The 121,169-nt window shown below is 48.3% G+C and overlaps 4 protein-coding genes across 4 annotated transcripts; all 4 read left to right on the plus strand.

Moving 5' to 3' along the window:
- Positions 1-6,383: 6,383 nt before the first annotated feature.
- On the plus strand, positions 6,384-38,435 carry LOC135809794 (histone acetyltransferase p300-like). Its single transcript, XM_065323224.1, has 24 exons — positions 6,384-6,841; positions 7,946-8,192; positions 8,467-8,568; positions 9,028-9,436; positions 9,838-9,930; positions 10,215-10,326; positions 12,619-12,745; positions 13,101-13,417; positions 13,694-14,024; positions 14,419-14,687; positions 14,949-15,213; positions 19,526-19,647; positions 19,979-20,149; positions 21,800-21,868; positions 22,026-22,183; positions 22,328-22,462; positions 22,612-22,679; positions 24,153-24,306; positions 27,718-27,870; positions 28,208-28,487; positions 35,726-35,878; positions 36,337-36,462; positions 37,349-37,630; positions 37,919-38,435. Exons 2-24 carry the CDS (start codon positions 7,997-7,999, stop codon positions 38,423-38,425), a joined length of 4,599 nt encoding a protein of 1,532 aa, XP_065179296.1. The 5' UTR covers positions 6,384-6,841; positions 7,946-7,996; the 3' UTR covers positions 38,426-38,435.
- A 760-nt stretch (positions 38,436-39,195) lies between these two features.
- On the plus strand, positions 39,196-40,803 carry LOC135809783 (mediator of RNA polymerase II transcription subunit 15-like). Its single transcript, XM_065323216.1, has one exon. The coding sequence runs from the start codon at positions 39,196-39,198 to the stop codon at positions 39,955-39,957; it is 762 nt and encodes a 253-aa protein (XP_065179288.1). The 3' UTR covers positions 39,958-40,803.
- A 13,685-nt stretch (positions 40,804-54,488) lies between these two features.
- LOC135806764 (uncharacterized) lies at positions 54,489-110,449 on the plus strand. Its single transcript, XM_065320988.1, has 12 exons — positions 54,489-54,560; positions 67,080-67,512; positions 73,816-73,902; positions 74,590-74,701; positions 82,786-83,035; positions 88,400-88,498; positions 92,075-92,477; positions 92,721-92,807; positions 98,066-98,177; positions 100,879-101,302; positions 102,539-102,640; positions 109,835-110,449. Exons 2-12 carry the CDS (start codon positions 67,112-67,114, stop codon positions 110,158-110,160), a joined length of 2,403 nt encoding a protein of 800 aa, XP_065177060.1. The 5' UTR covers positions 54,489-54,560; positions 67,080-67,111; the 3' UTR covers positions 110,161-110,449.
- On the plus strand, positions 56,271-57,149 carry LOC135806763 (THAP domain-containing protein 5-like). Its single transcript, XM_065320987.1, has one exon. The coding sequence runs from the start codon at positions 56,271-56,273 to the stop codon at positions 57,147-57,149; it is 879 nt and encodes a 292-aa protein (XP_065177059.1).
- Positions 110,450-121,169: the final 10,720 nt, after the last annotated feature.

The raw sequence follows: 121,169 nt of genomic DNA on the forward strand, positions 1-121,169 counted from the left end.
ATGTACAGCACATGTACCATGATGTACAGCACATGTACCATGATGTACACAAACACTATACTTGACACCATCAGACTTACGTGGTCAGACCCCAGTAAAAGTATTGAGTTTCTTGATTTGATCATCTCTATTAATGATAAATCCACATTCACATTCAGTACTTTCCAAAAGCCCAGGAACAGGGGGGGGGTCAAAGGCCTCTTTTACGGGCAAACAGAATACAATTGACAGTGGCACGGCGAATGATTAGAACACAACACCAAAAAATGAAAACAATTGTATGTGTGAAAAACGCAAAAAAACAAACAAAAAAAACGAGAAACAAAAGCTCAGGAACGCTTTGTACATCCCATTTACGTCCGACCACTAGGTGTTGGCGGATAATGCCGGCATTATATCGAGCATTATACACCACCCGGAGCATTACGAGCATTATAATATAAAGCATTACCAGGCCAAAAATGGCATTATGCGACGTTCTACATGACTGCATAGTAGATCTAAAAGTAGTATAGCACACTGGGTCGCCGTGGTAAACAAAGAGAGAGAAGAAGGTTGGTTGGTTGGTTTTTATTTCACTTCGCACATTCAAACGGGATGACGACCCAATAAAATGACGGCGAAGGCTTAGCCTAGAAGTGGCTATGGAAGAACATAGTAAAAGCTATGGAAGCAAATAGTAAGAGAATAGGATACTAATAACTGCGAGTAAACGGGGGGAGAGAGAGAATACGATGTATCTGTGATACTACGTGAGGATTACTGAACTGAACGGGGAGGGAGAGCAGAGCGATCAGCAGCAACTCGAACTACTCCCTACAGGCGTATGGTACACATGCATGCTTAAACTCAGGTAGCCGGGTAATTGTGCGGACCTCACCAGGGAGAGCGTTCCACAGCAGAGCACCAGCAACAGAAAATCTCCGCTGACCGCGGCGGCAACGGTTTGCCTGGCTTAGTAGGCCATTTGACTGCTGATGGCGGGTAGGGGTGCCTTGTGCCGGGGTCAGAAGCTGGGCGAGCACAGAGTTGGTGCGGGCGTGGATGCACTGCCAGATGGTGATCACTATTTTCTGCCTGTAGAGCTCGCTGACACGGTACAGGGAGTGAGCAGTGAGCAGCGGCTGCACGGCTGTCCGGGGCGGGTTGCCATCGATACAGCGGATGGCTCTGTTTTGCGCGGTTTGCAGTCGTTTCAGTTGACCCTCTCGCATTGCGGCTGAAAAGCAGCAGGAGCCATAAAGCAGGTCGGGCATTATGACCGCCTTCACATTCACCTGACGAGAGCGTCTTGATAGGCTTCGGTGTGCCCGCCACAAGGCGCCAATTTTCTTGGCAACCTTGGTGACCACATAGTTTACATGGGTGTCCCAATCTAGGCAATTGTCAAGGTGAACGCCGAGGTCGCGCAGAAGATGCTGAGGGGAGGAGACAGTCGCCGCTTTTGACTGTTACTTCCTGTACTTGCTGCTGGGGAGAGAAAGTCAGAACATGGCTCTTGGTGGCGTTCAAGATGAGGCCTCGGGACTTCAGCCCACCGGCCAGAGCAGTTGCCGCTGTGGTGAGGGTTCTGGACGCTTCCGCCGCTGAGGCCTGGGAGTCGAACAGGGCTATGTCATCTGCAAATTGTACACTTGGCACAGGCGAGGAAACCAAAGGGACATCTCGTGTGTATATACTGAAGAGGACAGGGCCGAGAACAGAGCCTTGGGGCACTCCGCAGGTGCAAGCCAGAGCAGGGCTGGTTGAAGGCGAGATGAGGATCTGCTGCTTGCGGCCGGACAAGTAGTCGACGAACCAACTAAGGGCTTTTCCAGACATTCCAACCGCAAGGAGGTCTTGAATTAACTTGTCGTGGTGCACTTTATCAAAAGCCTTCGACATGTCTAGTAGGCACAGCCCTGTGGTCTTGCCACTGTCTCTCGCCTTCCGCAGATTATCAGTCAGCACACAGAGGGCGTCTTCCATGGAACATTTCTTGCGGAAGGCAAATTGTGTTTCAGGTAATGCCTTGGTCAAGTCCAAATGACGAACTAACTGGTGTTGCACTACCCTCTCCAGCAACTTGGACACTATTGGGAGAAGGGATACAGGTCTATAGTTGGTGGGGACTGATGGGTCACCGGCCTTGTACAGTGGCACGACAGACGCCAATTTATATGCGGATGGAATGGTTCCAGTCCTCAGCGAGGTGCAGCACAGCAAGAGAATATGCAAGCAAGTCAGCACACTGCTGTAGCAGAGAGCCCGGTATGCCGTCACTACCCGTGGCTTTCCGCGCATCCAACTTCTCAAGGAGACGTCGGACGTCAGCAGGAGTCACAGGATCAAGTTCGGTCAAGGAGACGGGTCCAGCGGACCGTGCGGGGTACAGAGTTGTTCAGGACGGTTGGGATCGGTGACAATGGAGTGGAACGTGTCGGCCACCTCACTGATGCTACAACTAGGATCTTGGTGGCGACGTGAACGCCCAGGGACTGCATTTAGAATGGCCAAAGACTTCCGAGGGTTGGCCACATTTTCTTCGCACTGACGGGAGAAGTACTCGTTTCGCTCGCGCCGATACGTGTTCCGAGCAGTGCTACGTGCTTGTTTGAACTCTGCATACAGTGTGCCGTTTGTCCTATCCTTCCGCCAACGGCTGTGCAGCCGCCGTTTACGCTGTTTGAGCTGGTGCAGCTCTCTGTCAGACCAGGGAGGTATCGCCCTCCGGGAAGGCTTAGAGTTGTGCAGCGGAGCATGCTTGTCCAAAACGTACAGGAACTTAGTGTGCCACTCTTTCCACATGTGATTTACATCATTGTGATCCGAGAAATCATGTAGAGAAGCCTCAAGGATATCTTGCCGAAAAGAGTTAATGTCAATGCCACGTATATTCCTGGTCAGCCGCGACGTCGTGGATGACGCGGGTGGAACGTCAACGGCAAGCTGAATAAAGGCTTCCACAGCGCTGTGGTCACTAATATCAGTGGGCACAACCGCTGCTAGGGACACTAGCGCCGGGCTGGTCAATATGAGATCGATCATCGTGCCTTCAGGGCACTGTGGAGTTTCACGGGTCGGCTGCATGACGATGTTCTGGAGGCCAAACGCAGCACAGAGGTCGGTGAGGTGTTTGTGCTGGGGTGCCGGATGGGCTGGGTCCATATTTACATTAAAGTCTCCAACTAGGGTTACGGAAGAAGACTGCACAGCTGCTCGTACAATATCTGCTTCCAAATCTGCCCAGTAAGACACTGGCTCCCCCGGTGGCCGGTACACGCAACCAACCAGGTGCCGACCTGGTTTTCCGTTTATTTCTACCCGGCCTGTTTATGTAGATTCAGAATGCAGATCTGGGCGGGATCAAACTGGGAGATCTTGACGGTAGTAGAAGCAGACTCCGCCACCCAAGCGTTGAGTGCGGTCTTTTCGAATCAGATTGTACCCGTCAATACTGAGCTCTCCGTCTGCAATCTCGGGATCTAGCCATGTCTCTGATAGACCCAAAATGTCGTACTGACGCGTGCGGATGAGGCTGGCAATCTCTGGCAGTTTGTATCTTAAGCTGCATGCATTGAGCGTGGCTATTTTTATGCCAGACTGAGTCGGCGTAGATGCATGGGGGTATAAAAGGTGGTGCATGAGGATTGAGAGGGAGAGTCATAGTAGGGGCTAAAATGTTGATGCAGATAGATACAGACAAATGCGGAATAAAGTTAAGCCAATGAGACAGACAATGCAAGGCGCACAACCTCTAACAACTTACAAGCTGTCCCTTCGCCTGCTCCCGAGCTTTCGCTGTGGCATACTCCTCCGAAGCCTTGTGACGAGTTGACGAATGGCTTTGCTCTCCTCACTCTCAATCACCTGGTCTCCCTGCTTTGTAGCCGGAGTAATAACACGCGATGGGAACGTGTGTTTCCCACGAGCCAGCTGAAGCCTTGGTCATCGGGTGATGGGTGACCAGCTTTGCCTCTACTCATCGGGAACGCGGGTGTGGATGAAGATGTGGGGGCAGTCGCCTCGGTTCGAGCACTCGTGCAGGGAGTGTGAACTCCCAACGCATTGGCGTACGTCCAAGGTTGTGCATCAGGGACATGATCCTGTGCCTCATTGTTCACACTGCCTTCTTGTTGCTGTTTTGCTGGTGTTGGTAGCGCTGCCACTTCTTGGTTCTCCTGCCCCTGCCCAAGTGGTTCTTGGGGTGGTCCAAGCTCGCTTGTTGACGTTGCAGCTCCCGGACTGGGCTTGGTGCCCTGCTGCGAGATCGCCCTGCAATCCCGCGCCACGTGGCCGGGGGTGCTACATTTCCAGCACGTGGGGGTCTGCCCTTTGTGCCAAACTCGCAGTTTGTACCGGCCTACGGTGATGGAGCTGGGGACAGCGATTGTGGGTACCATGGTGTAGTACACGATACCTGTACTGAAGGTGCAGCCCTCAACCGTCTTTTTCTCGGGCAAAGAAAAGATAAGAAAGAAAGAGAGGTAAGCAACTCCATGTACATCAACAGTACAATTATTATAAGTCTGTTGTGTCATACGCTTACAATGAACACTCAGCAGCCGCCAGAACAGCCGAGTGAACAGGAAGTGGCACTGAAGAACGCCGGTAGCCGCGCGGACTAGCAACCATGGCTCTCACTAGGCTGAAGGACAGTTTGGTCCGGACGAAAGCCATGGTGACGGAAAAAGGCTCGTTGCGCTTGTCGCTCAGTTTGCTGGCAATCCTGGCAAACAGCGCAGATGAGGCTTTTCCCTGTCCACCAGTGGTGGAGAAGACAATGGGCACAAAGGAGGAGTGCTCTACCTCCAGAACTCGCCGCTCATATTTCCTCCGCTTCTCCTGCTCATGCTTTCTGTAGACAGACGAGATAAAGACTAAGAGCGATACGCCGATAGACCACCGTACACGTCGTACACCGTCCGTACACCGACATGATCGTGGCACGCAGTGCCAGGCCCAGTATACTGTATGCAGTAGGGCTAGGGCCGCGGTCACACATGCACTTTTTTTGGCGGTTCCGCCAAAGACTAGTGTAGCTCACGCGTCACGGTTCCGCCAAAGTGTAGCTCACGCTTCCGCCGTTGCCGAGGCAACGGCGGAGGCGTAAGTTACGCTTTGGCGGAAAGTTTGGATTTCGCTACGCCAAAAAATGCGAGCGGAACCTCCGCTATCGCGGATCCGCTTTGGCGGAACCTGCGTGGTGATGCCTTTGGAGATTGGTGTGCTACTTCTGCGCTGAGTTCTGGTGTTGTTTGGTTGCCATTTGGTATTCAGTTTTCATATTGTTCTTCTTTGCCTATGTACTGTACGTTCTGGAGATCTCGCAAACGATACTGCATCGTTATGAGTGGATAGTTGGTGAGGGAATCCGTCTCCCAACTCATTGGCACCGATCGCGGACGATCTCCAACTCTCTCCTTCTCTCTCCAAGCAATGCGTCCACCAGAGTATGCAACACTAGGACTGCAACCAGGGAGTAGTAGAGTACCCTGCCACACCCTCACTGCAACTGCAGGCATCCACGCAGTCGCTGGGGTCGATGATGGATCATGGAGGAGGGAACGACACCCTGCTATAAAACTATTTGAATTTGATATCGATGTAAAGTAAACTAATATTCAAATACACCCGGGCTGGGCCGCAGTGAATGTGCCCCAAATCCACGAGTGTACTTGACAGGAGACATTCAGCAGCCTGTCAGCGATCCACGATAGCTCTACTTGTACTAGCGAAGGTCGCTGCAACTCGGACAAGAAGGAGGCAACGACACCCTGCTATACAACTATTTGAATTTGATATTGATGTAAACCAAACTAGTAATATTCAAATAACGTTACACCTGTACTGGGCCGCAGTGAATTCGCCCCAAATCCACGAGTGTACTTGACAGGAGACATTCAGCAGGCTGTCGATGTCAGCGATCCACGATAGCTCTACTTGTACAAGGCGCTTCAACTCGGACAAGAACATCTAAAATTTCATAGGTCGTGCTGCATTTGCATTCTCTCCGCCAAAGCGGAGCGCTAGCGTTGAACTAACTTACAATTACTTGAGGAGCAGTAGTCTATTAATAGTATTATTGTATGTGTGACCGCTGCATCGTGTGGTCCGATGCGTTAGTTCCGCTTTTCGCCTCCGCAAAGCCAAAAGCCGTGCAAGCTTTTCATGTGTGACCGCGGTTATAACGTTAGTAGCTAGCTGTGGTCCAGCACAGTGTGGAAACGTTAAACTCTCGCTGAAACTTCCGGTCCCGGAAGTGCATTGTGTAAGACCAGCTAACTAGCAGCCAACGCTGATGGCTGACTCGCCGCGATGCCGTTCTTGGGAGGAAGCTGGGCTTTCTCCAGATGAGCTTTTGGCGGAGTCCTCTAATAGTGACATCGTCGAGTTGGAAACTGCAGATCCTGCCGCGATAGCGAGGAAGCGGTCTTTTCAGAAAACAGCTATTACCAAGTCTGAAAATGTTTCCAAAAGGACGAGAGTAGCTCATGGACAGAGCACTGAAGTGGCCATCAGTGCCGAAACACGGGTGCGGGAGTTCCCAGATGAGCCGCTCTAATTCTAAAGCGACTGTGGCAAGTAAGTGTGCCTGGCATGCCATACACCATTGTCAGGGAAGAAGAGTATAATCGTGTCCCATATTGCTACCGCGAGACACAAACAAGGAAAGTCCCGTTTGGAGAGGGAAACTCAGAGGCAGAAGCTGGTCAAGGAGTCCTTCTTGGCGTATCAGAAACGACTGGGGAAGGCTCTAGCTGACACCGGTCTTATTGAGGCCATTAGTTCAGCGAGTCTCTGCTGCGGATCCAGATTGTGCGTTCTATGTTGCAAGCAGGAATCCCACCTTGCACTCCAGGTAACATACATTCTATCCGTGCATAAATAATTGCATTGATGACTTGTTATCTCCTCTTTGTGCCGCCTCGATATGACTGTATGTGTTTGTGCCTAGCGTACATGTTTACCTGGTATTGTATTATGTGTTTATCATAGCATGGGTGCAATATTATAATATTATCGTTTTTCTTAGCCCAATACCGCAAGGTTCAGGTGTTTATATTCCATGCGGCAGAGCATTATCAGCATTATTTGGAGCATTATCAGCATTATTTGGAGCATTATATGGCCTTTTGTAGAGCATTACTGAGAGCATTATATCCCATATTACTGAGCATTATCCGCCAACACCTACCGACCACCCCCGCTCATGTTTCAGAGCTTTTATTAAAGCTGAATTGCTGCGCTATAACCACACAAACAGTGAGATCACCTCCCTGCTCACTATACGTGATGCTTTCTGGACCAAGCTTCGCAAGCGTGGTTACCCTCCTAGGTTTCTCCACGATGCGTTCAGTGATACCCCAACTAGCTGTCAACTCATACCTCCAGCTAGCTCTGTGCAAGCATCTGCCTCTTGCCCCACAGTTTTTGTTACTGACTATCACCCTGGCCTCCTCAGCCTTCAACGCACCCTGCAAAATTCTTTTCGCGCTGACTTATGTTTTAGGAAACCACATTCACGATGGGTATAGGTATTTTTTACCTCCATGCCTTGCACTCAACCTCGTGTTTGTTTTTTCGCCTTGCAAGCAACCCCGTGTTTTGTTCACGCTTTTTTCCGCGCTAAATCGCTAAATTGCTTTTTTTCGCGCTAATTACTCGACAGTGTTCAACGCCTGTCTGTCCAGTTCTCTGGTTATATTGAGTTCCATATTGTCATTTATCTCCATTCCTCTGATGAAGTGACTCATGTCACAGAAACCGGTCAGGTTAAAGAACTTGGAACTCTCCTTGCTTGTGAGTGTGTGGTTGTTATGTTCTAAACTTCCCGTGTAGGACCTTCGCCGCTGCTTCACTAGGACTTATATTCGGGGAAATACGGTAGGAGCTGGGAACTATTTGGTGAATGTGTATGGTCTCTCTGTTTCCGTCTCTTCACCTTGCCTTTCTCTTTTGTTAGAATCACACTGGATCGACTTCCAATTTCATGCTCCAACAACCGCAGAACTCCATGGAGCAGATGTCTTCCCTTCATCGTGAGAAAGCGAAGCTAATTCAACAACAGCTTGTCTTGCTTCTACATGCTCACAAATGTCAGCGTCGTGAGACTGTTCCGAACGAACCCCCTTGCAAAATACCGCATTGCAGGATCATGAAGTTTGTTCTGACCCATATGCAAGTCTGCCAGGCTGGTCGGTCTTGTGAAGGTAAGGCTGCAGATTGCTTGCACTCACTACACTCACTACACTCAGTTAGAATATCACTTTGAGTCGTTTGGCCCTTTCTGGATATTTGACAAGTAACTCGTCATGCAGCCTTCATCGCGTCTGCATACTCTCTTTTGACGGATGATAATTATTGATATTGAGTATCCAGGATAAAAAGTTCATGTACTGATTTTACGACCCGTTAGGCACATTACGTTTTCACTGTAGTTGATGTAAGAATGGTGTATCCTGTCCTTTTCTTTGCTCCTTTCAGTTGCACACTGCGCATCATCGCGTCAGATCATCAACCACTGGAGAAACTGTGCGAAGCCGGACTGTACTGTGTGTAGTTCACTGCGGGCTCCCAATCGACCTGGTAAGTTACTCTTGTGTTACTGTTATTTTTGAACGGGTAGGTGATCATAATATCTGATTGTGGATAACTGAATTGTATTCTGGCCCTTCTTGGCTGACCATTCAAATCATGATGCTGTCGATTTTCCACAACTACACCGACATTTAGAAGTGCATTCATGGGCTAGACGTGGGGATTGTACACGATTCAAATAAACCGAGATCTTTTGTCACGCAATACGTGTATGTACATGCCATTGTACTACCATTGCCTGCACACACATACACAGAGAAATTGGACTGGATTCTGGCTATGCCCGACGTACTGTGTCAGTTTGCTTTGGCATACATTTTGAATAAAGCCCATTGTGCTTGCATTGCCACTGGCGGGGATATGTCCTTCACTGTACCTGTTCTCTGGTTTAATCACCAGTCGACGCCTATGATACTTAGGTACAGAGCCATAATTGTTTTTGTACAGATGTTCTGAATGGCGTGAACTCAACACCGGGCATGGTGAATGGACTAAACCCAGCAACAGCTGCTGCCCACATGATCAATGCAAAACAAGGCATGGGAATGCTGCCTCTGCCTGGGAATGGTGTTGGTGCTGCAGGATCAGCTGGTGCAACGCCACTGCCCGGTATTTCTAATCTCGGTCTGCATAATGGTTCGGCTATGTACAACAACTTGCCGAACAATGGCATGCTTCCTTCTGGTGGCAATCACATCGGTTCAGCTCCTGGTTTTGGCATACGTGGTGGCAGTCCTGGCCTGCTTCCCAATTTTGCGTTGCCTACGGGTAATGTTGGTGCTGGCAATATGCAACAGCCAGGTGCCTACCCCATGGCCAATAATGAGCACAGCACTAACCTGGTCATACAGCAGGTGTAAGTTTTCCATTCTTAACTATGGCACCGCTTGTGTGCACCTGTTTCTACTTCTGTGAACTGAATTTCACCTGGTTTTGAGTTACGATCCTACAGAAATGTGCACCTGTTAAGTTTGCAGAGGAAGCACACCTGTGTTATCCTGTGTTGTGCCAAACCTAGCCTCTAAGTTTGAGCACTGCTGGTTTACCTATTTCGTGTGAGAAGCATAGTATTCTGGGTTGTTTTCTAACCCCAAACTTCTATCCTGAACACCCTTTGTGTTTGATCTTGGAATAGCATTCACCCAGTATCGTGTCCTGAGAAATCTGACTCACTATCTGCTTCGTACGTTCGCGTGTTGACGCTGCTGCTAGTCCTGTCATGTTTTCTCTGGCTGTGATGCTTTGGGTACTTTATAGGTCCAGTTTGTTGCAAGTTTGCCCACCTGTGGCGAATCAACCTTGGCATGAGAGTTATCCCAACGCCCGTCGCCAGGATGTCATTCGCAAAGTGTGAGTTCTGTTGCCATTGTCGGGTTTTGAGTGTGCTTGGTGAAGCATCCACATACATTTTAGTACTAGTTGCATTGCCTCGTTGTATCAGGCTGCACAAGCTGTCGTGGGGTGCATCAACATTGAATACCAGGGGCAAGTGTCAACTGCAAGAGGGGCTCTAGAGGCAAACAGTTGTCCTAAGCTAAAGGGGTTTGTGTGGACATCTGTTTTCATCTCTGCCCAATGACATTAATTTTACTGTCCAAGTAACTCTTGTCTTTTCTGAAATGTTTTCTCTTCAGGTTTCAAAAGCTCGCCATGTCTTTTCCTCATCTAAACCCTCGGCATTACCAGCGCATTGGCCAGTTTTCCATGAAAATGGAAGGCATGCACTTCTCCCATGCGAAAAGCGAAGTGAGTTGTGTACACATTCTTTGTCAAATTGTGGATCTATTTTTTTTACTTCATGCTTGTTTTCATCTTTCCACTGCTGGTATGTGATTTGGTCTGACCGTGCGCATTTGCCACCACGTCAGGGAAATGTATAGCCCTGGGTAGAAGTCTCCAGGATCTCAAAATGTGCAGATATAGTATGACTATGAGATGTATTTTACGAAAGACGCAACCCCCGTTAGCTGTTGATATGCAGCGAAGAATACCTGTGAATCAATAAGAGAGGATAAAGAGTTGACAGTAAAGAATTGAGAAAGAGCCCTGGTCGATTATGCCTTGGTATCCCTAGTAAGTAATTAGTTTTCTGGAGAGAAGCAAATGGGTGAGATTGTGGGCGAAATGAGGCAACATCCCACTCAACCCTCGTCGTTGGTAAAACAAAAAGCTCATCATTTCAATACTCAGACAATAGACCGATCCCGAAAAGATTGTCTGGGTTCGTGAAAGTGGGCACGCGTGCAAGCCAGCATGTGTGAAGTGCTTCGTTTTGTATTCAGTTTGTGCGTGTCAGCTCATGGCGGAGGAGAGAGAGACTTTTGCTCGCCGAGCTGAAGCTAAAGGATTTGATGGAGTCCTGCCAGCAGCTAGTCGAAGAACCTTCGATACCTTAGGCAGACCCTGACGGAGTTTGGAGGCCAGCTTGAGCTAGCTCTCGGTCGACGGTGAGGAGAGAAACATTCGCGTGGCGATCGACTCTCCGTAAAAAATGCAAGCTACATAGCGCCGACATCTGCAACAGCTACGATTTCAGCTAACTAATTACTTCTCGATCTCCTGCTTCACAAAGTTCAACTGTTTACAAGTCCTGACTGTTGTAGTCTGAAGCTGGAATCTCATCGCCCACCTACAGGTAGCTTTTGGAGCTGATGGATTTCCCGACTTGGACTCCTTCCGCAAACTCTCGCAACATTACTACAGTGTATGCTGTGTTTCCGCACGCTCGTGTCGACATGTCACCTATATGTACCGGGTCGCGGAGGAGCTTGACGACCTCCGCTGACTCCAGGTTTCCGAAATCCTGCCGTCGTCTTCGTTGATGTCGCTGGTGACATTCTCCCCTTGCAGGACGTGTGCATAATTGTCGTCCCGGGGGTAAAGACTATGTTGTCTTTCGAACTAGTTCTTCATCACGCTCGCGCGAATGATGTTTCTTATCATGAATTCGTTCTGACGGTGTGACACGGCGATGGTCTTGGGTGGGGCACTGGCTTGGCGAGAACGATAACTTCTTGTGCAATATAACATTGATCGGCTGCAGGTGAGTACAGTCACTTCGTGGTTGGTCCTATAGGAGGGCAGCTGCCAGGAAAGAGGCAGGACTCATCGAAGGCGAAGCGCTCGCAACAAACAATAGCACTCGAAATATCTAATAAGATTTAGGGCCTATCGCTTTGAGCCACAGCGCTCACAGCCTTGCCTACTTCATCAAAGTGAGCTCTACATGTTCGTTGACCTCTTCACACTACACAGAAGAGCGAAACAAGGATTATGTCTTAGCATTTCAACTCCAACAGCAGACCATTACCAGTGCGAGAGAGAAAACTACAAAGGGCTTTGCTTTCTGTCGCATCCCCTCTCTCTTGCATGCAACTAACGCGAAAACCGTGTACAGGTCCTCCCTCGTTAGTAGATAATCTCTGGGCCATCGAAAAAGTTATCTTATAACGAGATTATCTTGTAGCAGGACTTGCAGCTAAAGGTGAAATAGGCACTACTTCATACTTACCGGAGCAACCCTCGAAACAACATAAATTATCGATGCTTCAACTCGTTATAAGATAATTGAAATTACTCCAACATAACTCTTCCTTGGATGCAAAGGATTGTCCATATTCACGAATACATAGACATAATACGTTTCCTCTTTCTGCTTTATCCGTGTTTTGACCTTGGTCCTGCATCAATATTATCCTATACTGAGGGTTTGGCACTCCAGGGACCTGGGCGAGGACCTGTACTTGTGACCCTCGCATTCACACGTGAACTATCAAACACGTCTTGTGCCGCATGCTGATCAGGTAGTGCCATGTATGTGTTAGATCTACAGTGTACTCTCAGTTGACATACCCCCTTTCGAACCCAGACAATCTTTTCGGGATTGGTCCAGTATCACATAGATTTCTCCTTTACTGAGTTTGTGTGTTCCATACATTCCACGTATAAATGATTTCCTAACACTAGATGCGCTGTATGAGTCTCGTAGAGAACACTAGCAATGGCAATTTTTGTGGACTGTGATTTAATCATTTGCAGATTGAGTATATCAGTATGGTGTCAGCAAAAGTGGATGCTAACATACAGTCACAGATTGCGAAACGCCAGCAGCAACAGCAGCAGCAGCAACAACAGGTGCAGCAGCAGCAGCAAAACGGAGGTCGAGGTACAGTGTGATGTAATAATGTAAACAGCCTAATGTTTGCGACGTATGTATTTTTGCCAATTTTGGGAGAAGAAGAACGTAACGTGAATATTGACCATCGTGAAATCAAACTTCAACAATGAGTATATGTGTGTAACCACAGTGTTCCGTTAAAATTTGCCATCGTAAAATCGCTGGCTCTGAGAAACCCGGAAATATTTAGTGACGCGAATATTGGGCGGTTTACGGTATGTGCCTTGCAGTACATGCTGTATTTCATTGGTGCGGTGTTAGCGAAGTGCTTTGGTGGATCCTGTACAGAGATATACTAGTATGTTTAACAATGCTGATCCTATGCTTTTCTCTGCTCATGCAGCTAACTCCATGAATATGGACATTGCAACACAACAGGCAATGACTACGCAGCAGATCACTGCAATGCAGCAGCTGCAACAACAGCATCAGCGCCAGCTTCTCCACCAGCAACACCAGCAGCGCCTTCAGCAGTTACCCCACCAGCAGCAGCACCAGCACCAGCACCAGCAGCAGCAACAACAACAGCAGCAGCAGATGGAAGCTCAGCTGAACCAAAGCCAGTCCACAGCACAGCAGTTTCAATGGCTGACCAATGCGCCTAACCTCTCAGCTTCTAGCACACCTGTGCTGAACATAAATGTCCAAACCGAAGGCGAGGTATGCATTAGCTGTAGATTGTGGTGCGAGGTGCTCCAACTCTGCAACAGCTGCAACAGTTCTGTTGGAAAGTGTATTTTCTACATTGTGCAGATGAAACCGGTTGTAGTGGGCTCAGCTGACCCGCTATAGGAAATGGATCACGGTTGCTTTGGTCATAAGCACTTGGTCCTACTGAAATTTTGCTCTAAAAACACGTATGCTGAAAGGGAATGAATCCTTCGAAGTGGACTAATATAAGAGTGTCCTTTCCTTCTTTTTTTCCTTCTGCTGTAGACCACATCTAATGTATCGACAACGTCTGCCCCTTCATCTCAGCCTGTTGCTACTCCAATTCAGGCTGCAGCGTCCTCGGCTAGCTCTCTGTTTTCCAGCACTAACATGCTATCTGCAGCGTCCTCGGCTAGCTCTATGTTTTCCAGCACTAACATGTTTTCCAGCACTAACATGCTATCTGCAGTAAATCAGTCGCCAGCAGCTGTCGCTGCAGCGTCGGACAGCACACTTCTTCAACAGTCCGGTGCTGGAGACATGGATACTGGCAGTCTTCCGGCCAATATGTTTCCATCTACCACTCCAGAAGCTGACGGAGTTCCAGGCAAGACATGTAAGCTCATAATGCTGTTGATGTTACCCCGTTATGGACTGAACTCAATGTATGTGGAGCATTGTGCAATAATGTAAACAGCCTAATGTTTGCGACGTATTTATTTTTGCTAATTTTGGGAGAAGAAGAACATAACATGAATATTGACCATCGTGAAATCAAACTTCTACAATGAGTGATGTGTGTAACCACTGTGTTCCGTGAAAATTTGCCATCGTAAACTTGCTGGATGTGAGAAACCCCGAATATTAGTGACACGGTTTACGGTATGTGCCTTGCAGTACATGCTGTAGGTCATTGGTGCGGTGTTAGCGAAGTGCTTTGGTGGATCCTGTGCAGAGATATACTAGTATGTTTAACAATGCTGATCCTATGCTTTTCTCTGCTCATGCAGCTAACTCCATGAATATGGACATTGCAACACAACAGGCAATGACTGCGCAGCATATCACTGCAATGCAGCAGCTGCAACAACAGCATCAGCGCCAGCTTCTCCACCAGCAACAGCACCACCAGCAGCAACAACAACAGCAGCAGCAGATGGAAGCTAAGCTGAACCAAAGCCAGTCCACAGCACAGCAGTTTCAATGGCTGACCAATGCGCCTAACCGCTCAGCTTCTAGCACACCCGTGCTGAACATAAATGTCCAAACCGAAGGCGAGGTATGCATTAGCTGTAGATTGTGGTGCGAGGTGCTCCAACTCCAGTTCTGTTGGAAAGTGTATTTTCTACATTGTGCAGATGAAACCGGTTGTAGTGGGCTCAGCTGACCCGCTATAGGAAATGGATCACGGTTGCTTTGGTCATAAGCTCTTGGTCCTACTGAAATTTTGCTCTAAAACACGTATGCCGAAAGGGAATGAATCCTTCGAAGTGGACTAATATAAGTGTGTCCTTTCCTTCTTTTTTTCCTTCTGCTGTAGGCCACATCTAATGTATCGACAACGTCTGCCCCTTCATCTCAGCCTGTTGCTACTCCAATTCAGGCTGCAGCGTCCTCGGCTCGCTCTCTGTTTTCCAGCACTAACATGCTATCTGCAGTAAATCAGTCGCCAGCAGCTGTCGCTGCAGCGTCGGACAGCACACTTCTTCAACAGTCCGGTGCTGGAGACATGGATACTGGCAGTCTTCCGGCCAATATGTTTCCACCTACCACTCCAGAAGCTGACGGAGTTCCAGGCAAGACATGTAAGCTCATCTTATGCTGTTGATGTTAACCCGTTATGGACTGAACTCAATGTATGTGGAGAATTGTGCCCTCAAATTCTTTACCTCAATCGAATTGGACGTAACTTTAGTTTCCCCCAGACAATTGTCATCATCTTGGGCATCCTGGAAAGCCCCTGACGAGAGGAACACGATGAGCCCAAACTCGAGTCCACGAGATGCGCTGGACCAGCGCTGCAAGCCAGCGAAGGCGTTTCAGCGCGGGGCTCGCGCTCTAGATCGATCTCCATCCGCCATTTCACTTTCCTTACTCGTATGTACTATGGTATAACCTAACACTGGTTAAAAACCAGTATTAGATAAACCTTGTTATAGTTCACGCAATTGTTAGATTGACAGCATGAAACAAGGTGGAGGACACAGTGTTCGGAAACAGTGACCTTACTACATACTTCCGCGGTTGGCAGAGCCCCGGTCCCTGCGGACCATTTGAACCATATGGGTATCGCACCCGGTTCTGACCCTCATTATGCTAGGGGGTTAGGAGACTACTCCTGATGTCGTCTTGTTGTCTTCGCTCTTTTCTTTAACTTGTATAAAGACTTCTTTTTCTTTTTCTTTTTTCTTCCAACTTCTGCCCATGGCGTCCTTCTCTCAGCTCGTTTGTAGATGAAATTCAAGTTTTCTTGACCAGTACTAGTTTGCGTGGCAGCATCAACGGCAGGCAGGTTAAAGAGTGGAGGCAACCAACGTGTAGCCGGGGTGTTCCGACGTGGTGAAGGCCTACCCATGGCCACGTCGGGACATCACCAACCCCGTCTACAGAGAGCACCTTCTCGCGACAGTGTCATGGTGATGACAAAAAAACTGTTGACAGTTGATGAGCTGACAGAAGGACGCCATGGGCAGAAGTTGGAAGAAAAAAGAAAAAGAAAGAGAAGCCTTTATACAAGTTAAAGAAAAGAGCGAAGAAAACAAGACGACATCAGGAGTAGTCTCCTAACCCCCTAGCATAATGAGGGTCAGAACCGGGTGTGATACCCATATGGTTCAAATGGTCCGCAGGGACCGGGGCTCTGCCAACCGCGGAAGGTTGTAGTAAGGTCACTGTTTCTGAACACAGTGTCCTCTACCTTGTTTCATGCTGTCAATCTAACAATCGTATGTACTAGTAGCTGAAATATTTTGTAGGCACTCGCGGGAACCCCTGTTCGAATTTGAAAGAGCGTAGCCTTGCCAACAGCCGACGAGTTCAGGGGAAATCCCGGGCGTTCAGTCACGAATTCACGGCCGTGGATGCCAATTGACCGTGACGAAGGTTACGCGCGTCGTAACTCACTCACCGTTCATCGTATCGCTTCGTAAATTGTTCGAGACGACAGCTGAGAGTTTAGTCTTCTCCCTACATATTTCGTTCTCTCCAAACAACTGAGAATTGACCAAGTTACGATAGTTACGATAGTTTGAAAATATTTGAAATGTGTAGAATTTATCGATCACCGGCGATCGATTATAGTATGTGCCGTCGGCAAAGGGTCGATTTGGGTAGGTCACGTGTACCCCACGGTACGAGCTTGAAGCTGAGAGTGATTTACACCTGCGCACAGTCATTCAGTGCATTCCGTCGGCAGGGCGGATCACCATTTTTCTCAATTTCTGACTTTGGTCTTGAGGGAAAATAGCGGGGGATCGGGAGCTGGGAGATGACTGGAGAAAGCTCAAAAATCAACCAATCGAAAAGCCAAGAAAAAACTTCGTGCCACAAATACAAAAGAAAGAAAAAACTTCCTGTCAGGTAGCAGTAAAATACCTACTACACACTGTATTCGACCTCACGGAATACCACGGCATGCCATTTCCACCCCCCAGAGGCCCTCGGCACCGGATTGGAATGTCCACGGCGCGGTAGGGCAGGAGCCACGGAATGAACTCGTGCCAAAACTGCCCTTCACGTGAGCAAATCACCATGGGTACTCGCGGCACGGCACTCACGGTACCGTAGTGGAAATCGGCCCCTATTAAGGGGGCAGCCTGGTCGTAAAATCCCTGAAAAATCGAATTTGTTAATTCATATCAAATGCTACATCAGTTGAAAGAGCATGAATAGCTGGAAAATCTCTGAATCTTTTCTCGATCTGACCAGTCGTTCAAGAGTTATGGCCGAAAATGTGCTTTTGCAAGGAAAGATTTTTGTTGCACGCTGTCATTTGTTGGTAGCACTGTTTTTGAATGTGAGCAGACCGTGCGCAACTTTGTCGTATCATGGAAAGACGCGAAAGTGTGTAAACATTTGCTCCAAGTCCAAAAAAGTCCAAAACAAGTTTTTTAGCCACGTATTGGGCTGCACGGCGGCGGGCTTTTCGTGCAGCAGGACTTTTGCCAGCACCCTCGTGACGTTGCAGATATGTGGCTTGATTATTGTAGTTGACGTTGATTTAGGCTGTGTTTACATGAGGCGTTTCAACCCGGGTTGAGTTCGACCCGGGTCAGATTTCAACCCGCCATGTGCACAAAATGAATGGCGCGTTTACATGACGCATTGCGCTTGACGCGGGTTGAAATTTCGCCCCGGGTTGATTTCAACCCGGGTCAGGAAAATTGTACTAACGTACTTCTGTGCGTATCTCGTGCCAGGTTTGAACAGCACTGCACATGCAAATTTCGCGCGAACGGATTCACGTGACCATACAGGATTCTAGAAGTGGACTTTTGGCGGCATATCAGTATTTGACCCGGGTCAACTCTCTTCATGTAAACGCTCACCTCTTTTGTCTATCGTACAGACTTTCAACCCGGGCTGAACTCGACCCGGGTTGAAGTTTCTCATGTAAACACAGCCTTAGTGACTTTGGCAAGTGTCGTGTCAAGAAGTCAGGTAGGATTCAGTACTAGGCAGTAGTGGAACGTGAGTGGTAGTCTTTGCCGATTTATGAGGGTATCCTGGATTCGGTTTGAAACGCTGTGGAAATGGCTTGCTGTGGAGGTCCCAGCACTGGATGCTGTGTCAAAGGTACGACCTCGTAGCACGCCCTGAACCTAAAAATATTCAAAAATTGACTTGGGTCTGTGAGAGTCTGTGACAGAACACCCACTCCTGCCGTTGTGACAGATTCCAGGGCCACGTTGAAGGGCCCTAACCCACCACCCATGGCTGCTTCTGGACGTTTTTTAGGTTTGGATCCTGCGCACGGACAGAATTGGCTAGAAAATGTGAACAAATTGTAAATGTTTTTGTTTGGCTCCTGGGTGGCTCGCAAACCGTAGCACTATGCCGGAATTTTGAGTTTTCCGGCCAGGAAAGCCTGTCAGTGGAGCGCAAGAACTTTTAAATCATGTCCAGAGGGCCAGCATAGTGGCAGAAGTGTGTGGTGAAAATTTCACTCAAATCCATTGAGAGACACCAAAGTTACGGTCAATTGAATGCCATATGAAATTTAGGACCAAGCTGCTACCTTATAAGGGGCCCTATCCCACCACCCATGGCTAGGCCTCCGCGGAATATGCCGGCATAATTTCGGGAATTATCGGTGTGATTTTTAAAACGGGAATTATTGGCAATTTTTGTGGAATAATCGGTAAAATTTGAGCAATGCCCCCCTTTTTTCAATTTTTTTCCATTTATAACACCCTGATTTGTACCAAAAAGCTCATGATCCTGAAGTTGATCGCCCGGTATTTCAAAAAGAAAGAAAAAAAAAGCTTCCAGCCGAGTTTCACGCGAACCGTGATTTTTTTGCCCGTACAAGTGGCAAAAAACCCGTACGCGGTACATTATCTGCAAAAAAAGGGAAGAAAAAAAGAATTATTGTGAGAATTGTTGGTGGAATTACGGGAATAATCGGTCGAAATTTTGAGCAATGCTCAAAAGAATTATCGGTAAAAATACGAGCATATTCCGCGGAGGCCTACCCATGGCTGCTTCTGGACTTGTTATAGGTTTGGATCCCGCGCACGGACAGAATGGGCAGGAAAATGTGAAAAAATTGTAAATGCATTTTTTTGGCTCCTGGGTGGCTCGCACACCGTGGCACTTTGCCGGAATTTTGAGTTTTTCCGGCCTGGAAAGCCTGTCAGTGAGGCGCAAGAACTTGTAAATCATGTCCAGAGGGCCAGCATTGTGGCAGGAGTGTGTGGTGAAAATTTCACTCAAATCCATTGAGAGACACCAAAGTTACGGTCAATTGAATGCCATATGAAATTTAGGACCAGGCAGGAGGGACCTTTTAAAAGCGATCTTGTTTAGGTTGGCCATACTATGTCCATGAATTTTTCCTTTAACTGTATTACTGGGCCCTTGCTTATGCTACTTGTTTTGCTGTTGTGCTTTGTTCAGTCGAAATGTCTGCGGAGATTGTGCGGGATACGTTTCTTCCGATTGTGGAACGACTGGTCACTCATACTCCAGATAGCTTACCCTTTCTACAACCCGTCGATCCGATTCTTTTGCACTGCCCTGTAAGTGAAGGAGTCACAGAACACTGATTTTTTAGCTTTTCACTGTTCGCTGTACGCTGCTTTGCTGATGTCCACTGCCACTGGGTTGGCTTTGTACTGTGTGTAACTTGGCGACCAAGGCTGTGGATTAGTTACTGTGTCGCAAAGATTTTCTGCAAGTTCCCTAGTGATGACACACACCGTGTGTTGAGTATATTCATGCGTGCATTTGTGCTGTGATATCTTGACCCATCAGGACTATCCGCAGAGCGTGTGTGTGTGTTGAGTATATTCATGCATGCGTACGTGTCCTGATGTTTGACGTTTGTGCTGTGATGTCTTGATCCATCAGGACTATCCGCAGATCGTGAAGGAGCCAATGGATTTGTCAACTCTGAAACAGAAGCTTGTCGACCTAGAATTCACCGATCCGTGGGAATTCATTGCGGATGCCTACAAGATTGTGGAGAACGCATGGTTGTATAATAAGAGGACCAGCAAAATTCACAGGCAAGCTACACGAGTGAGTTCCGTTGTCCTTTCCTTACCTGGATCTGTGCTGTTAATCTCGTAATATGCTTCAAATACTGACTGCTTAGTACTTCGTACGGTTGTGTTCAGTGGGAATTTGACCAAAGTGCATATTCCACGCCCTCAACTTGCACGGTCCTGGCAGTATTGCGGATGTGACTGGACATGTACACATGTACTGGCATTAAGCGTAATTGTACTTATTATGCTGAAGTTGCCCCGACCCCACCTACTGCAATAAGGATCTTTCTCACCAATAATCGTCATAGTTCGTACGTCATGGTTGGCTGTTTGGTCGGGATTTTTTTACAAGATCACCACAAGCCATCATGGTGCAAACGCCGGCAAAAACGCACAGAGATGCGCATAGCGATGGCAGCCGAAGCAGTGGAGGCGGGGCAAGAACAGCTAAACCGACCAGGGGTCTCGGCCTCGGCACTGCTCATGCGCGCCAAACAGAAAAATACTTCCTCCGTTAACAAAAACTTCGTGATGGATTTTGATGGATATGAAAACGCTTAGAACAGGTCAAGAACAGTTTGTATCGCCTTACAATTACTGGACGACGGTGATTCAGCCTATGCACAGCGCTTTTGCAAGAGGAACTGTTGGCAGAATGAGCAGAGAGTTCAGTTGGCGTTGCTTTCGCTCGATTCATTTTTGACCTGCGTCGCTGTCGTCATCTGCTGCACGCGAGTCGTCATCTGCTGTACGCGAGTCGTCATCTCTCTCCAGTCGTTGTGCAGCTCGTTTCAGCCTTGCCTCGGCTGCTTTGATCACACTCCGCTTGATGTCGCCGCCGTTCAAGTAAGTTTGCTTTCAAGCTGCGTGATCCGCCGCGATGGCGATTACTCGTTTCCACCAGGGAGTCGTGAAAAATATTTTACAACTCCCTGGTTTCATCTTCGCTCTCCAGAACTCCGCGAAACGAGGAGTAAAGGCACAGCTAAACTGATTCCAATTTCTCTAATGGATACCAGCACTGAACGGCAGCGGCTAGCAAGTCCAGTCGACTTTCTTTAGCCACGAGACGCGCATCTGACTGCAGACTTCTGAAAGAATGCATGGTCTTCAGCATTCGAATCTGGGCTTTGCGCAGGTTGAACAAGAACTAACGTGTTACTTCAGTTCAGAATTGTTTTCATTGAGCTGTGCGATCGGAGCAGCTCCTTGTTCACTCGCTCATTGTGTGGTCTCGCTGCTCCGTTTTATCGCTCTCTATCACTCTCCAACGTACTCAGTGCCAAAGTGGTAGAGAGGCCAAGCATCGCAATATCCCCTCGGAGAAGTGGCATTTCAGTTTCGCTCGCCATGACTGTCATCACCTATGTTTCCACAGCGCAACCATCGATTCCGCTCGGCTTGTTGTGAAAGGTCGCTTTCCTTGCATCGTACCTCTGTCATGGCATGCCAGGGAAGGCCAAGAAAGTGATTGTGACTCATTTCACGGCAGTTTGTGCCCAAATCAGCCCCTCAAAATTCCATCACGAAGTTTTTGTTAACGGAGGAAGTACTAAATAGAAAAAATGAGCAGGAGCACTACAGAGCAAATGTGAAATAAGGGTGGCAGCACGGATAATAAATCATTGTCCATTGGTTAACCATCTTCCCCTTATTTCTGTCTTTTGTTGTTCCGATGCAGCTAACTGATTTCTTTGAAAAGATCATCGATGAGCCCATGCAGAATATTGGATTTTGTTGTGGCAAGTCGGTGAGTCCTATTTCACTGTAGCGTGGCTGTGCTATCACATTCTATACTCTAGGTATGCTATAAGGTTGGAACTACGCTGGTATGTGTGTTTAGTTATGCTATAACTTTGCCTTTTTTTCAGACAACTCATTTTGTCCTTGTTCCTGTTGATCTACAGAGGTTCTACACAGCTCAAGTGCTGTATTGTGCGTGCAAATCCTGCGCTATTCCTCGAGATGCGGTCTGCTATGTGTACAAGGGCATTGAAGCGACAATTCACTATTGCAAGAAGTGCTTTAGTGAAGTCAACAAGTCAGTCAATGTGGGATCTGAAGGGTACGTATTTGTCTTACTGTTCCTAACTCTCTGCTAACGTAGTGCATACCCTAACTTAATCCACACTAGTTCAGGATATACATATAGTATATTTTTGATAATAATGTTTTCCTTCCATGTTTGTTTTCTCGCTTCTATTTTCAGGGACGTATTGAAAACGAAGTTTCAGGAGATGAAGAATATGGTCAACGACCCTGAGCCCTTTGTGTTTTGTTCGATTTGCGTGCGGCGTATGCACAAAGTTTGTGTTGGCTTCCATCCCTCCATCTGGAAAAGAGAGTAAGTGGATGCGTTGGTTTGGGATGTGTGAATTGGTTGCCATTGTTGTGTGCTCTGTCCTTATCATAATTGTACATGATGTGTGAGTATGGGTGGGTATTAACTAAGCTGACTGCACACCTCTCTGCACTTGCCTGTTTGCATTTCAGCTATGAGTGCAAGGAGTGCCTGACAAAGAACAACAAGACTGAACCTGTCAACAAGTTCACTGCTAAAGGTAACTATTGTTGTGAAATGATGTGTTGTTTTCCTGTGTGATGGCATTCCCCAAACTGTCTCGTCTAGTCGCGTGCATGTGTGATATGAGCATGCGCGATGTTGTAGTCGAGAGTCCTTTTGTCAGTCTTCTTGTTCGTCCCTTGGAGTGTTGTCTCCATTTCCGTAATGTCAATAATAATTATGTAAACCAAACTAGTCTTGTCCTTTGTGTCCTGCGTCCCGGGGAACGGAATGGCTGAGATTCCGTTACAACGTGGTGCCGAAACCCGGGACGCAGAGGATGAGTTAGTTTGTAGTGAGTCTGTTCGTCGTCGTCGTCGTCAACAACGAAGTGACTGTTACTTTCAAGTAAACAGAGCGTGGGAGCGGAGGAGGTGAAGAGCTGGTGGGAGCGGAAGACGACGCGGAGAGGAGGCAGAGAAGGTGATGGACTAGAACAGTCACTGTGGACTGGAGCCTGAGACGGCAGGAACCGCGACGGAGCGTGTGGCCGTGGCTCGCCAGAGGACAGTGGACGAGTCTGGCGTCACCGACTGTGGTGTCGTCCTTGTTGTTCGTCTTGTTGTGTTGCTCGCTGTGTTGTTCTCTCTCTGTTCAGTTCGTTGCTTGTTGCTGTGTTGTTTCAGTTTGGTTGTTGTCGGTCTGTTGCTCTTCTATTCGTTCTGTTCTCCATTGTTTTTGTTGTAGATTTATTTGGTGCGGCTGTGCGCATGTCATTATTTTGTTGGAGCTTGGGCTCCCGTGTTTCGGTTGGCCTTGTGTGGCGTGGCCTGGTTGTAGAGCGTCGGCTCTAGGTTTTTGTTTGGCCCTGTTTCGTGGCCCGGATATTATTTTAGAGCGTCGGCTCTAGGTTGACGGTTGGTTTTCGTTTTTCTGCTCTGCTGTGGTTCCTTTTGCTGTTGTGCGTGTGGAACGTGGTGTCGGTTTATTATTTTGTGGAATGTCATCAAGGGGGCAGGTGTTGTGAAATGATGTGTTGTTTTCCTGTGTGATAGCATTCCCCAAACTGTCTCGTCTAGTCGCGTGCATGTGTGATATGAGCATGCGCGATGTTGTAGTCGAGAGTCCTTTTGTCAGTCTTCTTGTTCGTCCTTTGGAGTGTTGTCTCCATTTCCGTAATGTCAATAATACTTATGTAAACCAAACTAGTCTTGTCCTTTGTGTCCTGCGTCCCGGGGAACGGAATGGCTGAGATTCCGTTACACTATGGTTAGGAGAGGGTTATTAGATCAGAAGGACAAATCGTTTGGAAAGGATATGTCACATCATAAGTTGGTGCCGCATTCGCCAAATCGATTCACATGGCAGCGCACAATGGATAAGCAAAGCATGAAAAGAGGAGAGAGAGGACGACTGGGTTGGTTATTGGGTTATCTGGCATTGGCGAAATCTGGGCATTGATACTGGTCTTATTTTTCACCTGGAGAAAACCTAAATATTTGTTCATGAGTTTTCCTCTTGTTGTTTGTAGCACTGCCGCGCAATGCTCTAGATACATACCTTGAGGAGAGAATCAACGCTTACCTTGCAACTGCTGATACTAACCGTGAAGCTGGCCACATTCACATCCGCGTGCTCTCCAGTAGCAAGCAGACAGTGAAGGTCAAGGATGCCACCAAAGAAAAGTAAGTCATGTCTGTTGTTGGTGGCAGTAGCAGCGATGATGCTGATGTTGTTGTTGTTGTTGTTTTTTTCAATTGTCGTAAGAGCCCTCTTCACTCCGAATGAATCTAGGTGTAACGGAAATGCTTCTCCCCCTGGCTCTCGCCACACGACAACGCAAACTCTTGATTGTATCTTCAATACTCTTATATTATACCAAGAAATGACGAGGGCGCAGGAGGAGAGAGACAAACTTGGTGAGGACAAAAAGGACAACGGGAAGACTCCCGGGAAAAGACTCGAAGAAACAACAACGAACAAACAGTAATAAGCCGACGAAAACTCGAGACGACCAATCAGGGATGAATACGTACAGAACACATGACCAAGACCAAGACAACCAGACCACGGACGAATCACACATGACTCTCATTCCCAGACCAAACTAGCACTGCGCATGTACAGCATTCACTTGACAGTCACTCTCACACAGACGGAAGCACATCCTCACACTCTGACAACGCGTACTCTTGCATGCACCACATACCATAAACGTCACACATCACACCATACTCGCGCGTACACCTAGACCATATATGACATCAGACAATGGACTCCACAAGACAAGAACCAAATACAACGACATCCGTAAATCAATACGAGACGAAATCCGTAACACAGCAATCCCCTCCGGCGAGAGTCGACCTCGACTCTCAGAAGTAGAAAAATGGAGTAGGAGACAAAAGGGGTGAGAAGACACAATAACAGGAGAAGAAGACAGGACAACGGCAAGTGGCTGGCTGCAGACGTGGAGATGGGAAAACCTTGGGTGTGGTTCCACGAGGTGGTGCGTCGTACGACTTGCCCATTCGGATGTGGAAGATGTGTATAACATGTACAAATGGAGCAACAGAACACAGCAGGCATGTAGGAGTAAGCAATCAGTGAGGACAAACAAAACCTCGGCGCGGAGCCGGCATCAACATATTTTATTATTTATTTTTATTTTATTTTATTTTTATTTTACAAACCCTCGGCTCGGAGCCGGCATAAGTGTCCCACACTTTTCCGATGTCGGACCATCGTGTCGTCCCACGACCCCGTATGATCCTCTTGTCGTCCCACGACCCATAATAATTTTATTTTACAATTCCCTGACAAACTCAATAGACACAGGAGCCCCCCAGCTCACGAAGCGAACCGTGGCTCACCATGATCGGACATCCGCAGGGCAAAACTGGGCAGACCCGCAGGTCGACACAAAACAAGATAAACAAAAGACGCTCACTGAAAGACCAAACCGAACTAAGCTGACAAACCAAACAGGTACACGACTACACTGAAAGGCTAATCAAGAAACTGCACAAACCCCAGCAAATATACGTACACTGACTGCCAAAACCCCAAACAGAAAGACACAAGAGAGACACAAGAACCGGATCGCGAAAAGATAACAAGCACCAAAAACAAAACCCACGACGCAGATTGTGAAAATACTACATTGCCCCGACAAACAGAACGACGGGGAAAGCACCCGGGCCCTGGGTGTATCCGTGCAGTAATGCTGACGACAACAAAATAGGCAGGCAAGTGAATAAACTACAGCGAAAGCCATAACTGGGATTGACTCACCGGGTAGTTGTGCGCCTGACGAACGACCAGTTCCGCTTGCCGAAATAAAAATAATAAAGTCGCCACACGTCGACAAAACTGAAAGGAGAAACGAAAGGACCACGGCGAGCATAAACTACTTGTGGAGAAGTAGAATCAGGTTCGAGCCGGTCACCACGTTGGGCGCCACTGTAACGGAAATGCTTCTCCCCCTGGCCCTCGCCACACAACAACGCAAACTCTTGATTGTATCTTCAATACTCTTATATTATACCAAGAAATGACGAGGGCGCAGGAGGAGAGAGACAAACTTGGTGAGGACAAAAAGGACAACGGGAAGACTCCCGGGAGAAGACTCGAAGAAACAACAACGAACAAACAGTAATAAGCCGACGAAACTCAGACGACCAATCAGGGACGAATACGTACAGAACACATGACCAAGACCAAGACAACCAGACCACGGACGAATCACACATGACTCGCATTCCCAGACCAAACTAGCACTGCGCATGTACAGCATTCACTTGACAGTCACTCTCACACAGACGGAAGCACATCCTCACACTCTGACAACGCGTACTCTTGCATGCACCACATACCATAAACGTCACACATCACACCATACTCGCGCGTACACCTAGACCATATATGACATCAGACACTGGACTCCACAAGACAAGAACCAAATACAACGACATGCGTATATCAATACGAGACGAAATCCGTAACATAGGGTATGGTTGTGGGATTTTGTTTGTTCAATTTGCTGTATATGGCATTCTACCAAGAGTACTCTTGATTCTACTTGTTAAGGTTCTGTTCCGCCATAAGGTTTGATCAGCAAATAGTGCACCAAAGAATGTGCGAGCCATAGTACACCTAGTGCATTCTCAGGCAAGAAAAAAAGATCTAAGGGTAGTTCAAGAAAACGGGCAGGAACCTCTGGTATGTTTTTCGGTGTTTTCCTTCTGGCTAGTAGGAATATACTGGGTACCTGTTGTAACGGAATCACAGCCATTCCGTTCCCCGGGACGCAGGACACAAAGGACAAGACTGGTTTGTTACATTATTTATATTTGGACATTACGGAAAGGTAGACTACACTCAAAGGGACGAACAAGAAGACTGACAAAAGGCCTCTCGACTACAAAATCGCGCATGCTCATATCACACATGCACGCGACTAGACGAGACAGTTTGGGGAATGCCATCACACAGGAAAACAACACATCATTTTACAACACCTGCCCCCTTGATGACATTCCACGAAATAATAAACCGACACCACGTTCCACATGCACAACAGCAAAAGGAACCACAGCAAAACAGAAAAACCAAAACCAACCAACAGCTTACATTGTAGCACAACAAAACTGGGCCACGACACAGGGCCAAACCAAGACACAAGAGCCGACGCTCTAAACTCAGGCACACAAGGATAACCGAAACACGAGAGCCAAAGCTCCAACAAAAATAATAACAAAGGACAAGACTAGTTTGGTTTACATAATTATTATTGACAATACGGCAATGGAGACAACACTCAAAGGGACGAACAAGAAGACTGACAAAAGGACTCTCGACTACAAAATCGCGCATGCTCATATCACACATGCACGCGACTAGACGAGACAGTTTGGGGAATGCCATCACACAGGAAAACAACACATCATTTTACAACACTGTCTATCGCTGTGTACTAGAGTGTTCACAAATCATCAAACATCTCTCATAAAAACCAGCCTTTTTATTATTATACTCAACTCTGTGTGTTTGTGTGTACATGTGCGTGTTCGTGTATGTTTCTTCCATTAACCCAGGTTTGATGAGCTAAGTGGCACATCTTTTCCGGAGGAATTTCCTTATGTAGCAAAGGCTGTCTTTGCGTTTGAGGAAATTGATGGCGAGGAGATGTGCTTCTTTGGCATGCACGTGCAGGAGTTTGATTCCGACTGTCCCGAGCCTAATAGTCGGTAAGATCTATATCCTATTATCCATCTTGTGTTTCTACTTCTCTCTCTCTCTCTCTCTCTCTCTCTCTCTCTCTCTCTCTCTCTCTCTCTCTCTCTCTCTCTCTCTCTCTCTCTCTCTCTCTCTCTCTCTCTCTCTCTCTCTCTCTCTCTCTCTCTCTCTCTCTCTCTCTCTCTCTCTCTCTCTCTCTCTCTCTCTCTCTCTCTCTCGACTTTGACTTTGACTTTGACTTTGTTTAGTTTGCTGTACAAGTGCATGTACTACATGTAACACCGTTGACTGCTGAGTGAAATCTCTTCAAGACTTGCTCTCTATTCTCTGCGTATTTTTATTTTGTAGGCGTGTATACCTTTCGTATCTGGACAGTGTCCATTTCTTCCGACCAAGGCATTTGCGTACTCAAGTGTATCATGAGCTGCTTGTCGCCTATATGGAGTATGTAGCAAAGCGAGGCTTTGTCACTGCTCACATTTGGGCATGCCCTCCTGAGGAAGATGACGACTACATTTTCCACTGCCACCCATCTGAGCAGAAGACACCAAAGCCGAAGCGTCTACAAGAGTGGTACAAGACCATGCTGGACGGAGCAGTTGCTCAAAAGGCTGTTATCGATTATCGGGTAAGTACTCTAAATCAACTAATTTTCGCTGATTTCGCCGCTTGGTTCCAACTGGCCAAAGTTGATTGGAGGCGAAAGTTTATCATCGAGGCAAATTATGCATAATTCAGCCATGGCTGCATGTGTGGGCAACAACTAACGATATTTTTGAAAACTCCAATCGGCCAAAAGTTTCATTTCGAAATTGGCCAAAGTTTCTCACTGGCTAAAATTTGTTGACAAGCAAGAGGTAACTACGTGTAGTAGTAGTAGTAGTAGTAGTAGTAGTAGTACTAGTAGTAGTAGTATTCTTTTATTTTCCATCGGAAGCCTCAACAGTGATGAACACAACTCTTAAGAGGGCCGATAACAGAGTAGACGGGTGTGGGGTGAGAAAATTAATCGATGTTTAAACTAAACTAAACTGATACTTGGAACAATAAAGCAGCAGTAAGCAGTAAACACAGGTATACAATACAAGCGATGCAGATCAATGAGGCCGTTTTCTGAAAAGAAGATCAAAATACTTCTATCTAGAAAATACTTCTTTAGGGGCCGTCCAAGGTTACCAATAATATTTTCAAAACGAAATGTTTTCGTTTGTGGGTGGGTGGGTTTGATGGAGTTTCGTTTTGAAAATAATTATTGAATGCTGATGGAGAATGCCCAGTTACTTCTGGATGTCGAAAATTGACATCAATATTTTATTGGAATTCGTTTTAACTGCAGAAAAGGTGGGTGGGTGGGTGGGGGCTGAAAAATACTAAAACTTTTCGTTTTGTAAAAATAATCGGTAACCCCGGACGGCCCCTTAACCCTTTCACTGCCACTGTCGACGAAAGTCGACAGCGCATTCATGCACTCTGAGTGCCACTGTCGACGAAAGTCGACAAGCAAACATGCAGTCCCCAGTGCCACCGTCGACTTTTGTCGACAGGCAGACTTCACCCAGTTTGGGCCACTATTTTTGACTATTGGAGATGTTTAGCCGTGGTAGAGGGCCACTAGGCCCTAGAAGAGGTCCATACCCATCGAAATACGCTGCCAGAAGCATGGGTTGCCATTTGAAAAAATCGAACCAGCGTCGTTGAAAATGCGCATCTGATTTTTAGCCGAGCGGCGCGGAAGAAATCGGTTCTCACGCACTTCCACCTTCCTGAGTCGGTGCCAGTTTTTTTCTCTTTCCCGTAAACTTTCATTGCAAGGAGCATGACATTTGGTTCAGACTTGATGCCTAGCCATTACCCAAGACTCCAGGCGGCTATCCATTGCGATAGGCGGTTGGAGTCACGGGTAGAGACAACCACACGACGGATTCCTCACGGACGCATTCACTGCAAACTTGGCGGAAACAGCGCTGGCGGCGCTCACCGAGTCCAGAACTAAACTTTTCTAAGAACTACCACGTTACAATGGCGACCAGCACAGTCAAGAGACACTACAGGTATGTCAGCTACAACATAATTATATTCTTTCTAAAACGACACCTACCTCAAGCTCAATACCTGACGATCTACTGCAAGCTGATGCGAAAGTGCATTACACCCGCGAACGCCGCGCTTGTCAACGGAACAGGGAAGCGCTTCACTCTCCGAAGTCGAAATGTATTCGGACTGCTGATAGTCAGGAGAACAAACGACCACCATGGCGGCAGAACATTCCGCAGCTGTTCACCGACACGATCTGCTTCACCAAACGACTTACGATCGTTTCGTTCTCCGAGTTTTCTGGTGGCAACAACTAGAATTTCGTCCGCAACAACAGGACGAAAGTCTCTCGCAACTGAAGTCCTGTTGCCACGAAGACAGAGAACATTCCGCACGCCATCTCTTCTGCTTCCAGTGTTGTAGCTCTCCGGTCCACTGGCAGATCTTTCAATCCCAGCTAACAAAAAAAGGATCTGCTTCTCTCTCCAAAACAACAACTAATTTTACTTCGCGAGTGTCCGGGCCGATCGTGTACATAGTGTATGTAGCGCATGCGGCGCACGGCGCACTTTCGCATGACATGACATGCATTTTTGCACAGCGGCTGGCGCTAGAGCGCCCAGCACGGTTGTACTTCGGATTTTGCGATTTTTTTCGACGGCAATGGCTTCCTTTATGAGTTGTCTACCTACGATGTATACTTTGGAAAGCGATATTCCGTACAGAAAGTACCAAAAAATCCATGAAAAGTTGGCCTTTCGATTTTTCGAGCTGGAGGCAAAAAGTGCCTGGCAGGGAGGGGGTGTACAGCTCAGCTGACAGCCTGGCAGGGAGCGCCTTGTCACCTTGAGTGGTCAGCTGGCAGTGAAAGGGTTAAGCATGGTCATATGGGATAAGGCAAGAATTAAAGAGATGTTTTTAAAAACGAATTCAAACTAGGAACGCAGTAAACACAGTTATACAGTACAGGCGGTGCAGATCAATGAGGGCGTTTGCTGAAAAGAAGATCAAAATGCTTCTGAAAAGACGCTGCGTCTTTTAGCATGGCCGGAAGGTGCTTAGCAAATGTAGTGCTGTGCTGGGTGCGCCACTCCACAGGCAAAGAATTAAAGAACAGTGCAGCACGATTTGAAAAGGAATTGACACCGTCAGTCGTCCGGAATTTAGATATTGCAATAGCAGCATTAAAAGAGCTTCTTGTTGTCCTAGGGCCGGTTGAAACTTGAGGGAAAAGGTCCATCAGATTTGGGAGAGGGAAAACGACATGATTAACATGGATAAATTTTGCAATGCTACGAATAAGGTAATGTTCAAATGGATCAATCGACAATCTAGCCAACAGCGGCATGACGTCATCTTGTAGTTTCGAGCCACAAGCAGCGCGTACAGAACGACGATAAACGGACGAGAGTCGCTGTCGGTCCTTGGCGGATAGCTTCATTGCAAAGCAAGAGCAGCAGTATAGTAAGTCAGGCAGGATAACAGAGAGGATAAACTGCCGTGTTGCCTTCAAACTTAGTTGCCGAAAACACCGTCGAAGAGCGCCAACTTTTGTGCAAGTCTTCCTAACGATAAAGTCTATGTGACCAGACCAAGAAACATCACTGTCTACAATGACTCCCAGGATTCTCGTGCTAGACACTTGAGTCAGAGGCTGTTGGTTAAAAACGATTGGAGTTGAGAGGGGTTGAGAAGACTTAGAAATCATCAAAGTTACAGTCTTTGTTGTATTAATGCGCAGCCCAAGCTCGTCTAGATCCATAGAAATTGCAGATAACGAATCAGTAACGGTAGCGACGGCCTCGGCTTGTGTACGTCTGCTGGCATACAACGTCATGTTGTCAGCGAACATCGGGAGCTTGCAAGAAAAGGCCTCTGCTGTCAATGGGAGCTTCCGTACATAGATGTTAAATAGAACTGGACCCAGAATGGTGCCCTGTGGCACGCCTCTAGTGATTGCCACCAACGGAGATGTTCCAGTGTGGGTAACCACCCTCTGTTGTCTGGCACAAAGGTATGATCGGAACCAGGCCAGGGCCGCTCCCGAAATACCGACAGCTGCGAGAGCAAGAAGAAGCTGCTGATGCTTCACCATATCGAACGCTTTTTCAAATCAATACAGACAACCGCCGTATGCAGTCCAGCGTCGCGCTCATACTCACAACACTCGCACCATACACTACGTAAACAACGTAAACAATTTGAGGGTGATAACACTTTCCTTCTGTACACACAACACTGGCTTGTACAAGTGATTGAAGATTGCCTCTAAAACTTTAAGCTGCATAATATGAGTAGACTCGCACGGCACAACACAGTGAAAGAAGAATCCGAGTACGAATGACAACAATCAGGATGACCCACCAAATCCTGTAAACTGCCGATTTCTTCACATCCAACTCCAGGTCACAATCACACCCGACCTCACCAGCCTCATCGCCATCCGCTTCATCCTAAGTATCAACTTCTCCAACTGACTCATCTGAACGCTCCTCCTCTTCTCCCCCATCCACCGACCTCCGTGTTAGCACCTGGTCACCTCCTCCCTACTCCACCGACTCATCATCATGCTCCGCATCCTCCTCTTCGTCCGCTGACCTCCGTGCTCGTTTCCGGTTGCCTACTCCAACCGGCCCCGCAGCCCGCACGCCACCACCACTGAAGAAAACCGTGTAGTCCACAGCTGTACGACGCGGTCGTAAACACATGGATCTGGTCGCCACTGGTCCCGAGATTTTCTGTGGCGAGCCGGCCGTTGGTATCAGATCATTGCATGTTGACTGTGGATCTGCCACATCCACCATGGATGGTTCCACGCCAGGTGCTCTAATAGTTGACGGTTCTGATCGCAACACGAGTGTAGGAGACACCACTGGCAAAGGAACGTTCCTCGGCCTGTCACACCCACTGTGCTGAGGAGCTGATGTAGACATGGGTGCAGTCGAAATGCTGTCAGTCGATTCCGAAGTCTGCTTTGGAGGCTGCACTGGATTCTTTCTAGGCCGGCCGCGTCTAGGTCGCGTAGAGCGCTGGGATTCCGGTAGAATCTTCAATGGTACGTGTTGTTTGATGCGTGTGTACAGGTGTTGAACAGTCCTACCAACATACCGGCTACCACACTGCCGGCAATCAAACTGGTAAACCAGATGGCTAAGTTGGCTCGGCAAACATTAATAGGTTCTTGACCTTTCCAGGGCAGACACAAATAGATAGGGCACCTATCTGGACCAACGGTCGGTTCTTTGTCATTCACCGTGGCATGGAGTATTTTGTTGAGCACATGATCTGGATAACCGTTCTTAATGAAAATTGATTTGAGGAAGTCCAACTCTGCCGACAGTTTGCTCTCAGAGCAAATGCGCTTTGCGCGATCGACAAGGTTGCGAACAAGATTCAATTTGTATTGTGTGGAACAGTATGAATCATAAACTATATACTGTCCTGTGAAGGTTGGCTTGCGGTAGACCGAGGTGACGGTACAAGTATCAGTCTTCTCGACTTGCACATCCAAAAAAGCCAGTTTTCCAGACTGCTCGTGCTCGCAAGTAAATTGCAGGGCAGGATGCAGGTTGTTAAGTAACTCCAGGAACACTTCGCTTTGCTCTTTGTTATCGAAATATGTGAATGAATCATCTACGAACCTTACGTCCAGATCTGGTCACATACACGCTTCAATTCTCGACTCGCAATACGGTATTACCCTACGAAAATGTTGGCTAATACAGGTCCCAGCAGCGACCCCATGGCCACTCCGTCCACTTGCTTATACATTATATCGTTGAAAGAGAATTCCACGCCAAGCGTAACCTGTGTCATCAAACTCCGGAATGCCTCTTCTGGGAGCCAAGGAGTACTAGTATCATCAATGTCGTTATTGTGGTACAAGGCTTGGGCACAAATGTCAATAGTCTCCATGACAGGCACATTAGTGAAGAGACTCACGACATCAAACGAGCACATATGAGTATCCGAAGGTATGGGATTATTGTGAAGCATGTCAACAAAAGCAAACGTGTCCTTTACATTGCGCTTACAAAAATGTTCCTGGACCGGCTGCAGCATGCCACATAACCACTTCGAGATACCATACTGCGGTGAAGCAGTCATCGACAAGATGGGGCGAAGCGGACAAGATGTCTTATGAATCTTAGAGAGTCCATACAATCTCGGTCGTGCAGAACCAATAGGCTTCATTCTCAGGAACTCGGATTTTGTAATTTCCTCCTGCAGTTTGAGTTTCTTAAGATATGATGCTAGGTGTGCTTCCACTGTGGCTGTTCTATCATGCATGGAGACAGGGCCAATAAGCTGGAATTTCGTTGTGTCTTGCAGGATGGTGGCCATTTTGTTAATGTAATCCTCATGGGTTATCAAGACCGTCGCACGGCCTTTATCCGGACGTGTAACAATGATATCGTGGCGATTTAAGAGTTCTCGGCGTGCTTTTAGGTGCTCTTTCGACAATGAGAAGGACTTCAGGTCAGGTGGTTTGTGCGCATGTTCTTCACCGAGCGCTCTGATGGTAGCATCGCATATTGACTTCTGTGCCTCCGAACTTGGGGAGAATTCATGTATCTTGCGATAAAATAATTCAAACTCGGTCATTACTATTTCTCTTTTGTTAGATGAGGGCGGAATGCCGTAGTCAGTGTCGACATATATGAAATGCTTACTGTGCAATTTGTTGTCTTTGTAGCTATATTAAAACTGCTGTTTCCGAAACGCTTGTTCAGATAGTAGTAGTAGTAGTAGTAGTAGTATTTATTATTTTACTAGGGCAATCCCCACAGACTGTGAGTCTTTTTACAGGGTACCCTAGGTAAGTGTGTGGAATAGAGCTGAATGAAGAAAGCCGTAAGTGACTGAAATAGAGTAAAGAAAAAAGAAAACGGTGGCTGCATACTGTGCCATTATGTGTTGCAAAAGAGGCTGCGAAGAGTACTGTTGAACATTGCAAAGGAGGCTGCCTGGCGGCATGCTGCTGGAAGCGATTTCCACCTGTCAGCAGCCAGGTAGGGCAAAGCATAGAAACCATACCGTGACGAAGCATTAGGCAGGGCTAAAGCCGGGGCGGACTGTCCCCTGGTCAAGGCATTGGTATAGTTGCTATTTGATCTAAGTACAAAAAGCTCGGCTAGTAGAGGGCTGCGGCGGCCATGCACACATTGATAGACATTGCAACATATTTTTAGGTTATAGCTTATAACGGATGGCGACAGGAATGATTTTGTGGCGGTGACAAATGGTGGCTGTTGGGTGGCATGGTGGGTAGCCAAATGTAATCCTGAGGCTACGCTTGAAGCATCGAATGAGTGTGTTGTATAGGGTTGCTGATATCGTGTGAACGTAGCAGTTGCTGGCGTACTCCATGGTGGATTGGATAATGCTTAGGTAAAAGGAGCGTTGTGCCTGGGTGGTCATGTGATGTCGTATTCTGTGGAATGCGGCCAGCTTACGGTTGACGTCAGCTACAACTTTCCCGACCTGCTCCTTGAAGGCAAGGTGCTGGTCAACTAGCACTCCAAGGTAACAGACACACTGGGAAGGAGATACTGGGAAGTTACCACAGATGACAGTGAAGGTAGGTGGAACTGGGGTTGTCTTCCGGTGGACGATTAATAGTTGCGTTTTGTCGGGGTTCAGTAGGAAGCCCAGTATCTGCCACCGATACCTCATCCAAAGGGTATCAAACAACATGGGAGTACATACAGAAGATGCCAGTGTAGCGTCAGTGATCTACGTATTGAATTTACGACAGTTGTGCATGTTCTTTGTGAGGATATACTTGCAGTCTAATGTTGGTCATCCTTTCTCACTTTTTTGATCTTTCAGAATATTCACCAGTCTACACTTCAAGATGGAGTCAGCGTACCCTCCGGTTTGCCATACTTTGAGGGTGATTACTGGCCTAACATGGTTGAGCAGATCATCCAGGACATAAGAAAGGAGGAGGAAGAAGAGAAGAAGATTGCAGCTGAGGCCGAGGTGTGCATTGTCTCCAGTGCGGCTTAACAGCTGATTTTTTACATCTTTTTCGAACACTTATAATAAACTCCACCCCAAACCTTTTACCACACTGGGCGGATGTCATTTTGGCATCAGTAGTAGTTCGTCTTGTGACTATTGGCAATTTGAATGGTTCAATGCTGCTGAGATGGTGGAGTGCATGGGATTCATGTGTTTTTAATTGTAACAACTCACCGCTACGGAATTTTGAAGAAACTACCTCATGCGTTGGTTGCTTACGCTTTTCCTGCTGACTTGACCCGTAACTGACTTACGACAACACCATCCAGAGCACATAATGAGTCCACTGAACGGAAAAGTGGGAAAGGTGCACTCTCGAACATTGAGAGCAACGAACTTTCTTAAAATCATCGCCGAAGTTGCTACAACCGATGAGGTATGTTGTTGTGTGCCTGTATATTGCCCAACATGTCAAGCAGAAGAGTGGCAAGAAGGGATGCTCACGGAAGTCTGGCAACAAGAGCGGGCTGCAGAAGAGCAAGCCAGCACAGAAGAGGGATGTCGCTGTGCGTGTGCTGACCCTGGTGGAGAAGCACAAAGATGTAGGTCGCTGTTTTGTGTGTTTCACTCTTTCTTTGCGCTACGTTTCCGGTCTCTCGTTGGCTGCGCTGACAAGTTCGATTACACATGCGTTTCTTCGGGGTGTAAATAGCATAGAAAGATGTTCGCTCCCCCCACCGGAGCTCGCGCTTTTCCACGAACTTTACTTAACTTGTTTGTTCAGTATCATGGTGTATATCATTATGGTACTGGTTTGTGAAATATTGCCTTCGGCTGTTACTCCTTTAGCGAGACCAGTTCTGCTAGTTCTGCTAGTAGCATAATACCTTCTACAGTCCATTCATTGGAAACTGGCACCCTAACTTGTTGGTGTCTCCCGCACATAGTTGTTGGTGTCTCCCGCACATAGTTGTTGGTGTCTCCCGCACATAGTTGTTGGTGTCTCCCGCACATAGTTGTTGGTGTCTCCCGCACATAGTTGTTGGTGTCTCCCGCACATAGTTGTTGGTGTCTCCCGCACATAGTTGTTGGTGTCTCCCGCACATAGTTGTAGATATTGTGAAAACAACAGTACATCCTGCATTGTGTGACCTATGCAATTACTCCTTGCCACATTTGAGGCCAGAAAAGTCCAAGAACAGGGTAAATAGAAATTGGGACAGGTATGCTATGGCAAAATGTATGGAGAAGCAGATCCCAAACCCAGATTTTTGAGATTTAAAGTGTGTTTTTGATCCTCAATTCGGCCCAAATCAAACTTTCAAAAGCCAGCGGGACTGTTTCCAATGAATAGACTGTAGTAACTTAGATCATGCCCTAGTAGTTCCTAGCTCCTTGGAGGTTGCTGGCATTGTGTCCTACCCCTATTTGTTGTATTCGTTGCTGCCACATAATATAATTAGCTTTATTCTTGTTCTCTTTGGCCAGGTGTTCTTCACCATTCGACTGATACCTGCGAACAAGGTTGCGGACCTCGAGCCCATACAGGATGTGGACGAGCTGCGAAGTGGCGATCTGATGGAGGGCCGGGACTCATTTCTTACCTACTGTCGCGAGAACCGTTTTGAGTTTTCGTCTGTGCGCCGCGCGCGGTACACTACGATGTGCATGCTCATTGAGCTGCACGGCCAGTCCAATGTCTTCGGCTACTTCTGCAATAAATGCTCTGCTGCCATTATTGGAAGTCGTTCCCATTGCACAGTGTGTGAGGTAAGTCTGCCGTGGCAAATATTGCTATTGACCAGTGTGTGTGTGTTTCCAGATTTTGTTTGTATCTGTTGTCTCAAGTTCTCTTAGTTCTTCTAGAGTAGACTGTACACAGAGGTACACGATAGAATTTTTATCCACATGAATGTAGCTTCTTCTGTACAACATGCAACACCTGCAGATTGCAGTTTCTTTACTCACCAGTAGTGTCCAAATCTGCCTCCATTCTGTATCCGATTGTTGTTTTGTATGTGTTTGTGCTTTGTACGTGTTTGTGCCTCCTTGTGCTAGGATTATGACCTGTGTTCTAAGTGCTATCAGGAACACGGCCATGATCACCCGATGGAGCAGATCCACAACATGGTCGGTGGTGATGAAAGCTTTGAAGGTGCCACGGGAAAATCTCAGCAACCTAAGAACCAGCGCTGCTACATCAAGCGGTGTCTGGACAGTCTTGTTCATGCGTGCCAATGCTCAGCCCCCGAAGGAACCTGTAGCGAACCGAGTTGTGGCAAAATGAAGAGAGTAGTTGTCCATATCCGCACTTGCAAGCTCAAGTCTAATGGAAACTGTCAAATATGCCGTCAGCTCCTGCTTCTATGTTGCTATCACGCTAAGCACTGCAAATCCTCACCATGTCCAGTGCCGCTTTGTACGAATTTCAAGCAACGAAAACAGCAGCGAGCAATGAAGGGCCGGCATATGCAGAATATACTTATGCAGCGCCGGATGGCAGCCATGAACATGGGTGACAGCAGTGCACCCGCAATTCTGCAGCAGCAGCAGCAGCAACAGTAGCAGACTCCTGCTGAATCTAGTGCTGGCAACAATACAGCGAGTGAGATTGGGAAGCGTATGGCTACCCCAGATCAGGTATCTACACCGAGTTCCAATCAACTGAGGTCCAACCACAGTGGTTATCTGGTAATATCCAGCAGTCCCTAGCTGTCACATCTATGCAGAGTCTGCCGTCTGCAGCGTCTTTATTGCAGCCGCCTAACAGTGCATCGCCAACTCTTGCAGCCAGTAGCCAGCAGTTTAATGCTGCAGCTGCTGCCATGGGCCTGAATCCAGCAGCTGCTCAGCATACCGGTCAAAGTTCTGCTGCTAACTCTCAGCTGATGCGCATTATAATGAATGACAGCAAGGCGCTCAGTCCCCAGCAGCAGCAACAGCTTCAACGCCAACGTATGCACCAAATGCAAATGCAGGCACTGGCATCAAAGACGCAACAGCAGGCGAAGCAACATCAACAGCAACAGCAGCAGCAACAGCAACAGCAGCGGGGAGATCTCAACCGTCAGCAGCTGGTGGAGGCAGACCGTCAGCAAAAGTTAGCGCTCATGCTTCGAAATATTCAGTCCCAACCTGGTGTCGCTACTCAGGGCGCTGCGAACAACGGAACGCTGGGCGGTGCGCAGGCCGAGTTTCCTTCTCAGCAAGCAGTTCAAGAGTACTCCAAGTCACATCATCTACCTGCCAATCAAGCCAGGGCCATGCTTATTAGCTACATTCGAAAGAAGCAGCAGAAACGTCTTTAGCAGCAACAAAAGCAGTACCAACAGCTAATGCAGCAAAGGCAACAGGCAACATCAGATCAGCAGTCACTTCAGCAGCAGCAGCAGCAGATGTCGCTTGCCCAGCAAGCTAATGCTGTTACTGACAAACTGCAGCAGTTCCAGCTGCAACTGCAACAGCAGCAACAGCCAGCCACACAGCAACTGCAACACCTTCGGCAGATTCAACAATTGCAGCTTCAACAGCAGCACAAACAGCAATTGCAGGCTACCAGTGAACAGCAACAGCAGCAATTACAGCAGATGCAGCAGATCCAACAACTCCAAGAGCAGCAGCAGCGACAGCAGCATGAGCAGTCGCAGGCACTTCAGCAACAGCAGCAAGCTCTGAGTGCTGCTGCTTCTGGCCACGCTGCTTCCAGTCTGTCTTCCGATTCTGGAATCGCAGATGTTGCCCTTGGAATGCCATCGTCGGCTAGCTCAGCCAATGTTCTGCAGCAAATGGCAAATAGCACATCTCCACCAGCTGCGAACAACATCTTATCGAATGCATCTGCCGGTGCGCTAAAGTCCTCGCCATCACCAGTTGGATCTCTAGCTGGCCTACCTAGTACTATGCAGCCTTCACCAAGCATGATGCCATCTGAACTTGGTGGCTTTGAGAAGCTGCTGTCGGATCCCATGATGACCAGTTCGCCATCGCTGTCGGGTTATAACAGTTTGCCGTCAATGGTAAACCCTGTTGATGATGTCCTGGCCGATCCATGCTCTTCATCTGGTGATAAGCTGGAGCATCTGATCAACACTCTGTAACTCTGTCGTCTGTCTTGAGGAGAACACTATGCCTGTCAATATATCCTACAAGTGACCCACTATATACGCATAAGAACTACGCTGACGTTTGCTCTGAATTCACCGGGGCTTGTGTCTACGTGTGCCTATGCATGCAGTGCCGTGAATACGAAACCATACATTTTCGCCACACTGGTGCTAACATTGAGTGTCATTCTATTGTCCGGTTTTTTTTATCCCCGTTTTCAGATTCACCTTAGGTGGGCGAGTCTGCCCTCTTTATGTTGTCTCCTTGCGTGCTATTGACTATCCTGTTTTGCTGTCTTTTTAACGCCTGAGTGAAACTGTTGCTTTAGTCAAGAACTCACACTTAAACCTTTTTTTGGGTTTTAAACTTCGCCCTTTTAAACATGCACATTTTTGTGTGAACCCTGCCTGTGTGGCCACGGCTTTAGAGGTTTTATTTTCAACATTGATGCCCAACTGATTTTTTCATCTTGTCTCATATCTTCTCAACTGTACATAGCTGCCAGTAGGTGGGTGTTATTTGTGTCGTTTTGCCCTATGAAAATTACTTACTCGATGACTATGATTTGAATCTATTTTCTGCTTAAATTGTCTTGCTCTCGTCATGTGTTCAGGCGGTGTATTATATTGCCTGGCTGGTGTGCTGATCGTGTGATGCTATGCTGTATGTCTTGCTGGCCGGATATCCTCCATCATCCGCATTGTCGCTGAAATCTATTGCACACCTGCACTGCCGTTGTGTGCGTGTGTACCTTCTAACATCCCGTGGTATGTATGGATTACTGCCTGAGTGCGAGCGAGTACAACGGTAATACTGGCTAATAAAATGATTGAACGGCATCAGCCGTGACGTCATGTATCAAGCCGGTATTGCCCATTAACGAGTGAGATTACAAGTTGCAGTAAATCGTTACATATTATTTTTATTGCATGCTTGACACCCTTACATACAGATGAGCATTGCAATTCCCATTCTTGCACTTCTTTGACCTGGACTTGGGGTTGGGTTCGTTGAGAAATGTACGTTTGAGGCTTTGAGCTCTGATTTCTTCACTATTACTGTTACACTCGTACATTTCATTTCTTGTTATGCCGATTGTGGTTTCGATGCTGGATACTTCAATATTGGAAAATTATTCTCTTTTAACTTAGGTGTGTTGGAATGATGGCACAGCTCATTGATGCCTATCATTGATGCCTATCATTTACCTTCCGTATATTTTCACGGTGCCAGATCTACGAACCTTTGGTCGACGAAAGCTGTTGCAGGCCGACCCACATTAGGGGTCGTCGCAAAGGTTTTTGTCATCCGGATATCCCTGAAACAAGCATCGTTCTTTTCGTACCCGGCCCCTAGGGGCCGGGATTCCGGGTACGAAAAGAACGATGGCCCTCCCCTGCTTCTGAGACGAGCGCAGCTTGCTTTGCTGGGGGGGGGGGGGGGGGTGACGACGAAAATCTCATGCGTGTACAGGACATGATTTACAGTGTCGGACAGTCAGGTTGCAATATTCAATGACACATAGACATATTCATAAATGACATATCTTCAATACCCATGAGCTACATTGTATAATATTATGATGAAAAAATTATCATAATTATATCATCGTTCTAGCTCAATTTGTTCCCTGTCATAGTCCTGTTTATCATGTTCAGCATAAGCAACGTTGTGAATCATGCTTGCATGGTTGACTCCAACGCGCACATGCAAGCAATAATAATAATAATAAATTCGACTTTCCAAAATACCCCCGCATCTTTTAACAATTTGACAGATTCCGACGGGGTAGCTCCACTAGGAACCAACTCTCCCTTCCTCTGGCCCGCTCTTCTGCATTGATACACCCCCCCCCCCCTTTCAATGGCTATTTGCATTGGCTTTTGCTGCACCAGGAGACAAAGGGCCTTTCTACTTTAACAGCATTCGGGATTCGGGAACGCCTTGCTTTACCAGTAGACCACAATTTTAGTCCATATTTGCTTCTTTCTTCTTTTTCTTTTTGACTTCTGACTCTTTTCCTTGTTAGCCGTGGTTGGCTATAAAAACCCTGCAATCGCCACGCAAAGTGGTCATTGGCTACCCCAGTCGCATACCGTAAAGTCGCGGATAAAAGCCGGGCTTATAAGTACATAAGCCGCTTTCTGCATCAGGCTTCAATGCAAACCAGGCTTGTATGCAAACCATGCTTATATGCACCACTGATATTTTTGCCAGGCTTGTACGCACATCGGCCGATCCGGGCTTGCATAGAAGCCAGGCTTCTACGCGCGACAGGCTTATATGCATTGACCTGTTTGATTTTCAAGCTTCTATCCACGATGTGCTTGTATGCAAACCCGGCTTTTATCCGCGACTTTGCGGTATGTGTTGCTTGGAATAAAATAAATAAATGTCACGTGATGCGAAGTTCTGCCGTCGCAGAGAGACGCAGACCCCATGGGCCATAGCTGGAGTTGCACACTCTTGGGGGTTACTCTTGCCGTCTTGGTGTTACGTGTGTACTTTTTTGTCAGCATGACTGAACAGTGCATGGCATGTACATGTCCATGACCTCAGTACTTCACTGTCTTCAGTAGCTTATCAGTCATGTGCACTGGCTACAGTGATGGAGAGTTACTCTTAACTCGTAACCATAATAATTGTGTCCCTTTTTCCACAACAGTAGTACAGTGTTAGTACTCTGCATTAAAAGTTTTTTTTTTACAATTGTCAAGTGATTTCGCGAAATGGTTACCAAGTAAGAACACGAAACGTAAGAAAAAGGCCCAACCCAGCCCTACCTGTTATGTGGGCTTACGGGGGTCACCATTGCAAAATTGATAATTATAACAATAAACAATGAAAAAACGTTGTAACGATACCAATGGATTTGTGTGAAATGCAGTGCTCTCTTGAGTGTAGGCAGGTTGCCTGCAAACGATTCAAATGAAAAAAAAACCAATGAAAATCAATCACAAACAGGAAGCTGTCTCGAGGTCAGATGATAGTCATTGACCGCTAGAGCCAATGATTCCGCTATTGTTGGTTTGACCGTATGGTGTCTACTGAAATTGTTCTCCGCAAATATCATCTCTATTCTTTTGAACAGCGCATAAATCTTAAACTCTATGTTTTCGTGTACCGCTGCTTGACCCCACATCTTGCTAGGCCCCTTCTCCAATCCTTGTTCCAGCTTAGGGCTGCTGTGCCTGGACGCCAGGCTGTTGTTGCTGTAGAAGTTTATTTAACGTCGCACCACAAACAGGCGATTTCGCCTCCTTTGATACATGTGGACGACAAAAGGAATGAGAGAGGGGGGGGGGGGCGGAAGTACGGAGAGAGGAAGGGTAGAAATAAATAAGCAAATCTACCTCAGGGCTACACCAAAGCAAAAACGGAATGGTAACATACTATACAAAATAGCTTCATACATATATTGCAAAACACGTTTACTATTCTTCAGTCCGCTCTACCACAGAAACACACTAGCCGAAAAGCATTTAAACGGAACCATGATGCGCTTTTAGCAGGGCACAGAACTGAAGGTGGCTGGGCTCGGAACGGAGATCAGGCGGGAGCTGGTTCCACAGGACTGCGCCGATGAACTGCATGGTTCGCTCGACCCGCAGGACCGGGCCAAAATGGTACTCGAACGAGGTGATGTGCTGCTCCCCGAGTGCGGTCACCAGTAACTCTCACGAAGAAGCTGGTGAAGAGGGAGCTAGCTCGGGAGAACAGACAACGACGGACAAAGAGCTTAATGTTAAACATGTCCTCCAGGGTGGTGAGGCGGAGCTGTTCAAAGATCGGGCTCGTGCGCGACCACGGTGGCAGACCGAAGAAGCCGCGGATAGCGCACTTCGTTAGACGTGTGAGGGGCTCCATGTTGCCAATTTGAAGTGGCGGATAAAAGGCGTTGGAAGCGTACGACAACCTTCCCTGGATCATCGACCTGTAAAACAGGATCTTTGACGCCAGGGTGAGGCTTCGGCGGCTCCGCCACAGTGCACCTACTGACTTCCGCACCTGCTGGACTGTGTGATTGACGTGAGGCTCCCAGGAGAGCTGCCCATCTACCATTACGCCCAGGTACCGCGTTCCACAACTGCAAGGGCTGCATTCCCACAGCGAATTCGAATGTTATCTGTGTCAGGGGCTGGGCCTCTTGGGGTAATCAACAGAGCTTGCGTTTTCTTTTGGTCCAGCATTAGTCCGCGGTCCTCCAACCACTGCAACAGGCCAGTGATGGCTGTGCGTAGAGAAAAGCACACTTGTTCGCAACTGCCCGAGGCTTCAATTGCAATGTCGCCTGCAAATTCCTGGTTTGTGACCTGCTGGGGCAAGCAGCATCGAAGGTTACGGATGTATAGTGTGAACAGGAGGGGGCCGAGGACGGACCTTGCGGCACCCCTCGACTGCATGCGACGTATTCCGAGCAATTTCCGCCCACAACTACGCGTTGAAGCCGCTCACTCAGGTAACTAGTGAACCATATCTGGACAGTACCGCCGACCCCAATGTCAGATAGCTCCTGTGCCAAGATGGTGTGTTTGACACAGTCGAAAGCCTTAGACATATCCACGAATATCACACCTGTGAGTTTGCGCTCATACTTCGCTTTCAGCCAGCGATTGACAGGTAGCACAAGAGCGTCCTCCGTACTGTGGTTCTTCCTGTACGCGAACTGCGAGTCAGGGAGAATACTGTGATCGGTCAGAAAGGATGTAAGCTGAGCTTTGACGATCTTCTCGAGGAGGCGAGAAACGACTGGTAGTAGAGAAATAGGTCGATACGCAGTAGGCTGACAAGGGTCCAGGCCGCCACCTTTGAATAGCGGCGACACATTAGCAATTTTAAACTGATGGGGAACACACCCCTGACATAGCGAAGTATTGAAAATCATGGTGAGCGAGGGAGCCAGTATTGATGCCGAGTTTCTAAGGACAATACCCGGCAAGTCAACATGTCCAGTCGCTTTTGACGTGTCAACGGACTGGAGAAGGGCCGTAATGTCCTCCGTCGAAACAGGCGCAAATTCCATGAATGCTGGTGCTTCACGTTCGGATGGTGCGTTGGCGCACAGCGTGTCTGGTCGTCCAGGGTCATGTCCAACTTCGCCAAAAGTTCGGGAGAGGATTCCAACAGGTATTTGTGGTGGGCTTGAACTTTTCGCTCGTCCAGTCACCATGTTTATCGTATTCCAGAGCTTCCGTCCATCCTTTCCGGCCGACTGTAGGCGAGCTTGAAAATACTGATCCTTTAGCCTCCGATCTAGCTTGCGAGCGGCTGCGCGGAGAGTGCGGTGTTGCTCTCGCAGGCGGACATCGTTTGGAGAGCGTGAAAGAAGTCGGTGGGCCTTGTTTCGTTGACGCACAGCAGATACAAGTTCAGGACACAACCATGGGCAAGGTCGGCGCCTCGGCTTACGAGGAGGTTGTAAGGGGGCGTGACGATCTAGAGCAGTAAAACCTTTGCGTACCATTCGCTTATCATTGCATCAACATCATTCGACTTGCTGAAAATCTCAAGCTTGCAGTCCTGCAAGTCAGCGTTAAAGTGCTCCCAGTTTATCCGCCACACTCGCCTCTTTCGAGATGCGACTCGTTCAGACTGCCGGGTGGCGACGATAATGTTGGCCACAAATGCGTAGTGGTCGCTGATGTCACACTTGATGACCGTGCACGTTCCAACTAGAGAGTTAGGGGCGAGGAGCAGATCTATTAGGGTGGAAGTTGATGCCGTTACTCTTGTCGGTGTCCGGATGTGGTTTTCCAGATCAAACCGCTGGAGCATGGTGTGCATCCGGCTGTGTCCCGAGCACATGTCCACATTGAAGTCACCAATGGCGACCACGCGGTTGTTTCGTCGCAAGGTTAAATTGTTCAGACAGATTTCTAGGTCTTGCCATACTGCAGCAGAAGTGGAAGGCGGAAGGTAGAACGTAGCCAGGGTGATGGGTTCACCGGATTCTGTCTTCAAGGTGAGTATCAGATTTTCGATTGTGTCACTCTCAAGTTCAGCGTGTCTGGAAACAGCCAGGGACTGGGTATCTCGACTGTATACAGCTATACCGCCACCAGGTCTGTGCCCGCGATCGCGCCTAAAGAGTCTATAATGAGGTATATGAATGGATGAGTCAGAAATCAGAAAGCCAAGTTTCAGCAATGCGGAAGATATCTACATTGTGGTAGTTTATGAAGTTTTGGATTTCTCCTAACTTCTTTCTAAGGCTGCACACATTCAGAAAAGCAAGTTTACAAGACTTCTGTCGACCGACAGTAGTTCTATGTAATTGTGGATTCATTTAATCGATCTATAAGGAAGAACTACATCTACATCTACTTGTAGAAACGAATCCAAAACCTAAAACAAAAAATACACAGGCAGTTCAAGCATACTATTTCAAGGTGCAGTTCACTGCACCACTTCATGACGGCTCCTACCGCGGCCGTCGTCACCCTCACACTCTTCCTCCGAGTCCGACCCTGTACCATAGAAGTCGTCTGTCTTGGTGGTCGGGCAGACAGCCTTCGCGGACAAGTCGGCACTGGATGATGCGTCACTCCTGGATCCTCGCTTACGCTTCCTCTCCATGGAGTGCTCCAGCGCACTAAAGCGGTTTGCGACAGAGGGAAAAGCGGAGACGGTTTGTTGCAAGATTATTGGGGAAAAAGTAGAACACTTTCCACCTGCGACGTGCCAATCTGGCACCGGGGTAGGGACAGAAGATCCAGGAGCTGGAGTGGAAGTTACAGCTGCTTCAGTGCCGGCTACATGTACTGCATTTGTATTGGACGCAAGGCTATTGTTGTGTTGCACATGGTTGTTAGAAGATGCAGCCACAAAAGGTTTCCGGGGAGTTGTGTTGTCTCCTTTACCACCGGGTTCAGTTACGTGTCCCGCGGCAGGTGGGACTGGTATGGCTGTGTCATGGTGTTCTGAAGCTCGTACTGTCACTGCCTCAGGTACCTGGATGACGTGTACAGGTGGTGCATCGTCCTCCGTTCTTAGGCTGTGTTTACATGAGGCGCTTCATCCCGGATTGAGTTCGACCCGGGTCAGATTTCAACCCGCCATGTGCACAAAATGAATGGCGCGTTTACATGACGCATTGCGCTTGACCCGGGTTGAAATTTCGCCCCGGGTTGAAATCAACCCGGGTCAAGAAAATCGTACAAACGTACTTCTGTGCGTATCTCGCGCCAGGTTTGAACAGCACTGCAGGGCATGCGCTAAGGATTAAAATGAGGTCTGACACAATGTCCTGCCAGTTGCAAAAATGGCCGGACATGTCCGGACATGCAAATTTTCACATCAAATCACACAATGTTCAGTGTAGAATTAATACCATCGAAATGTTATCACGACGTGAAAAGAGCATTATTAAAATTGCTGTAGTTACTGTTTTACCACTGCAAGCTTTGGCTGCTGCTGCGTCATCCAGTTTGCACAAGGCTCGAGCGATTGGCGCATACTCTATTGGGTTTCGGCTTGACTGCTCCTTGCCAAACAATGCCATGGCACGGCGATGCATTTCAGAAGCAGCATGATCTTTGAAGGCTGACGTTTTCAGGTTCCTTGAGCCAACGACGAAGGAGTCAGAAAAATTCTTGCTGCTGCGAATTTTATCAACAAAACGGGAACACATCTTACACTTCAAATTTTCGACAACGCTACGATCTGAGGGACTGCGCTCATAGTCATAGCTCAGCCAAACAGAAGTTGAAAGCTCCCTATCATACTCGGCGACCCACTTATCACAAGTGGTCGTCTTGACTCCTCTGGGCTTCTTTCCAAGAGGAGCACCCGGATCAGCGGTGGTTCTGCAGCTACTTAAGCGATCGAACCCAGCAAGTGCGCATTGGCCCCACCTACAGTGTTGCTGCTAAGTGCTCATCTGGTGTACCTCAGGGCTCGGTCCTAGGACCGATCCTGTTTAGCATGTACACCCGTGATGTCCCTGCCATAGCCCATCCTGCTCCATCTCTGCAATTTGCCGATGACATTGCCGTGCACTGCCACAGAAAATCAGTGCTAGCCACATCAGCCTGCCTATCAGGGGCCGTCACCAACGTCGCTGACTGGCTCAAGCATCGACATCTGCTTCTAAATGACAAGAAGAGCCAGGTCCTGTCAATTGTACCACAACGCAATGCGGGTCAGCATGTCGCTGTCCGCTGCAACCAGACAGAGCTTCCCCTGAGCCCAACAGCAAGGTACCTCGGCGTGACCCTTGACGCCGCTGTGAAGTGGGACCCCCATGTTGACGCGATGGCGAAGAAAGTTGTGCAGAAGATTGGAGCATTGTGGCGGTCCCGCAGATGTCTGAGCATCAGTAGTCGCATCCAGTATGTGAGGTCAGTCATCATGCCTGACCTCCTATATGGGTCTAACGCCTTCTCTTCCTCCCTCAAGGTTTCGCAGCTTGATCGCCTTCAGGTCCTGCAGAACCGAGCGGCGAGAGCGGTATACGGTTTGCCGCCTCACACCTCGGCTCAGCCTCTGCTCGAACGGATGTCCCTGTACAGGGTTCGCGAGTGCTACGCCCAGAAGCGGCTCGTCCTGGTGTGGCGCTGTGTCAATGGGAAAGCCAGCAGTGTCCTCCAGGACCTATTCTCACCATCAGCTGGCAGCACCACCCGGCACCAGGTTTCCAGGGGCCTCACTGTCCCCTCGGCACAGTCAGAAGCCGGCAGATCTCGCCTGGCCTTTCAGGCAGCCTTGGCCTGGAACGCTCTCCCAAGGAGTGTAAGGGAGATCAAGGCTGCCCAGCAATTTAAGCTTGCCTCCATCCCCTACACCTTGCAATGAATGCTCTGTCTGACTTTTCCCGTCCACACACCACGTCATTTACTCTTCTCTGCGTGCTTGTGCGCTTATGAACTCTTTGTGTTCCCTCTGTTGACGCTTCAAAATCGCTCTATTAACACTGCAAAATCGCTCTGTTGACGCTGCAAAATTGCTTATCATCTCCCTCCTTCCCCCCCCCTCCCACTCTCTCTCTCTCTCTCTCTCTCTCTCTCTCTCTCTCTCTCTCTCTCTCTCTCTCTCTCTCTCTCTCTCTCTCTCTCTCCCCGTAGCTCTCTCCCTTTTGAAATTCGCTTCCATAGAATTGGGCACCATTGCCCGTTTGGCCTTGCGAAGTAAAATAAAAATCAACAACAACAACAACAGCGGTGCTTGGCTTACTCTTGCCAGACGACATCACTAATGACTAGTACTATGAGACAAAGGATTGACGTGCCTTTTCTTTTTTGTACTTTGCAAAAAGGTGCGAAGAATGGAGAATGACGAAAAAGTTAGGTTCTCTGATTGGTGACGACGAAGACATCACCAGGCGAAAGCAGCTCGCTACAGCATTCTACAGAGCAATGTATAGTCTTTGGAAACGGAGGACATTAGTGCGTGAAGAATTGAGACTGAGGCCGCTGTACAACGCATTCGTGATTCCAGTCTTACTGTACAACAGCGGCACCTGGGCACCCACTTCAGTGGCCGAGGCCCAACTGGATTCGTTTCACCGCAGGCAGTTGCGTAGTCTCATCGGTATTAGGTGGCCACAAACAATAAGCTATGCTGCTCTCTACAAGAGGTGCAAAGCACAACCAATAACTAACTTTGTTCGCCTAGCCAGATGGAGACTCTTTGGTCATATACTGCGCATGCCTGACGGATGTCCTGCTGTGGCGGCTATGATTAAAGGGGAAGTTAAGGCAAAAATTAAAATTTCACCAGTTGTAGTCTTCGGGGTGCTGAGTCGAATGGTCGTGGTCCGAGGAAGCTGAGACGCTCCCTTCCTACTTGAATCCCAATCGAACTCGCGCACTTCCACCGAAACTGGGTGACTGCGCCCTACTAGATGGGGATTTGTATGCAAAATGTCACTAAAAGCGCCATTTCGTTCTTATAAAAGCACGGATGACCGCGATTGGCCCATATGTTGTAGTCTTTTGGACGCTGAGTCGACTGGTTTTGGTCCGAAAAGGATGCGATGCAGCGTTCCTCCTTTATTCCCAATCGAACATGGTTGAACAAGCGGTCACGTGCTCCTGGGTGCCCAAATCACCCGGTCACCACGCCAGCAGGCGACAACTTTCACACCAAGGTTCAACTCGAGTGACAGGACTGCACCCAAAAAAGGTCAAACAGGCTAGTAAGTTGTACTACTTGTTTCGTCACGAGCACGTTGATCAACAGATTTATTTATTTATTTATTTATTTATTCAACATCTCCTGGCCCGTCCGAAGACTGCCAATAAACATGAGAGGTCAGGTGATAGCCAACCACGGCAAGCTAAAAGGGAAAAAAAAGAAAGATGCTGTCAGAGAGGGAAAGGAGATAGGGAGAGAAAAAGAAAGGGAGGCACATTATAGGGAGAGAAAAAGAAAGGGAGGCACATTAGAAAAAGAAACATTGACCACGGTACGGTGGCCTCGGAGGCTGGCGTTAGCTGAACGCACCAACGAGAAGGATAGTTTGGATCGGTACTGTACTTGCTTATGTGACGTTATGTCATACTTCACTTACCCTACTTCTAACGGTACTTGCTTATGTCATACTACTACAGTACTAGTACTATTAATACTACACTTTTATTTATTTAAAGAGTCGGCGTAGAGAAAGCAATTTTATTAGTGCAATTAGGAGTATAATCGATGCAGACATGGCCAGACAACAACGAGTTCATGGAATTTTTAAGGATTTTTATGTTATTTAAAATCGATTTTCGTGTTCTGCTCATCAGTGAATAGTATCGGAACTGAGGGTACTGTGTACAACAATAGAACATTTTATAACAGCATAATTAATTAAAAGTGTGAACAACAAAGGAAGTGCTACAGCATTACATAATAGGTGTCAAACATAGTGCTAACGTATATAACTGAGTGCAGCCACAAAGCAAGAGGTGATACAGTGCAACATGACACAACATTTACATCTGATAACCAGCTACGAGAACAACTTTAGCGCGACTACATGCTTCTTTTGTTTACAAAGAACAGGATTATGCACACGAATACATACAGCTTCCAGAACCTTCAAATGCTTAACATAACTTGCACGGCACAAAACAGAAAAGTGAGAATCATCGTACACACCAAGACAATCTGGACGTGATAACAAGTGACAAAATACAGCTGACTTTTTGCTCACGTCGCTCTCTTCCGTCTCATCCCGCTCCTTTCCTTCGACCTCCTCCGCCTTATCCTCGTCCTCCGTCTCATCTTCATCATCATCGTCCTCATCACCACCATCATCATCATCATCAGTCACTTCCTCATCATCCGTTTGATGCTCAGTCTCACTGCACTCCTTATCAGCCTCCAACATGGCTCCATCATCTCCACCAGCATCACAAGTCGTTTGACCGCTGCTCCGCGTCACCGTTGCTGGGTTCTCTGCTACTGCACACCCATTTCCACTGTCCATTTTGCGTGGGCCAAGTCCATTCCGTGCATAAATTTCAAGTGAATAGTTTGCTGTGCTTCTTCTGGGTCTATGGGTGAGGATATTGGTTTCATTTTGGTTTGTCGATGATCTCCCTCTCTGTCCAGACACAGTCGGCACCGTGGATCCCAGCACCGGGGGGACCACCGTCTCGGTAGTCACCAAAGGTAAATGGGGTGGCTCAGGCGGAGGCAAGGGCAACTGCCGAGGTGAAGGTTCAGTGTCTCTCGGTGGACCCTCCTCCATTCCAGGACGATGATGTTGTGCTAGAGTAGGCTCCGCTGCCGTTTGCAGTGGGTCAAGAAGTGGTGGCCAGGTCAATGATGGCAAACCCACCCCAGCCCCAGCCACCCACGGCACCCCAGGTGGTGGGGCCGGTGGTGGCACGGGAACAGGCGGCGCTGTCGGCACAGCGTGTTTGTCTACTGAGCTAACTGGGTTCTTACACGGCCTACCACGCTTTGGCCTCTTTGCTCTGGCTGCTGGTGGTAATAAGTGCAACGGCACATGTTGTCTGATACGTGCGTTCAGGTGTTGAAGAGTCCTACCAACGTACCGGGCAGCACAATTCCGGCACTCAAAGAGATAAACCAAATGGCTTGAAAGCTGGGGAGGTAGGACATCCTTCCTCACCATGAACGCACGTACCGTGGTGAACACGGGGATGAAGTGGGCAGCAAAGTATGTTTTATTGACTAGGGTCTTGATAGCTCTGGACATGCTGACAGACGCGTTGCCTTTCCAAGGCAGGCATAAGTAGATAGGACACTTCCGAGGACCTGTGAATGTATCTTTGTTATTAGATTCTTGCTTCAGTATTTTGTTCAATAAGTCATGTGGGTATCCATTCTTAAGGAATATTGATCTGAGAAATTCCAGCTCGTCGTTGAGCTTCGTTTCAGAGCAGAGCCGCTTTGCTCTCCCCACCAGGTTACGTACCAGGTTTTATTTATTTATTTATTTATTTCACCTTCCCGTGGCCAGAGAATATAGGCCAATATGGAGGGAGGGGGGGGGGGGGGGCGGTAGCCAGCCATGGCAGTAAACAAAAACAAAGCAAAAATAAATAAATATTACACATTACTGCAGGCAAAGAGAAACAAATGTGGATGAAGAACTAGCAGTTATTAGAACACGAGCTTCATGTTGGCCTTGAAATCCTTTAGCGTACAAGACTTACCCTACTTCTAGCGGTACATGTACTGATTTTTCTTCAATCATCTTTCCGGTCACATTATCATTATCATTATCATGGATTTTCAATAAAGTTCTTTGAGTAAGCTTATGTCATACTACACGTACCGTACTGAAGTACCTGTTGTTAGTTTGACAGTAGCATGAAACAAGGTGGAGGACACTGTGTTCGGAAACAGTGACCTTACTACAACCATCAACGGTTGGCAGTGTGGCAGAGCTAGAGCCCCGGTCCGTTGGGACCATCTGAACCATGGCCATAGGTGTTGAACCCGCAATCTAATGGTTGGCTGCTACCAAGGCCGCGGTCACACATGCACTTTTTTTGGCGGAAGGTTTGGATTTCGTTACGCCAAAAAAAATGCGAGCGGAACCTCCGCTGTCGACATGTCGCGGGGGGGGGGGGGTAATCTACTCGATTGACCGGGCCCGCGCCCTCACTCAGCGCATACAGAACGACACCAGAAGCAGTGCACAACCTCACGTCACGTAATTTTGTTTGTAGAGTTTTTTTCAGGAATCCGGCCACAACGCCTGCACAAGTACGATGACATAACAAAGCCCTAAAAATAATATAAATTTACCAAAGAGCAATAGCTGCCTCTGAAACCGCCAGCGTGGCCGGCCCGGACTCCCGGCCCGGGAGGCTCTAGTCTTGTTGATCCATTCTTTGTTGATATTTTCCACGTCACGTAAGTCATTGATCCGCGGCCGATGCGACCAGCGAGCTGCATGCGGCGTCCAGATGTCCACGTCCACAGTACAAGTGCTACATGATTCATGATTACTGCAGAATCTACCACTGGCACTGTGCCAGCAAGATTTACATCGGCCTATCAGAGACACCTTTCAAAGCCCGTACGTCACGCCAACCACCTGACCTCCGGAGCTCCATGCGTCATGAAAAATACAAAAACAGCACTGAGCTCGCAAAACACGTATGGGAGCTGAAGAGCGAGGGAAAGCCGTTGACCATTACATGGAAGGTGCAGGAGAAGAGCCGATCATACAGATGTGAGTAAAAAAATGCAATCTACTCGTATGTACCGCGGAAAAATTCCACATCCTGACTACACCCAAGAAGCTCCTACTCAACAAGCGGTCTGAGATGGTCTCGAAATGCAGGCATGAGAATAAGTTCCGCCTCGCAAATTTCACACCTATCAAATGAACTGACCAAGTTACTTAGTACTGTACTGCACTTTGCCTGAGCACCCATTATTATTTTAAAATAACACCTTGGCCTGTTGTTGGCGATGCCACTCTGCTCACGCCTGCCCGTCACCATGGTCACCAAACGACTCCCTACTTGTAATCCTCACTGGCCCGCCATCCTCGGCCTCCTGGCATCTCCACCCATCTGCTGTACACTGCCTCCCCATCGCCTCTTTCCGCGCTTTCATGCTCACACCTGCCTGTTGCCGGCGCCCGCCACCCTCCTGAGTCCTGGCACTTCTACTGTCGCGCGGCAGATATGACAAGGAGTCGTAACTGGGGTATTAAAAAAAAAACATCTGCAGGCTTTCTGACAAAGCTGTATTATGCCCCTAAGCATAATTTTTGTCTAAACCGAAAGATTATGCCGACCTACACGTTGGAATCCGTATAATATGCCGGAGCATAATTTTTTGACGAAATCCCAAGATTATGCCAAATATTATGCTGGCATAATCCGCCAAGCTGCAAGGGCTAGTCGTGCCTTGGCCCGTTGTCTGATGATTGCCTAACAGCATGAAACTCAGAGTTACAACCAACCTGAACGTCCTCCGCTGAGTCTGAAACTGTTACTCTGTCTCTGACATTGAGCGCTCTCTGCAGCTCGGGGATCAACGGATTTGATTCATGATTGTATAAATACTTACGAGTAGTCCTGACAGTTTGTTTAGTTTGTTTTTGCAATGTTAGCAGCTTGTCGTTGGGTGTGATAATTTCTCTCGCCGAAGATCTTTCAGCGCTTTCCAGGTCTGTCAGGTACGTTTCTTAGAATTATCAGTTTTGTGCGTTGACCTGCATTAGCGCATGACTGAGTTGTCTGTAAAACAAAGTGTATGTGACACTCATTCTTCGTTGTTAGTTTTAGCTCTTCTTCCTTCCGCTGTTTCCAATTCTCCACTGTACTTTTTGTAACGTCGCCCAGTATGGATACTAGACTATACAAATCGTCTTGGGCTGCTCTACTTACTTCGCTGTCCTTGTTCGTTTCACTTTGCCTGTGTTTCACCTGACGGTAAAGTATACTAGTGAAACTGAAAACTATCAACAAGTTCTTAGAGCCTAAACTGTGTCCGTTTTCAGATCTAAAACTAGTAAAAGTGAAAAATGTGGGCATGACTTTGACGCAGTAGGCAAGGATAGGAGCGCGGTGGATCAAACATTTCTAGATAATGGACCGTATGCGTGTTAAAACAAAATGGCGTCACGATTTATTGAAAGTGGTATAGTTGGTGGTACGAGTGTTCAAACCCATTTGAACTTCATACTGTTCGTCTTCTTGTTGACATGCTCTCTTTCCATCGTCCTTAGCTTTTGTTTGTTGAGAGCTGTTTTGGCTTTCTCCTATACCTCTGGGGGATGCCAAGTGATGGTTTTGAGAGGCTGGTGATGGCTGTGAGCGAGAGTTTGCCGATCGGCGTCGTCCTCGTTATAGCGATGAAAATACTAGTTACTGCGCACCTGGCAGATATCACAACACGTCGGAGCGTCCAGGAGCAAAGGAATCTCGGGTTTTCACTGGAATCTAGTTCCTCCAGCATCGTGTAGCCCACCGTCGGTGAAGGGCGGTCCAGAAAGGTCGAACCTGGTCTTCTGCAGCATCTCGCAGTCCTGCGAGGCACACTGAATACGCCTGTCATGTATTCTACAAATAAAAATCACGAAGTAGTGGACTTTACAGTGATGAGTCTATCCTGTATGCTGCAAAAGACGCAGGAAATGTAACTGGTGTCCGTACACTGGATGCCAATATCATCCCAGTCTTCTCCTGCAGGATCTGTTTGACATTGACATACCGGTATGCAGTAGATTGACATTGGCCTGGTTTGGCAGCTATCTGCCTGGTTGGATGTAGCAGGTTTGCATTGGCGCGTCGTCCAGTCCGACATTTTCTTGTAACTGTGGAGTACCGGCAGGGTTTGAGAGGTTGCTCGTGCTGTGAACACATCTCTTCTGCCTGTCTCGTCCTGGAAGTGCCGTCTCGCCGCTTCCTTGCTCTACAGTCACGCCGTTATTTCGCTTTGTTTCGTGGTGCAGCTCAAAACCTGCCCAAACAACTGTGAGCTCGCAACATGGTATGGACAAATTGCACCACTCATGCTGGTTAACTAAAACCGGGATAGTCGAGTAAGCGAGTTCACTCCCTGGGCCATGGCAAGATCTGTTCAGCGCGGGCTATTCCAACCTCCAAGTGCATAGTCACCGATCGATCCATGCGATGGTGGTTGACCTACAAAGAGCCAAGGTCTACGAGTACTACTATAGAGGTTATGCGAATGACGTCACGAGGAGCGCCAAGGCGGCTGCGAGTGGCAGGGGTGGCAAAATGAAGTCGTTTCTGCTTGAACTATTTTTTTACTAGTCTTTGAGAGGAAAAGTAAAATTTGTTGTTGGTTGTCGACATATCGTTCCTCGCTTTTATTTTGATTTCCGCTGGTGTCTCGCTTGCTGAAGTTTTTAGCCTTCAACATGCCGAAGAGTTGTGCAGCCGTCGGATGTAGCAATCGTGCCGATCCTGGAACGGCTGTGAAGTTTTACAAGTTTCCTGTAGCGGACGAGCGGCGCAAACTATGGGTTGCGGCTATGAGACGAGAGAATTGGAAGCCAACCGACAGTAGCAGGATCTGTTCAGACCATTTCGTAGGCGCAGAGAAGAGCAACGATCCACTATCTCCCGCTTACGTTCCGAAACTTTTTGAACATGTCAGGACTCCTGTAAAGCGTAAAGCGGAGAGGGATTTGGTGGCATATGAACGGCGAGCGAAGCGGAAGCTGACGTTCGAGGAGAGCAAGACGCAGACACCAGTGAAAGTGGACGCCTCCGGGAATGACTTCACAGAGGCAATGGCAGATTTGCCTGGTGCAGAGGTAGAGTCTGATCCTGTAGCAGTCTCCAGTGTCTCATCGCAGACTGACATGGATATGGAGCACTTGACGCGGCTGGAGGAGACAAACAACCGTTTGGTCCTGGAAAGCAAACGGATGCCACACGCTCCAGGACAAGGTGACACCTTGTCAATCGAGTCGTTTGAGAAAGACAACGCGAAGGTGCTCTTCTACACTGGTTTGCAGTCTTTTGGGACCATGATGGGCATATTTGAACACGTGAGGAAGAGAGTTCCACAGCACCATCGCCACACGCTCTCTCTCTTCCAGCAGTTCTTGATTGTTCTCATGAAGCTTCGGCTGAATTGTCGGGACCAAGACTTGGCGTACAGATACGGCATTCACCAGTCGACCGTGTGCCGGATTTTCCAGCGCTGGATCCGGGTGATGCATGTGATGCTGGGACCACTTGTCAAATGGCCGGAAAGGAAACGAAGGGGAAGAAGCAACTCTCCAGGCTGAAATTGGACAGTGCTCGACAAGTGTCACGCGTCCGTATCCATGTGGAGCGAGTGATTGGAATGCTTCGCCAGAAATACACAATCCTCTCTGGCACTTTGCCCATTGCTTTCCTCATGCATGACGATAAAGCTACATCATGTGCATTCATTGACAAGGTTGTCACCGTCTGCTGTGCTCTGTGCAACTGTTCTGAGTCCGACGTACCTTTCGAGTAAATTACATCATGCCGCTTTGTCAGCTGTGATGATTGCTATATTATTATTATTATTATTGACTGGTTTTGAGGGAAAGAGACAACCGGAAAAGTCTGAAGAAAAAATTGACTGTCACCACCAGGACTCGAACCAGGGACCCTCGCTTGTAGCCAGCAATGCTCTAACCACTGAGCTATGGTGTAGTCGTCATCCAAGCAGAGACCGTTCAACGTTTTCTTCAGACTTCGTATTATTATTGTTCATACTGTAGTATTTATTATTAACCCTTTCCCTCAAACCAGTGAATATTATTATTACCCTTGAATTTTCAATTATTAATATATTATTATTACTATTTATTCTATTGATTCTCCCGAGTCAAACTCCGTATGAAGACATCCAAGAAGAAGATTGCCTGATGAGTCCAGCGGGGATAAGACGTACGTCGCAATCGAGCTATGTCGCTGCTGTGTCATCTTCTATGTGCCATGCGCTACTTGATGTACCAGCCTGCTATGTCGGATACCGCTAACCCTGCGTCGACTAGGCGCCAGGCGCGCGAATTGATGGTGGTGGTGGTGAGACGGAGAGCTCTTTGCCAGAACTTGGCAGCCTAGAGAGCGTGTGTGGGCAGGCGTGGGTTTACCGCCATATTGCCAGGTGTGTCTTTACCACCATATTTATCAACTATTTATTCATATCTATATTCATCCTCTGCTGGGATAACAGCTACACCATAGCTCAGTGGTTAGAGCATCGCTGACCTGAAGGCAAGGTCCCTGCCGGTTCGAGTCCTGATGGTCACAGTCAATTTATTTATTTATTCATATCTATATTCATCCTCTGCTGGGATGACAGCTACCCCATAAGTTAGCTCAGTGGTTAGAGCATCGCTGGCCTCAAGCGAGGGTCCCTGGTTCGAGTCCTAGTGGTGACAGTCAATTTTTCTATTTATCTATATTCCCTGGCCTCAAGCGAAGGTCCCTGGTTCAAGTCCTGGTGGTGACAGTCAATTTTTTCTTCAAACTTTTCCCGTTTGCATCTTTTCCCTCAAACCAATGAATATTCATCCGTTTCCAGTTATATCTGTTGAAGCAAATAGTTGACATGTCGTGTGTTTTTAGGACTGTCTGGATATACCGGCAATTATATTTCTGTTTTACCTATTCTGCAGTTGCATGCGCATGTGTTCACCTCATTGACCTCGCTTGTTTCTAGTTTATTTTGTCTGGCTAGCCAAGCTTGCTTGGTCATGGCAACGCCAACAGACTTATAATAATAGTAATAATAATGGCTTCTATCATCACTCACGACATGCCTCCGTTTCTTGTTGCATCAATATAATGACTCGTGGTCCAAATAGGGACAACACAAAATATAATAATTATGAATAGCCCTGAAACCCAACTTAGGGTGCTGGGTAGTGCGCGATGTACCATAAGATGTAGTATGCCCAGCACCAAAGAACAACTCAACTTATGCCAACATCACCAGGAAGAGACGTAAAAGAGCGAAGTGTTTGATGTGTAATGATGGAGTTCCTCTGCTCACATGCATAAGCAGTGAGTGGTCTTCACGCATGTCCTGGGACCCACAAATACGAATCAGCATTGTGGTCCTTCAGAGACACATGCAAGCAAAGAAATACTAGAAAGGTAACGGCAGCATCATGCAGGCTACTGTCTCGGCACCCGTACGGGCACTTCACTAACACCACGCCGTTGCCACAGCAGGAGCACTGCACAAGGGAGTCGGGAGTAGCGCCAAGATATGGATAGTCCGGATGAATTACAAAGCCACTGGGCAGTACTTCAACCTTCTGATGTGTTGCACTGGCATGTTCACTATAGTTGTCAATTGCCTTCTGCTCGTGATCACATCCCCATTGTGTGGCTTTGCTACGAAACTTGTGTGCCTCAGGGTAACACACAGAGCGGACTAAGGACGCAGAGGGCTGGCTAATATCCGTGCGAACAGCAGACTTCAACTTTGAAGCTGTGATCCGGCCGGCGCGAAATTCAAACCAGGCCGTGGAATCTGCCTGGTTCCGCGTAGCCTGTTCCACAGCGCGTGCTTCCTCCTCTGAAACACAGACCGCTGGAAATACTGCCTCGCAACGAACGAGCAGGTCCCCAAAACTAGCATCCAGCATGTCTGGTTCGTACAATAAATCCAAAATGGGTGGATATCCCTCGGGCTTGGAAGGTACGTACCTATCGCAGAACCCGGGAACAAGGGAGAGTAATGACGGTTTACCGGCTTGACATAAATTTCCATAGAGTTCACCCAGCTCAGCACTGGAGGGTTGCTTAATATCAGCAGGGACCTTCTCCTCCGACCTACGGCGCTTGCTCCCATGCTGTTTAGTGTCGGGTGCAGTGAAGTTTATGTCACGAATCCTGGCATACTCCACCTCCTTCATTGAAGGAGTTGACCATTGGCACGGCAATGAAGTGCTTCCTGTGTTCTAAATCAGCTGCGTTCTAGAATACAGGCTGAACAACAGTGCAGCAACGTGAGAACAAGACTCACCAAGACCAGCCATGCAGGTGCAGTTTGCACAAATCACGCTACCGTCGTTTTGCGCAGCAATCCAGGGTTGCAGATGGGTGCCGGAAACTGACTGGGAATGGCGGACTTTGGCGATGACAAACTTGCTGTCACATGTGTCAGATTCGGACGCTGGAAATGCACGAACATCGCCGACCCAGCCACTGACAAGGTATTTGTAGCCTTCCAAGCTCTTGTAGGCCTTGAGCTGCTCTTTGGTGTAGGGGCTGGGCGCGTTGACCAAGAAATTGTAAATATCGGGATAGTCCACAAGTGGACATTTATCTTCCTCTAAAAAAATACTTCTGGGCAGGTAAGGATCACTCGAGTCTCAGGCTGGTGCAACGCGCTCGAGCTTTTCACGGTACCGGCATTTGCTGGAGTCATCTAACTCGTCATACACTTTTGAAAACTTCGGAGAAGTCATGGCCACTGATTCAGCGTTCGTACAATAGTCCTTTGTAAAGAACAGAAGAGGAACGTAACAGCGATACAGGAAATTTCCTTCGTGAAATTATTCCAGGCACATGTACTTCTTTTGAACTTTTCATCTCTTTTGCCACCCCTGCGGAGCGCGGCCGCTTTGGCCGCCTGCAAGCCGCCTGCACGTGATCCTTTCGCATAACCTCTATTGGATGCTGTCTACATACAGTCAACAAAATCAAAGTACCTCAGTATGCCCCAGAATAGGGCATGTGCATCTATAGCATGACACAACAGGGGTTCTGGCGACACCTGTCAAACAAGCAGTAGCGACTAGTGCCAGCTACCTATTGGAGGCTAGCCGCTACAGTCTGTCACTGGAGATAATTATTATGTTCACTGTTAAGACTGAGCACAATCAATGATGCCCAATCAATCTGCCCAATGTGTGTTCTGTTCCACCTAATTATAATGTCCCATCGCATCAACCCTACTACACGCACATGTCGTCACTCTAGCACGACTTGTGTTATTATTGTTTATTTTGATTCGCACGATAAATAGAGCACAATAAACGTTAACTTGACCGAAGGTTAAAGGCGACTGCAGATAGAGGAACACATCGAGGTACAGGTACCGGCATCAATACAGTATCAGAGAGAAACAAACAAAAATGAGAGGTATGCAGAAAAAACTCTCGTAAGCCCAAGGGGAAGTGGTTGATGAGGGATGAATGCACTCTCCACGCTCATCTACATTGTTCGTGGAAATGCACACATACATACAATAATATACAACATAGCAATAGCATGCACAGAACCGAACAATTTCATGTTCACACATGCAAGCACAGACCTGGACATTAGTACCAAAAGCCGATACAGACAATATCCCCATACACACAGACGCACACACACACACAATGTCCCATGTATGCACCAGTGGCGAGAAAAGCATGCAAATCTACAAATGCACTGGATGTGAACCCACAGATTTTCTCTTATAGCAACGATAGCGGATCTGATTCTGAATGAAACACACACACACAAAACAATCATTGAATGCCCATCCGCAGATGATGGCAGGTCCTGAAAGAACAGGCAGTGTTCCAGTGATGGGGAACAGAACTTCGAGTGGCGAGTGAGGTATACACACACACACACGTGCGTGCGCGGGCACACACTTAAGTATTCAGAAATAGAATCAACATCGTAGTATTCATTGGTTGGGGAATGGAAAGGAAAATAAAACATTGCTGTAGGTTATTGTTGTAAGGACACTGGGAGCACAACAGAAAGGTAAGCAACTTGCTTTGAAGCAAAGAAAGTTATTATTCCACGGATCTCAGAAGGAAGGAACGTTCCAGAATGCTGCACTGGCAACAGGCGGCCTGCATGTGCGCGGCCCCTGCAGTCGGTCCAGCTGCCGGCCTTGCAGTGCTGAAAAGAATGTGCAGTACAGCATGTCACATTGTATCGCAGCCTGGACAAATAGGCGCTGGGAAGTCCTAGTTATGTGCTCACCTACACCAGTTGTTGAGGGCTGCACCAAGGTGGACGGCAATGACCGCTGATGGCAAGGCAATCCATGACACACAGTCACTAGGGCATCGTCAACATGGCGCTGAGGCTGGATCAATAGAAAAAACCTTTAGGCTGCTGCGGGGTTGACAACGAGGCCGCTGTCTCGAAGCTAGTCAGTCGGCCTGGTCACCGCCATTGACGAACCAGTGACAAAGGGAACGTTGTGTTTGATAATATTGAAGTGAACAGGGATGATCACAAACCCTGCGCGTACTCCACCATGAGTTACAAGAAAATTCCGGACTGGACGACGAGCAAACACCAACCTGCTACATCCAACCAGGCAGATACTATTACGATAGCTGCCAAACCAGGTCAATGCCGACCTACTGCATAATGTCAATGTCAAACAGATCCTGCAGGAGAAGACTGGGATGATATTGGCATCCAGTGTACGGACACCAGTTACATTTCCTGCGTCTTTTGCAGCATACAGGATAGACTCATCACTGTAAAGTCCACTGCTTCGTGATTTTTATTTGTAGAATACATGACAGGCGTATTCAGTGTGCCTCGCAGGACTGCGAGATGCTGCAGAAGACCAGGTTCGACCTTTCTGGACCGCCCTTCACCGACGGTGGGCTACACGATGCTGGAGGAACTAGATTCCAGTGAAAACCCGAGATTCCTTTGCTCCTGGACGCTCCGACGTGTTGTGATATCTGCCAGGTGCGCAGTAACTAGTATTTTCATCGCTATAGCGAGGACGACGCCGATCGGCAAACTCTCGCTCACAGCCATCACCAGCCTCTCAAAACCATCACTTGGCATCCCCCAGAGAACAAGAAGACGAACAGTATGAAGTTCAAATGGGTTTGAACACTCGTACCACCAACTATACCACTTTCAATAAATCGTGACGCCATTTTGTTTTAACATGAATATCGCGGATTCGTGTACTCGGATGTTCTAAGTATACAATAAATGAGGAGGCCGAGGGTTTATGACCAATAAAAACTATTATAAAAACCGAGGTCCCCCGAGGTTTTTATAATTAGTTTTTATTGGTCATAAACCCAAGGCCGGAGCATTTATTGTATTTAGAATCAACCAGTAAAAACTCCTACTCAATCTCCAACAACAAAATTAGCGGACAGCTGTTATTTGTGTTGCTATGACAACCCGTGTGCTGGACGAGTATTTGTTGTCATTGGTTCAATTTCTTTTAGTCTTCATAGGCTATCAGATCATTTTCCTTATTCGGTCTATTTATAACCAGTATCTATAATGAGAGTGTGGTCTGTCTCCATGGTTACCGGTGTTCATTTCATAACTATAGCCACTGCTCCTTGCTAGACCTTATCTGGAAGGCCCATTCTTGCATATTCCAACAGCAGCCAAGGGAGCTAGCTCTCTTGGTTACCGTAATGTCGCGTGCATTAGCCGGGGCTTATATGCCTATAAGCCGGTGATGGAGTCAGGCTTGTACACAAGACAGGCTTATACACGAGACAGGCTTATATGACAAGCACCACTCAATGACCAGGCTTGTATGCGCAAACTGCTGACTTTTGGACGTCAAAACCAACATTTTCCAACTTCAAACAAGCAACTTGCCAAGGGACAAGACGGAAAATGCCATGGGAAAGGTAAGTTTGAAGCTTGAAGAGTGCTGCATGGCCGTCGAGCGCAGCTGGTGTTGATTTCCGCATCTTCCCACGTTTTCCGCGTGTGCAAGTGTACGGTACCATGCAAACATGAACATGTAAAAGGCGCGCTCACCAGTCTTGCGTAGTAGCCCGGCTTACGCACGCGACACGTGGCGCGTCTCGTGTACTGGCCCGGCTTATGCATGCGACAGGCTTGTACGCGAAAAGCTGTTGCAGATTTCATGCTTCTACACGAGACAGGCTTATGCACAAATCCGGCTTATGCACGCGACATTACGGTATGCGGACTGGGTCCGATCCTAAAAAGCTGTTTTTATGAACTGTTTTTATGAACTGTTTTTATGAACTGTTTTTATTGGATAGGATATGATTATGTTCAATAAACGAGGTTTGTGTCAATGGGAGATTGACTTGGAGTTTTTACGAGTTGATTCTAATGCTCCATAATGCCCTGATGCTCGGATAGTGTTATAACTTATAATGCCGAATACAATAATTATTGAATGTCGGCATTATCCGCTGGACCCTACTCCACCAGCAGGCTTGTTACGTACTATTTCGTTTTTGGTGGAGATCTATCACCCTGAACGTTCAGAAAAAAAGCTTTGCTTCCTCCGTATACAAAAACTTCGTGTCTTTTTTTTTGAAGGATGAGCACAGCTCGTGAATTGTTCCGTTTGACTTGGAATAACACTCGTGGCATTGTCTACAAGCTATATTCATAGAAAAAAGCAAGTCAGACGAATGAGATTGAGTTTATTCAGAGTCTTCGTCGCTCGTGTCATTGTCACCTGACGACGCTGACTCCGCATCGCCATCAGTCGCTGCTTCCGATCGCATTTTGTTCCGATTCTTTTCAGCTGCCGTGATGATCCGACGCGGGACTTTGGCTACGTCCTCTTTATTTCCAGAGCTGTGTACGAATCGAAACAGTCTAAAACGGTTTCAAAAGAGGTCCCTGCGATTCCCCTTGGTGATGAAGGAGACGTCTGACTGTAGAGAGGCGAAGGATGCCAGGTCGTCGACATTCCGATCCGGAGTCTGCGCTGGTTGCACGACGACTGAAATGTTTCATCTTGCAGTGCGAGCGTAACCGATTTATGTTCTCACTCCGAGTATGGGGCCGCGGACCGTAACTAATTACTTATTTTTTTGGCGTAAGTACGAGCCTGGCCAGCTGCAGGGCAGCGAGTGCCAGTGGACTCCGTGTTCCAGCTGCGCGCTCCACTTCGTCACGGTGTCAGTTTCGAGCAAGTACGGAGGATTAGCAAGACGAAATTCGCGTTCGCGTTCGCTCTCCAAAGAAAGTCGAACTCAGTGACGGAATTCGCGTTATGAGAAGGATTAGCAAACAGAATTCGCACATGCATGATGTTGACACGACGTAGGCAGTACAGCGTGGTAAATTTATGACTGCCCTGACACGAATCCACGATTCGTGTTCCGACTACTTTTCCGAACGAAAAATGCGAAAGTTCGCAATCCAGTTCGCGAACTGAAAAATGTTTGCGAACGCGAACGCGAATTTCGTCTTGCTAATCCTCCGTAGTGATGTGTTAGATTTTTTTCATTTGACTCGTGAGTTCCAGTTGGCAACGTTCTCACACGCATGGCTTCCGTGGAGAATCTGTTCGGGCTCAACCAAACTAATACTTACCTCAACATGAATGTGGGTTGTTCCATGACAGCCTCACGGCTGTTTCAGCCAGCGATTTTTGGCCATCTAACATGGCGGGGGTACCCGCTGATTTTTGCAAAAAATCAAAGATTAATCATTTTTACGTTGAGATTAAGGTGAGTTGCTATCATTCTTCCGCGATTTACTGCCGCTAGCCCCACATTTTTGATACTAAATCCGCGGGAGTTGAAAGCTGACGCGCAAAGTAACATTTTGGTACAGTCGTCCCTCTCTAATCCGGCACCTTTTGCTACGGCATTTTCTGCTGGATTAACGAGGGTGCTGGATTAAGAAATCCTGCCCTCTGACCCGGCCCTACCCAATTGCATGCATGTATCATATGTATGTCAAACGCAGGGTTTTTCCGTGTCAACCCAATTATTTGGTGCACGGCTTTATATTCTCAATTGTTCTCCGGGAATATACACAGTGATAAAGTAAAACAGAGAACATGTTCACATGTACTCTTGCACACACACGCACACACACACACACCTGAAAATTGGCAGGACACTACTCCTTGCTAAATAAAAATAAGAAAGTATGGTTGACTGCCGTTGTCTCCTGGGCAAGCCTAGCCTGGCCTGGCAAGGAGTGCACCTGTACGGTACGCGATTTACGACTGCCGGATTATGAAATCAAACTACGTGCAGTTTGAGCGATTCGTTTCAAAAAGTCACTGCCGGAGGCGGAATTCAAGTGCCGGATTAAGATGTAGGAATTGAACGAAAAAAATTGGTTTCGTCAGAAAATGCGCCGGTTGGCAAGGGTTCCGGATAAACAAGTGCCGGATTAGAGAGGGACGACTGTACAAAAACAAGCTCTCATTTGTTCCACACGTAGATCACCTCACCAGCAAGGTGTCACGCAAGTTGTCCGTTATATTTTCGCAAGTTCATTTGAATACGATGGTGAACTCAAAAATACGATGGGCCTTTACTTTTCTCTGTTTCCAGTGGGAGATATGCACATCTGCGACGCATCGCACGACATGGAGCACCATGCAGCGCATTTACAGCATTTACAGCCTCCTCGTCGCTGCTCTCGGCGCTGGTGACAAATATTTTTGCTCGGGATCGACTCTCTTGCTTTTGCAAGCTCATCTACCTTCTTTTGCGCTGCCTGGCTATTTTCTAAAGAGAAGTCGATCGTGACGGTCGCCTTCTCTATAGAACTTCGCGTGGGCAGCACGACAGCCTGTGTGGTTCAAATCAGACGCCGTTCTTTGCAAGATTTTATTTTGAACAACGACGACGACGCGTACAGTACTTGCAAATCTCCGCGACGCACTGGATACTCCGAGCGTTGAGCTGGAGGTAAGGGAGCTGCGATCTCAGTGATTCTCAGCTTGACGAGCGATCCCTGAGGTGAGCGATCTCGGCCGTTAAGCAAAATAGAGCTGATTCCGAGTAGCCGATTACTTTCTTGTGGCTTGCGCTGCTCTTGCCTGCACAGCGTAACAAGATAATCTATTTTGATGCGGCGCTGTATCAATCAGAATCACCCACCCGTCGCTCTCGAAATCCACTCGAACTCTAGCTAGACCTTTCAGATACTAGTAAACTAACTTACTAACCAAAATTGGGATGAAATGGGCTGCCAAGTGAGCATTGGCGACATATAAACAAACCTGAAAGATAAGCGACAATATCGCTGACGCGGACCAAGTACATGACTGGTACTGTGACATACAATGTTGCAACCTACATGGTATCATGCTCACTCAAGTCACGTACACAAAACACTCTGGAGATGTGTATAATTATGATGGTTGAGTTCAGGGCAGTGAACAAAATGACGTAGGGGTCTGTGTCCCTCGCATACCTGTTCTCTGGTTTAACCACCAGACAACTCAGTTATGGAACTACGGGGCTATATTGTTTTTTGTACAGATATTTCGACTGGCGTGAACTCAACACCGGGCATGCCGGTAAATGGACTAAACCCAGCAACAGATGCTGCCTCCATGATCAAAGTGGAGCCAGGCATGGGAATGCTACGTTCGCCAGGGAATGTTGTTGATGCTGGTGCCGGATCTGCTGGTGCCGGATCTGCTGGTGCCGGATCTGCTGGTGCAACATCGCTGCTTGGTATTCCTAATCACGGTCTTCATAATGGTTCGGCTGTGTCCAGCAGTTTGCCGAACCATGTCATGCTTCCATCTGGTGGTAACCACATCGGTTCAGCTTCTCGTGGTTCGGGTATAAATGGTGGTAATCCTGGCCTGCTACCCAATGCTGGGTTGCCTACAGGTCATGTTGGTGCTGGCAATATGCAACAGCCAGGTGCTCACCCCACGGCCAACAATGAGTATATCAAGCAAATGTAAGTTTTCCATTGTTAACTATGGGTCTTCTTGTCTGTGCCTCTCTCTCTACTTCTCCAGTGAACTAACCTTTGCCTTCTTTTCGAGTGATGATTGTACAGAAGTATGCCTATTTTTTTTAGTTTGCAAATGAAGTACATTCCATCCTTCTTCTTCTTATTATTAATATTATTACGCACACACTCATGGCCAAGGCCAATCAAGGAGGACGTGAGGGCGATTATAGCCAGCCATGGCAAAAAAATAAAAAATAAAATAATGCAAATCAGAACAACAACAATAAAAGAAGAGATTGGGCTGCAAATCAAGTGCTGTTGAGTGATACACTCAACCGCTTAGTTTGAGCACTGTTTGAACACTGTTTGATCACTGCTAGTTTACCTATTTCGGTTATCAAAACATAGTAATCAGGGTTGTTTTCTCATCTTCATGGTTCCCTCAACAAACGCTCAAAATACTGTCCAAAAACCACTTTCTCCGATTTTGTTCAAATTTCCAGGGTTGAAGCATCATGAGGGCAAGCTGTTAATCCCAAAATTTGGGTAGTGTGTAATGAATCCTTCCCTGTATTTGGGGCCTGTGAAAGACACACCCATACGTTTGCATTTATGTCGCAAATTTAGCAAAAAACGTACTTTTGCAAGCAAGAGTTCGCTTTTCATTTGTTTCTATGAGGCACGTTTGTACTAAACTATGATATAAGTGCATTTTAATCCTTTTTCTGGAATTCAGGACCACTATAATCACACATTGTTGAGGCGAATACACTGGGATCAATTACGAGAGACGATCATGTCTTTGCATTTTTCTGCAAACAGCGGGCAGGTTGGCAATCACCCACTCTCTTAAAGGGGAAGTATACCCTAAAATCAAATTTTCACCAGTTGTCTTCTGGGTGCTGAGTCGAATGGTCTTGGTCCGAGGAAGCTGCGACGCTCCCTTCCTACTTGAATCCCAATCGAACTCGCGCACTTCCACCGAAACTGGGTGACTGCGCCCTACTAGATGGGGATTTGTATGCAAAATGTCACTAAAAGCGCCATTTCGTTCTTATAAAAGCACGGATGACCGCGATTGGCCCATATGTTGTAGTCTTTTGGACGCTGAGTCGACTGGTTTTGGTCCGAAAAGGCTGCGATGCAGCGTTCTTCCTTTATTCCCAATCGAACATGGTTGAACAAGCGGTCACGTGCTCCTGCGTACACCAGTCACCTGGTCACCGTGCCTGCAGGGTACAACTTACTAGCCTGTTTGACCTTTTTTGGGTGCAGTCCTGTCGCTCGAGTTGAACTCGAGTTGAACCTTGGTGTGAAAGTTGTCACCTGCTGGCGCGGTGACCAGGTGATTTGGGCACCCAGGAGCACGTGACCGCTTGTTCAACCATGTTCGATTGGGAATAAAGGAGGAACGCTGCATCGCAGCCTTTTCGGACCAAAACCAGTCGACTCAGCGTCCAAAAGACTACAACATATGGGCCAATCGCGGTCATCCGTGCTTTTATAAGAACGAAATGGCGCTTTTAGTGACATTTTGCATACAAATCCCCATCTAGTAGGGCGCAGTCACCCAGTTTCGGTGGAAGTGCGCGAGTTCGATTGGGATTCAAGTAGGAAGGGAGCGTCGCAGCTTCCTCGGACCAAGACCATTCGACTCAGCACCCAGAAGACTACAACTGGTGAAAATTTGATTTTAGGGTATACTTCCCCTTTAACATTGGCCGGTGTTTCCACTGAGTCTTGAGATGTTGTAATAAATATAAACGAGTCCAATGACCTAACATCATTTTGACGTAACTTTATGATACTGACGCAGTGCCATGCAAAAAGCAAGAAAAACACAATCATTTTTGGGCCAATTTTGCAAAAATTTAAATTTCAAAACATTTTGGAACCATATCGAATTAGCGTTCGGAATTCCTGTTTCGTCTCCTCACACAGAAGCCTGTACTTTCAACCAGTGTATTTTTGCTGATAAACCCACCCTGACATGTTTTGATACTATGGGAATTACTGACATGATTGCAAGAAGCAACTGATGAAGGTTGGAAGCATTTTATTGTCATTAGTGAGGTTTTGCATTCCGAATTTCGGTACAGCGTTCTTCGGTCATTTGTCGAACATCAAAATGCACCAACGTTTGTTTTGCAAGTCGAAAATGATGTGTTTTCATTTCGTGAGCCCCAGCAGCAGCAACGTCCTGTCCCGTGCTCCTTTTCTTGCTGATTCCTACGAACTTTGATCGCCCAAAGAGTCGAGGGCCAAACCTGCCTCCTCAGTCGCCTCAGAAAAACCAACTCCATGGCCAAGTCAAATTTTATGCGTGTCGCCATAGTCTTTTCAGCCACACAGATGACGGTGACCGGTGAGGACACTCAAGGCGAAAGAGAGTAGACAGGCAGTGGAGAGGAGCAATCAGAGGTAGCTGACGATGCTATGTCGCCAAAGACGCCTGCCAAGCGATGCCGAGATAAGAAACCGCTTTGAATAAATCATGCGCTAGCGCTCTTCTACAAGAAAATGCATCCGAAAAATATTTTCGACAAAGTGAGCTTTTTCCGAACAAACACGCCGAATCTTCGTGTGCATTTTCGACCTCGCTCCCGCGTGCCGAATCTTTTTGCCGAATTTCGGAATGCAAAACCTCGCTAATGTAAACCTGTCTCTTTCTTAGAGAACGCCTTGTTTGGGCTACTTCGAGTGGCCATATCCCCTCCAAAGTGCCCAATTACTTACCCTAATATATTGATTTTCTCATTCTGGACACCCCTAGCATTGCAAAAAAGGTGTTAAACAGGTGAAGGTATTTCGGTATGAGCTACCTTAAATTAAACTGTTCACCAAATGTTCTCAGGGTTGACAATGAACAAAATATGTTAATGGCTGTAGTTGAGTCTGCAAGTGCTTAGGTAAGTTTTTTTGTTGTTGTATTTTTTATTACTGCTTGAAACAGGAACTTAAATTCCTTACCTGAAGTCGACAGAGAGGGGAGGACCGAGGACTGAACCCACGGGTTACAGAGACTACAACTACGAAGAAAAGATAATGAAGAAGAGGCTAGGTTTTGCAGTGACCGAGTCCGGGAGAGACTGAGAAGGAAATGCCAAGTTGCCAATAGCAATATATACAAAGAAGGGATGTGCACGCTATTAGCTAATCAAGGCAGAAATATCTAGCTCTACCAAGTTGAGAAGTTCGAGGGCTGTCTTCAATGCTGATGTTTGGTGTCAGGCGAAATAGCGCATCATAGTACATTTGTGACCAGCGGGTAGAAGATGACGACGTCCAGTAATTAAAGGGGAAGTATACCCTAAAATCAAATTTTCACCAGTTGTAGTCTTCGGGGTGCTGAGTCGAATGGTCTTGGTCCGAGGAAGCTGAGGCGCTCCCTTCCTACTTGAATCCCAATCGAACTCGCGCACTTCCACCGAAACTGGGTGACTGCGCCCTACTAGATGGGGATTTGTATGCAAAATGTCACTAAAAGCGCCATTTCGTTCTTATAAAAGCACGGATGACCGCGATTGGCCCATATATTGTAGTCTTTTGGACGCTGAGTCGACTGGTTTTGGTCCGAAAAGGCTGCTATGCAGCGTTCCTCCTTTATTCCCAATCGAACATGGTTGAACAAGCGGTTACGTGCTCCTGGGTGCCCAAATCACCTGGTCACCGCGCCAGCAGGCGACAACTTTCACACCAAGGTTCAACTCGAGTTCAACTCGAGTGACAGGACTGCACCCAAAAAAGGTCAAACAGGCTAGTAAGTTGTACCCTGCAGGCACGGTGACCAGGTGACTGGTGTACGCAGGAGCACGTGACCACTTGTTCAACCATGTTCGATTGGGAATAAAGGAGGAACGCTGCATCGCAGCCTTTTCGGACCAAAACCAGTCGACTGAGCGTGCAAAAGACTACAACATATGGGCCAATCGCGGTCATCCGTGCTTTTATAAGAACGAAATGGCGCTTTTAGTGACATTTTGCATACAAATCCCCATCTAGTAGGGCGCAGTCACCCAGTTTCGGTGGAAGTGCGCGAGTTCGATTGGGATTCAAGTAGGAAGGGAGCGTCTCAGCTTCCTCGGACCAAGACCATTCGACTCAGCACCCCGAAGACTACAACTGGTGAAAATTTGATTTTAGGGTATACTTCCCCTTTAAGTATCTGTGCACGCGAATGTGTTGTGTGCATGACTTTGTGTGTCAGCTATGACATCAGACCGTGTGACGCCATGCCTAGCATGTAGGTCTGGACCATCCTGCAAAGTTTGAATGCTGTTGGTGGAACGACCGAGCGGCAAACCATACATATATTTTTGAAACTCTCTTCGTAGTACCTTCCACCGGTGAAATTTCGAAATTCTTGTGCAGCCGCATGTAGAACGAAGAGGTACGAGCGCAGCCACACCATCCCCTACCAAAAAAACATCCACTCCTGTGGGTGGAAGCAAACAAAATTGGAGTGTATAAAAAAGGGAAGAAGACAGACCGGAGAAGAACACAGAAAGACGTGTGAAATTATATGTGGAGCAACATAAACAGGCGACAATAAAAACAGAAAGTGTGCGGGGCCACAACTGTTGAACGCACGACGAGGCAGTGGGGGTGTCAGAAATTCCGGGGATGCCACAAGACAAAGCGGGGGAGGCAACGGATTAGCAGGGAGAGAGCACTCCGACCCCGTCATGGCGAAGTACACCGAAGTCGGGGCCGAGGCGGCGCGATAACTAGAAACAAAGAGCGAGAAGGAAAGTAGCAGAAAACAGAAACACCTGGAGCACACAGTCTCAGCCAATTACCAGCCCTTCCACGGGAGCTGACCCTGCTCTGCCTCTAAAGGCAGCATAGCCACCTGAATGGCACCTCCGACGGGGTGACGACAAAGAATACAAAAAATCACAAATAAAATAACTGCAGAAAATGAACCTACACTACGGCAGCGCAGCCTGCCAGGCACGACCTACGTGCAATCAAGATGCGCACCACCCAGTACGCATTACTGTGACTAAGGTGTGCATACACCACATGTTGTGTTTGATGTTGGAGTGACATACACACACTGTCGGTTGCCATAAGAAATCTTGCTCACGAACAGCTTCCTGCAGTGCAGTGTTATGTGTCTTTTAAAAGACTTGACGTTGCTGCTCCTGCTAATGTTTTCTCTGACTATGATGTGAGCCCGGATCAGCGAAAACCATCACTTGTGTTTGATATCAAGTTGATCAAAAAGTGACGTTGAAGTCGAGCGAAAGAAAAGTCGCGAACCTAACAACTACCCATCACCTTTCTGTCTTTCTTGTCACTAGTCTTTCCGCCTGACAAGCCCGCGTTTGTTTGTTTGTCAGTGACTAGCTAGCTAGGCAAGCCCCAGGCAAGTGAGGAGACACGGCTGGGAAACCCCACGTACCTGAGCTTGGCTGGCGAATAGGTACGATCGCGGGGCGCGAGCATCGCACACGCATCGATCGTCGTTGACGCCAATCACGACACGACATTTTTGGTGATGACTGGAATGGTGATTGCTCATCAAGGGAGTCAGGTGAAAGCCGCGGAGCTCCAGAGGACCACTCTCTCCTGCCGCAAAGTGACTCGGCGAGGCTGAAGACTGCAGGCTGCAATATCAGCCCCTGGAACTTGGCCATATGCCGGTAGCTGCGCGATAGTCAGTGAAGCCAATGATTTACTTGGACAAGCCAGTGTTTGAGTACACCCCCAAGGACTATAAATTCCTCCTTGTTAGCTGGCTGAGTGATGGCAATGCCTAACAGGATCAGACACATACCAACGCTCATACTTGCATCCTACACAGAAATGCCACTTCCAACATTTGCCATACAGCGATGTGGTGTACCGCATTTTTTGGTCACTTACAGTGCTGCGATTGATCTAAAATTTCTTGAGACTGGTTATCAGTGGTTATCAAAAAGTATTCTTTCTAGACCAAAGAGTGGTATATTTGATAACATTTAATAACGATGATCTTTATCCACTGACGATGTTGTTCAGAACAACGAAACGTCTGGAGAAGGATCGTAAAAATTTCTATCGTTATTAAATGTTATCAAATATACCACTCTTTGGTCTAGAAAGAATACTTTTTGATATTACAATGAGAGTGAATAATCAACGGCTTGTCCACCAACTCTTTATCAGTGGTTGTGGATCAATTTGGAGCACAAAATATTTTTCGAAAATTTTGCACATGTGATGGTTTTTGCTGATCCAGGCTCATGTAAGGTTTTCTCTGACTATGATGACATAAAATGTAATGTTTTCTCTGACTATGATGCTTTGGGTACTCTACAGATTAAGTTCGGTGAAAGTTCATCCACGTGCGCCGATGAAACGTTGGACCTTTCCCGACCCTCTCCGCTTGAGAGTCATCATTGCGGCGTGAGTGCTGTTTCCATAGTCAGGTTTGAGTGTGCTTGGCGAAACGTCCACATACATGTTAAGACTAGTTACTAGTTGTATGGCCTTGTTATACTGGTCTGGTATCGGGCTGTGGCCAATCAACCTTAGCATGATAATTGTTCCGATGCTCGTCGCCAGAATACCATTCGTATAGTGTGAGTTCTATTGTCATTGTCAGGTTTTGCGTCTGTTTGGCAGAGCATCCACATGCATTGCAATACTAGTTACATTCCCTTGTTATACTGGTCTGGTATCGGGCTCATTCTATTGGACGTTTGCGTTTGTCCACCTGTGGCGAATGAACGTTGGCATGAGTGTTATCCCAAGGGAATCCATCCGTTGGGGTGTCATCCAAAGAGTGTGAGGTCTTTTTTCATTGTCAGGCTTGAGTGTGCTTGGCGGAGCCACCACATCCATGTTTATACTAGTTGCATTGCCTCGTTGTAGAGGTCTGATATCAAGGAGCAAACGCCGTCGTGGGGTGCATCAGCACAGAGTATCGGCCATGTGTCAACTGCAGCGCAAGCTCTAACTAAGCCTAAGGGCAAGTAGTTCTCCTAAGCTAATAAGGGTTTTGTGGACATCTGTTTTCTCATCTCTGCCCAATGACATTTTCTATGCAAGTACCCACCGGCTCGTGCATTAATTGAAATGTTTTCGCTTCAGATTTGAGAAGATGGTCCGGACTTGTCCTAGCATACAGCCTTGGCAGTACAAGGGTATTGGCCAGGCTTGCAGTTGTTTGGAAGCCAAATTCTACTCCGAAGCTAAAGACCGGGTGAGTTGTGTACACCTTTTCTTTGTCAAATCTATTTCTTACTTTATTGTTTGTTTTCACGTGTCCGCTGTTGCCGGCTTGTGCTTTAGTCTGATCATGCGCATTTGACACCCGCACATCAGAGAGTGGTATAAACCTTGGAGAGGACACTGCATGCACACGCGATGTGCGCCTCATGATTAGGGAAGCCCCTGGGAAGAAATCTCAGGAAGTGCAGATATAGTACGAGTTTTCTGAGACACTAGAGAGGTTGCGCACAACGAAAATACGTAGCGCCCTAACGGATATTTTTTAACGAAAGAAGCTAACGAATATTTGTAAACCATGAGGTTGCGCACAACGTGTGAACTTGTTCGTAGTACGCCGATGCGGCACGCGCGCGAGTGCGTCGAGTCAGGACAGGGAGTTGTAAAATATCAGTATTTTAGTACTCCGCGTTGCGAAAATATTTTCGTTGATATGCTCTGTTTCGGTCGCGTTTGAACGAATTTTCGGTGCAACTTTCGTTACTCGAACCCGGAATGTCGAAATCTTACGAATTTTTGTGGTGCGCAATCTCTCCAATGATAGCAAAAGTCTCGAAAGAGAAAAAATTGGCTTGTGAGCAACACTGGCTCACACTCAATCACTGCTTTTCACAAATTCATTTCAGAAAAAATCAAATTCCAAAGAGTCGATTTTCATCAGTACGAACTTGAATACTCCCTGTCGTGAGTCAGTCAAGTGTCAAGCAAAGTCGGCGGAATAGCGCGAGCTCCGGTGTGGGGAGCAAACCATTTCTTACAAATCATCGCCGAAGTCGCAACCACTACTTCGTACTGTTGTGCTCAGCGCGGGCTTGCGACTAGTTGGTTTGGAGGTGACAGCGTTGCGAATGACCGAGGGTCCTCGACGTCTGTCTCACCATCCAGAAGCGACACTGACTCACGCTGCTATCTGGTGTTCACGAGGTGTTTGTCGCGCTGGAAACGGAGCGTCTCTGTACGTTTGTATCCCTGGTAATGTTTGTGCCTGGAGAGCACTATATACGTGGTGCTCTTTGTCCTATCCTGTATCATGTTATCCTTTCACCCATTCACGGCATAGTCCTTCCCCTGTCTGTCGCCATGTATAGACGGTACGTGACCTCTCACTACCCCCGTACTACGCATGATACCATGCTCTGCTGGGCATGGCCTCCCTGACTCTTCACTATATCTACACTCATCTGTCTGTAAAATAAACTACTTCCTTATGTCAGTACATGACACAACATGGTGTCAGAAGTTAGTCAACCAGGTCTACACTTCGAGTAGAAATGGCCAAGTTCGCGCCGCCTCCAGACTTTGATTTCTCCATTCCAGATGCCTGGCCGGCTTGGAAACGCCGGTTTGCGAGATATCGCCTCGCCTCAGAGCTCAACGCGAAAGACGAGAAAGTGCAAATCTCTACGTTGCTCTACTCGCTGGGCCCTGAGGCCGAAACTGTCTTCGATCAACTGGTATTCGACACCGTTGGAGACGAGGACAAGTATGACAAGGTCATGACGAAGCTGGACGCTTACTTTACGCCAGCATTGAACGTGTTTCACCAGAGGACCATCTTCGAACAGTGCGTCCATCTTCCAGGAGAGTCCGTGGAAGAATTTGTTCGGAAACTTCACGCAGCAGCGAAGTTCTGTGACTTTGGTGACCAGAAGTACAACAGAATTCGAGATCGCCTCGTGGCTCACATTCTGGATCGTCAAGTCGCCAAGGAGTTGCAGCTGATTGAGCCCGCAAAACTCACCCTCATCGACGCAGTTCTCAGGGCCAGGCAGGCCGAGAAAATTTCCGGAGACGTTGCAGCGCAAGCCGCCAGGCCGCAGGTCAATGCTGCATCCCGCTTTGGAGGAAAGCAGCAAGATGCAAGGAGTCGCCACCAGCGCAGCGGCGTTCCGTCGAAGCCTGCACCAACGCCGTCCACGCAGAGGAAGAGCGGCACTGCAGCTTCAACATGTCCGTGGTGTGGCCACGCTGGTTCGCACAAGAGTAACCGTTCTGCGTGTCCTGCGTTTGGTCGCAAGTGTAATTCATGCGGCAAGCAGGGCCACTTCGCCGCCGTCTGTCTTTCCACTCCAGCAACCACGCGTGGTGCCAGAGCTGTCGAAGATGAATCGCTCGCGTCCCCGTCGCCATTCATGGGTGGTGTTGCAGAGCTGTCATCCAACGCCAGTCCTTCCCAGTCCACCGACGCCTGGTCAGTAAGTCTGCCTGTTTGCTCGACAAATTTGATATTCAAGATCGACACAGGTGCAGATGTATCATGTATCACGCACTCCACGTATCAGAATCTCGTACAACGCCCTGTACTCACAGCATCCACTACCAAACTCCTTGGTCCATCTGGTGCACCTCTATCCATCAAGGGTCAGTTCACTGCAGACACCATGCACAAGAGTGAACTGTTCTCTATGGAGATCGTAGTTATCGATGGTCCTGGATCTACCAACCTGTTGAGTCGCAGAGACTGCCTCCGACTTCGCCTGATCCAGCGTTTAGATGCAGCAGAATCGTGTACCAGCAAGCCAGCACAGCCCATCGGTTGTATGGTTGGGCCCCCAGCTGATATCAAGCTCGTGGACGACGCCACGCCGTACCACTGTGGTGTTGCCCGCCGTGTGCCTCTGCCTCTACAGGACAAGGTCACAGAAGAGCTCGCACGTATGGAGGAAATGGGCATCATCGTCCGGGAAACGGGTCCCTCTGACTGGTGCTCTCCTATGGTGCCGGTTCGTAAACCTAATGGTCGCGTACGGATCTGCGTAGACCTAAAGAAGCTGAACGGCAACGTGAAGCGCGAGCACTTCCCTCTTCCGACAGTTGAGGACACACTGGCTAGGCTCGCCGGATCTACTGTCTTTTCCACGCTGGATGCCAACAGCGGCTTCTGGCAAGTGCCTCTCACGGAGTCTGCATCCAAGCTGACCACGTTCATCACGCCTGTGGGTCGGTTCCGATTCCTCCGGATGCCATTCGGTATAACCTCTGCACCGGAAATCTTCCAGCGACGCCTGCAGGACTTCCTCTCCCACGTCAAAGGTTCCGAGGTATTCATGGACGACGTTCTGGTCCACGCCGCTAACGAAGCTGAACACGACCACCGGCTGGACACAACGCGCCAGGTCCTTGCCGACGCAGGCATCACTCTAAACCCCGACAAATGCCACCTCAAGCAGTCGTCAGTTAAGTACCTGGGACACATTGTCAGCGGGTCCGGTGTGAAACCCGACCCCAGCAAAATCTCCGCCATTGACGACCTCGAGGAGCCTACGAATGTTCCTGAGCTTCGCCGTGCCTTAGGTCTCTTCACCTACGTCGCCAGATTCATCCCGGAATTGGCTACGATCTCAGCGCCCCTCCGTCAGCTCCTGCACACCGACACTGATTGGTTCTGGGACTCCCCGCAGCAGGACGCGTTCCGTCGGCTGAAAGAGCTCATCGTTTCAGCCCCGTGCTTAGTGCACTATGACCCCAAGCGTCCCATCATGGTCAGTGCCGATGCCAGCAGCTATGGCATTGGTGGTGTTCTGCTCCAGAAGCACGATGGCGACTGGCGCCCAGTGGCCTACGCCTCCCGTTCCCTGACCAAGACGGAACAAGGCTACGCGCAGATCGAAAAGGAATGCCTCGCAGCGGTGTGGACGTGCGAGAGGTTAGACCAGTACCTCTTCGGCGCTCCCAGGTTCATCGTGCAGACGGACCACAAGCCGCTAGTGCCACTGATCAACACCAGAGACCTGGACAAGGTTCCCATCCGATGCCAACGAATGCTGCTCCGCTTCCTCCGGTACGAAGTCCATGCCATACACGTTCCCGGCAAGGATCTGGTGGTGGCTGACACGCTTTCACGAGCGCCAGCATCGGCATCAGTTGACAACGTTCTGCAAGACGACATCGGCATGGTTTTATCAACCACTGCTGAAGATCTCACAAGTCCATCCGTTCTCGCCGACCTAGCCAAGGCTACGTCTGAAGATCCCGTGTTATCCAGTGTGATGCGCTACGTCATCCATGGCTGGCCTGCTACCGTCCCTGACGACATCAAGCCGTTCCATCGTGAGCGAGGCCAGTTGTCTCACATGCAAGGTGTCTTGTGCCACGGCTTTCGCCTGGTTGTTCCGTCCGTGCTACAGCCTGAGATCCTCCAGAAGCTGCACGATGGTCACCAAGGTGTCACGAAGAGTAAAGCCCGTGCCCGCTTCTCGTCGTGGTGGCCAGGTATCTCTGCCGACATCGAGGCGTACGTCGCCAAGTGCACTACCTGTATCAAGCAGCGTCATCAGTCTCCAGAGCCTCTTCAGACAACTCCGTTCCCCGAGCGCCCGTGGCAGCGTATCGCATCGGATCTCTGTGATGTCGACGGCCGCCAGTACCTGATTACTGTCGACTATTTCTCCCGTTACATTGATGTCGCTTGTCTCTCATCGACTACGTCACGGGCCGTCATTACTCATCTGAAGAGCATATTTGCTGTCCACGGCTATCCGGACATCTTCGTCAGCGATAACGGGCCACAATTCGCTTCCGACGCCCTTGCACAGTTTATGTCGTCGTGCAACATCACGCATCGGACCAGCAGCCCGAAGCATCCTCAAAGCAACGGCGAAGCAGAACGCGCCGTGCAGACTGCCAAACGACTCATCCGTGCGCCAGGTGATCTACAGCAGTCCCTCTTAGCGTATCGCTCCACACCCCTGTCCAACGGCTATTCGCCCGCCGAACTCTTGTACGGCCGCAGGCTCCGCACCAATCTTCCGTGCCCACCTGATCTCCTGCAACCCTCCTGGCCAGACAGCACCGCTCTCCGGGCCAAGGAGCAGGAGGCTAAGCATCGGCAAGAAGATCACTTCGATCAATGCTTCGCAGCAAAGTCGCTCTCCCCTCTGCCACTGGGAGCGAAAGTGTGGGTCGACGACAAGCGCGAGGGTACAGTGGTTGAGCAACTCACCGATCGCTCCTACAACATCGCCACCTCATCCGGTCTTCTGCGCCGAAACCGCCGTGCAGTGAAGTTGCTCCAGCCAGTGACTCCTCCCGGACCGGTGCCAGCAGTACCACCGGCCGCGCTAGTCCCGCAACAACAGCCTGTGCCTACGTCACAGCCAACTCTCCGTGCTCGCAACGACATCCAGCCACCGCAGAGATTGATCGCTACCATATAACTCTCTCTGGCTCCCGCACATTGCATAGTTCTGTTCTATGTGCCCGGCTATGTACAACCCGTACATGTATCTGTCTTGCCTTTTCTCCATAACAGTTTTTTCCCCAGCTGTTGTGTTTTTGCTCTCTTTAATTGTTTTTCAAAAAGGGGGAGATGTCCTATCCTGTATCATGTTATCCTTTCACCCATTCACGGCATAGTCCTTCCCCTGTCTGTCGCCATGTATAGACGGTACGTGACCTCTCACTACCCCCGTACTACGCATGATACCATGCTCTGCTGGGCATGGCCTCCCTGACTCTTCACTATATCTACACTCATCTGTCTGTAAAATAAACTACTTCCTTATGTCAGTACATGACACAACACTCTTCAGGCACAATCTTCCTCAGCCTACTCAAGCTCAACTGATGAGGGGTGAATTCCCCGAAACACTGTGTATTGAGCAGGGAGTGGTGCTTTCTTGCAGGTTTGCCGAGTCGAAGGTTCGATGGACTTCTCGTGTGCTCTGGATGGCAGTCGTGAGTCAGTCAAGTGTCAAGTAAAGTCGGCGGAATAGCGCGAGCTCCGGTGTGGGGAGCAAACCATTTCTTACAAATCATCGCCGAAGTCGCAACCACTACTTCATATTTTGTTCTCCCGAAGCAAAGAAACCAGCTACAAATTGTGGCAGAGCATTGTCGACGGAATAAGCTTGAGTTTGTGGCGTCGTCCCGCTTTGCTGCACATGTGGCCGAGGACGACGTCTTCACCAGAGTTTTGAGGCAGACCCTTCAGTACTCAATAAGACGCTGAACAAGATGCGTGTTCAAATTCTGGTCATGAAACTTTCATTTCAAGCGATCCATGCCTCCAGGTGGCAGGCGATGATGGGAAACTGGCATTTTTGAAGTCCTCCGTAACGACCTTCCTGCAGGATAGAGTAAGCAGCTCCGTACCTTCATTCCTTGATGAGCGCGTCGTTGATTTTGTGGGTGTTTTTTTCAGTCCTGGTACCTTCCGCAACATGCACCACATGTAGCCTTTTTTAGGAATTTGAGAACACTTTGTTCTTGCCATCGTTAACTTCAGCATTTCGAATTCAGGGGAGATACCAGGATTCTTATACCCGAGCTTGCAGTCTTGACAAATGCCCCGCGAACGATGTGGGCCGGAAGAAACTCCAGAAAGAAGATACCGTATTTTTCCGGTTGTAAGTCGACCTTTTACGACTTAAAATAGAAGGAGAAAGGGTGAGGGTCGACATACAACCGGGATTCGACTTATAACCAGGAACTATCAGAATCTTACAAAAAATGACCTGCACTGCATGCACGAGTGCACTATGTGTACACATTTTTTCCAGTTTATTGGTCTTTTCAAGGATTGGGATGTTATAATCTCCAATAAGGAATGTTTACATGATTTGTTGATGTGTTAATAGCAGGGAGTGGTTAGTAATGCTTCTTTGGGTGAAACCTTTAAAACAGAATTGAGACCTCCGGATACGGGGGTCGACCTATAACCGGGGTCGACTAACAACCGGTAAAATACGGTACGCGCTCTGGGGCGAAATAATGCAGAGCGCAATGAAAATATTTTTGTTTGGGGCGGAAGTGAGCTGCGAGACCACCGCAGCTTTTGACCTTCCGTAACAAGTAGACATTGTGTAGGAAGGGTCGTACCACTCATTGCGCGAAATCGCGCATCTATGAGCGACATCCACATAAACTGCTGGGACCATGGTTGTGTACTCGAATCTCATTCTGAGCACCCTTTTTTCTTCCTTTTTTCAGCCGTTTTTTTGCAAAAAGTCCTCGAGCTCGATTTTTTTTGATCAATCGTTCTTCAAGGAAAGACGAGTGGACAATCGATCAACAGGGCCGAGGACGAATGCATCTGGTTGGAGTTCTTGCGTGGCACAGGATGACCAGACACACATATAGATACATTGCGACGATCTAATCTGCACAGTGTTTCCTAATACCGCACGCACGACGGTAAGTACAATTCATGTGATTTCAAATTGTTTGTGATCTACAACGTCGCGAGCAGGACGGAAATACAGCAACAGCACGACAACCGTTATACCAGGCAGTAACCAACAGTCACCTCCGTCACATTCTCCAGATCAGCAGGCAAGTGAGGCAGTGAACATGAAGAAATAAAGTATGAAAGAATGAAAAGTGAATAATTCAAAAATCTCAGAAACGTTGAACGTAAAAAACACTGAGAACAAGAAAAGTGACTTACTTCGATGGCAAAAGACAAAGCGAATGTTCCTCGTATGGACCTGGCTCTTGCGGAATCAGCCACACTGTGGAACCATGTGTTTGATTCCACAAGGGATGGCTACCTGCTCCTCACCAACCAGCCTCCACGACGATGGTAAAGTCGCCAAAAATACGAAAGTTGAACATTTTGTGCATGCATGCAATAGAAAATTTGTGCTGAGTATGTCGAGTGGCCATTCGCACAGGACAAAGCCGTTGCGCAAGCTGTGACCCTGAAATTTCGTCCATTGGTAGCGAGGGTAACCCTGAGCTGGAAAGTGTAAGGGATGGCGTGCTACACTCCCCCGCATACGCTTGACAGCACGATTTGAGGCGTGGAGTAGTAATATACCAGTATCGTACTACCCCCTGATACCTGATGGATGGACGTCGTCATCTTCATCCCGCAGATCGAAAATGTACAGGTGTCGCGTGATTTCGCGCAATGGTTCGAACACAGAAAACCGCGATTCCGACAGTCCGACTAAGACAAGCAAGTCACAAACATTGCGATGTGGGAAGCGACAATTGGAATGACGCGGAGGAAGTAGAAATGTAGCGAGGAAAAAAAGGTGATTATTTGGTGATAAAATTGCACGAAAATTGCACTGGCAATGATAATATTGTGGATTGTGATTTATCCACTTGCAGGAAGAATACCTGCAATCGCTGCACGACAAAGTGGTGGCTCTCATAAAGACGTCTGGTGCAGAATTCCAGACACAACCTCACCACCAGCAGCAGCAACAGCAGTATCAGCAGCAGTATCAGCAACAGCAACAGCATCGAAACCAGGAGCAGCCCAAACAACAACAGCAGCTGCTGCGGCAGCCGCACCACCAGCAGCTGCAGCAGCAGCAGCAGCAGCAGCAGCTGCAGCAGCAGGAAAACGGCGGACAAGGTACAGTATGTACAGTGTTGGTTGCACTTAACATCCCAACTGCACACACAGACATTCAAGACAAGTTTTGGGCTAGATCGGGACTCACAGTGGGTGAAATGATTCGTCTTACACCGCACTTCCACATGGTAGGACGTAAGTGGAAGGGGTGGCTAAAGAGGTTAGGCTTACACTGCACTTCCACAGGGTAGGACAAATGTGGAAATAGGCTGCTAACACGGTTACGCTTACACCCTGACAACCGCATGGTAACGTTAGGACAAAAGCGGTGGGGCTGGTAACCTAGCTTAAAGGCTTATGGAGTCCTTTGCTGGCCACCTAATACATACCACCATGTTGTGAGTCCCTATTTCTTTGTACTTCAAAATATAGTTGATAAGAGTTGCTTTTGTGGCGAATCTGGCACCATAGGAAGCGTTAAGTTGGGTGGTTTCGGGATGGGGAAAATTCTGGCTGAGAGCTAGTTTGTGAGAAAACAGCAAGCCAGGGTGGCAAGTAAGCGTAGAACAACGAATGCTTGAAAGTAGAATCGATGCACACGGGCAGTTTAGTGAGCTAGCTGCCATGCTTAGCTGACGTCAGTGAAGGGAACGCTGCCCCGGGTCGTGTTTGCAACATGTGGTCGCATGCGCAGCGACAAGGCCAGCTCATCAGCTGTGGTATGGGTAAGGAACAAGTGCAACATGAACCCTATGCAAGATAGCAAGCTGAGAGGTTGTTACGTGACTGTTAACTACAGTTCATGCTTCGCTTAAAATGATTTTTTGCGCACGCGCAAAAATATGTTAACACAGAAGGCGCATGCTCTGTTCCCAACAAACTCTCACACGCTCATTGTTCTCCGAAGTCCACTGTTCCTGACTTCAGTTCTTGCTTTGTCCGCATTGGCAGTGGATTTCTTTCTCAACCTCAATCTCAAGGTTTACCACAGCTCACGGAGATGCCCCGTGCACGTAAGCAGTCGGCTCCCGGGCCCAGGCGTTCCAGTCGCAGGCGCGCCTCGTCGTCCCCGTATGCCGACACTCCAAATCGAGCCCCTGCGGACCATGCGGCCGATCGTTCCGGCAATGCCCGTGCGGATCGTTCCGGCAATGCCCGTGCGGAGCAGGACGATATCCCGTCCGCCGTTCCCCAGCCGGCCAGCTTACTCACAACTGGCCTAAATCCACGTTCCGTTACGGCGGCCGTGTCGACGGCCCTGCACCCCCTGCTGGCTCGAGTCGAGCGCCTTGAGGAGCGAATTTCAGCTCGCCAGGATCCGGACGGCCATGCTCAGGCGGCGGTCCCCTCAGTGGCAGATGTGGTCCAAACCGCGTCCAACACCGTCACCCATCACCCGCCGCAGGTCGACTCCGGCCCCATGGACATTTCCCTCATGCAACCCGCGCTGCCTCCGATCGCAGCGCCCATGGCGAACACTCGTGAGTCCAGCTCTATTGTTCCCACGGTCCCGCGTAAGTTGCTTGACAAAATCACACGCGGCGAATATATTGAGCTGGAGGATCTCCTCCCAGAGAATGTGGGCGCAGGGTCCGAGCCCTTGGAGCTCAGTACCGCCAACAGAGAGGGCCGGCGTGTGTCCCTCAATTTATGTGTGACTAAGAAGCGCTCCATTGTGGACTTCACTGCCTGGCTGGAAGCCTACACAATCTACATGGCCTGCGCACTGAAACATGTGCCATTCCGAGCACTGGAGCTGGTGACGTACCAGCACATTATCTGTACTGCCAACCAGCAGTTTGCGACCCCAGCTGTACTGGGGTATGACCGTGCCTTCCGTGCAGCGGTGGCAACAACCTCGGCTCGTTGGGACGCAATCGACCAAAGCCTCTGGAGCCTGCACCTGATCCGGGCACCCCGACCATCATGTCCGCGCTGCACAACGCACCACAGCCGTGACCGTTGCCCACAGTATTTGGCAGGGCCACATGCTCCAGCTGGCACCAACACCAGCCGTCCTACGCAGCCATTTCTGGCCGGGGCGGGCAGCACCCGCCAGATCTGCCTCAACTTCAACCGTGGCCGCCCATGCCAACACAAGCCCTGTGAACGCTTGCACGTCTGCTCAACCTGCGGCGACCGAGGTCATCCCGCCGCTCGCTGCACCAACGACGGTCGCCGGGGACCCCGCCAGACGGACAAGCCCGTCGCAGCGAAGTAGTCTCCCCACGCCTCTGTACATAGCCCGCCTAATGACTCTTTTGCCTCGTATTTCTAACCGTGTCCTCTCTGACTTTATCCTTAATGGCTTGCAACACGGGTTCCCCATTGGCCACTCTGGTGCTTCTGTATCTATCATCTCTGGCAACCTCCCAAATGCCATTGAACATGCTCAGTTTGTACAACAACAAATTGCTGACCGGGTCCGACGTGACGAATCGGCCGGTCCTTTCTCGGTCCAGCCTTTCCACCCATTTGTATGCTCTCCGCTCGGCGTTGTGCCCAAGAACAACGGGAAATTCCGCCTCATTCACCACCTGTCTTACCCTGACCGTATGTCTGTCAATGATGGAATAAACAAGGATTCGTTCTCCCTACATTATGTCCCAGTGGACGATGCCATTGAGCGTCTGCAACGTCAAGGTACCGGTGCCTTGATGGCGAAGCTCGACATACGCAATGCATTTCGACTGGTCCCGGTCGCACCCACTGCATACCATTTGTTGGGTTTCCAGTGGCAGGGCCAATTCTACTATGACAAAAGTACTGCCATTCGGGCTGAGGTCCGCACCCTACTTGTTTAACTGCATTGCGGACGCACTTTGCCAGATAAGCTGTGAACTGTTCCATGTTCCCCACCTCCTGCACCTTCTGGACGACTTCTGGCTCTGTGGCCCCGCAAACTCAACGCTATGTGCGCAGCGTCTGAACGTAGTCCTCTCCGTATTCCGCTACCTGGGAGTTCCCATTGCCGACGAAAAGACAGTCGGCCCAACCTCCTGTCTCACCTTCCTGGGCATCGAACTGGACTCCATCCAGAAAGTGGCTCGTCTCCCACAGGACAAGGTTGACGACATCCGCTCCAGACTATTGGCCTTTCGCCAACGCCAATCCTGCCGTCTACGGGAGCTTGAACAGCTGTTGGGCAAGCTGAACTTTGCCAGCCGCGTCATCTCGCCGGGCCGTACATTCATGCGCCGACTGTATGATGCCACGCGCAACGTTTCCAAGCCCTACCACCGCATCCGTCTCTCTCCAGAATGTCATCTGGACCTTCTTTGGTGGTCTCACCTACTCGATGGCTGGAATGGCAAGTCATTCTTCCTCAATCTCCAGGAGACGCTGGCCAGCGACATCCTGATAGAAACTGACGCATCTGGCGCCATTGGGCATGGCGCAGTTTACGGCACGCATTGGTTCGCCGACACCTGGTCACCACAACACACTCCGCTCTGCATTACGTTCAAGGAGCTGTACCCCATCTGCATTGCATGTGCTACGTGGGGCCACCAGTGGTGTCGCAAGCGTATCCGCTTCCATACCGACAACGAAGCTGTCGCCGCTGTTCTCAAGTCTGGCACCAGTCGCTGCCCTAATGTGATGTCACTCCTACGGCAGCTCTTCTTCATCTGCGCCAAGGGTAACTTTATGGTCACCGCCCGTCACATACCGGGAACTACCAACATCCTTGCTGACGCTCTCTCCAGGCAAGATTTCAAGCGATTCCATTCGTGCCACCCTACCGCCGCTCACATGCCCACTCCCGTGCGTGCTCTTCCGTCCATTCCTGGGGAGACTTCGGCCGTGCCTTGCACAGCCGAGTGACGGAAGCCCACATGCAAACTGCCATGAAAGCTGGCAGCACCGGTCCTGGGTAAGCGCTGATCAGACAGACTGAGCCCACTTATTGTGGGTGCCAGAGCATAACCGAATGTCACCTATGTAGCGACTGTACACTCAGTAACTCAATATCACTCTATTATTGTCCACAATCTGTGGCACCCCCTCTACAGTTAACAGTGAATAGGAGGTTCTCCATTTGGGGAGTCAACCTTGCTTACCAGGCTCCTCATACGGCTCATTCAGCCTCTCACACTCAGACGGCTCACTCAGCCTCGGCTCACTCAGCCTCTCAATACGGCTCACTCAGCCTCCGCAGCCGGGCCCTGCCCGGCTGCCTCCATACGGCTCACTCAGCCTCCGCAGCAGGGCCCTGCCCAGCTGCCATACACACACATTCACACAGCTCTAAGCTGTCACTCACTCGGAGCCTGGCAAAGCAATTGACAAACCCTCCTATTCCCCAAACTGGTTGCTCGTTGTGTGAGTGCGGCATGCAGATGCTTGTGTTAAATGATTTTTTGCGCACTCGCAAAAATATGTTAACACAGAAGGCGCATGCTCTGTTCCCAACAAACTCTCACACGCTCATTGTTCTCCGAAGTCCACTGTTCCTGACTTCAGTTCTTGCTTTGTCCGCATTGGCAGTGGATTTCTTTCTCAACCCACCCACCCCGGCACTCCACTATTGTCATCATCATGTTTCCTATTCTAGTTCTCTCCTGTCGGTATCCATTATCATACCGGCCTACAATAACTACACCGATGCCGTCTACCGGCGAAACTCTGTAAATACATGGAGGGGAGTCAACCTTGCTTACCAGGCTCCTCATACGGCTCATTCAGCCTCTCACACTCAGACGGCTCACTCAGCCTCGGCTCACTCAGCCTCTCAATACGGCTCACTCAGCCTCCGCAGCCGGGCCCTGCCCGGCTGCCTCCATACGGCTCACTCAGCCTCCGCAGCAGGGCCCTGCCCAGCTGCCATACACACACATTCACACAGCTCTAAGCTGTCACTCACTCGGAGCCTGGCAAAGCAATTGACAAACCCTCCTATTCCCCAAACTGGTTGCTCGTTGTGTGAGTGCGGCATGCAGATGCTTGTGTTAACTGATATTTAACATGCATGCGCTCGTCATTACAGACCAGTGGAGAGCACACAACATATCCAGGATTTATGGAGTGCTGGATAAGCGAATCTGGGCATGTGCTGATCATACTAGTATGCTTTCTATCGTCCACCAATGTCTTGCTATTGTAGTCACATTTTGCTCTTTGTCCATCGCATCGCGTTCTTCCGCAAACACTTATCATAAATCCGTTATGAAATGTGGATTTAGTCTGTCCTGTTGGTGGCTATCCTGAAATTAGTGACGCTTCGCCACTTACATGTAACTATTGGTTGCGGCATTTGTGTTCAGTGAGCATGCACCCTCACAGATGATAATTATTGATATTGAATGCCCAAGGAATAATTTACAAGTACTGGCTTTAGCAACCGTCATGGCACATTGTACTTTTAAACCTGTAGTGTATGACTTGACTGGTGCATCCTGCCCTTTCCTTTGCCCCTTTCTCTAGTACGCAGGTTAGGGCTGTATGAGACGATGAACCACTGGAGCAACTGTACGGATCTGGTCTGTCCTTTTTGTAGTCTACAGCGTGCCGCCATTCCAGCTGGTAAGATGTTCTTGTGTAACTTGTAGTTTTGAATGGGTAGATGGATGTTTTATAATTGTTCGCAAAGTCCAACGCAGCCACTTTCACATTTGAGCCCCGGCCAGCGAAAACCAGCACTTGTGTACTTGATATCAATCATCAAAATGTGACGTCAAAATTGGGACGCGCAGTGAGCTCTCTTTTGAAGATTCTTTTTCGATCGAGTGGGTGTCTTTGTTGTCAAAGGAGTTTCAAGTGTCTTCAAATGTCTCTGGTCAATTGATTTTAGCGCTAGGTGAGAGCTCGTCACACGGAGGGTGAGTTTAGACACAGCGATGGCGACAGGTGTCGCGACAAGGACTTAGGTCCAGAGTTGTCAGCGTGAGACTCCCTGTACGAAGCGGCGCTGAAAGTTAGTTCGGGATCGGAATTATTTCTTTGGTGGCGATCTCGCTGAGTTTGTCCAGCAGTGGCGAGTCTCATATGCATAGCAACGAAGAGCCCTCATAAAATAAACACTGGATACTGATGGCGACGATAGTCAGTGCTGGAATAATAGCGACTGCGAGGAGAAGCTGAATGTCGACCCGCTGAGCGATCCGTATTTCTACATCGACAACAATGATGTTGCAGACACTGATGGAGGGCTTCTCACGGCGCAAAACAGAGCGTAGTATTATCAGTACTCTACCTTGCCAGACGACGCCAGGCTGGCTGCTGCCTGTGCTGAGAAAGGCGATCCCTAAAAAGTTAAACCGGCTGAACGCGTTGGGGCAACATCTTCACGTGCTACAAAACGCGAATATTCGCTCATATCATTGAAATACAATTATGCTGAAATCATGGTCTGAGTGAAAGTGTGCAAGGGAGTGGATGTCAGTGGTATTGGTCAGTACATCTATCAGTATGGCAAGCTTTGGGACAACGCTCAAACTGCCAGCACAGAGGTCCCTGAACACAATTTGGAAGGCCAGCCACCAATCATCGTTTTGCACTCTGGTGTTGTAAATAAGGTCGTGGTGTATACGGAATATCGTCACACTTCTGACCTACTCATGCCTGCAGCGCCAAGAGGGCAAGCCTGACTTGCATTCTATTTACTTACATGTACCTGTTCCACATCACAATCAGAAACTGTAGGATCAACTTGCATTGAGTTACTGGGCATGGATGCTGCGCCAACTGTACTGAATCTTGACCTGTGTGACTTCAAACTCTATTTTCCATGCTTTCGCTTATCAGATTGTCACCAAACTTGATAACTTGAATGATTAATAGTGTAGAATCAATTTCGAGCGAAAAAATAATTTTTGAAAAAATTACACATGTTCAGGTTTCTGCTGGCTGGGGCTCATTTATGAAACTGCACTTCTCAACTCCAAACTCCAAAAACGGTCTCTTCACTGCAATTAAAATTAAAATTAACGTTACACCAAATTGTCGGGCCTGGTCCATCATCAGGGTAATGAATGGCAAGATATCCATTGCAAAGGTACTTATTGAACTACATCATGGCCAGCAATCAAGGACATCTGAGAGTTGTAATTTTTGTACTCCTCCGAGGTGTGATTTTTGGCGTGCTGGGCCAAGCACAAGGAAGCCATCTGCAAAAAAACTGCAGAAAATGGTTGTTGTTTGATCCTTTGGTGTAATCTTTGTTTCTAGTCGAAGCTAGTTGCTGTTTGGAGCAGAAACGCTGAAATTGACTATTTTCTGCATGTACTCATACATGTACTCATGTACTCAGGCATGCAGTCTCACTCGTATTTTAGCTATTTTTCTGGAATGGATGCTGCTCTGCGCCCCTTGGTGAACATTTCCTGCGCTCGTGGAGCAGCTGAAAAGGACCACTGGTATGTCTGGTTCCTGGTTTGAAAGTGGAGAGTCGACTTTTGTGCCTTGAAAAAGGAGTAGAGAGCGATAAAGGTACGTCTGTGGCTGATTTTTGAGTGCTCCTCGTACATTTTTGATCGTGATAGAAATTCTCAGACCAAAGTCAGACCAAAGTCAGCGCGATGATGGTCGTACAGTTTTCTTGTGAATTTTTTAGTTGTTTCATCTCGTATCTATGTCAGTATCGTGATGGTGAAGTGGAGAGGGTGATTTTCTTCCTCTAGGCTTCGTTCGGCCGACTTTGCTTCGTCCTCGTTGAAAAGTGATCCTGAAAAAAAGGTCGATTCGCAAAATTATGTTGATTTTCAATGTACGTGATGACATGCGATTGCTGGCTATGGACTGCATGAAGATATAGTACCTATGCAATGGATATTTTGTCATTCATTATCCTGATGATGGGCCAGGCCCGAAAATTTGGTTGAATGTAAAATGCCGGCATCGAGTATCAAAGCCAAGTTAGCCCACGCGGGCACATGCGCAGTGATGGTCTCATGATGCATATCATTTAAAGTGATTATTCTGTGCTGAGTATGGTCTGTAATCCAGCCGGCTAAGAAATTCCGGTGGGCTGTGGTGGCCGATTACGACACCCAGTCCGTGTTCAGAGGTCCTCTGGAACAAGACCATGGACTTGTATGCTCGTTGTTTTACGGGCCAGTCCCTACCCATTTTCTCTGCTTGCCACAAGCCCCGTCACCTCGCTGCCTCCTGCTTGTTTAGCCCACGTGGCTGGCATCCACAGTCGGTTGATGGTAGCAAGACATCTGCTATTCGCCAGTTCGAAGTGCCCTGCAACCGCACTGACCTCCGGTCGTTCTTCGGTTTGGTCAACCAATGCAGCGACTTCACACCGCGCATTGCTGAACTAAGTGGGCCGCTTCGCCCACTCCTGAAAACCAGCAATGAATTCGCCTGGGAACAGCAGCACACCATAGCATTCGAAGCCGTCAAAGCCATCCTGACTGAGTCACCAGTGTTAGCTTTCTTCGAACCTCGCAAGTGTTTATTTGTCACCGCCAACCTTTGCAATGCACACATTTCCATCAATGGATTCTTTAAAAAAATCTTGAACCTGTGCAATACGTACCAAATAAACTTCTTCAAAAAACTGATGTTACATGGTAGATGAGCTGTCGGGAGATACGGGCACTGCCCGGTCTCAAGGCGCCTGGATAAGAGACGTTCGAGTGTACGCCCAAACTGTTTTTTACTCTGCTGCTCGCTAAAAACGGGCTGGAAACGTACAACTGCGACACTACACCACGCGATGTGAGTTTTATAGAATGGGTATCAGGAGTTGCACACTCTTCGGGAGTTATACTCTTGCCATCACCGGAACATCCACCCTCTCCTGTCATATATACCGGCATGATCGGCATCCCATCCTCATGTTGCCTGATGATTGCGAGAGCACGAAACTTGAAGTAGCAGCAAACAGGCCTTGATTGTGCTTGTTGTTCAGTACTCTAGCTATTATGCACGTGACTGGTACTGTGACATACAATGTTACAACCTACATGGTATCATGCTCACTCAAGTCATGTACATAAAGCACTCTGGAGATGTGTATAATTATGATGGTTAAGTCCAGGGCAGTGAACAAAATGACGTAGGGGTCTGTGTCCCTCGCATACCTGTTCTCTGGTTTAGACACCAGACAACTCAGTGACGGAACTACGGGGCTATATTGTTTTTGTACAGATATTCCGACTGGCGTGAACTCAACACCGGGCATGCCGGTAAATGGACTAAACCCAGCAACAGATGCTGCCTCCATGATCAAAGTGGAGCCAGGCATGGGAATGCTACGTTCGCCAGGGAATGTTGTTGATGCTGGTGCCGGATCTGCTGGTGCAACATCGCTGCTTGGTATTCCTAATCACGGTCTTCATAATGGTTCGGCTGTGTCCAGCAGTTTGCCGAACCATGTCATGCTTCCTTCTGGTGGTAACCACATTGGTTCAGCTCCTCGTGGTTCGGGTATAAATGGTGGTAATCCTGGCCTGCTACCCAATGCTGGGTTGCCTACAGGTCATGTTGGTGCTGGCAATATGCAACAGCCAGGTGCTCGCCCCACGGCCAACAATGAGTATATGAAGCAAATGTAAGTTTTCCATTGTTAACTATGGGTCTTCTTGTCTGTGCATCTCTTTCTACTTCTCCTGTGAACTAACCTTTGCCTTCTTTTCGAGTGATGATAGTACAGAAGTATGCCTATGACTATGATGTAATGTTTTCTCTGACTATGATGTAATGTTTTCTCTGACTATGATGTAATGTTTTCTCTGACTGTGATGACATAAAATGTAATGTTTTCTCTGACTATGATGCTTTGGGTACTCTACAGATTAAGTTCAGTGAAAGTTCATCCACGTGCACCGATTAAACGTTGGACTTTTCCCGACCCTCTCCGCTTGAGAGTCATCAGTGCGGTGTGAGTTCTGTTTCCATAGTCAGGTTTGAGTGTGCTTGACGAAGCGTCCACATAAAATCAAAGTTCAGTAGGGGTAGGTTGCACTTTTTGAAGCTCCCGTAAATCTTTCTTGGTAGAGCCCAGCCGGCATCAGGCCGGACTGGAGGTAGTTTCCGTAGGGTAGCAGTAAGTTTTTTTAGTAGTGCTCGTAGAAATTGGTGACCTCCGCCATGCCTGGGGCCACCACGAGAACAAACACTCGCGCGACTGCCCTGAGTGATGAAGAGCTGAGGCTGATGGCGTCGTTGCCGGGCATTGAGGTATCTGTAGTAGAAATCCTGAAAACATTGGCCGCATTTGTCTCGGAATCGGCTGATCGGGAGACGCGCCTAAACAAACGGGTTGACGAGCTGTCAAGGCAGCTCAAAGATGTGAATGAAGAGTTAGTGTCTCTCCGAGAATCCGCCATTGCCTTGCGAAAAGCTACCCCAAGGCCAGTTCAAACACAGCAGGGTACGGGTGCGGATCAACCTTCGCGTAGGCGTACCAAAGCTGGCAGTGCGGGTACAGGTACTCGAAAGCATGACACCACGATGTCCCGTAGCGTCCCCAGCAACATTTCCCGTAGCGGTGACGAGTGTGAAGAGGATGGCAGCGTCCCCTGCAACATCTCCCGTAGCAGTGACGAGTGTGAAGGGGATGGCGACCAAGATGCCATCCCCACCAAGTCCCAGACAGATGTGACAGAATCCAAGCCAATCTTCCATGTTATTGAGGATGACTCATGGAAGCTTGTCTCCTCAGAACGACCCAAAAACAAGCGTGCTGTGGTGTATGTGGGCAATATCGCCACAGATAGCACTGAGAGCCACTTCAGGCAATTTATCAAAACCAGGAGTGAGTTTCTGGGCGCCTCCATTCCTGTCCACACCTGCAGTATATGGCTGTCAGAAAGTGGGCGTGCTTCCGCAAGAGTGACCATCGATGCCACTTCACTCTCCACAGTGACAGCGCCCAACTTCTGGCCAAGGCCCGTATACTGCAGGCCATGGAGGTTCTTAGAAACCAGCTCTGAGGGCAGCACCAGCAGTCGCAGCCACAGCAGCAGAAACAGCACCTCTGCCAGTGTTCTGACTAAACAGCAACAACAGCAGCCGGGTTCAACGTCCTCCTCCTCCCCGCCGCCACCACCACCGCCGCCACCACCACCGGCAGACTTCATCTCCACTCCACTACACAGTGGCCAAAAACGGAGAAACTCCCACCTCTCCCCACCAGAGGCTGGAGACCTGAAGAGATCAAACGGATCTGCGCCACAACATGACCAGCATGATGCGCAGCCACCCCAGCAGGATGCCCAGTCCTCTCATGCCCAATGATGGATTCCAGACCTCTGCGACTGCTAGTGACTAATGCATTCAGCCTGAGCAACAAGATAGGTGCCCTGCAGCATGCACTCCTGCAGTATAATGTAGACGTGGCAATAGTAACAGAAACGAAGCTCTGCTCAGATAATTCCTCCCATGAGTTGACCATCCCAGGATACTCACCCCCAATAAGGAAGGATCGAGATGCCCATGGTGGCGGTGTGGCAGTGTGGGCTAGGAGTGAACTATCCATTACCCACCACGACGATATAGATTGCCGTGATCACGAGCTCTTATGGATTTCCCTGGCAATGCACTCCGGAACAAAGACTGTTCTGGGTGCGCTCTACCGGCCTGGCTCCTGTGCAGAGACAGACACCAGCCTGATGGACTACCTAGACAACACTTTGGATGATGTCCGCCGTCTTGGCAGCAATGTTATAATTGCAGGGGACTTCAACGTGCATAATTCAGCCTGGCTACAGAGTAGCAAGACTACCCGAGCCGGTGAATGCCTGGAGGAAGTCTGCGCAGCACATCATCTTGTCCAGCATGTCACCCAGCCAACCCGCGGCAACAATACTCTCGATCTTATCATCTCCGATTTCCCACACCCCGTATGCACCACAGCCTATGCACCACTTGGACGATCTGATCATGCCGTTATCATTGCCGAGTTTCTCCAACAGCGTCCACGACGCGAAGATCCTGCTGTTCGACAGGTTTGGAAATACGCCCTTGCTGACTGGCACCGCCTGAGAGCCTACCTCCGCAACATAGACTGGCCCGCCAAGATCCATGGGTGTGCGGAGCAGTCCTCTCAGCGCGTAACTGATCTCATCATGCATGGAATGAAACAGTTCATACCATCCAAAGAGCTTGTGGTGCACCAATCCAACCCTGTATGGTGGACACCGGACTGTTCTAACGCCAATCATGCCAAGGAGCGGGCATGGAAGCTGTGGCGACGCAATCCCCGCAACGATAACCACAAGGTCCAGTACATCACAGCTGTTAACCACGAAGTGGAAGCGTGTCATGCAGCGCGATTAGCACATCAACGTAGAATTCGCAACAAGCTTACTGCAGGTTTCCTCCGGGACAAAGAGTGGTGGTCAACCATCAAGAGCGCAGCAGGCAAGGGACGTTGCTCTGACATCCCCCTGCTGACCAACCCTGCAGGACAAGAGTTCCACTCTTCTCGTGAGAAAGCCGAGTGCTTTGCAGCGCACTTTGCGAACAAGTGTAGCCTTGGCAATAACGACCTCTGTGCTGCTGACCTGCCTGACCTGCAACGACCTGCCTATGCCACGCTAAAGCACATTCACTTCCGCGCAGCAACGGTCAAACGGCACTTGGCGAACTTGGCTGTATCAAAAGCAACTGGACCGGATGGCATCTCTGCTCGTGTGCTCAAGATGTGCTCATCTGAACTTGCAGACCCACTGGCAAAGCTCTTCGCCCTCTGCTTCTTAGCCGGTGTGCAACCTGGGGCATGGAAACTTGCCCATGTAGTCCCAGTCCACAAACGGTCCTCCAGATCTTTGGCATCGAACTACCGACCAATATCACTGCTAACGATCATGTCGAAAGTCATGGAGGGCATTGTAAACACGCAACTGGTTAACTACCTAGAGAAGCATGAAGTGTTGCCAAACAGCCAGTTTGGATTCCGACGTGGTAGAGGAACCGCAGATATCTTAACGGCTCTCCAACATGAATGGGTCCACACCATAAGTACTGGCGGTTGTGTCCAGGTCCTCGCCGTGGATATTGCCGGTGCGTTTGACCGGGTATCGCACACAGGAGTGCTGTACAAAGCAAAGCAGGCCGGCGTCGACGGACGCCTGCTTGTATGGCTACAGGACTACCTCACCAACCGAAACATCCGCGTTGTGGTTGGAGGCCAGACGTCAGATGCTCAACCCATCCAGGCTGGTGTCCCCCAAGGCAGCATCCTAGGACCCAGCCTCTTCCTTCTATACACCTGTGACATTGAACAATGTTTAACTCCAGGGACGCAGCTGAGCAGCTTTGCAGACGACACCACACTCTACAGCTTAGTACAGCCAACTGACGATCTCCAACAGTCCACCGCCTCCCTCCAAGGGTCCCTCAACAGTCTTGAGGAGTGGGGCCGCAAGTGGCGTATCTGTTTTGAGCCAGCCAAGACACAGCGCATGACTCTACATCGCAAGCACGTTCCCCCCTGCACTCCACCAGTCACCTTTGGAGGTGAAGCACTCCAGGAGACAGATACCCTGAAGCTGCTGGGAGTCATGCTCGACCCTACTCTCTCCTACAGAGCGCACACTCGCAGTGTTGCACTGCGCGCCTCCCAAAGGCTGGGTTTCCTACGAAAGGCAGCACCCATCCTGGACGACCATGGTCGAGTGACGGTCTACAAGGGATTCGTGCGACCCCTACTTGAATATGCCCCACTGGCCTGGTCGAGCGCAGCCGCAACTAACATGGCCCAGCTGGACAAGGTTCAGCAACGTGCCCTGCATTTCCTGGGACCTGGAACCATCCTCCAAAGTCTTCAGCTTCGTCGGATGGTGGCAGCCCTGTCATACTTGTTCAAGCTGCACTACATTCCAGGGCCTCCCCAGGTAAAGGCCATGCTGCCACCAACCAAGCCCCCTGCCGTAGCTAGCATGTGCACACGGCAAAAACGTCAGACGCACCATGCCTTTCAGCTGAAGTGGACACCCCCTCGCACAGCCCCTGACTACCTCATGCGATCCTTCCCCTTCTTCGCCATCACACCCTGGAACAACCTGCCTGCGGACCTCCTGCTTCACGAGCCTCATTCAAGACGCCTCCAAACCTTCAAGGTCAACGTATGTAAGGATCTAATCCGAAAGAGATGGCTGTGGTCCACACAGTACCTGTGACGATGATATTGAGATTTGAGACCCATTTAGTATTTACCTCTCTACTACTACTTGCTTGTTATGATTATTGTTCTCTCTCTTCATTTTCCCTTCTGGTTTAGTCATTACACGTATTTATATTATTTGGTGCAATACTAGCGCCCCTTTCTCGCACCAAATTATTATTTTTGCTACCTGACCATGCCACCCCCCCTTTTTTTCGATGCCAGGTTGCAACGCTAACGCCGAGACCCCTGGTCGGTCGAGTTGCTCCCTGTACATCGGCACGTCGTCCCTACATCCCCTGTGTCCTGTCTTGTGTTTGTCTCCACATGTCTCTTTGTAGGGCTGTGTTCCCAATAAAAAAAAAAAAAAAAAAAAAAAAAAAAAAAAAAAAAAAAAACATACATGTTTATACTAGTTACTAGTTGCACGGCCTTGTTATACTGGTCTGGTATTGGGCTATGGCCAATCAACCTTGGCATGATAATTGTTCCGTTGGTCGTCGCCAGGATTCCATTCGCATAGTGTTAGTTCTGTTGTCATTGTCAGGTTTTGAGTCTGTTTGGCAAAGCATCCACATGCATTGTAATACTAGTTGCATTGCCTTGTTATACTGGTCTGGTATCGGGCTCATTTTATTGGACGTTTGGGTTTGTCCACCTGTGGCGAATGAACGTTCGCATGACTGTTATCCCAAGGGAATCCGTTGGGATGTCATCCAAAGAGTGTGAGGTCTGTTTTCATTGTCAGGCTTGAGTTTGCTTGGCGGAGCCACCACATCCATGTTTATACTAGTTGCATTGCCTCGTTGTACTGGTCTGATATCAAGGAGCAAACACCGTCGTGGGGTGCATCCGCACAGAGTACCGGCCATGTGTCAACTGCAGCGCAGGCTCTAACTAAGCCTAAGGGCAAGTAGTTTTCCTAAGCTAATAAGGTTTTGTGGACATCTGTTTTCTCATCTTTGCCCACTGACATTTTCTCATGCAAGTACCCACCGACTCGTGAATTAATTGAAATGTTTTCGCTTCAGATTTGAGAAGATGGTCAGGTCTCGTCCTAGCATACAGCCTTGGCAGTACAAGGGTATTGGCCAGGCTTGCAGTTGTTTGGAAGCCAAATGCTACTCCCAAGCTAGAAACCGGGTGAGTTGTGTACACTTTCTTTGTCAAATCTATTTCTTACTTTATTGTTTGTTTTCACGTGTCCGCTGTTGCCGGCGTGTGCTTTAGTCTGATCATGCGCATTTGACACCTGCACATCAGAGAGTGGTATAAACCTTGGAGAGGACACTGCATGCACACGCGATGTGCGCCTCATGATTAGGGAAGCCCCTGGGAAGAAATCTCAGGAAGTGCAGATATAGTACGAGTTTTCTGAGACACTAGAGAGGTTGCGCACAACGAAAATTCGTAGCGCCGTAACGGATATTTTTAACGAAAGAAGCTAACGAATATTTGTAAACCATGAGGTTGCGCACAACGTGTGAACTTGTTCGTAGTACGCCGATGCGGCACGCGCGCGAGTGCGTCGAGTCAGGACAGGGAGTTGTAAAATATCAGTGTTTTAGTACTCCGCGTTGCGAAAATATATTCGTTGATCTGCTCTGTGTCGGTCGCGTTTGAACGGATCTTCGGAGCAACTTTTGTTACTCGGACCCTGAATGTCGAAATCTTACGAATTTTTGTCGTGCGCAATCTCTCCAATGATAGCAATACAGTGGTCCCTCTATAATCCGGCACCATTTGTGCCACGAAAGTCTGCTGGATTAGGGAGGGTGCTGGATTAACAAATCTGATTTACTGCTGCAATGTGCATGAAGAGGACATTTTGGCTACTGAAAATTGTGCTGGTTTATCGAGGGTGCTGGATTATAAAGTGCCGGATTCGAGAGGGACGACTTTAAATACATCAAAGTCTTGAAAGAGAAAATATTGGCTTGTGAGCAACACTGGCTCACACTCAATCACTGCTTTTCACAAATTCATTTCAGAAAAAATCAAATTCCAAAGAGTCGATTTTCATCAGTACGAACTTTAATACAGTCAGTCAAGTGTCAAGTTCAGCAAGAAACGTGTGTTCTCGCTCCACATATACTGGCAAAAACAGAGACATAGACAGCAATAGCGACAACAAAGTGAAGGGTAGTTGGCCGCAGCCAGATGTGAACCGGATAACGAGTGAGGTATGGAAGCAAGGACTGAAAACAGAGTGTCTCAGATAGAATAGGTGTGCCAGTGGATAGCAGGAATAGGCCATGATGCAGAACCAATTGGGACTGTCAGATTAATTTTCCTGGACCGAGCCAGCCGGGAAAAAACCCTCGCGGGTGTATATACCCAATGGCGATTAGGCATCATGTAGGCATGGCAAGCACATCACGGCAAACAGTGATAAAAGCAATAATAATATGCACAGAAATGAAGGGTGGGAGGGCAGGGACACTGGTGAGACTAAAAACTGACTGAAGAAGTCAGGAAAAGAAGCGACAATAAAGAACACACCAGATGCCATATTTGCAACTGAAAATATTTTGTGAGAAATCATTTCTCGCCTATCTCGCTGCGCTCGGCTGGCGAGAAATACAACTTCATCGTTGGAACAACCAACTACCGTTACTTCATGACAATCATCAGTGTACTGCAATTTCACAAATTTTCCGTGTACATGTACTTATATTTTCGGTACTTTCAGTGCATCTGTTTCATACCTAAAATTTCAGTAAACCAAACAAACTCTAGCACGCACAATCCAATAGGGGATTGACTATGTCCCTAACTTTTTTGTTCACTTAACCTGGCCTTTTGACCTCATACCGAGAATATAGAGCACCTAAAATTTCTGAAATTAGAGTATCTGTTAGTGAAGAGTACTGCCTCCGCGTCATTACAAATGTCGCCACCGAGAAGGATTTTTCAAATATATTTTGTTCCGCGTCATTACAAATGTCGCTACCGAGAGGGATTTGTATATTTTTGTTCTCCCGAAGCAAAGAAACCAGCTACAAATTGTGGCAGAGCATTGTCGACGGACTAAGCTTGAGTTTGTGGCGTCGGCCCGCTTTGCTGCACATGTGGCCGAGGACGAAGTCTTCACCAGAGTTTTGAGGCAGACCCATCAGTACTCAATAAGACGCTGAACAAGATGCGTGTTCAAATTCTGGTCATGAAACTTTCATTTCAGCGATCAATGCTTCCAGGTGGCAGGCGATGATGGGAAAGTGGCATTTTTGAAGTCCTCCGTAACGACCTTCCTGCAGGATAGGGTAAGCAGCTCCGCACCTTCAAATGAGCGAGTCGCTGATTTTGTGGGTGTTTTTTTCAGTCCTGGTACCTTCCGCAACATGCACCACGTGTAGCCTTTTTTAGGAATTTAAGAACACTTTGTTCTTGCCATCGTTAACTTTAGCATTTCGAATACAGGGGAGATACCAGGATTCTTTTACCCGAGCTTGCAGTCTTGACAAATGCCCACGCCAAAGATGTGGGCCGGAAGAAACTCCAGAAAGAAGATACGCGCTCTGGGGCGAAATAATGCGGAGCGCAATGAATATGTTTTGTTTGGTGCTGAAGTGAGCTGCGAGACCACCGCAGCTTTTGACCTTCCGTAACAAGTAGACATTGTGTAGGAGGGGTCGTACCACTGTTCGAACACAGAAACTGCCATTCCGACAGTCCGACTAAGACAAGCAAGTCACAAACGTTGCGATGTGGGAGGCGACAATTGGAATGACGTGGAGGAAGTAGAACTGTAGCGAGGAAAATAAGGTGATTATTTGGAGATAAATTTGCATGAAAATTGCACTGGCAATGACAATGTTGTGGCTTGTGATTTATCCACTTGCAGGAAGAATACCTGCAATCGGTGCTCGAGAAAGTGGTGGCTCTCATAAAGACGTCTGGTGCAGAATTCCAGACACAACCACACCAGCAGCAGCAGCAGCAGTATCAGCAACAGCAACAGCATCGGCACCAGGAGCAGCCCAAACAACAACAGCAGCTGCCGCACCAGCAGCTGCCGCACCAGCAGCTGCCGCACCAGCAGCAGCAGCAGCAGCAGCAGCACCAGCTGCCGCGGCAGCCGCACCAGCAGCATCAGCAGCCGCACCAGGAGCAGCATCAGCAGCCGCACCAGGAGCAGCATCAGCAGCCGCACCAGGAGCAGCATCAGCAGCCGCACCAGGAGCAGCATCAGCAGCCGCACCAGGAGCAGCAGCAGCAGCAGCAGCAGCAGCAGCAGCAGCTGCAGCAGCAGGAAAACGGCGGACAAGGTACAGTGTGTACAGTGTTGGTTGCACTTAACATCCCAACTGCACACACAGACATTCAAGACAAGTTTTGGGCTACATCGGGACTCACAGTGGGTGAAATGATTCGTCTTACACCGCACTTCCACATGGTAGGACGTAAGTGGAAGGGGTGGCTAAAGAGGTTAGGCTTACACTGCACTTCCACATGGTAGGACAAATGTGGAAATAGGCTGCTAACACGGTTACGCTTACACCCTGACAACCGCATGATAACGTTAGGACAAAAGCGGTGGGGCTGGTAACCTAGCTTAAAGGCTTATGGAGTCCTTTGCTGGCCACCTAATACATACCACCAGGTTGTGAGTCCCTATTTCTTTGTACTTCAAAATAAAGTTGATAAGAGTTGCTTTTGTGGCGAATCTGGCACCATAGGAAGCGTTAAGTTGGGTGGTTTCGGGATGGGGAAAATTCTGGCTGAGAGCTAGTTTATGAGAAAACAGCAAGCCAGGGCGGCAAGTAAGCGTAGAACAACGAATGCTTGAAAGTAGAATCGATGCACACGGGCAGTTTAGTGAGCTAGCTGCCATGCTTAGCTGACATCAGTGAAGGGAACGCTGCCCCGGGTCGTGTTTGCAACATGTGGTCGCATGCGCAGTGACAAGGCCAGCTCATCAGCTGTGGTATGGGTAAGGAACAAGTGCAACATGGACCCTATGCAAGATAGCAAGCTGAGAGGTTGTTACGTGACTGTTAACTACAGTTCATGCTTCGCTTAAACTGATATTTAACATGCATGCGCTCGTCATTACAGACCAGTGGAGAGCACACAACATATCCAGGATTTATGGAGTGCTGGATAAGCGAATCTGGGCATGTGCTGATCATACTAGTATGCTTTCTATCGTCCACCAATGTCTTGCTATTGTAGTCACATTTTGCTCTTTGTCCATCGCATCACGTTCATCCGCAAACACTTATCATAAATCCGTTATGAAATGTGGATTTAGTCTGTCCTGTTGGTGGCTATACTGAAAGTACTGACGCTTCGCCACTTGTTTATACAACATGTAACTATTGGTTGCGGCATTTGTGCTCAGTGAGAATACGCCCTCACAGATGATAATTATTGATATTGAATGGCCAAGGAATAATTTACAAGTACTGGCTTTACCAACCGTCGTGGCACATTGTACTTTTAAACCTGTAGTGTATGACTTGACTGGTGCATCCTGCCCTTTCCTTTGCCCCTTTCTCTAGTACGCAGGTTAGGGCTGTATGAGACGATGAACCACTGGAGCAACTGTACGGATCTGGTCTGTCCGCCTCCTTGTAGTCTACAGCGTGCCGCCATTCCAGCTGGTAAGATGTTCTTGTGTTACTTGTAGTTTTGAATGGGTAGATGGATGTTTTCTAATTGTCCGCAACTCCAACGCAGCCACTTTCACATTGAGGAAACTTCACTTCTCAACTCAAAACTCCAAAAACGGTCTCTTCACTGCAATTCGAATTAATATTAACGTTACACCAAATTTTCGGGCCTTGCCCATCATCAGTGTAATGAATGACAAGATATCCAAAAAATTGCATAGGTACTTACCGTATTATGTCTAATATAAGCACAGTCTCCTATAATAGCACGTCTCCAATAATAGAACACCTTGGGGCGGCATTAAAAAAATATAATGCTCAGTCTCCATTATAAGCACACTGTGTAAATTCATTATCTGTACCGGCGAAAAAACCCTGAAATGTGTGAATGTGTGTCTGACATGAATTTGGCATAGCAACATGCCTCTGAAATGAGGTTGAAATAATAATGGAACAATCTCCAATAAAGGAACGTCTCCATTAATTAAAAATAAAAAAATAAAGGACCGTGCTTATATTAGAGATAATACGCTATTGAACTACATGACTGCATGAAGATATAGTACCTACCAACCGTACCCGCACTTCCCAAACATCGACACACGTACACCAGACCTGCTCATCACGCACTGAAACACCACCGGCTGCACCAACCAGATCAACATTGGCTACAACTAGTACAAGTGAATATACGGGAAGCAGTTCGGATGGCTGGGCCGAAGTTGTACAGCGTCGGGTCACGTCCCGGTACGTGAAGCCTGTGGCCCCAGCTAACCCCAACATCCTTACAGGCGTAGAGAAAGTCGCGAAATCTGTGTTCTACGTGGGCAATGTCCACATGGAGTGTAGCGCTAACGCAATTACTGACTGGTGCAAGGACCGTGAGGTTGAGGTGCTCAATTGCAGTATTAGCGAATCCCGGACCTTTGGCACAGCATATGCACGACTGACTGTCCTAGCGACGGATGAAGGCAAAATACTCAGTGCAGGATTTTGGCCGGCAACAATTAGCCACACCGTCCGTAAGTGGCGTTTTGCCGACGGTACCAACGTGACTGAACGTGGTGGTGATAGTTCCTCGTCATAATCATGTTGTCTATGTCTTCCCTCAACTTGCATGCTACCCCATTCTACCCCAGATCAGAATCCGACCTAACGCTGATAACCATGAATTGTCGGTCTCTCGTCAATAAATTAGCTGAACTTTCGATTGTTCTGGAGAGCACTAAGCCAAGTATTGTTTGCCTCACGGAGACCTGGCTGTGCCCATCTGTTTCCGTGCATGTACCGGGCTATTCCTGTTTCAGAAGAGACAGACCAGCACACGAGAACAGAAATGCACACTCTTTCACTAGAGGATATGGTGGTGTCGCCGTGCTTGTCCGGACTGATGCTTTTCAACATATTCTCCACAGACCCGACCTGCAGCGTCAGGGCTGTGAATCTACCTGGGTGGAAGTTAAGTCTCAATGCACCCCTAACCCTATTCTTGTATGTTGCATGTATCGACCCCCTTCCCAAACGGCGGAACAATTGTCCTTCTTCTCGGATATGCTGGTCGATGCTATACAGTCCTCTTGCTATGACGAGTGTGACTTCTTCCTGACGGGGGATTTTAATGCCAAACATAATGATTGGTGCTCTTCTGACTCCACCTCTACAGCCGGTACCAACCTACAGACAGTTTTTTCAATGCTTGGGCTCCAACAACTAGTGAGTTTCCCAACATACACTTCATCAGCGGGTGCCAACTCATGTCTTGACCTTTTGGTAACCAACAAACCCCGACATGTCCTCTCAGTCGACCACGCAGCTCCTCTTGGCACATCTGATCATCTGCAGGTTGTTTGTACGCTCAACTATGCATCGTGCTCGACACCACAAGCGACTGCTAAATCGTCCCTCCATCCCCAGGCTCAGTACAGGTATAAACAAGTGCCTACCCGTGTCTGGCAGGTTGTGAATGAAGACTTGTCTAGGTTGGACTGGTCATTACTTCATCGGCATTCTGATGTTGATGATGCCATTGTCCTGTTTGATGCTTTACTACAGTCAGCATTCCATCGTCATCTGTTGCCTTACAAAGTTATTCCGCGGACAGGAGACTACATTAGGCCTCGTCCTACTATGCGGGATGCATCCCGACCCTGGATCACTCCGGACCTCAAGTGTGCTGTGAAACTGAAGCGAGATTTGTATAGCATTTATAGGAAATATCCAACCAGTGAAAACTTCATTGCCTTTAAGCGCAAGTGTAACGAAGTGAAATGTTTGTCACGTACCCTCCATCGTCAGTATGTACAGTCGGTTCATGCCACCCTGTCTTCCCATGATTGCCCTAGTCTCCATCAATTTCTCCGCCATCTCCGTAAGAACTGTAGTCGGGAGCCGATCCGATCAATGACAGCTTCAGACGGCACGGTAGCAACAGATCCTGCAGACATAGCAGACATATTGAACACGCAGTTTACGTCGTTTGGACTTCCTGACGACCCTACGTGGCCTATACCACCACTCACCCCTTCACCCTCAATACCTGCGTCCCTCCTATCATTGTCGACTGGTACAGCCCAAGTGAGGAAATATCTCCGTAATCTGAAAACTGGCAAGTCCCCTGGTCAAGACGGAATTACCAACGAAGTTTGGAGAGCTCTTGCTCCGTCTGTTGCCTATCCCGTGTCAATTATCTTGAATATGTCATTTCGTGAAGGGAAATTCCCAGCCATGTGGAAAACTGCGGTAGTCGTGGCCACCTACAAAAATAGAGGAACACGCACCACCCCCAGCAACTATCGCCCTATCTCATTGCTCTCTACTTTATCAAAAGTGTGCGAACGTGTTGTATATGACATCATTTATGATCATGTTCACATTTCACTTTCACCAGCACAGTCGGGCTTTTGTCGGGGTGACTCCACCAGGTACCAGGTTACCCGCCTCGTGCAAGACATCCACACCGCCCGGAACGCCCATAACCATGTTGGTTTAGTTTTCTTCGATCTCGCAAAGGCCTTCGACACTGTTTGGCACAGGGGTCTCTTAGCTAAGCTGCGAACAGTATATCGCATTGATGGCAAGGCTATCGGCTGGCTCTCATCGTATCTCTCTAACCGACATCAGCTTGTACGCCTCTCAACTGTGTTATCGGAGCTTTTACCCGTTACTTCTGGAGTCCCCCAGGGTTCAATCCTTGGGCCACTGCTATTTCTCCTGTATATTAATGACCTCCCCGATATTGCCCCTGGTGTCAGCCTTTTCGCTGACGACACAGCTCTGCTTTGCTCCAATGCTTGCCCTAAGCCATGCTATGCACGAAGCCATGCAAGATAGCATTGGGAAAGTTATAACCTGGATGCATGATTGGAAGTTGCAGCCAAACGTTGATAAAGCGGCAGCTATGTACATTTCCCCTTCTCCCCCTTCCCTGCCACTTTGTTTTCCTTCTTCAAGTGTTGCTATTCGTATTGTTGAAGAGCATAAGCATCTTGGCGTTATTATTGACTCTAAATTGTCGTGGTCACCCCATGTGCACTATGTCTGCAAGCGCACAAGCTCCATCCTTGGGGCTCTTCAAACCCACTGTAGACATCTTCCTCTTTCTTGCAAACGCTTGTTTTATCGTTGCTATATATTGCCCTTACTTGACTACTGTGATACTGCTTGGTCTGGCATAACTACTACTGTATTGAACAAGCTAGAAACCCATAACCGCATGCTCCTTAAAATCTTATTTAGCAAAGATCGTCGCTTTCCCTCCGCTAGTCTTTACGAAATTGCCAAGATCAGTCCCCTTTCCACTCGACATAAGTACCACCTCTGTGTTCTCATACATAAAATATTACTAAATAAAATACCCTTGCATATGCAGGCTTATAATTGGTTCTCCGAAACACGGAATACCCGGAACTCACTCAGTCTCCCACGCGCTGCCTCCACCCTATTCACTAGATCCCCGATCTTTGCTGGCTATGTGTTTTGGGCAACATTACCAACGCAGGCCAAGACCAGCACGTCGATGGATAATTTTGTTGCTAAAATCTCTGCTCAATTATAGGTTTCATGTATATCCTGCTGGCTTGTCTCCTCCTTTGCCTTCTTTGCCTCTTATTTGTATTCTTTTATCTGTTTTACTGCTGTGGTTGGCTTTCACCCTTGTCTCAGTTTTATTGGCCGTCATCATGATGTGCCATGAGATAATGATATAAATACAAAAAAATACCTATGTAATGAAGATATAGTACCTATGTAATGAAGATATAGTACCTATGCAATGAAGATATAGTACCTATGTAATGAAGATATAGTACCTATGCAATGAAGATATAGTACCTATGCAATGAAGATATAGTACCTATGCAATGAAGATATAGTACCTATGCAATGAAGATATAGTACCTATGCAATGAAGATATAGTACCTATGCAATGGATATTTTGTCATTCATTACCCTGATGATGGGCCAGGCCCGAAAATTTGGTTGAATGTAAAATGCCGGCTTTGAGTATCAAAGCCAAGTTAGCCCACGCGGGCACATGCGCAGTGATGGTCTCATGATGCATATCATTTAAAGTGATTATTCTGTGCTGAGTATGGTCTGTAACCCAGCCGGCTAAGAAATTCCGGTGGGCTGTGGTGGCCGATTACGACACCGAGTTGGTGTTCGGAGGTCCTCTGGAGCAAGACCGACCTGGACTTGTATGCTTGTTGTTTTACGGGCCAGTCCCTACCCAATTGCTCTTCTTGCCACAAGCCCGGTAACCTCGCTGCCTCCTGCTTGTTTAGCCCACGTGGCCGGCAGCCACCATCGGCTGCTAGAGCTTGTGATGCGGTCAACCGCGGTCGGTGTAATTTTCGCTCCTGCCGATTTCGTCATGTGTGCTCCTCCTGTGGCGCGGGAGACCATCCACGCAGCCAATGTACTGCCTACGGCATTGCCAGCAAGTCCCCGTAGCGTGCCTTCGGATTCTCCCTTGTCTGAGCATCGCCCGTTTACTCCTGTTCATGTCGCCTCCCGGTCGGATGAGCTCCAGTTCCATACTGACAGGGATTTCGTGGCAACACTCCTCAATGGCCTCCGTCATGTCTTCCGCATTGGTTATACTGGTCACCGCTCTTCCCTCGTTAGCTCTAACCTTGTTTCCTCCTATGACAATCCTGATATTGTGAGTGAGTACTTGGCCAAAGAATGTGCTCGTGGCCATACAGCTGGTCCGTTCCTCCGGCCTCCCTGTGTTCCATTTCATTTCGCTGGTATTGGTGTCGTCCCCAAGAAGTCAGGTGGCCACCGACTTATTGTGCATTTGTCTGCTCCTACGGGCCACAGCATTAATGACTGTATTCCAGCTGACCGCTTCAGCCTTATGTATATATCTGTGGACGACATCGTTCGGCATGTGATTCCTCACTCCTCAGGGAAAGGGTTCTCTAATGTTTAAAGTGGATATTCATCACGCGTTCGTAATATTCCGGTCCACCCTTATGATTGGCACATGCTGGGCATGGTGTGGCAGGGTGTGGCAGGGTGTGGCAGGGTGTGGCAGGGTGTGGCAGGGTGTGGCAGGGTGTGGCAGGGTGTGGCATGGTGTGGCACGGTGTGGCACGGTGTGGCAGGGTGTGGCAGGGTCGTTATTACGTTGATAAGGTCCTCCCATTTGGGATGCGATCCTCACCGGCCTTCTTCAATGTTCTCGCCGATGCTGTGTGCTGGATCCTGCGGCACAATTATTCGATTCTCTCCCTGGAACATTATCTTGATGACTACATTGGTGTTGCCCCTCCGAGCTCTGCGCTCCCTCTCTCCACAGCGGCTATTCAGATGGCTACAGTTCTCCAAGTCTTTGGTAACCTTGGCATCCCTGTTGCGTCCGGTCCTGGCAAGGTGGGTGGCCCCGCCACCGTGGTGACCATTTTTGATATTGAGGTCGACAGCGTGGAGCAGGTCATGCGGCTCCCCGATGAGAAGTTGTCTGCTCTGCACTCAGCCCTGGCTGCCTGGTCTGCTCGCACTAGTTGCACAAAGCGGGAGCTGCTGTCTTTCATAAGCACACTTTCATTTGCTGCCAAGGTGGTGCCTCCTGGTCGGACTTTCATCCGGCGCCTCATCGACTTTAGCTGCACCACTCCCTCCCTGCAGTCTACCATTACCCTCGATGCCAAAGCTCGCTTGGACATAGCATGGTGGCGTCGGTTTGCTGCCACTTGGAATGGCCGTTCATTCTTTCATGACCTCGAGTGGTCCCCATCCCCTGATCTTGATCACTTTACCGATGTACCATGTTTGTAACGATGTACCCGTTTGATGTTGCCGGGTGACATGTTTTCCAATTGTGCTTGTTACAAATTGCCGTGCTGTGCGCGTTATGACGCGATAAGAATTATGAGCCATGCTTTGGCTTGTTGTGCCCAATGGCTCTTGCTAACACGGCAATTTGCTATCATTGGTGATATTTCAAAGAGTGACAAATGTGAAAAAAAAGATAATAGCAAACCCCCAGAACTACTTGTACGTTCTGCTTGGTGTGCTGGTGCGAGCAAGTTTTGCAAGCATACTGCAATGTGGAATACATGCGTGTGTATGCGTGTGTATACATAATATTATTATGCATGGCCACAAGGCCTAGTGGGTGTGTGCACGAAAACTTGGGTGTGTGTAATTTGAATCGCAGTGAAGGGACCATTTTTGGAGTTTCGAACTAGAAAAGTGAAGTTTCCTAAAATAGATCGATCTTGTATGGTTGTGGATAACTGAATTGTGTTCTGGTCATTCTGGGCTTGACCACGCAAATCATAATGCTGTGGACTTTTCCATAATTATACTGGCGTTCAGAAGTGCATTCACGTGGCTAGTCAGTGAAGGAACTGTTACTGTACACAAATGAAAAATTGAAAACATACCGAGATCTGTGGTCACGCAGTACATGTCCATGGCTGTATACACTGCCATACCTGGGGCACACAAACTGAGTATAGGGTGTTGGATCCTGGCTATGCCAGACATACCACGTCACCTTTCGGTGTTTGATGGCACACTCCTTCCACATGACTTTGTGAAAAAAGAAAACAAATGCATTTCTCTCGCAATGCCACTTAAAAGGGGACCGTGTCCCTCGCTGTACCGTTCCCTGGTTTAGCCACCAGAAGATGTCTGTGACTGAGCTACAAAGCCATTGTATTGTTTTTGTGCAGCGGAACAAGCCACGGGAATGCTGCCTCTGCCTGGGAATAATGTTAGTGCTGGTGCTGGATCTGCTGGTGCAACGCCACTGCCCCGTATTCCTAATCTCGGTCTGCGTAATGGTTCGGCTGTGCGAAGCAGTTCGCCGAACAATGGCATGCTCCCTTTTGATGGCAATCACATCGGTTCAGCTACTTCACGTTTTGGCATACGTGGTGGTAGTACTGGCATGTTTCCCAATGCTGGGTTGCCTACAGGTCATGTTGGTGCTGGCAATATGCAACAGGCAAGTGCTCACCCCATGTCCAATAATGATCATAGCTTGACACTACGGTAGATTTATCCACGGCGTGTGTCGATCTACATTAAGCTGTTGTGTAGCTGCTGTCTTCATTGATTGTTTTCTTCCTTTTTCCTAGAGGTGTTCAATGTTGCCATTCTACTTCTCCCTCTTGCCGTTTACCAGTCTGTGGTATTTGGCTTGTGTTCCGTAGAGGCTCTGTTGGTTTGGTTTGGTTTTTATTGTTTCAGTTCGTTGCCTCAACAGTACAAATATCAAGAGGGACGAACGAAAAGAGAAAATAAAACAGAGCAGAGACTGTTACATGCACACTCTGTGAACATTCTCCCCTTCCCAATATGTTGAAAGGTAACATCGAAAAGCAGTTATATTTCTCGCCGGCCAAGTGGAGCGAAAAAAATTCACGGTTCGCGTGAGACTCGGTTTATCTTCATGCTTCACCGATAGGTGTGGGTAATCTTGTGAAACTTAATCGTGCTGGGGATAGCAGGGCCTGCTCTAGACATTCAACACAGCCCGGTCAGAGTGTACCTGGCGCATGCAGGCCAGCCGGGTCAGATCATCCGGCAGAAAAGCAACCAAAGCCTGCTCAAAACGCACGAAAACAGAAAGGCGAATTTATTACCGGAAATCGGAAATTTTAGAGAAGGCGAACTATCAAAGTCTGCAAACATAGAAGGTAAACGATATTACGCGAATGCAAAGTAGTTCCTTTGGATTCTGATTTAACAATTTAAAAAAAAGGAATTCAGTTTTCTAATTAGTGCTAGTAGCAGGGCAAACATGTTCACATAATAGAGCACTGGGCGGGGGGGGGGGGGGGGCCTGCAGCACCTTGTGGAGTGGCTGCTTGCTGCCACTGCATCACCTGCATGGCCAAGCCGACTGGCATCTGCTGCACCATCTGTTGAAAGGCTTCAGCAGACTGGAGAACTGGTGGAGTTGCAACTGCTGCTGCTGCTGCTGGTGCTGCTGTTGCTGGTGGCGCTGTTGCTGTTGTATTAAGTCCGGTGCAGACTAAAATAATGATTACCTGAGCGTATGTCGAAAGCTAGGATGGAGCCGAGCAGCGTGCCGATAATTCGAAGCAGTGAGTTCTTACCTTTCAACCACGCATCGCGACCAAATCCACCGCCGCTCGTCTTCCTTTGGAAATGCGTCTTGCACAAAGCGCATGACATGGATAGACTGGCATGGTCGTAGTCCAGCCAGGGTCGACCTTTCTTCCAAGAGTCTTGGAAAGAGTGATTTCTTTTTCTCTTCGCTGCGGACTCCATCACCAAATCACCAGTCGGCTGAAAACTTGCAACTGTGTTAAAAGCTATAGCCAAAGTTACGCTTTTGACTGCCTGCCCCATCGACTTTGAATGTCCTGACTTCCTGCTCGCCGCTGGCCAGATCGCGCTCGAACCAGTTGACCCCAGTTGACCCTAGCCGAGTTTGTCGCGTGTAAGTTGTAGCTAGACTGTAATGTGTACGGTTGCGCTAGATTTGCTACAGATGGGGTCCGCGAGTCGTAAAATACCGGTATTTTAGGAATCCATTGTCAGTTTGAGAAATTTTTCAGCCGGGTCAGACTGGACCCGGTGATATCTGTTCAGCCAGGTCGAGCAGTTCCCCAGCCGGGCGCGTGACCCGGCTGACCCGGCTCTCCAGCAGGCCCTGGATAGACCATTGCAATTATTGGTCTTCAACGAGGAATTCCTAGTAAGCGCAAGTCATCAGCTTGCGTTGATTACGTCCCTGCCCTTTGTACTAGGGGTGAAACGAGTGCCAAAATCGAGGACTCGAGTACTCTTTGAAAAAACGAGCGAGTATTCGAGCGAGTACGAGTATTTTACTGACAACATAAAACAATGTACTGCACACATTTTTGTAACACTGAACGTAGTACACCTGATGCACATGTAGTCTTGCATGCAGCCAAGTGCAGGAAATAGTCTGAACTACTGTCTTTTGCTGGTTAGTACTTGAAGTAGGGACAAGCAAAAATTTCGCGCTTGCATGGGCTATGAGTACTGGTACATGGTCAGAGTAACAGAAATGCTTGATGTATATGCATACTGTACACTGTACATAGGATACTTCGAGTATTTTGCGAAACGAGTACTCGCTCGTTTCAAATTTTCGAGCGAGCGCTCGAGGATTCAATATACTCGTTTCACCCCTACTTTGTGCACACCGCCCGTCGTGCACAAAGTCAAAGACCGAAAAAAATCCCATTCACTGCATCCATGTTTTCCTCGTGCCAGGCCACGAGTTCCCAATTAACTGTGGGTCGCAGCACGGCTGGAAAAAATTCTTCCACTTCCAAGCAGGACTTGCACTTGGTACCCTCCGTTTCTCAATCATGGTCTAGACCATCCCACTATGCGGAGCGAGTGAGGCGAGAAATGATTTCTCTTGCGAATATGGCATCCGATGTTTTCTCTTTTTGTTGCTGTTCTTTTTGCCTGACTTCTTCAGTCACTTTTTTTGTGTCTCACCAGTGTTCCTACCCTCCCACCCTTCATATCTGCCCATCTTCTTCCCTTTCTTTCTTGGCTGTAGATATTATGTTGTGCCTGTTTTTATGCTGCTATGTTGCCACTTGGGGGTGTACAACCGGTTTTTTCCCTCATTCATGCGTCCGTCGGCGGGAGGGATTTTTCCCGGCTGGCTCGGTCCAGAGAAATTAATCTGACGGTCCCAAGTATAGACATCGGCTCGAAAATCACATGGATTATGCTTTTCAGTATGCTGGAAATATGCTCTGAAAATTACTAAATTATGCTCAAATTATGCTTAATGACACTGTGCTCTTTCATGTTTATAAATGCCACTAAAATGTATAGAATGTGTACTCGGGATCAAATGTGGACTTCCGGAGAGAACTGCATGGAAGAAGATCTACAATTATAGTCTCAGCTATGGAGAAGGAACCAGGATACAGCAATAGGCACTGCAACATCAATACAAGCATACAAGTAATTATGTACAGAAATAATAGAATAGAATGCAGTAACTTATGCATGACACTGCACTGCATTGACAACATGACTTCAGATATGCATTTGGGAAAAGTATGTGCAAGAAATTTGAAAGGGCCTGATGTAGGTCTATTTATAGGAGGATTCCCCTGCCTTTGTAACAAACAAAGCGTTAAAGGGGAAGTATACCCTAAAATCAAATTTTCACCAGTTGTAGTCTTCTGGGTGCTGAGTTGAATGGTCTTGGTCCGAGGAAGCTGAGACGCTCCCTTCCTACTTGAATCCCAATCGAACTCGCGCACTTCCACCGAAACTGGGTGACTGCGCCCTACTAGATGGGGATTTGTATGCAAAATGTCACTAAAAGCGCCATTTCGTTCTTATATAAGCACGGATGACCGCGATTGGCCAATATGTTGTAGTCTTTTGGACGCTGAGTCGACTGGTTTTGGTCTGAAAAAGCTGCGATGCAGCGTTCCTCCTTTATTCCCAATCGAACATGGTTGAAGAAGCGGTCACGTGCTCCTGGGTGCCCAAATCACCTGGTCACCGCGCCAGCAGGCGACAACTTTCACACCAAGGTTCAACTCGAGTGACAGGACTGCACCCAATAAAGGTCAAACAGGCTAGTAAGTTGTACCCTGCAGGCACGGTGACCAGGTGACTGGTGTACGCAGGAGCACGTGACCGCTTGTTCAACCATGTTAGATTGGGAATAAAGGAGGAACGCTGCATCGCAGCCTTTTCGGACCAAAACCAGTCGACTACAACATATGGGCCAATCGCGGTCATCCGTGCTTATAAAGAACGAAATGGCGCTTTTAGTGACATTTTGCATACAAATCCCCATCTAGTAGGGCGCAGTCACCCAGTTACGGTGGAAGTGCGCGAGTTCGATTGGGAATAAAGGAGGAAGGGAGCGTCTCAGCTTCCTCGGACCAAGACCATTCAACTCAGCACCCCGAAGACTACAACTGGTGAAATTTGATTTCAGGGTATACTTCCCCTTTAACGAACTCTGGACGGTGAACTTTTGGCCTTTGACGCCCTAAACATTACACATCTGTTACATTTACAGATCAGGCCCTTTCACGGAGCAGTGTCAAATATAATACCGTGGTATGGTACGGGTGGCGGTCTGAAGTCCCGTCATGACAGCTCTCGCCTCGCCAAGGGTTTTCTTGTTCCATGGGTGGAAGAGACTGGAAATGAGAATACAGTTAGACAGAGTAGGGAAAGCAGCACTTAGCTGCTTCAGTTTTTGTGAGCCGAGGCCAAACAGCACCTTCGTGTAGAGCGGGAACGTACAATGTTCGTTCGCTCCGAAGTCAAATAAAAAAAGTCAATATTATCCAGGATTTTGAACGGTATCGTCTCGACGTGCTTGGCCTTACCGAGACATGGCTGAGTGGTGATGGAGTCGACGTTCTAGACAACGGCCATACCCTGATCGCGCAGGGGGGGGGGGGCGTCGTCTCGGGCTGGTGTCGGAATTCTGGTAAAATTTATATAATAAGAGTTGCCTCGTATCAGTGCCACTCGGAGCGAGTCGTGTCAATCAGAATCAAGCTCTGCTCGCGCCGTGACAGCAGGTCCATCACAGTGATATGCTGCTAATCGCCGACTCTGCGGAGTTCCACGTCAAACCCCGCAGAGGCAGAGAACTTCTATTCACTATTGAGTAGTATTGTCAAAGACGTACCCAAGCAGCGAGATGAAGTTTGGGTGTTGGGAGATATGAATGCAAAAATTGGCAGTTCAAGAAACGGGACCCAGGGCCCCGTTGGTAGCTATGCCATGCCAAGCACTTAGTATCAAATTCAAATGGAGAGCGGCTTCTTGAGATTTGCGAGGACTACCAACTAGTGCTGTGCAACACCCTATTCAAACACCGCCTCCATCACAGAGCTACTTGATTCGCGGATGGACTGACCAGATCCAACGGAGAACCAGTGAGGAACATGATAGATTATTTATTTTTTATTTATTTATTGCAACATCTCAAGACTCGGCGGAAACACCGGCCAATATTACGAGAGTGGGTGATTGCCAACCACGGCGATAAATAGAAATAAGGGGAGGGAAAAAGAAAGAGTAGCAAAACGAACAGCAACAACAACTCCGTAAAGAAAGATAATGTCAAATAAAAACAGTGAAAAACACAGAGACGCAAAGGACATGTGGATAATGAGCTATGCATGTCGTAGTAAATAAGGGGCGGCACGGATCTTAAACAGGCGGAGTGAGGTCAGGTCCTTAACTTCTCTGGGTAGAGTGAGCCAAACAGAATAAGCAATAAAGAGAGGGGAGCGCAAAAGAGTGGATGAGTTACACTTAGGGAGTAAGAGTGAGTTTCTAGTTCTTAGAGAAGAGAACCAATTAAAACACATGAGATGAGGTGGGCACAACTCAAGCTTAATAGAATGGACAAGAGAAGCCAGGTGTGCACTGCGTCCATGTGATAACGGGGTTGTGTGAGCGATTTTATAAAGGGCGGATGATGAGAGCATGCGGGGTTGACGGAGGAGAATTTTAAGGATTTTCTTGTGATGTATTTCAAGCTTTGCAGCAGCGGAAGAGGATAACCCAACCCAAGACGTATCTGCATAATGAAATATTGGGCGAAGGTAGGCGAAATAAAAAAGAAGCTTGCAAGAAAGTGGGAGGTAGGAGCAGTGGGGGGAGAGAATTCCTAAGGATTTACTTGATTTTTTACAGATATATTCGATGTGAGGTACCCAAGAGAGTGCAGAGTCAATCACAATGCCAAGGTGTTTGTGAGAAGACACTATGTCAATTGGATTTGGAAAGTTGGCATGGATGAGGGTTGTGAACTCCGGCTGGGGCGGGAAGAGCATGATCTTTGTTTTTGATAGATTTGGGGACAACCTCCAGGACGACATCCAGGAAAGAACTTCCTGAATTCCAGCACGCAAGTTGTTTTTCAGGCCAGTGAGGGAAGCTGATGAGGTGAGAAGGGTCGTGTCATTATGTAATCATCAGGAAAAGAAGCATTTGCTCAATAACAAATGCAAGATCATATGGTGGGTTTGTGACGCGCTCGGATCACCGGCCAGTGATTGTCGATTTCCAGCTCTCCTTTCATACGGTTCGTGCAGGGAAGAAATCATCCGAGCCTTGTTTCATCAAGTACAATTCACCATCAACAGAAACTGCTGGGAGGTTTCGGGAACTGCTGCTGGACAATGTACCAGAATTCAAAGCCGCTGACATGACATGCTCGAAAGCAGATGCAACATGGGGAGAGTTTGTGTCAACAGTCCACTCAGCAGCCAAACAGTCTTTGGAATAAGACCATCTGGACAGAAAGCAGTTAGAAGTACCAACCCTATTGTGGCCAAGCTTTCCAAGCAGCAGAAGGAATTGCACATAAAAAATCAAGCTACAACAAACATCGATAAGCGGTCGGCTTTGCAAACACAAAGATCGAAACTTCTCCATGAAATGCGCTCCATCCTGCGGAAGGAAGGCGACTTCCTTTGGCAAAAGCGGGCACAGGACGCCGATGCGCTTAGGCCTCACCCAAGATCTTACTTCCAGGCAATTAACAACCTACGCAAACTGAGAGCGGGTGACAATACACCACCCATCCAACTGGCTGATGCTGATGGAAGGATCATCCCGGACATTGGTTGGAACGTCCAGAAATTTGGTGAATATTATTCATAAATATTCTACGATTCCGGCATGCCGTGCAAACCGGTTCATCAGCCGGCGACTGGTGTCGGGGATGATGAGCCTTTCTCAACAGAAGACGTTCGTGCAGCGATACAGAAGCAAAAAGTAGGCGGAGCAGTCGGTCAGGATGGAATTAGCAGTGAGGTGCTGCGTGCAGACACGGGAGAGAGAGAGAGAGAGAGAGAGAGAGAGAGAGAGAGAGAGAGAGAGAGAGAGAGAGAGAGAGAGAGAGAGAGAGAGAACGAGAGAGAGAACGAGAGAGAGAGAGAGAGAGAGAGAGAGAGAGAGAGTGAGAGAGAAAGAGAGAAAGAGAGAGAGAGAGAGAGACAGAGAGAGAGGGCCAAAGAATGGGTATTTACGTGAAACATTATGTGAAGTATTGTGGTACTTGTCAACGAGTAAAGGGTGGTTAGCCTCCAGTAGGTTTGTCGCAGCCTCTACCGGTTACAAAGGAACCATGGACTCACATTTCCATGGATTTCATAGTGGTTCTTCCCCGCACCCCCCCCCCCCCCCACACACACACCCAGCAACATGATGCAATTTACGCTTTTCTTGATCCTCTTTAGGGGGCAGCCTGGTCGTAAAATCCCTGAAAAATCGAATTTGTAAATTTATATCGAGTGCTACATCAGCTGCAAAATCTCTGACCATTAATTTTTATCTCGATCTGACCAGCCGCTCAAGCGTTATGGCCGAAAATGTGCCCTTGCAAGGAAAGATTTTTTTGTTGCACGATGAAATTTTTTGTCAGCATTGTATTTGAATCTGGGCAGACTGTATGCAACTTGTCGTATCATGGAAACAAGCGAAAGTGTGCAGAAGTTTCGTCCAAGTCCAAAAAATCACGTTTTTTAGCCATGTATTGGGCTGCACGACTTTTTCCAGCACCCTCGTGACGTTGCAGATACATGGCTTGATTATCGTAGTTAACGTTGATTTAGTGACTTTGGCAAGTTTGAGTGATGTCAAGAAGTCAGGTAGGATTCAGTACTAGGCAGTAGTGGAACGTGAGTGGTAGTCTTTGCCGATTTTTGAGGGTATCCTGGATTTGGTGTGCAGCGCTGTGGAAATGGCTTGCTGTGGAGGTCGCAGCAGTGGATGTTGTGTCAAAGGTACGACCTCGTAGCACACCCTAACCCTAAAAAAAATCAAAAATTGACTTGGGTCTGTGGGAGTCTGTGAGAGAAAGCCCACTCGTGCCGTTTTGACAGATTCCAGGGCCACGTTGAGGGTCCCTATCCCACCACCCATGGCTGCTTCTGGACCTTTTTTCGGTTTGGTTCCCGCGCACGGCCAGAATGGGTAACAAAATGTGAAAAAATTGTAAATGCATTTTTTTGGCTCCTGTGTGGCTCGCACACAGCGGCACTATGTCGGAATTTTGCGTTTTCCCGGCCTGGAAAGCCTGTCAGTGAGGCGCAAGAACTTTTAAATCATGTCCAGAGGGCCAGCATAGTGGCAGGAGTGTGTGGTGAAAATGTCACTCCAATCCATTGAGAGACACCAAAGTTACGGTCAATTGAATGCCATATGAAATTTATGGGTAGGCTGCTACCTAAACTAACTGTGTTCATTTAGCACCCAACCTTTCTCCTTTTTTTAATTTCGGCCAGTCGGCTACTATCATTTATTCGTGGGGGTTAGACAAGGGGAAGTAGCCATGTAGGGGCGTAAGCCCGCCTTTCGGCACTGGGAGTTGCAGCTCGCTCGACTTTTTATTGTTGTTGTTGTTGTTGTTGTTGTTGTTGTTAGAAAGGGCTTGCTCCCCACACCGGAGCTCGCGCTATTCCGCCGACTTTACTTGACACTTGACTGACGCACGACTGCCATCCAGAGCACACGAGAAGTCCATCGAACCTTCGACTCGGCAAACCTGCAAGAAAGCACCACTCCCTGCTCAATACACAGTGTTTCGGGGAATTCACCCCTTATCAGTTGAGCTTGAGTAGGCTGAGGAAGATTGTGGCTGAAGAGCACCACTTATATAGTGCTCTCCAGGCACAAACATCACCAGGGATACAAAATTACAGAGACGCTCCGTTTCCAGCGCGACAAACACCTCGTGAACACCAGATAGCAGCGTGTGTCAGTGTCGCTCCTGGACGGTGAGACAGAGCAAACCCTTTCTTACAAATCGTCGCCGAAGTCGCAACCACTACTTCGTGTTGTTGTTGTTGTTGAATTTTATAGTCGCAACACAAACAGGCGATGGCGCCTTCTTTTATACATGCGAGCGACATGACAAATTTAACAATAATAGTAATGGGGAGGTAAGGAGAAAAAAATCACAAGTGGAAGAAGTCACCGAAGGTAACTGAATATGTTACAGATCGATCTGCGGGAAAAAGAACCCTGTTGAAAAACCGAAAACACTGAGTGTAACTGACCGATTTGATGTCGAGAAGATCATAATACTAACATCCTTACAGACCATTAGGTACCAATTGGATGGGATTTGATCAGATAAAATCTTACACAAAAATAGAAAGGATTGACCATCGATGACCAGATAAAAAGGTGACCTATTTTGAATACTTGGACGCTTTCGAGAGAGCACAGAAATGGGCGTGACAAGGTTCAAAGCGAATCATGGGCGGTGTTTTGTTCCAGAGAATTGCACCAATGAACTGGATCGTACCTCGACCAGAAGGACCGAGCCAGAAGGGTACCTGCAATAGGTTTTGGTCAGCTCCGCGGGTGCGATCACTCTGTGTTCTGGCGTAATAATTCCTAAACAGGACACTTGAACGGTCATGAATGCAGCGGCGAACGAATAATAGGATTTTCGCTGCCAGGGCGTCCTTGAGGGTAGGAAGACAGAGTCTCTCGAAGAGCCCTGCAGTGGAAGTCCACGGCGGAAAGCCAAAGAAGGCACGGATTGCAGCTTCCGTCATCCGAGTGAGGGCGTCCATGTTTCTGGCCATCAGAGACGGATAGATTGCATTGGACGCGTATGTTAGTCTGGACATGATCATTGCATTTAATAAGTTATTCGAGGAGACTGTCGAGCTTTGACGTGAACGCCATAGCACACCAATGGAGCGTCGAACTTGACGAATGGTGTGGTCGACGTGGCCATCCCAGGAGAGCTCATTATCAACAATAACTCCAAGGTAGCGAGCCCGTGACACAATTGTTAGCAGTTTCCCTTCGCAACGGATCTGGAGCGGTTCTGCATTCTGCTGCCCACCACGAGGTGTTATATGCTAGACGTGAGTCTTCGTCTGGTTCAGCTTAAGGCCACGGTCCTCAAGCCAAGTTGCCAGATTGGTGACGGCGATGCTTAGGGAGGTGCATACCACTGCTCGACTCCCAGAGGCCTCGAGAACGATATCGTCCGCAAACACTTGATGAACGACGGGACGTGGAATGCAATTTGACTGGACTAAGCGCAGAGGACCCACACCTTGATCTACTGAGATGCGTCGTGGGGATTTTGCAGTCAGCTGTGAGACTGCGGAGGGTTTCTACTATCGATGCAAAGGGTAGCACTCATCTATACCCGGAGAATGTTTTCCGTTTGCATGGCCTCAGGTCTAGTATTGTGTGCTAAGAGGCTAAGGCCGATTCATACTTCATTTCACGTACGGGAAACGCGTCGCGTCGCGAAAAAGTTGATCTGAGCTCAACTATTTCGCGTACGGGAAAGCCGTCGCGCGGCGGCCCCGCGATGGCTTTCCCGTACGCGACATTTTTTACTACAAAGCACTGGCCAGCAACATAAAAAGGGGAGGTGAACAAAATTGGACAAGCGAACATTGACAACACAGAGGAGCCTGGCATGCGTGTTGAGGAGGTAGGTCAACCTCCCCCGACCAAGTGGTCTCGGGTTCATCAGTTGGTCTACGCGTCAGGAAGGGGAAATGGACAGAGAAAGGGAGAATGAGCATGAGGAGCTTCCCAGGAGAGGAAGAGTGAGTGAGAGAGAGAGAGAGAGAGAGAGAGCGAGAGAGAAACAGAAAATGATAATAATAGAGACAAGCGGTTATTTTCAGTGCTGGTGGACGTCAGTGGCCCATAGGCAATTGGTCTGGCGGAGGTACCATGTCTTGAATGTCGGCAATTTCTTGAGAGTTGGGCGATCGGCGAGGATTGGGGCAGGCAGTGTGTTCCAGCTCTCCAGGACAAAGTATGGGAAGGAGCGGCGGATGAACTCTGGACTGGAAGCTGGCAGAGGAGTTGTGAGTTGGAAAGGGTGGCCACCGAGGGACTGGCGTTGCCGGCGCGTCCGGAGTGCAGCGTTAACTCTTGCTGGGGGAGGTACCATGTTGGTAAGCAGAGCTGGACCTGGTATGCATTGCAGCTTTTACAGGTAGCACAGCCCGTAAACATGCCTTCGGATTGCCAGGCTGGGGAGCAATGAGGGGCCAATAA

The sequence above is a fragment of the Sycon ciliatum genome, chromosome 1, assembly GCF_964019385.1.
Source record: "Sycon ciliatum chromosome 1, ocSycCili1.1, whole genome shotgun sequence".
Taxonomy (NCBI): Eukaryota; Metazoa; Porifera; class Calcarea; order Leucosolenida; family Sycettidae; genus Sycon; species Sycon ciliatum.

Excerpts from the sequence above, each read along its gene's own strand:
- LOC135806763 (XM_065320987.1), top strand. The coding sequence starts at position 56,271 with ATGCCGAAGAGTTGTGCAGCCGTCGGATGTAGCAATCGTGCCGATCCT.
- LOC135809794 (XM_065323224.1), top strand. The coding sequence starts at position 7,997 with ATGGAGCAGATGTCTTCCCTTCATCGTGAGAAAGCGAAGCTAATTCAA. Across the intron at positions 8,569-9,027 it reads GCGGGCTCCCAATCGACCTG|ATGTTCTGAATGGCGTGAAC; the intron begins GTAAGTTACTCT and ends GTTTTTGTACAG. Across the intron at positions 19,648-19,978 it reads CGATTCTTTTGCACTGCCCT|GACTATCCGCAGATCGTGAA; the intron begins GTAAGTGAAGGA and ends TTGATCCATCAG.
- LOC135809783 (XM_065323216.1), top strand. The coding sequence starts at position 39,196 with ATGCAGCAAAGGCAACAGGCAACATCAGATCAGCAGTCACTTCAGCAG.
- LOC135806764 (XM_065320988.1), top strand. The coding sequence starts at position 67,112 with ATGCCGGTAAATGGACTAAACCCAGCAACAGATGCTGCCTCCATGATC. Across the intron at positions 92,478-92,720 it reads AATGAGTATATGAAGCAAAT|ATTAAGTTCAGTGAAAGTTC; the intron begins GTAAGTTTTCCA and ends GGTACTCTACAG. Across the intron at positions 92,808-98,065 it reads TTGAGAGTCATCAGTGCGGT|ATTTGAGAAGATGGTCAGGT; the intron begins GTGAGTTCTGTT and ends TTTTCGCTTCAG.